General features: G+C 31.9%; 1 protein-coding gene across 1 annotated transcript; it reads right to left on the bottom strand.

Annotated features, from left to right (window-relative positions):
* Positions 1-34,466: 34,466 nt before the first annotated feature.
* Positions 34,467-95,463, bottom strand: LOC129221036 (protein turtle-like). Its single transcript, XM_054855471.1, is given in 17 exon segments — positions 34,467-34,673; positions 36,535-36,781; positions 50,000-50,191; positions 53,443-53,561; positions 60,124-60,206; positions 60,330-60,354; positions 61,613-61,738; positions 62,984-63,029; positions 63,031-63,284; positions 74,265-74,552; positions 77,513-77,803; positions 79,842-80,138; positions 82,834-83,037; positions 85,831-85,941; positions 88,762-89,106; positions 95,146-95,331; positions 95,448-95,463. Coding segments are annotated over 16 exon segments (2,616 nt in total). The 3' UTR covers positions 34,467-34,673; positions 36,535-36,748.
* Positions 95,464-144,179: the final 48,716 nt, after the last annotated feature.

The raw sequence follows: 144,179 nt of genomic DNA, 5'->3' as shown, positions 1-144,179 counted from the left end.
GGGTTTTGAGACTAACCATTTGAAGGACTTAGGTTTTAACGTAAATTTCCAATAATTGTATGTTAGTTTATATTTATGTAAGGACTGTAATGATCAGGCTTCATCACCGTCAGTAGGTTTTATTTTTCGCAATCACGAATTGCGATAGGACTCTACTTGAAAAGTTCTCTAGTTTCTACAAACGAAATGGGATGGGAATGACCAAGAAATTTGCACCCGTTATATTTTAACTGGTGATTTTCTAGAATAGGTAATACGAGTTACATTGATTTAAAAAAAATGAAATTATGATAAGGATACAAAAAAAAAAAAAAATTAAGATTTTATGGCCAATATCTACCAGTACACTTATCATAAAGATAACATGTATTTTTATTTATTTTCAATCATGGGAACTATAAAGTGAAAACTTTTGATGAAACTTTGAACGAAAATTTGTCCTCTTAATTTTTTTTTAACAGAACGAGTAACTTTATTCTCATCGTCATGGCGATCTGAAAAACTCAGAGCAACATCAACTATGGTCAAGTGAGGATCGTACGCAATTCGTGATTGCTCAATATAAGACGAATCTTGTATAAATCTTATTTTTTCAACAACTTTTCTTTACTTGCGCAATACTATAAGCACCCTGTAGTATTCATTGTAGAAAAATATAACCGATCACCGTTAGATGGTTAACCGAAAAAAAATACAAGAGTTAATCAGCTGATCTTTAAAAGATTAAAGTGATCAAGATTAAAGATTAAAACTAATTTTACGTTCCATATTTTATCATTCTGTTATTTTAAAACTATAATTAAAGCGGTCTTCTTATACGTAGAAATACGTCGTCGGTCATTTTGTCCCCTGATTAAAAATATGCATATTTCTCTTGATAATATTATACGTTTTAATTATTAGTTAAAAATAAACATATTAAACATATTTGTAATAAATATGTAATAAAAGCTACTTAGCTAAAGGATCCAGACATTTTAAAGATGCATTTTAAAAAGTTTAAAACACTTTTAAAATATACAGCTCTGTTTCAGTTGCATCGCATAAACTAGCGGCTAATGCTCTCTAATCTTTCGTAATAACTGATGCTACACCTTTTCCTGTTAAGAACAATCCCCTTGTTGATAACGATATATTATTAGTAAGGAATTCTGATGATAATAAACCCATGATCTTTTATAGAGATTAGGACTTATTGATCCAAATCATATTATTAGACGCACACAACTTATATATTTTAACTTTAAAACGGCAATCAGTGTTTCTAAAAGAGAAGCACTGTAATGAAAATACAAAGTTTTAGTAACTTTGCAATGGGGTTGTTTCCTTTAGTCAAAAGTAGTACTTTTTGTCACTGAAATTGATAGAATAAGCAAAAAAAAAAAAAAAACATGGACCCAGAAAACACTTTCATTTTCCCAACAGTTATTTTTAAATTAGTTTTTTTAAATGTCCGATCTTTCAAACAAGGAGTGGTCTTGATGACGTCACAAATGATGCTCTTTGGCGCATCTTTCTGCTGCGTTTCCACGTTATGATAATCAATAAGCGAATTAAAATTGCGCTCTACGCTTGCTATCAGCCATATCGTTGCCAATACACGTGAGTAAAGATGCGAATTAAATATTTTGGACCGTGAATGGCAACACAGAATGGCATTTCATCATTTGTGATGTCATCGGACAGAAGAATAAACATTGAGAGCGTGCCGATTTAAGTAGTTTTTTTAAAAATATTAAACTAAAACAAATTATTTAAAAAATGGTCTGATCCTATGTTTTTAAGCATGCTCTTTCAGGAAAAAAATACTTTAAAAATTTTGGAAACAACCCCATTGCACTGTAGAGCTACAGAAAGAGAAACTCTGCTTCCAGAAACATTCTTTTACTTAATAAAATTTCACCGCAGCTAATTTTACGAGAGCTAAAACATTCATTATTGCACTATGCTGCGTGAAATTGAGTACCATTTTCACCTTTTGGTGTTGAATATTTAAGTAGAGAGATAAAATGACTTAATGTACCTCGCTGCATCTCGTAGTAAACTGAGCCTTTTCATGAAGGAGACGGTAACTTTAAATCCCTCATTATATCTCAGAAAACTAAACATTATGCTCTTGATCCGAAATTCTTTAATGCTCTAATTTTATGTGCATAAACAGATGAGCTTTAAATTTCGAGTCATTGTTAACCTGACACATTAATTACCTAATAAATTTTATGTTACTTGGAAGAAACCTATAACAACTATTGTATTCTTTTTCAGTTTGCAATTTAATTCTATTGCTTGCTTTTTGAGCATTATTTTAAAATAATAAATATTTTTTTGCTTTTATTCTATTTAAGGTTATTCGTGCAAATTTCAAATCTTAGCTATCAAAGTGTGATTTGTGATTTGAAAAAAAAAAAAAGAAACGAGCTGATGTGTGCATCACATGACTTTCTTCTACTCTAATTCAATGTCATTTTCCCATAATTGGCAATTTTAATGTGATTCAATAGTTTATTCTCTAAATATCACCAACATTGGCCAAATTAAAACAAGATTTTAAAAAAATCACCAAATTTTTCGACAAAACTTGGCGACCAAAATATTGGCGAAATATCGCCAAGTGTCCGCCATATTATAACACCACTTGAGTTTACATCGAAATTGACAATAATTTCCCCCCAAAAAGGGGCAAAAGATCCCTTTAGAAACAACCGAATGCGATCAAAGGGTCAGGTGTACAACTAGAACCTACTAGTTGTCTACGTACCATTTTTCAACTTTCTGAGACTTACCACTCTTTAGTTATGCGACATACAAACGCACATACGTACATACGGACTTCACGAGATAACTCGTTGTAATTAATTCCGGGAATCGTCAAAATGGATATTTCGCGTGTCTATGCATTCTTAGGCACTTATCCACGTGTGGTCGAGTCGGAAAAAAAAAAAAAAAAACACAGCATTCATTCGGGGGTGAGCAAAATGGATATTAAGGTCGATTTTTGAGTGAAATTTTTTTTGCGAATACCATACTTCCTTTTTTGTAAAAGGAAGTAAAAATAGTGATTGTATTTCTCGAAACTCATTTTTTTACTGAGTTTTGCCAGGTGCAAAATGTGCGGCATATTATCTCTGAATTCTCAAGTAGAAGTAACGAGATATAACTGCAGTAGTAATGGGCATTTTTAATGGGCATTTCCGAATAAAAAACATCTTTATTTAAAATAAATTTTTCTGGTCCCAGTTTTTTTAAAATTGGGATATCTACTAAGTTCCTTCGAATTAAGGGACATTCTGTTTAAATGACAGTTACAGAGAATTATAAAAATCATTAATGAAAAACTGAGCAAAAACTAATAAATTTAATGGAACTCAAGGATCACTTTTCGTCAAAAAATCAACGGTTGGAAATTAGAAATTTAGAGGCACAATGGTTTAAGTATGAATTTTCAATTTCTAGTCGAGATTTGTATGCATTCTTTTCCCTCTCATCATCTTTTTTTTTTTTTGAATTGGCTCAGCGCTGATTGATAGATCAATAATTGATAGCTCAATGCTTGCCTATGGCAAACATTGAGCAGAAAACTTGAAATGCTAGGAATAATTTTAATTTAAAATGTATTACAATGTAAATTACTCAACGTCAAACAAATCAGTGTTACAAATTACATCAAAACAATTTCTTTATGGCAAAAAAATAAAAAGTGAACAAACTTAGAAATTAGAATTATTATGTATCACAGAGGGTCTAAATGACATCCGCTGATATATTGGGTATACAAAGATTATCTTAACTCTAATGTTATAATACTGAGCAACCAAAAAAAAAAGAAAAATGTTCCCTCAACATGCTTCGAGCATTATTCCTATTTAAATTAACTTTCTGAATCCCAAAAGGACCGCAGTTTTTCCACAACACCCACCTCCATTTTGTCAATGTCGACAGTTTCATAGCAATTTGCTTTTCCGTCCAGCAAATGGAAGCGCTTCATTTAATCTTAACTTTCTTCTGGGGGGCTAGAATGGTGAAAGAAATCAAAATCATGAACATCTGTAGCAAGTTGGGTACTCGTGGAGATATCCCCTTCAAAACATTTAAAATATCATCCATAAAGATGGGGAATCATCCTGGGGTATCGTTTTACAATTATTTCACTTAACTTTCGGTGTAAATTCAGAGTACCAGACTCACTTCTATGAGCTTCATATCTACAATTTTTTTCACATTGTGAAAATGAAAAATAAATAAATAAATACCATTCTTGGAAACGCTATATGTTGCACACAAGTCGCACCACAGATCTTACATAAATAAACTTCCCGCATTAAGTATGTCTAGTCAAGTCACATTCACATGTATAACTAAGATTGAAAATGAAGTTAATTATTTGTATAATTTTAGCATTAATGTGTTTTAATATTTCTGGGGATGCACCAACCGAAGTGCTTATCACTATATCACTAAGTGACGATATGAACTATAATAATGTTAGTAGTTTTATTTCCCCACGCCAAAATGTAATGAATTGATTTCTTTTTCAAACAGGAGTCCCTAGACTTTGACTTTTGCGCAGTAGACAGTATTTAGTATCAGGATCATTGACTACACAAATAGAAAATTAAGAGTAAAACTAGATTTAGAATCCTTCATTTAGAATCCAACATTCATTTGAATTTTGACGTCTTAAATTAACGAATTGCGATAGATGTTTACGCCTAAAGAGTATAATTTTTTTTTATTCTACCAACCACAGTGGAAAAATGTTATGCATTTTATAATATTAAAAAATCAATTAACAATTGCGGATAAATATTTAAGTATTACGTACTTTTGTATTTTTACACAATTTTAATAAGTGGCAATCTATTAAACAAAATGCGGTGCAATATTAAATAAAAATGCGTTGAAAAATGTGTATTTCAGAATTCCTTGCACTTTATTTCAAATCGATATCATACACAATTTCATTTTTTTTCAATCTGAATCTGATTTACGCTTCAAACTGTATGAAGGATTTCAAGTTGCGAAAAAAAAAAGGCCTTGAAAAATATCTGAACAAGATCTGAACGGAGTAGGTATTGAGATTATTTTTGACCAACGCAGCGGTTTAAAAGAATATAGCAAAGAAAATGACATCTAGAATGGTAAAACTTCTTTCAGAAGATGTGCGCCCTGTTCTTCCTTTATTTTTTTTCCGGATTTCGTCAGCTGAAAATAAAGCAGTTGGAGTTTTTCCTATACTACGTTATTGAAATATTTTCCTTTTGTAAAAATTCCCTTTGTAAGTGAATGCCAGCCGATAAAAATCTTTTAGAAGGGGGAAAAATGTTACATATATGTATATATATATTAATATAAATCAGTTTCATTTTTTCTAATACAATTTATGCGTACAATTTTGATTATTGTACTGCAACTTTGGGGTTGCTCAGCAGCTTAAAAGGGAATGATGAATAGCTAGTTGGTTCTTGCGGATTGCGTCACTATTTTTTCAAAAGAGCATGAATTGGTACAACTTAGTACTGTTACAAGATATAAACAAGAGTATAAACATTTAATAACACCGTAAATCATATAAATGCAATAAGAAACATAAAACCAAAATTTCAACTTCTACCATAGCCGTATGCCAAAATCTTCTATAACTATTGGAGATTTTTTTTTGACACGTACATAGATATGGGATGGCTGTAGAAATTCGAAACAATGTACTGGCATAAGCAAAATATCAAAAATATACTGGGAAAAACAAAAACTTAATAGACAAAACACATACTAATACAAAAATACATCTTTTCTCCGCTTTTTGCTATGTGCACTCACTGCATGCAAACAGGATTTGATTTAATTTTTCTACACAAGTCTCACTGAAATTTTATTACAGCCTGAAGTATATTTCATTAGCATTATCATGACAGTAATAGCCACCGCTTACACTACATTAATTTTCAGTTATTGAGATTTTTCGAGATTTTTGGCTTCATTCCCTCTCTATCCAAGCGCTGATATTTTACTTCCGCCAAATTTCCTGGCCTGAATAAAAAGCCCCAGAAATCCAGGAAAAATTTGACTATCAGGATTCGAACCCTGTTCGTTTGCGTGAAAAGCTCATACGCAATTTAAACAACACTGCTGAGGACAGTTTATCAAATTAGTGATAATAATAATAATATAAGCAAAGTATGTATGTATATAAAGAATATTGTTCCAGAAGTTACTTAATATATTCAAACCAGGGAATACGCGAAAGGCCTAAATCTTCACGGTTATACTGCCAAAATCTCCGCGATTTCCTTCGTTTCTAAAACACAGTCATTTTTCTGAGTTTCTGATCTTACTCGCCAGTCACTTAAAACTCACCACAGATCTAAGATACCGTCCACTTTTCCTTCCTTTATGAATGAATCTTATTATTTAAGCTTTGGGAACTGAAAGTGAATTGATGGACTGCTAAAATGTATGTTCTTGATTAATATATGAATGTTGAATGTCTAACGAAGATATAAACTATTATTGCAGCAATTTGGTAAACACTATAGGCTGCAATTTGGTAGAATGATTGTTTAGTGAAAACATTTTAACAACTTGTAAGTGACTAACGGCTATAATAACGCCATGATATTTCGATTTTTTTTTAAATGTCAGATATCAAAACATATAATAACAAGTGTTGAAATATTGTGTTAATAATAAAGAAATGATTGCTTTTATTATTACATCTTCATGATATCATCGGATCAAGTATTTACCGAATAGAATTTCTCCATGGATTTTTGTTAAATAATATAATTTAGTGACATTTAGTTTTGATCCTTTATTTTTCACTGGAAACTATGCAAAACTCGCTTGCGCTACAATTTCAACAACTTCTTTAACTTTTGTTTCAGCATTTTTTTTTTTTTTTTGTAAACTTTTCCGTACCGTTTTACTCTTATTTCCATTGTAATAGAACAAGTTTAGGTTGGAAATTTTATTCTAATTTTCCGCTTTTCTTAGTGCTTTTTTTTCTGTTCCTATTTACATCTGTCTGAATAATTATTATCACGAATCATTTTTTTTTTACAACACTGTAGATGAACACTATTTTTTCAATAATACAAAGAAAAAAAGAGATGGAATAATTGAAAAAATAAATGGTAATATTTCCAAATCTCTCCAAACGTTTGTCACAAATGTGCTCAAAACTAATAGAGCTAGCTTCCTAGAACGTTCTGACTGTTTAAGTGGCAATAGTTGCAACGTGTATGAAATCAAAGTATTACAAATCTTTCTATGTTCGCGTGTACTGATTTCTACATCTTCTAATCATTTTCTGATTGATTCGCATTCTTCCATTATTGTTGTATGCAGTTTTGTGAGAAAAATGGACTAAACAGTTATTTTTTTCTCAATAATAGTATTTCTCAAAACTTCATTCGTTTTGAAATCAAGAGTGACATTTTTGCGTGGGATACAGATGGCAAAAAATATTCAAAAGTTTCCTCAATCAACAGTTTTAAAACAATGTTATTGTATTTTATTCCACCATTTCCAATCCAAATGGTATTTAGAAACTGAAAATGGTATTTAGAAAAATAATCTGCGGCACATATAAGCAAGGTCATAAAGCATGACTCTAGAATATGGAACAGGTAGGTACACAAATACCAGTTAAAATGAAGATTATGCAACCTGCATCGTGTTAATGTAAATTGCACAGCATGGTGCGAAAAAAAGATTGTTTTTTCAAAGATATAACCTCGCTCATACTCATATTCTGATTTTATAGCAAGTAGCTCACACAAGAGAAAGCTTTATAGTACAAAAATTATGTACAGGTTATTATTATTTTTTGCTTTATACTTCATTCTGAGCACGATAATGGGCTTAAAAATTATTTTAAACTTTCAGTTTTATTTAAAATAAAATATTGTATATATTTTTATTTAAAACAAAACTGTTTTATAGAGTGTCTGATGAACGTTTTAGCAATGAAAAAGAAATATTTTTAAAAATGAGTTCTTCAATAAGTATAATTGTTTGTACAAATTCATAACGTATTACATTGTACAAAAAACATGGTTTTATAAAAAAAAAAGTTATAACATCATAAGCCCAAGCGCGGTAGGATGCCAACGGTAGCCAAAAAATTGCACTTTGGGGAGGACAATGTGAAAAAAAAAAAAAAAAAAAAAGCTTGAGGTTCCCTATTTGCTGAATATTGCATTTATGAACACCCCTTAAAACAATGAGCTTGTCCAGAAACTAGATCCGCCCTTGAATATGCTAATATCAATATCATTGATGAGATATGGGAAATTTTTATTTCTACTCCGAATAATGTGTTCACAAGTGTATAAAGTTTTCGTTTTTCATTTAAAAAAAAAGCATTGTCATAAATGTACTTGAATTCTCACACGATGGTTTACAATAATTAAGTTATTCTGGTTAGTTAGTTTGAAATGTATTTTCAAGTGAAGAAAACGAGGAAGTACCTGCTCACGAAATTAGTAAGTTGGACGAAATTAGTAGTTAGGACGACTGTAACTAAATGATATCAGCAAACTGAAATGAATTCAGTAAGTTACCATCCTATAATCAGGACTAAGGCAGAAATACATTAAATACACCGCCAGCTCAGTCAATTTCAGCCGAGGACTGCAGTTTCGGGTTTATTAGCACTCAATAGCTAATGCTAATAAGCACGAAACTGCAGTCCTCGGCTGGAATTGACTGAGCTGGCGGTGTATTTAATGTATTTCTGCCTTAGCCTTGCTATAGGTTGGTAACTTACTGAATATACCTGAATGCCTTCAATATTCGAGTTGAACCGAACCATTGTTTTGGTCACTCGTCTGGTCAGTGCTAATTCTGTATTAGCTACCAGTTTGTTTGGCGCTCTAGGCATCCTTAAGAGGTTTTCCACCTCCAGCTCAGTCACTCCTATGCCGGGCTGTTGAGTGCTAATAAGCACGAAACTGCAGTCATCGACTGGAATTGACTGAGCTTGCGGTGTATTTAATGTATTTCTGTCTTAGCCCTGGCTATAAGGCTGGTAACTTACTGAATATACCTGAATGCCTTCAATATTCGAGTTGAACCGAACCATTGTTTCGGTCACTCGTCTGGTCAGTGCTAATTCTGTATTAGCTACCAGTTTGTTTGGCCCTCAGTCACTCCTATGCCGGGCTGATGAGTGCTAATAAGCACGAAACTGCAGTCCTCGGCTGGAATTGACTGAGCTGGCGGTGTATTCAATGAAATGAATTCGTTTAACGTGCTGGGAAAATATAAGAACCACTTATATTTGCTAATGTTAAAACATCCCATGACCAATCCCTTTCCATAGTCACTGTTTTTTTCCTATCAATACAAGGTAATAGGGTTTTGTTTAGTTGAAATATGTTACTTTTTGTGGTTAGAAGTCAATTTGCATCTTTTTTTGGGTTTTGAAGAAATGATCGATGCCATTTAGTGGTGCTTCAGTTTTGCTAGTTCTCAGTAATTGGTACATGTGCTTATATCCCCTAATGGGTTGTGCAATGTGTCACTAGTTTGATTTCTGATAATTTTGCAGAAACAATATTATGTCGGTTCTACTATTGATTATAATTCTCCAGAATCTACTGTTACATTTTTAATAGAAACAATCAAAAACAAATATGTTTGGCCATCACAGTCAGATAATGCGACTGTAGAGAACAGTTTCGTTTTTTATGGTCATTTTGAATCATCGGGTTATTGTTCCTTTTTATGCGAAAACAGCTATAACTCGTAAAATCAAAACTGCATGCCGACTGATGAAACAGCAATAATCTCGATATGTTTTTCCATGTAACATTCCAAATTTTTGTTTCTCTAAAATACGTTCTAACGTTAAGATGTGCGACTTAACATTAATTTATGTAAAATTACCTACTTTAAATTAACAAAGAATTATATTTCTTATAATGGTGAAATTTGTATGTAATCTAAAATTGAACAATAAAGTGAATTTCCAGTTCTATTAACATGTGCCAATCACTGCATCACGAGGTGCCAATTACTGGTGATTTTGGTTACTTTTTATACATATATTTTTATAAAAATATCTTTTCAAATATTTTTGCTTTTAGTGAACTAAATAGATGCACAAATGTGCATTCTTTGATACAAAAATATTTACAAGTAAATATTTCTTTTCTAAAAATTAAAAACAAAGGTAAGTTTACGAACAAACTTTTAAAGTGCCAATCACTGGGGTTGTTACCCTACATGTTTGAAAGTTTATTTGTGTATTATATTATGCTTTATGCATCATATAAAGCTCAATAGTTCAACCACAAACATAAATACATATACAATTAAAACATACATTTTTACAACATGGTAACTTTTATCAGCTAATGGCCGAAAAATAAAATGTAATATGAAGAATTTAATGATTTACATCCATCTATTTGAAAAAAAAAAAAACTTGTTCCTTTCTAGAATTTTCTTATCTTTTAATATTTTCCAGATTTTTAATTAACAACATGCAACATTAATTCTCTAAGATTCCATAAAGTTATTACTGATTTTTTTTGTAACAATTATTGAAAAGCTTTTAGCAAGAAATAAATAAACAAAAGGTTTGACAATATCAAGAACATAGAACATAACTATTCAAATTTAGTTTTAAAAGAAAACTTACGTCCTTAAAAAAGTTTTCTGTTGATATATTATGCACATATGTGTTAGCAGACACGTTCTTTAGTATTGACTTTGCTTTTACAAATATTGCTTGGATATGAATGTTTAGCGAATATCCTGAAATATCGTAAGAAAAGTGACTAAAAGAAAAAAAAATGTTTTGTCTCTGAGCTACGAAGCAAGTTAAACAAATGTAAGCATCAAAAGGAATTAAAACAAATACAGAAAGTAAAAGGAAAAAATAAGATTTAAATCATGTGCTATTTGTTCAGTCGAGTTGGTTCTTCTTGGTTTTTTCTTTTATAAATTTGTGATATATTTTTCCTATTTCAAGTACATAGGAATTGAAAGTAAAAGTTATGCTACGCATTAAATGGAATCGTGACTCGACAGCTTGCGTGCGTCCAAGTGGTCAAGAATATTCGTGTTTAAAATAATTAAGTCAACGATAAAAAGTTTTTTATTTTATGTTCTTATTCACATTTGCGAGTTGATTTTGTGTTTCTCTCTAAGTGAAAGTAGCTTTCGTTTTACAGAGGAGATGGATCTTACAAGCTCGAGATAAGTAGTGATATCTCGTCTTTCTGGAAGGTTTCTCCATTTTGGACATTTTATTTCTTGAATAAAACCACAACGTGTATAAAGTACAAATAAAGTATTAAAATAGAAGTTAAAAACTGTCAATTTGTCGTTTGGTCCACATTGTGTGGGCTTTTCGTTCTTCTTTTATGCACTGATGAAGGGACTTGCATTTGACAGCCCCCGAAACAGCTGTTTGCTGAGTTTTTTTACTCTATTTTAATACATTATTTGTACTTTATACACGTTGTTGTCGTTTTACTCATTTCATAGTACAAAGTTTTCGACTGCTTTTTTACAATATTATTTCTTGTTGAAATGTTCATAATCTTAAGTAAAACTTTAATCAAAACACACCTTTTGATAATAAATTACTTACACACAAACACCTGATGTTATATTTACAACTATACGTACATATACCTATTTGTGTTATACAGATCAATAATTGCAATAATGTGCGGTGTTTCAGTGTAAAAAAATTGTAAACTCAAAGTAATTCTACAGTTGAATTTATCAGTTACAAGAAACTGAGATAATTTTTTTCAATGACATTTACTGATGCAAAATGTTTATAAAACAAACTTCATGTCTTGAACATGACAAGTAAGTAAACTTATGAGAAAAAAATATATAAAACATTCCGGAAAAAACTTACTTAGTTTTTGATATCATCAACAAAATTATGAACTTAACTTGTTTTTTTTTTTTTTTTTTTAAACGAAAAGTTATAATTCTTTTGGTACAACAAAGAAAGTGTTTCAAGTTAAAACTAATGTAAGTTAAAGGGATAACATAAATTGGAGACCATTTTCGATGTACCTATGTACTTAGCGCAATGATGTTAGTTACAAACAGAGCAAGTTACAAAAAATGAAGTTTTCCAATCTTAAAACCGAACATGCCAGCGAATGTGTTTAGAAAAGTTCGGTTTTATGGAAAAACTCAATAAGTTGCTAGATATTATTTTGAGCATAGTGTTGACAATGTAAAGCGACCATAATGTAAAGAAATAAAGAAACATAGAAAGAATAAAAATAAATCATATTGTTTTATATTACAGAAGCGTAATTCTTGGCTAAATTTTAACATTGTTCGTAAAATAGAATAATAAATAATTGAAGTACGAACTAAGATACGAGGCAAAGAGAAGCAAAGGGATGTAAATGCCAAAATTAAAGTTTCCAGATAATCAGTACAAATGATATGCGAAACTTGAATCGGTTTTGGAGCAAGAGATAATACAGTCGAACCAGCTTAATGGAATAGCCATTTTGCCATGAAAAAATATTCTAATAAGCGGAATATTCGATTAACCGGGATCAAAATAACACATTACATGGGTTTGGTACATTGAAAACGTATTATATAAAGCGGGATATTCTTTTTTCCGATATTCTAATAAGCGGGCTCGACTGTACTTGTAGCCCTGGTTGGTGCTGCTATGTAGCATGATATAGATAAAAAGAAACAATAAAAGCCTACCTAAGAATTTACAATTAAACGCGTTTTACTCAAAACTTGAAAATGTCCAATTACATCTCATTGATTCTTACTGCCTCATATGCCCTATGAAATATTAATAAAGTTAGTGTTATTACCTATATTTCTCCAGTTATTATGACACACTTGAAACAACATGAGCCTTTTTATGTCATTACATAACATCATCACAATCATTTGCGTTTTGCAATACTTGTAAGTCTATAATAGCAGCCCAATCTGAGTTTGCTAGATAGCTCCTTATTCCTATAGATGATACTAATCTGAAGAGCAGCATGTCACTGGCACATCAAACGTATATGTTGACAATTAACTCCAAATTAATGTCATTCTATTGGTGATATTAGTACAACACATCCCCGCGTCCTGCGCATATAGTGCCGTTTCAAAGCAGTAATCGGTGTCTCAATGATGTTTGTCCTTGAGCGTTCATCTGCTCGGGCTTTTGATATCTCATCTAAAACTAATGAACCTTATTACGATTGGTGTAGGGTGTCATCTCTATATGATGGTGAAATAAACAAATGACGGAGTAACTTTCATTGCACCGTGCAGCAAAAAAAAAAAAAAAAAACCTTCAAAGTCCTTCTGACATACTTCTTGCTAATTCTTATGTAAAATGATCCCTACATCCAAATAAGACCACCGTTCCCCCCCTACAAGTCTCACTTTTTGGAAAAAGTGCCCAAAAATTTTTTCCACTTTTCGACCCTGTCAAGAACCACCCTGTATGATGATTAACAGACATGATTAACAGACTTAATAAAGATTAAAATAATCCTAATTATTGTTATAGTATAGAATATTAAAGAAATATACTATTAAAGACTATTAAAGAATATTATGTGGATGTACTGTCCAGGTTATTTTTTACTATATTAAGAAGTGTTAAACAATGGAGCCGGTGTATTCCCAGAAATATAAATATGTAGAGTAATGCTACTTTACAAGCAAATTTAAGTTCATTTTCAACCCATTGATGACGCTTGGTACAAATTCCTGCTCTCTTAATTATTTTTTAAAATTTGTCATTAGATGGCACTATCAGTCCAATGGATATTTATTTTACGTACTAAAGAGTCACAGACAGACTTAAAAATAAAGTTGTTTCATTCTTGTTGAAAACTTGTGTAGTGTTAGGCTTAAGATTTGAGTGGAATATAAAACCGTCGCCATTCTGCATGCTTCAAAGAGTAAAATGTAAGTTTTTCATATAATTTTGAAATTTCAAAAATGATTTAAAATAGATTTACGATAGTAAGAGTCTGCTTGACAAAATTGTGCATTTAAAAGTTATTTTTAGATTTGTTTCGTTTTGTAGGTTTACTTTTAATAGTAGAAAATTGTACCGTCCGGTAAATATGTAGTTTCAATCTTTTTGAAGGCAACCGAATAGTGTTTGGTCTCAAGTTTGAATTAAAACAAACAAAAAAAAAGCTTATGTACAGATTTTACATAGTCATTTATTTTATTATGCTAATTAAAATCATAAATTATGTATTTCAAGCAGTATATTCAAAAATAATGAAAGTTTTTCTTATCTCTTCGAAATTCAACAGTATAGATTATTCACGAAATACACCGCCAGCTCAGTCAATTCCAGACGAGAACTGCAGTTTCGTGCTTATAAGCACTCATTAGCCCGGCATAGGAGTGACTGACCTGGAGGTGGAAACAGCTTAAAGAAGCCAAGAGCGCCAAACAAACTGTTAGCTAATATGGAATTAGCACTGACCAGACGAGTGACCGAAGGAATGGTTCGGTACAGCTCGAATATTAAAGGCAAGATTATTAGCTACCAGTTTACCCCAATGCCGGGTTGATAAGTGCTAATAAGCACGAAACTGCAGTCCTCGGCTGGAATTGACTGAGCTGGCGGCGTATTTCATTTATTTATGCCGTAGGCCTGGCTGTAGGAAGGTAACTTACTGAATATACCTGCCTTGTCTTCAATATTTGAGTTATACCGAATCATTGCTTCGGTCACTCGTATGGTCAGTGCTAATTGTGTATTAGCTACCAGTTTGTTTGGCACTCTTGACTTCGTTAAGATGTTTTCCACTTCCAGCTCAGTCACTCCTATGCCGGGCTGATGAGTGCTAATAAGTACGAAACTGCAGTTCTCGGTTGGGATTGACTGAGCTGTCGGTGTAGTTCATGTATTTATGTTGTAGCCCTGGCTATAGGAAGGTAACTTACTGAATATACCTGCCTTGCCTTCAATGTTCGAGTTGTACCGAACCATTGCTTCGGTCCCTCGTCTGGTCAGTGCTAATTCTGTATTAGCTACCAGTATGTTTGGCACTCTTGGCTTCCTTAAGATGTTTTCCACCTCCAGCTCAGTTACTCCTATGCCGGGCTGATGAGTGCTAATAAGCACGAAACTGCAATTCTCGGCAGGAACTGGCTGAGCTGGCGGTGTATTTCATGTATTTCTGCCGTAGCGCTTGCTATAGGGCTGTAACTTACTGAGTGTAGAGTATTGTATATCATATAAATATATACAATGGAGGTCTTTGTGTGTGTATTCGCATATAGCTTATATATTTTGTTTTATCATCATTAAAAAAAATGGTTGTATAATTTATAGCTTTCGATAAATATATTATGGCGCCATTTTTATATAAGTTTTACGCATCCATTTATAGTTGATGAACGATTGCGTGACTTATGACACTAATAAAATATTTTTTAAAAATATTTTGTTGTTTATATTGCTCTAAGAAATAATAGAACATTTAATCATTAACTTTTTTTTAGTTTAACCGTTACCGATTTACTGCACATGATTTCTACGCCTGTAATGACAATGTAGTAATTGAACACCCCCTCATCCTCACCCCGGGTGGATCCGAAATCGGTATTTTATATTTCACTCGACAATGAGCACAAGAACTATTAAGAAGCTACATACACTGCCCAGTAGACCAGGTAAACCTCATATAAATCATACATAAAAGCTAAAAATGAACAAGATTTGACCATGGATTGGATTGTCAAATCAGATCAGAAACACTCTCAATGTAAAAACAGTGATAGAGGAACGGGTTAGAAGTGCGAAAAATGTAATAAACTACTTCATCTCGAATGACATAAAAGTTTTAATTCGAAAGCATAAATATTCAGTTTAAGTATTTTTTAAAATGCAATTTTACTATTTTTTTTACTTTTTAGTTTTAGTTTTATAAATTTCATATTTTATAAAACTGGATATTTCAAAGTCAACAATAATTATTTTTGAATAAAAGAAATTTTTATTAAACGAGCTGATGCGTGCATCACATGACTTCCCTTTACTCCAATTTAATGTCATTTTCCCATTTTTGGCAATTTTAATGTGATTCAATAGTTTACTCTATACATTACCAACAGTGACCAAATTGAAACCAGATTAAGAAAAAAAAATCGCCTAATTTGTCGCCAAGTTGACGACAAAACTTGTCTACAAAAGACTGGCGATATATCGCCAAGTGTGTGCCAAATTGTGACACCACTTGAGTTTATAGCGAAATTAACAATGATTTCCCCCCATAATGCAACATTCAAACAGCGTCCGCACATCACGTTCGAAACGTAAAGCGGACAGAGTAACGTTTTCCAAAAAGGGAGAAGCATTCATACTTTGCGGAACGCGAAAAAGGCACATGTCTGTCTCTCACCCAATAGAGAGAGCGCGCTCATCTCGTGGAGACCAATGAAATGCGACGCCCAACTCTACGGACGTCAGAGCCGTCAGATATCAGGCTTCTCGTCCCGTCGACGGGTCCCGTACAATACGGCTTGCTGTCATGGCAACGCCGGTTGAAAACTGGTTTTAGGGAGAAAAGCATACGTCGGTGACGGATGTACGGACGTAGTGTGAATGTTGCATAGGGGCAAAAGACCCCCTGTAGAAACACTCGAAAGCAACCAAAAGGGGAGGAGCACAAGTAGACCCCTCTAGGAGTCTACGTATCTAATTTCAACTTTCTAGAAAATACTGTTCTTGAGTTATGCGACATACATACGCACATACGTATATACAGACGTCATGAGAAAACTCGTCGTAAGTAACTCGGGAATCGTTAAAATGGAAATTTCGCGTGTCTATACGTTTTTAGGCGCTTATCCATGGGGGGGGGGGGGGGGTCGAGTCGAAAAAAAAACTCAATATTCATTCGGTGGTGAGCAAAATGGAAATCAAGGTCGATTTTTAAGTGAACATTTTTTCGCGAATACAATACGTCCTCTTTTGCAAAATGAAGTAAAAAGGATCTTTTATGGAAGTATGAGTAACATTTTACAGTTATGAGATATTTATAATAAATTTGTATCATTACAATCAAACAATAGTTGCCTAATTTTGCATAAAGTACTGTCGTACTATGCAAACACCGGTTGCTAGAAAAGTCTGCCATTAAAAAAAATATTGTAAATGTAATGGGAAAAATCAAATTCGTGTATACTTAGTACACATAGAATAAACAGATATTTGTAAAATTATCAAACTTTACTGGTTTCTACGGAATCGGGAATTAGTTCATTATTATATTGGAAATGTAAGTTGAATAATTACCCAATTAGAGTCTAGTATATTAGCTTTTTGTGGTAATTAATATCATTAATTGTTTGGTTTATAAAGTGCTTTTTTTTTTTTTTGAAAAATTGCAAATACGCATAGTCATCAGAAGACATCCAGATTCAGCGAAAACGATAATTTCATCCGTTGAATTTTAAAACCGAAATTCGCGTTACATTTTAGTTTCACATTAATTGTATTAAATTATTTCTTTACCTTTCTAAATTTTTGGTTAAGAACTGAAAAAAAAAAATACTTTCTTTGTCACATAATATATATCAAAAATGACTTGGACATCCAAAGGAATTATTTTTATTACATCATTTTTTCTGAAAAAATAAATCAATGTGACTGAAAGCAGAAACTTCTAATTAAGATAAACTAATTAATATTATTAAGAAACACTTATTAAAATGATTTTTTCTTCAATATTCAATATTTTCCCTTTGGTTGAACAAAAAACGCCGTCAATTAATTAGCACTCTGCAACGTAAATTGTACTTTTATTGTTCCAAAAAAAAAGAACTGCGTATGGTTTATTAATTATATTTCTGCACATAAAATAAGAGAAAATTATATGGAAACGGTAGCATATTTTAGAAGGGTAACATAAGAACTTTGCGACGAATTTCAATACGATGAAATAATAATGTTTATTTTATTTTTATTTTTTTTTAATTTCATCTAAGTTATTTGCTAGCATTCTTCTATTTCTATGCTTATAACTGGGACTTACGACTGAATAGATTTTCTTTCCATAAGTCTTCTTAAGAAAATTCTTTAAGAATATCTGCTGCCGGTGTACATAAATTCACATCTTTGAGCAGTTATTGCTTGTGTTTGCCTCATAAAAAATTTAAACCATCACAATGCGTTAAAAAAAGAAAAAAATGCGTTTTTTTTCCCCAGAAATGAAATCTTAAAGCGTTATTGTTATCAAAATATTTGCAAAAAAAAAAGGAACTCACTAACAAAACCTCTTGAATACTTAACTTGTTGGCAGCGCTAATGTTGAAAAAAAATGGTTACTTTAAAAAATAAACAATTTATTTTTTACCAGTTCTTTGTTTGCCATGAACAAAATATTTAATGAAATGAAAAACTTATAATATACCTTGTTTTCAAACTTAACAGTAAAGTGTAAAAAAATTCTCCTTCAGCTTCATACATGTGAAATGCCTTATGCAGTTTCAAAATTTCGTACAGACTGTCTGGAAAATTTGTGATTTTTAGTTTTTAATAGCTATCGGAAACTTGTAAGCTTTAAAAGGATAAACATAGAACTCACGCAGCAGACAAATTAAACATTTACAGTTTGTGTAATAGTTTGTCTAATAGTCTTGAGATACTTTTTTTTAAATATTTTTGGTTCACTTTTAAAACATGGTACGTTAAAACTTTTTTAGTGCATCAATTATTTTTTGTTCTTAACCATTTTTTTGTCTGGAATTTATCAATTGAGATTAAATACTTGGATGACAGAAACTGGTTAAATTGACAGTGACGCGAAGTTCGGTAAATGCATTTAGTCAATAAAATTAGCAACGGCACGAAAATTAACATCGTAACCCTACAGAACATTTTACTTTATTTGCATTTCAATATACAACATAAGGGCAATGTAAGCATACTATTTTTAATGTGGTAATATAAAAAAATATCTCACATCTATTTTTTTTCTGAAAATGAATCGGAAACTCATAACCGATTGCAAAAAATGTGCCCAGATGTGTCGAGCAGAAATAAAAACACATACCTGTTAAAAAATTTAAAATCAACCAAAAATGTTATTTACATTTGTTATATTCCAGCCATTACGTTGAAAAATTGACAATCTGTAATATACATGAAAAAAAAGGCTTTATGCAACAATATGGTTAAAGTGAAAAACCAACGTAAATTAAACATGTATTTTCTTCAGAATTAGTGTTTTTTTACAATGGTTTTTCACTTCAACCAATCTGTAATATGCCTTGCATATTTTAATTTGATAGTGTTTCATATTGGTTTTCCTTATTTCTCTGCTTGGACTAGGACCGTGCATAGGAATTTTGGGGCCAGCCAAAAATGTTTTTTACCGAATTCCTCCATATTGTCTACCCCTGCATCCCTACAAACCTTTCACCTCTCATATTAAAAAAATCGGGGCCCCTTCAGGCTACAGCCCGGGACAATAGGCATAACTTCCCCGCCCCCCTCTCATTTGCACGTCCTGAATTGGACTGCCAATTTCATACGCACATTTCCAAATAAGTATGTAATAACAGTACAAGGGCTGTTTCAAACAATTTATAAGGAATCCAGGAAAAGATCATTAAAAAGTGGAGCAAAACTTTTCCTCAAATGAAAATAGTACAGAAAAAGCTAATTAGGGAAGTACTAAAACAAATCTACAAATGGAATTCAAGGCAACTAAGGGTAACCATTTGGAAGTATTAATAATGTTATTTTTTTTTCTTTTGATGAAACTTTGTTTGTATTTGTGTCTGATTTCAGTTTTATAATGCTTTTAAAAACTCTTAAATACAGAGAAATCTTCTCATTCGGCGCATTGATGATTTAGCCTTCCTGTTCAGACTATCGTCAATACATATGTAATGTCAGTTTTCTTCCTTTTTGATTTAGATTGATACATTCTGTTACTTAAATTATGTTTTGCAAAAAATAATAATAATAATAATAAAGCATTAAGAAGAAATAAAGCATTATTTTATGGTCAATTAATATTGCCCAAAACTTAAATATAATGGAATTCATTCTACGCACAAAGCTAAATATATATGTATATATTTTAAACTACGGGCAATGTATTTTGCATTTATTTACGAAACAAATTCATGATGCAATTTAATACATATGGCGACACTCGATCTAAACTAACTGGAATTTTTATGCAAATTTTAATTATGCAATTTATTTAATGGCCCAATAAAAAGAGCCATCTACATGAATAATGATTAAGAATATTCAGGAGAATAATCGCACGCTGATACGAGCAGTAATAAATTTTCGAAATCATTTTCTTTTTTTTAATTTCTGACATAAGGTGAAATTTTAAGTTATTTGTTGCTAAAAAGGTTAAGTTAATGTTGTTGCAGTTTCAAGACTTACAAAGCAAAGAATTTTCTAAGCCTGACACATAAAATATACATGACTGGTCACTAAACTAAACTTTATATTGTATTGTTGTGGATTTATACAAACATGATATCAAGAAGCATGTGTTTAATTATTATTAATAGCAGAACACTAAACTGAAAAAAATATATAGCAAAATTCAAAACTCCGCTATCTAGTTTTTGCCCTCAATTAATTTTTGCGCGTTCGACAAAATTGAAGGATATTCGATTTACACTCTCCTTACCTTTGCAAGGGTACAAAAAATGTAATATAAAATCTAAAAGTCTTATGGCAACCATTATGCTAAATTTACCGATAGAGTTTAACAAAAATCCTTCTTCAGTTACAGTTTAATAACGAACTTTGCCAGTTGTACTTGCTACCCGTCTCATTTACTTAAAATGAAAGACCTAGTTTTCGGGCTATTTTGGTTTGCATAAAAAAGTATACCAAGCATTTAAAATGCTAGATATAAAGTATAAAATTCAATACAATGGTACCTGTTTATTACCGAAAAAAGTATTTAGCCTTCGTTACACAAACAATATTAAAGACAAAGTAATAAGTTGTAGTAATAAGCTATAATTCATCACCCAGTTAGGTATAGCGACTACCCGGATCCAGAGACTGCAGCTTCTTTCTTGTTTTGGACTTATTAGTTTGAAATAGTCCAATGAGAGTACCCAAGCAATGGTGCAGCTGAACTCGTAAAATATTGGCTGCAGTTATAAAGCTGATCTAAACTAGTTAACTAAAGGCTTTCATTTCTAAAGTTGCCTTTAAGTTACAAGTTGATTCGCACCACTGCTCGCAGACTTTTTTTTGGTCTGTTTTTTTTTTTTTTTAACTCAAGCAATGGTGCAGCTGAACTCGGGAAATATTGTCTGCAGTTATAAAGCTGTTGGTACCTAAACTAGTTAACTAAAGACCTTCATTTCTAAATTCATTTCTAAAGTTACCTTCATGTTACGAGTTGAGTCGCAGCATTGCTAGCAGACTTTTTTTGGTGTGTTAAAATGTTTCCATTTATTGATTTATTTATTTATTAATTTATTTATTTTATGCTTCTGGTTTGAAGGTCAGCTTCAACCAGATGATATTTGCATCTAGCGCGATGATAACTCTTTCCTATTAATGAGTCCAAAATAAGAACGAAATTACAGTATTTTGGTCTTGTAACCGAATTCTCCGTATATGCCTGCATTAAAAACCATGTTAAAAATCAATAATAATTGTTAAAAATCTCCCAAAGTTTACCTTAAACCAGCTCTACACATATTTAAGCATCTGTGATTCGGATAAAAAACTGTATAAATTAATGCTAATATATATAACAGCGAAAATCAATGATCGAGTAAATATTTGATCTCATCAAGAATGACACTCTTGTGCGATAGCTTGCGCAACAGCATTATTTTATTGTTGCATCACGTAAAATTCGGAAACGTTACTTATAATTAGAAAATATTTTTTGGTGTTTGAGAAGTAGAAAAGTGATTGTCTTAACGAGGCAAAATTAGATCCAATAAGTAACTGATTTGCTTGTCAGAGATTGAATTAAAATAATATTAAGGTTCGTTTAAATTTCATCCCTTTATAGCAATGATTAATATTTTTTCCCCAACGAAGTTTAAACATGTATTTTTCATATATATTTTTTTGAACACGTCAAAATTTACGGTGACATCAAGTTAATTTAGTTATTCCGCAGATAATAATTAAACCTAAAAAAAAAGAAAAAAAGTGTATTAACTCTGTTTTATTAACATTACAATTAGAGATTATTTGATTAGAAATATTTAATCGAAAAAATTAACTGTACAGTAGCGATTGTACGTGAAAATTAAGTTTCTCTCCAACAAAACAAAAATAATCATAACAAAAATAATAATACAAAAAACGGAAGTTGAAAAAAAAAAATCTATACATTTTTCAACAATAACTGTGTAAAGTTAAAAAATCATATTTAACTACCTTACTTGAAATAGTGTCATTACAAAACCTGAAAATTCATCCAAATAATAAATCAATTACATCTCACTGGCAGAGTTGCATAAAACAAAGAAACTTTAAAAAAGAAAAGAAAAAGAAAATGAATCAAGAAGGACTGCAAATAAATCTATAATATTGTATTCGTCTAAGTTCATTTTCTCAAGTTAAATGATACTTTGAGACGAATCTAATCCTCGCTTCGTCACGAGAGCAACAATTAAGTTATCAAACGCTCACCTTAACATTGTTATGACATCCTATTAATGACTTGAGCAGCATCAAATGCACCCAGTGAGCCTGACTTTATACGATACAGCATCACCATTTTGATATCTCTTATTTGAAGGCAAATGGGACCATATTTCTCACTAGATGCTCTCAAGATTAATACAGTTGTTGGAACAATGGACTTTCTAGGGGACGCATATGCATGTGTGGAAATACCCTTGGGGCGTTTTATGGACGAAGCAGTGTTCAAAGAGAGTCTGATACCATAGTATATGTGTGATACCCTGTATAAATTTTGAAAAAATGATGTGAAGAAATAATGATTGTGCAATATTTAAAATATATTTTTTTACACAAAATGCTTTATGATGAGTTTATTTTTTTAAATACGTCGGAATCATGATATTGCTTTTGATTGTAGTACTATGTGTTATCACTTGAAATCCTCATATATATATGTCACCAACAATGAAACTTGCGCAGTAGCATGATAGTTTGATAAAAAAATTTTGACAATAATTGACATGCAGGAAAATATTTTTTTTTTTTTTTGACAAGGTTAAACTGAATTTGGTAACTTAACTGTTTTACTGTTAAGAATAATTTTAGGAGAATGAAAAAACAAAAAAGTGATCAACAATGTACGCTATCTACAGATGGAGACAAGGGTTAATCCACTGGAGTTCAGGGTTGACATTTCAACTATTTAAATTTCCTCACAACAGGCAGATGCTTCGTTCAAATTAGAAACAATTCTCACCCGTCATACCTTGCCGGATGATTTTCTATGCATATATTTTTAATTTCCTCTTGATGGTCATAGAGCGCTAGGCAGTAAAAAGATCTGCTAATATTTGTACAATATTAAAACAGATGTAATACTTATTTTGAGTAGTTCAAGATTATGATTTACCAACACAATTGAAAAACAAAGATTTTAAGATCAAAATGTGAAATAGTTATTACCTTGTCTTTTTAAACACATTACACTGTTAAAAATTCTGGAGACTTTTATGGTAAATATTACTGCAAAATGGAGTATTTACAGCACAGAAAAAATTACAGTAAATTGTACCGAGAAAAAAACCCGATTGCAGTGCCAATTGATACGCCACGTGACTTATAGTGCGAAGTTGATCATGGACTTTTTTTGTGATTTGCAATGAAAAAAATTGTCCACAAATAGGAAATTCCACGAAAAGCAGATATTTTATCCCGCCCGTGACAGATTTATATTTCGTTTCAGAACGTCTAATAAGTCAAATTATGTTGCACAAGAAATGACACGTGTTTGCGTGGTTTCTTAGGCAAAAAATCTTTGTTTGTTACATTTAAAAAAAAACTTTTGGCTTAAAAAATAGAGCTGTCACGTGCGCGAGCAAAATATCTGATTTCTTGTGTAATGGTCCACTACTTGTATCTTTTTGAAATTACCACTAGACATTTAATTAGCAGGAAAGCAAAGTATAAATGAAACATTGAGAAGCAAAATGTAAGTTGGCATTTTTAAGTTCTGAATAAAATGCGTTTAAGAATAAGCTCCTTAGTAAGCTTTCATTGAATATTTCTTTCTAAATCATGCTGTATAGCAGCACCTACCAGAGCTACGAGTACTATATCTTGCAGCAAGACATAGAAGAGGTCCACCTAACATTTGTATTGGTTATGTCTGAATTTTTATTTTTGTCACTTACATCAATTTGCTTCTCACTGCCTTATATGTAATATATATTCAACAGTATAATCGGAGGATGAATTCCTAAAATCAAGAACTCTAAAGCTGATGTCTAAAAAGTGTCCCACACGGGACAGGCAAACATCAATAAAAAGCAATTAAAAATAATTTAGAAAACAATTTTTTGCTTAAAAATCCCGCGAGCCAAGTACTTTCACTAAGTCAACAAATTCTTAACTGCCAGCTCTTATTAATTTGTGTATAAATGAAATTATAAGGAAAATTTATTTTAAATTGTCCCTCTCGTGACCAAGAAATCACCCATATAAGAAAATGTGTGCTTAACAAGAAATAGATGGATGTTGTTTCATTTGCTCTGACAGCTGTTTATATTTTTATGGCAAATAAAACATTTGTTCAAACAAAACACATAACTATAATATTAGAACATCGTTACTGAAAATAAACAATAAAGCCTAAATGGTACATTTTTTCAAAGTATATCCGAGCGAGCAATAAGAAACATACTTAGCAATGAACATTAAGTTATCTAACTAATAGTTTCAGCAATTCGAGATAAGTTTCCTCGAAGAGCGATAAATGTTCTTGACTACTTCTGGATTTTCCCGAATGTGGCACTGATAAGAATAAAAAGTTAGAGGATTTACGAATGTCATTACCAATATTCGTCAACGGCAAAACAGGTAATTAAGTGTCTTGTTTTTATTGCACTGTATTGACACAGAAATAGTAAAAAGCACAGAGTAAATGAAATGCGAGTTGATGTTAAAAAAAACAACAGAAGATATTTCCTTCATGTACGTGCCGACCTGAGAAAAAAAAAGAAAGAAAAAAAACTGGTTTTCTCTGCTCATATGTGAAAATCATTTATTCAAAAATCAACAACAAATCCCCTCCTAATGTCATTATGTAAGCATTGCATATATGATACGATTACATTCGTAATTGTCAAATGATTTGATCGTGACGCAGTCATATGATTTGTTTTTCAAAATCTTCAGCTTTGTTAGGCAATTCTTCTAACTAGTTTATAATAAATAGTCAGTGATTTATCGCTGTGAAAAAAGAAAGAAAAAAGTTTTAATGTTTTTGCATAGTTGGTTTAAAAAAAATACGTAAAAAAGGGACTTAGAAAGAAGTATCTTAATAAATTACAGTATAAATTGAAAAATATAGTGGCTTATTTTTTGTTTAGTAATTAGTTACGATGAGATGCATGTAAAAAATAAAGAATTAACGAATCAAGTACGTCAAAAAGTTTTGTATTTTCATAAATAACTTCAGATTTTACTTTTGAACCACATCTTCAAAAATCATTTAAAGATTATCTTTCAAAACCTCTGCGGAAATAGGAGTTATGATTGGAAACTCCCCCAGCTGCTCGTCTCGTGTGCGCAAAGCGTGCTTGCCCTTGTCTGAATGGCGTCGAAATTTACATCATTGACAAATTTCTCATCTTACTAGATTCCAGCCGAGTTTTATGACTGTGACTCAAGTTTTTCTGGGTGCACATTTTTTTTACCCTAGAAATTGTATAAAATTTTGAAATTTAATCTTACTTCCAATGTCTTTAACCTCAAGCCGTTTGCATGTACGAGTAGTTATTTCCTTCTTTCTTTTAAATAATGTCCCAGAAAAATTATTGAAATAATTGTGCAAAAATGAAACCAAGTTAATCATTTCTTGAGGAATATTTGCAGAGGTTTTTTATACCTATTACGATTCCATAACTACTAATTTTGAGGGGAGTGTTCTGTTAAGCATTCTCAGCTACAAGTTGTGCAAAGTTAAACTTTTCTAAATGTTTTAAGGGATTATATGTAAGTTTTTACAAATATAAAAAGTAGTCAAAAGTTTTCAGCGGAATAAATATCCATATCTCGTAGAAAACAGAACGTTTATCAATGTATCAAAGTTTTACTATGTAGGTATTTTCCTAAATGTCGACGATGACTTACAGACTTAAAATATAAAAATTTAAATTTATTGTAAGAATTTTGAATTGTTTATCTCTAGTTAAATTAGACCTAAGGGAAAGTTAAGTCGTACAATAAGTGGGGAGACACTATGGTTTGGGGAAAATCTAACCTGGCCGCATCGCCTCGCTGTGATTAGGATCTGCACATACTTCACAATGCTGCCAGGTAAGGTTTTCCCCAAATACAGTGGTATTTCTTCGCTTGTCCCTCTGTAATGTGTTTGTCCAATTTGTACCCCAATATTACAATTGTTTCAGCAGCGCAAGTAAATACAGTCGACTCGCGCTACAGCGTGATTCGACTTACGCGAAATGGCTATAACGCGAATTTTTTCTCGAGTAATGAATTTTAGTGCTAACGCGAATTCCTTGCCCACAACATTGACACTTTTGGCGCATTAATTTCAACAGAAAGCAGAACAGTTTATCGTTCTTTCTTCATCTAGACGATGTTCATGGTGCGTTGCATTGTTAGGGGAAGCCACGCAACATAAATAATTTTTAAGTTGTAAATTTAATTACTGTTTTTTATGTACAGTACTATTATTCGGCTGCGTTTAATTATTACTACACACTGTATAAACCGTACCGTTTTTTTTTCTTCTGTGTGTCTATCTCTCTCACTGGCCATTGATTTTGTGCATCGTAACAATATTTTATGTAGAATAACACCTTAAAAAAATACTGTACAAATTCCCTTCTGTATGTAATAAATGGTTTAAAGCAGTTTGAGAGGTATTTAAAAATGTATAAAAAAATAGGAAAATAATAAAAAATTCGTATCGATACCTTTTTCCACAAAGCAAAATTTCGACTTAAGCGAATGGTCTTGGAATGCATCCCTCGTCTTAGTCGAGATTCGACTGTATGCAAATTACAAAACACCGCAAAAATTTTATTTCAACTTTATACCTCTTAACATATTTTTTATATGTTTGTATTTTTTTTCAGTGTTAAGTGCTGTACTATACTTTTAAATTGTTATAATGCATTATATTTTTTTATTAATATTTTTAATGGAATACAATCATTTTGTTACAATATTTATTTTCAAAAATATAATATTTAACCAAAATGTATCTTTTCCAATTTATTTTTTAAACACTGTAGAATATAACGTTGAGACTATAATTAGTACCACAGATCCTAATTTGCTTCATCCAATCTTCAGGCACATTATTCACTGATATTTTGCAAAATTTTATTCAGAACACTTGTTTTTCGAGGAAAGTAACAAATTATCGCACATTGCAAAGATACAGAATGAAATGAAAATCTCATTACGAACTACATCAACACCCTTGTTTACTGTCACATGCTTTCTGCTAATGCGGTGCTTTTAAATTTATGAGCATAATGAGAGAGTCGTGTAAATGTCAACTCATGCTCTTCGATCCGTATTAAATTAGCGTAAAACACATTCTAAGGGTGTTTGTATATTAATGATCTGTTTTCTAGAGTAAATATATTGCCTGATTGTACGGAAGCAAATTTTTGCACTTTACTAATTAAGAAGTAGAACAATTTTATTCTCATTTATTAGCTGAGAAATTTATTTTTAGAACAGTCGAATTAATTTTCACCCAAAACAGAATATTTTTCTGGTTGCAATTTTTTATGTATTTGTACGCATTGTTTTTGTTTCACATATTTTTTTTCTGTCACTTTTTTTTCTTCTTCACACATAATTATTTATTAAACCTTTTCGAGAAAATTAATTGTAAATTAAAATTTCCGTTGTTTTTTTAGACCCTGGTTTACTGTTGTCAGAAAGAACAAACTATGAAAAAAAAAAGAAAGAAAGAAAATAATATGAATTAAGTTTTTGACAATTTGTTGAAAGCTGACAATACAAATGCTATTGTTAATCTTTTTTTCCGAAATATTTTTTGGGGGGGGGCGGATGGGGGGGATAGATTATTTTTTGCAACATAAGTCTATTTTTTTCTCAGTGACTTTTTACTAATAACATGTGTTTTCATGCATATCTAGACAAAACAATTGCGTTACACAATTGCTGCAAATCAGAATTTCATTAATGCCAATGACTTATTAATTTGGATTGAGTGCGGATTAAATAAATCAGCGTGTAAATAACTAATAATATTTATTTCAAAGTATTCTGAATTAAAGTTGTTACTTTGAATACGAACATACTTCATATTCTTGTAAATCCAGATGTTTGCTTTGTGACTACATGCTTTTCGTGAAGCTTACAATAAACAACCAAATTTAAAGAGTGCACCCCCTCCCCCAATAACATTAGTTGACATTTTTGGCACTTTGTTTGACACTAAAACAACCATTTTTTTAATCAGTTGCATTACCTAATAATTTACCAATAAATATAATTCGGATAGATATGTCTTTGTAGTAGTTCGTCTTTTTTTCAATTTATTTTTTAACTGTTCATTCAGATTCCAATTCTTGATGAAGCATTTCACTATACGAATGTTGTTGATGTTACCCGTACGTTTTTACACTAAGAATGTGGTAAAAACATGATTGCAGCTTACTTGGAAGTAAGTTTGTTTCCGTATTTTTCAAAGGTCTGGCTTCCATATTTATAATTTTGTCCTTTCCCTTTCTACTTGTAAATATTTTGCATATTTTTATTATTTCCATTCACTTTTTTTATATCTATCTTGCTTTTTTAATTTTCAACTTTTTTTTTCTTTTTTGTAATGTGGTTGATAGTTGCCCCCCCCCCCCAACCTTTTTTCTTCTGCAATTAACTCTTGATTATCCGCGGAGTTGGGTGGCACAAGTGCCATATATAATAAAAATCGTGGATAAAACAGCAAAGGTAAAAATTATTCTTTATCAAAAACATGACTGGGTAGATGCATTTTTTTTTTTTTTTTTTTTTTTTTTGCATTTAAAATGTATGCAGTGCAAAAAAAATATGTTGAATTTTTGGGCAACAGAACTAAACATTAATAAAGAACGAGTGCATGAAAAAAGCGCAATAAATAAATAAAAGAAAATAAACTGTAAGTTTAACTTTTTAATTAAAAAAAAACGACCATTGGATTTTGCTTTTTACCGCTGATTGTTGATTGACTCACGGATAATTCGCCTAGTGGATGATCCGCTTGCGGATAATCGGGAGTTTACTGTAGTTATATTTATTTTATTTTTTCCGAAATTTTTGTTTTTGGTTTGTTTCATTTCCTGTTTTTGAGCAATCACGATTGCTTATTGCTTTCATTTGACTGTTTTTTTGGCTATCTTTTTATTTTCCCCCCGCCACCCTCCGCACCATCACCGTCGACCGGCTCCTCACGATGCTGCTCCTAGAGCGAAAGCCGTCTCCAGGTTGCATCCATGTCCTACACTTACACGCATACATACACGCAAGTACAAACACATACACACACATATATACATACATAAACCTACACACAGACACATACACCTACACACAAAAACACATAGACACAAACACATATGCCTACACACACATACACATATCCCCCCCACACACACATTCATACACACAACTACCCACACACTTATGCCAGCACACAGACACAAACACACATGCCTACACACACATACACATACCCCCTACACACAGACACACATACACCCCACACACAAACACACACTCGTGATTGCGAAAAACATAATTTGAATTCAAGATGTCAAAATTCAAATTAATTTTTTATTTTCTTTTTTTTTTCTTTCATTTGCTTTCTTGTGATTCATGATTCATAATTATTTTTTTAAAACTCGAATTAATTATTTCCTTCTCTTGTGCCTAAACCTGTGAGAAAAATCTGCTCAGTGCTTGCATTTCAATTGTTTCTTTACTGGTTTATAATTTTCTCATTGGTGCATTGGTGTTTGGTAAATCCCCTATTCTTTTGTATAAGCTGTTTGTTTATCTGGCTCTTGGTATTTGATGTTTTCGTTCATAAGATCATTGCTTTTGCATAGATAAAAGGTGTTTTTTGTAACACCAAAACACGTGTATGCAGTAATCTGCAATTTGTACTATTCGGGGAAGTTATTTTTCATTTTACTTATTTTTAATCGTCATCATTAAATTTTAGTTTTACGTGCTCATTGCAACTCAAATTCCTTTTTAAGCAATCCATTAGAAGAATGCTAATGATGTTAACCGTAAATTTTTACAATTTAGCCAATACATATACGGTGAAAACATAGATATAGCTAGTTTTGAATTGAAACGGGCCATAGGCAGCGGCTTTGACCGGATTGATAGGAAATCAAATCGCTTTGTTGAGTGAGAGTGTAAAAAAGGGCATTATATTATGAAAAAATAAAGTTCAGTATCAATAAGTAGAGCTGAGATTGATACTAAAAGTCTCAACCTTTATCTTTACCAAAAACAAAGCTGAAACAAAGGAAATAAAGCTGAAGCATATATATATATATATATATATATATATATATATATATATATATATATATATATATATATATATATATATATATATATATATATATATATATATATATATATATATATATATATTAATTCACGAAAATAAAAGCTGAATAATAATAATAACGGCCCTGTTTTTCCATTCTACCGAACCTAATAATATCACAAATGAACCTCCATATATAACATATTTTACCAAAAGCACTGAATACAACATCCTCACAGCGACTAGACCGCGTGACCGATTTTCATGAAATGTGGCTCAAAGTTTATTTGTAGCATGGGGGTGTGCACCTCGAAGCGATTTTTCGAAAATTCGATTTTGTTCTTTTTCTATTCCAATTTTAAGAACATTTTCCCGAGCAAAATTATCATAAGATGGACGAGTAAATTACCAAGTTATCATAACGTGGAACCGTATCATGGGCAAGCCATTTGGCGAGAAATTCACCACAAATTATTTGTAATTGCAAAGGCGAACCAAAAGACCTTTTAATGTTCTACTACGGGCAAAGCCGTGCGGGTACCTTTAGTTATTGAGTATAATGAAACATTTGGAACACAACATACATCATATTTAACATAAAATATCCTACAATAAGGAAAATAACATTTCGTCATAATAATTCTTCTGCAACGGAATAAATTGATAAAATAGTAATTTCATATAATTTCTTCAAAATCTCTGTTTTTTCCTTCTTTTTATTCCTATATCTCTGAAATTAAAGTATCAGTCTCCGTCGAAAACTCTTAAATTCCAATGAAAAGAAAGTTTGAAAGTTTTGTTCCAAGAAGAACTGTCATAAAAGTAGTTAATTGCAGAACAGATGACGCTTCCGTTTGTAAAATTTTACCCATTAACAACGGAATTCCGTTGAATCAAACTTTGAAGATATTTTATAGCGTAATAAAGATAGTCTTTGCACCCACATCTTCATAAATTTTATCTACTTGTTCTTAGTGAGACTCCGTGAACTTTCTTACTGTATTCAAACTAAACAACGTAACATTAAAGAAGAAAAAAAAAATGGAGGACGAAATTTACAACCCAGTGTAATTTTCTGCTGGGATTCTTTCCTATGTAATGACATTTTTATCAGAGGAGGATATTTTTTTCCGGCGTGGTTTGACAAAATGAAAAAGAAAATAAAAGTTTAAAATCAATGGCGAATGTTGGATTTATGATGTTTGTTGGACTCACTTAATTTTGTCAAACAGAAAACAGCATTTGTTGCCCAAGTAACGACTATTAAAATCTATTATTTGTAAAAAATGGAGAAAAATAAAACGATATTCTACTTTTTCCACGATGCAGGAAGAAAAGTTGGAAACATATTTGAAAATCAGCGTACTTAGTAATTCTAACTGTTTATAATTGAGCGGTCATTGTATGCTCCAGTTTTTTTTTTTTTTTTTAATTTTTTTTTTCAATATAGAATACAGTGCAGTAACAATAAGATTAAGTTTTTATCCGTGACATTTAGCAATAAAATATTAGATACATTTTTGTGAAATAAAATATTTTTTTTTCCTGCATTACAAATTAAAGTTCGAATTTTATCGAACAACAAGCACATGTATGATTTTTTTGTCCTAATAACGACGATGGAAATCTAAGTATTTTTCAAAAACGGAGGAGGAAAATTAGCATTTACTTTGACCATGATACACTAAGAGGAATCATAAATTATCTAAAAACTAACTAATTTACTGGTATTATTTACTTATAAACAAATGACAGCTTCATGCAGTCATGATAAATAAAGTAAAAGAAAACTCTCAGTTTATAGAATTAACTCTGAAAGGCATGCGCGCATTGATTCCAGGGCTCTGTGTTGGTTAATTTACGCTCTTTTTTAAAGGTTAATCTAAATGACTGCTCTTTTCTGTTAATGAATTTTGTGTTTCTGTCTAAAAGTAATGCATGCAATCAGCGACTGCCAACTGCATCTTGTAGGTATGAGTAAGTGTATGTCCAGAGATAAAAGTACAGCAAAAATACTCTTAACTTATATGGATTTATTCATAGTAAATGCGGTGGTCATTGTGTGAGAAAACTGAGGTAGAGTAAAACGCGGGGTAATACACCTTTTTTTTTTTTTGCAGAATAGTATTAAAACAAGAAAAAACATTAAATCCTTGTTTACCGTTAAAAGACTTTGTATGTGATATAAAGGAGCTTCACATCAGTTTCAAATGCCTCAAATATGTTGGAAAAATTTTAGAGAATTAATTATGTTCACTGATTAAATGCTATACTGTACGCCTATGACACTTTCAACTATTTTCGTTGTTATTTCCCCTACAGTGTTATCATGTGTTTTTGACATACATTTCTTGAATTATCATGAAAAAAATTAAATAGATTAAGTAATTTCAAAAATGACTCAAATTCGAAAATTAAAATTTTACCGGTAACCAAAAAACAGATTTTCTGTTGAACCAGTTGACTGACGAAACCTTTTTTTTTGTATTATTATAAGAAAATGCATACGTTATAACAAGATCGAATAGTATCCTGGATAAAACATTAATGGGAAAAAATATCGCTATTTTTTGCAATTAATCGTTCTCTAAATTCATCCGATGGTTGACTGGTCAAAGTTCTTTTACTGTTCACTTAGTTTTTCTAAAAGATGGACGAATCCCCAGTAACAGACATATCATTGTTGCCCAAAACATCTTAGAAAGACACCAACTATATTTCATGTTCCTTGATTTTTTTTTTTTTTTTTTTTTTTTTTTTTTTGCGCATGCGTAATGAAGAACATGGACACTACTTCTATGTAATGCATATGAACTGAAATATTTCAGTAAATAATTTTAAATATTTTTTTTACTAATTAACGGACGCGATTCGTGTAAGATGCAACCGTTAATGAGACGGAAAATATTGTTTATATATATATATATATATATATATATATTTAAATATTCAAAATTGAATTGCCTTACATGGAAATAGAGTGAGTATATTTTATAACTTTAACAAGGATAAGGCAATTCAACAAGGATAACATATTTGGTACTGTTATAAGGTGTTTTGTTCAAAAAATGATACTTTTACTAAAATGGAATTACCTGACCTACAATTGCCCCTCCCCCTCCAAAAGAAATAATAGCCTGTTTGATTTCACATTCATATTGTTAAACATTGTGATCAAAAACATACAAAAGTATTGTTGTTTTTAGTAAAAATCTCCTTCGGATTCCATCTGGTTTTCCGCATCTGTCGGCTCCTACAAAAAGTCTTCATTTAAATCTTTAAGTCTTCAAATGATCTTTTATCGGTGGTAGCTTGCGTTTTCAAGTTTTTAATGGGGAAGAGTTTTTTAGAAAATTGAAGTCAAATATCATAAATTTTTTGTCTCTGAAGTAATATACGTCTGGGTGTGAAAAGTATGGAAAAAAAAACAATAAAAAATAAAAAAATGTGTAACTCATTTTAAAATTTGCCATTTAGTTTTCTTCAAAAATGTACTTTTTAGTTAAAAGACATTTTTGAAAATATTTTCCATTAAAAAAAAATCTTGGACTTCTTGGACTTCGATATTGTTATAAAGATATTGCATCTCAGTCAGTTTCCTAAAGATCTGTGCATACTTTGACTGCTAAACTATCCATTTTTCAAATATTCCATTCATAGTTATTAAACATATGCTTATTTATTAGTTTATATTATTTGGCTGACACAAAACATGAAGAATTGAACGATTGAACAATGTACAAAATATATTTATTCACATTTCTTTTTAAAATGGGAGACATTAAGACAATCTGCTTCATTATGAAGAACATCCATGCACTGACATCGTATAATAAACAGCAATTGGAATACAACTAGGATCTTGAATGGTAATGCATTTGTAAAGCAGAAATTGAGCACCGGTTTCATCCGCAAATAACACTTCCACTATTCACAAAAGCCTTTGATGAAACAGACATTTGTATTCAATCACAGCTATAAAGAAAAAGATATTTTAATAAACTAAAAGTGGAGCTAGGAATGATTTTTTTTTAACCTATGGAAAAAAAACCTGGGGCATTTTACAAACAAAAAATACATTATTAGTTTAGTGATTGCTTTCAAGTCTCAGAGTTTCAAATTCGATTTACTTAAGATCAAAAACTAATTTTCATGCTTTGTTTATTTACGGGAATCGATTAACTGTACTATGTCTTTTCTTACTACAAAGTAAAGCCTTGGTTATAGTATTGCATGCTTGCAATTTATTAAACCTGAAATAAGAGTGATTAAGCGTTTCACTTGGGCTAGAAGACACATAATTTTAGATTCGTTAAACGGAATAGATTGGATTACTTTTAAAAAAGTTTTTTTATTGCGTCAGCACATAAAGTGGAGCAAGTGCGAACAAGTTTGAATCTTTAGATAGATACTAAACCACATGGAAAAAAATTCTAAAATTATTTTCTTCTATGGTTTTACTTACTGATAATGTGTAAGTTGAACTTCCGTGAGTCCGTTTCTTCGTCAATTTATACTATGTACCAACCATTGTAAAAAAAAAATCACAGACTTAGGACCTATGCATCTTAATTGTCATTGTAAATTATGTTTTACTTAAAAGATAAAAAAACTTCAATAAAGTTAACTACGACCTTGTGATCTTAAAGTATATGTCAAAACTGCTACATTTTTTAACGTAGATACTGTCAAGTCCTATAATTTTACTGAGTTATGAAATCGGCATTGAGAAAATATTTTTTTTTGTTTCCGAATATGGCGAGGCACATTTGCCCAACAATTATTTATTAATGTATTAATTACATTTCCATAAAATGTTGGTTTGAATATATCCTTAAATTGAAAACTATATGATGAAATTCCATACTGCGTTTATAAAACTTTATATTTGCTTTAATTAGGATTGTTGTTCTTTCGTAGGATTACAATATAATCCTCTTTATCTGGTCTTACCCCCATGTCCCCCCCCTTTCGACCTTTTACCACGAAAACTTCGGTTGGCCATATAAACTGAGAAAGATGATAGGTTCATGCCAATCAAACGGGAATATTTTTATTGCATATTGGTAACCAAAGACGTAATTTCTTAAGCCTTTCTCCAGTCGATAAGTTTTCAAGAGAAAGATTTTCAAGAAATAGAAAATTAACAGCGTCTGTATCGTGCGGCAATGCAGCATGTAAAATATCCCTAGAATATTTGCTTGACTTTAAATATTCTTGTAAAAATTACATTTCCAGCGCATTTTCGAAATGAGTGCATGCTCAGTGCATTATCATAAAATGAGACAGATAATGGATTCTTGTCCATCAACCGGGGATATTTTTATTGCATATGAATAAACAAAGACGCAGGTTCGAGCTTTTTGCAAATTAGTGGATTTTTTTTTAAGAAACAGAAAACTAACAACGTTTATGTTGTATGGTAATGCAGCCTGTAAAAGATCCCTAGAGTATTTGTTTGGCTTTAAATAATCTTGGAAAATTTAAATTCACAGAGCATTTTCACATCGTTAAAGCTTAGGTGCATATCCATTTGGTGGGAAAATGGCGTCAAAATTCTCGTGGTTATCGTGTCTCATGAAATAATGGTTGACGATATCTGGGGAATGTACTAGTTAAGCAAAATCAGAATCGAACAAACGAAGTTTGCGATAAGGAAAACTTTTTAAATTTTAATATTCATCCCATTGAGTTTAAAATAATGAAATACTTCAACAATCGCTGCACTAAAATGTTATTATTGAATATTATATTTTTAAATACTTTAACTTTTTTAAAGTGTTCTTGGAAAACAATTTTTAATAAACAAATGCCAAACAATTTTACATGCTTATACCTCATAAGGCACAACGCACCAATGTTTCTTCCTGGTGAAGTTCTTTTCTGTCATTCCGCTGACTCCTTCGCTCTCTTTCCAGTAAAGCTTCCAATATCTTCAGCTGTGTCGAATAATGAACGAGGTACGTGACGAAGTGGCAGTGTGATCAATTTGTATTTATGGATAGAGGACGAGGCTTGAAAAACAACAACCGCCTTCAGCACTTATGAGCCTACACTGAATCTGTTCGATATGTTTTGCCACTCTAAAATGAAATTGAAAATGTACATTGCTTTGACCGTTTTTTAAAGATACAAATTATGTATTTTTTTATATTTTCTACCCCCGACACACGAAGGAAGGGGGTTTAAGTTTGACGTGTCTGTGTATCTGTGTGTCTGTCTGTGGCACTATAGCAGTGAAAACATAGTTATTATTATTTTTTTTTTTCATTTAATACCAAAACTATTTTAAATATTTTAATAACGGCTAAGCCTTTATTCACGCTTTTGATAACCAAATTTATTGTTGCCAACAGGCAAATACAACGCAATTATTTACATTTTTTATCTGTTGAAAGTTTCTATTAGTCAACAAATAAAATACTTGTAATTGATTTTTAATGGTAAAAGGCTTTTATAAGGATTTTCATTTTTCCCTCTTGATTCTACAGTTGCGTCTCAGTTGGGGGGGGTTTACAATTTTTAATTTTATCGTTGCTTGTTAAATACCATGTATCACATCAGCTTTCAAGATAATAGTCTTGAATAATTAAAAAAATAATTACAGCAAATATCGTTACTACGAAATAGACACTTTAGAAAGGGCTCCTCATTAATGGAACCAAACTAGTTTTACATTGACGTTCGTTGTAGCGGCATTGTAGTGAAATCCCATTTACTGTAAAAGTTAAACATCGTCATCAAGTTTAAACAATGAAGGGGACACAAGTTTTGTTCGCCGTATCTTAATTTTGTTTAGTATTGAAATTCACGTAATATAATGAATATTCAACTAGGGCTAAAGATGTATTTCGTTGAAGTCGATATGTCGCTGTTTTGGTATTCGTTGTAGTGGGGTTTCACTGAATTATCATTTTGTACTTTCAACTGTAAAATTAGTAGCAATTATTCTACATTAAAATAAACTAAGACTATTTACTAGTCAATATCATTTCGAAACATGTGCAATCGTGGAGGTAATTGAAGCCAGTTAATTGTGAAAATTAGATCAAAAAATTAGATAATTTGAACTTGGCGTGAGATTTTTTTTTTTTTTTTGGAAAACGTAGGTTATAAGTTCAACAAGGTAGAAAAGCTAAAACCCATCTGTCAAAAATCATAGGAAAAAACAATGTTTTGAAACCTATTTTTTTTAACGGTTTAATGCTTGAATATATTTTAAGTGGAATTTGCTTTACATCTAACTTTGAAAACCACGTTAAATGAGTTGAATGGAAATTAGGCTTTGACCCTACTTTGAAAATTCTTCTACTTAACGTTCTGTCATACGCCACTTCCTGTTGAGATTGGTTGGTTCTATGTTTTTTAATGGCGGAAGAGCCTTCATGTCCTATACTGCAGTAAAGTCATATGAAGGTATTCTTTAATATAACCCGAGTAGCTCAATGCGATAAAACAAGAGTTCATTTTATATAAAGTATATAGAGCCCCTCTTGAAACACATAAAGAAATAATTATATAACAAACCAAAAAGAAATATATATATATTTTTAAATATAAATCATGCTCTGTTTATCTGTACTACTGATGATAGCAGGTACACGGCAGTGTCTCCAAAAATGAATTTTTGAGATTTTTATAAAGAAACGCAATTTTGATTCTGTAAAAACACCAGTAAACTTGAAGAATTTCGTGTAAACCAAAAATGCAACGTAACAACAAAATTAGCTTTAAAATTGCTATTAAAACATAAACATTACCAGATTAAAGATGGGTAGATGTCACTTATTAATGACATACTGCTGCATAATCAAGTGTTAGTGATGCAAATACAGTAGGCGCCGCTTAATCTGATCACGGTTAATGTTATCATTCGCTTAATGTTATCGGACTCACGAATTTCCGGAACACTTGTATGTTAACACACGTTAAAAAAGTCGGATATTGTAATCAGCGTCTTCGTTTATTGTTATCACTTTTTCATAAACTTTCAATTTTTCCCCCGTTTTTCTTCCTCAATTAACATAAATACATAGGAAATCCCTGACGAGACTAACTTTCTGTGTAGCATTTTGTGGTTTTCAATAGCAGTTCAAAATTTTTCTAGGAATGAAGCTACAGAAAGTTCGCCCCCAGTGACCACAGACTCCCCCTAAGAAAACTTTCTTTTGCACCTAAAAAATCAGTCGCTGGACATGTTGCAGGCATTGATATAGGACCTCCATTGTTGCCATACTTTGTAAACTATTAAAGAATTGTGTCGAGATTGAAAACAAAGCGAAGTTAAATTAAAATTTAAACAACAAGCAAAACGATGCTGGAAAAGATAGAAAAGCTGAATGTGCTTTAAAACTGGTTTACGAATGTCAGGGAAAACGGTCATATTTTATTTCACCTATTACTATGTGATTAAAAATTGAATAATTTAACTTTAAATTTTTATAATTCAGATATTTCCATTCTGTTAATTTAATAATTTATAATTTAAAACTGCGTTCATTTGAGTCATTGCGATTTTAATTTGAGGTTGCCAAAAAAAATGCAAAAAAAAAAAAAAAAAAAATCATTATTTTGTGTCGCCTGGATTCTTTTCGGTTATATCGGTATATTGTTATCAGTCGCTTATTGTTATCAAATTGTATTTGTCCCAAAGTGACCACATTAAGCGCCGCCTACTGTAGTCATTCATTTTATAGTAAGAGGAATATTTTCTGTTAATTTTAAAATGTTATTCATTCAGCCATTTATTACTTCGCTTATCCATATAAATAAATAAATAAAAGCAAAAAAAATTTAAATAATGAGATTCAGAAAGAAAAGATACTTGATTGCAGATTTTTAAAATTTAGCCATCTTCAGGCAGTGGTATACTTAGCAACGTCACAGCACTAGTTGCATGGAACCGCGGAAGTCTTAATTGAACTTTAAATTGCTTTATTTACAAGTAACTAAAATAAAAAAATTTAAAAAATCCCCGACTGGGTCTTAAATGTAGAATCAAGAGGAAAAATTAAAAATCCTTTTTAAAGCCTTATATTATTAAAAATCAATTACAAGTATTTTATTTGTTAACAAATAGAAACTATCAACTGATAAAACTTTTAAATTTTTGGTTTTAATTTCCTTGTCGGCCAAAAAGGCTTAGCCGTATTTAAAATATGCTTTAAAAAGCGTTATAGTTCGAACTCTATGTAACATGGAAGTTCCAAACACATTCTATCAGTCGCAGAAAAAAATATTTTCTATTTTAGGGTACTAAATTTTATTTTTTTAGCCTACTTTCCCAGTAAAAGTCAGAAAAAGAAGAAAAAAGCATGAAAGAAGGCTTAATGCATCTTAAAAATATCGCGAAGAACAAAAAAAAAATCAAAAATAAGTAAAATAATTAAATAAATATTGAAAAATTAAAAATTGGAAAGTAGGGTATTGAGATGGGGAAAAATGTCTGTCGGTCTGTCTGTCTGTCGGTCTGTCTGTCGGTCTGTCTGTCTGTCCCCCCCCCCCTAATAACTTTTGAATGAATAGTCCGATTCGAACAAACTTTTTTTTTTGTTCGAAAGATCTCGGCGAGTACACCTCATTCCCATATTTCACTTTTTGATTTGAACTATTTTTTGTTCAATTTTGAACAGTTCAAAAAAATTTAACATTAGCGCCTACGGGGAAATTCAAGGCAATTCCGAACTGGGAGGCGAATTTGCTTCAAACAAACTTTGTAGGAAAAAGCTTTTGATGAAAAACTTGTATATAAAATATCTTTTTGATTTGAACAATTTTCCGTTCAATTTTGAACAGTTCAAATCCCTTAACATTAGCGCCTACGGGGAAACTGAAAGTCAATGTAGATTCCGTACTTGAAGGCGGATTTACTTCAAACAAATTTTGTTGGAAACAGCTCTTGACGCCAAACTCCAGACCCCGACTCCGAGAATTTAGGGGCACCTGACTCCGACTCGACTCCTGTGTCCGATAATCAATCGGACTCTGAATCCCCGACTTCGAGTCTGACTTCGTGGCTTTGGCAAAAATTTATACTTGGAGGACAGATGACTGACTCCGATTTTTGGATATTCGACTCCGACTCCTTTATCCCAAAATGAGATTGGCTCCTCAGCTATGGTTTTAACTGTGAACTAATTATTGTTGATATGACTTGTTTTTATTTTCACGCTAAAGTTTTAATTTAGGCATTCAGTTTTCGGCGAATAAACTCGAAGTCATTCATGTTTCTACATAAAGATATACGCAGACGATTTTTTTTTTTGACAATGATAATTATTTCTTTTAAGTTGACATTTTATTGTTTTTATTTATTTTAGTAATTGCATTAATTCATTTAAAAAATTATTTTTGGAAACAGGGGAAAAAGAAACGATTTTTTAATATGATGTATTTATTTCAATAAGCTTATTAATTTTAATTATTATGTTTTCGTTTTGAAAACTGTTAAAGAATTTTTTTTAATGGAAAAATGTGTATTAGCTGCTTTGTTTGAAAGGTGCTTTTTTTTTTTTTTTAAAGATGAGTGAGGAATATTTTATTCCTAGAAATCAGCTTATGATATTAAAAAAATATGTTTGAAACAATTTGCGATTTTTGCTATTTTTGAGAATATTGATCAGGTAGTAGAAAGTAGTATGGGTATATGGGAAAGTAGGCTCGTTTAGTTCTGGACAGAACTTCTTGTTACATATATTTTTTCTGCAAAAATCACGAAAAGCTTTTTACAGGTTTTTACTTAATATCTTCGTTAATGTCATCCGAAGACGCAGCCTAGCACTAGAACGACTGACATTTTCTGTATACCTAGAAAGACTGAAGGGGCCAGTGTGGCCCCTACCCATTTTTGGGGTGAATTATTTTTAAAAATTCTTCCTGAGTGTGTCCACATGCTCAATGCACCTTCTTTCATGACTAAATAAAAACTTAGTATGCAATTATTTGTAGTGTTTCTCTCTATACTGGCCAAAAGCTTGGATCAGTTTTTCTTTTCAAGAGCAATGGCTACCATTAGGCTGGTAAGCAGTCAGTACTGTTTATAGCATCTGGATATCCGACTGGCTGTATAAAGCGAAAGTTACAGGTTAAACTAGAGAGAATGGCCTTTTTTTATGCTAGAACAATTAGGAGAAAGGAAAAAAGAATTTTTTTTTAATTGTAAGAAAGCTTAGGGGCCACTGTGGCCCCTCCCGTCTTTCTAGATATAAGGATCAATATTTACAGTACTATGAGGCGTATGATAAAACGATTAAACAAGCATTCAAATAGTGTCATATAATGAAAAGTCAGGAAGTTACATTACGTTCCGTTAGACATTATCCGAGTTATTAAACAACAAACTATGCGAGGGGCCACACAGGATCTCCGTCTTTCTAGTGCTAGACAAAAATACTCTCGATCAAATCTCCTTTCAATTTTTTTTTCCAAAATCGGCCTACCCGTTTACGCGCTAGCGGGCCACAGACAGATACACAGACACACACACACATACACGTCAAACTTATAACCTCCTTCCTTTGTGTGTCGGGGGTTAAAAATGAATATTTTTAAATGAAAAACAAAAATAAACTAAAACTGAGGTACAAATGTCTTCAGGATCGTGCTGAAACGGTAAACCCCGTATGTATTCTGGGGTATCCCAAACTAAAATTTTTAGGAGGGCAGAAATTCTTAATTTTTTAAATTGAGCTAAAAATGTGGCCAAATATTAAAATTAAGTAATGCTCGCATAAGTACATCTAATGAAAAGGAACATTAGAGCGTTTTAAGATTAGAATATTATTACGATGGCGGCAGAGGGCACGCGACATAGGCTCCGCGAAACGAACTCTCGTGACCAGAGACTTTGAAAACAATAACATACCGAACTGTAAGCGTCGGGCGCGAAGTGTTATGATGAAAATATGTTAGTTTTGTGAATATGTATGTAGACATGTGTAAATAGTTTTGTGTGATTATTAAAATACACGTGCTGTCTTCCATAGTAGGAACATTCCTTTACGTGCATATTCATATCGATCATCATCCACTGAATTTGTTTTTTCCACTGCGAAGAACCACTAGCGAACAAGCCTAATAGGTAAGCAACCTTGTTCTTACCTAGTTATAAATTAGAATCGTATTTGCATTATATTGTTACAAATCCTGTAAATAGTAATTGCTGTAGTAAAGTAACCTGTAAATAGTTTCCCGTAATGAATATACAACCCCTTTTCATATGACTAAAGTATACGATCCCCATATTTCCTTTTGGTTCATTGATAAAATTTGATAACGGTCTACTATTTTCCAGAAGCGTGTGGAATATTTGAGAGATTTCTTTTTGGTGTGTATATAAACCGTTACGCTGGATAAAGAGGGGAGTTTTCGATTGAGAATTTGTTCTGAGAGTGTATTAGCTCTGTTTATTGCGAGGCATTTCGCTGTGTTGTTTTCGTATTTGGAAGTAAATACGTGTGTAAACGTTGAGTTTACGGTGTTGTGTGATAATTGCTTAATTGCTGATGAATAATTTAGCAGTTGTTGACGATATTTCCTGTACATAGTGTAAATAAATTCTCTGTGTTTTTGATCAAGAACTGTGTCGTCCTTTCGAGAAGTTGGAAGCCGCACCGAATCCGTTACAATTTGGCGCCCAACGTGGGGCTACTTCTGGACTTTCTTGGAGTAAGTGTGACTTTGGACATTTTTTTCATAAAGACTTTATGGCGGCTAGTCAAGACCAATTAAAAAGTGATTTGACTGCAAGTTTTACTGCAAATCAAGAACAATTGAAAAATGAATTAGCGACTAACCAAGAACTGTTAAATAGTGATTTAACTGCTAAAATTACTACAAGTCACGATGAAATGAAAAGTGACCTAACGTCGATGAAAACCATGATGGAGAATCAACTAACCGCCATGGGAGATAAAGTCGATGCTCTGGCAGAAAAATTTGATACTGTGGAAGAGCGCATCGCCAATATGGAAAATAAGTTGGAAGAAGAAGACAAGAAATTGACTTCATTTAAGGAAGAAATAATTAAGGACGTGGAAAGGAGATTGGCGACCGCGGAAAGCAGCTCTGTACAGTTTGGCGCTCCCACATCTGTTGCTCGATCGTCAATTAAACTGGCCACATGTGATGGGAAAAATTCGTGGCAGGTGTACAAGACCCAATTCATGATAGTGGCGGAAGCGAACGGATGGGACTCTGCTACCAAGGCCTGTCATTTTGCAGCATCCCTGAGAGGTGACGCAGCGGACATTCTTCAGACCCTTCCGGACAGCCAGCGCCAGGATTTCGCCGCCCTCACATCTGCGTTGGAGCTTCGCTTCGGTGAGAAGTGCCAGAAAGATTTCAGCCGACTCCAGTTGAAGTCCCGTTTCCAGAAAACCAGGGAAACCCTGCAAAAGCTAGCGGCGGACGTCGAGAGACTGTCTCATCTTGCTTTTTGCGACTGTCCTGCGGATGTTCGAGACAACCTGGCACTCAACTACTACATCGACGGGGTTCGAGATCCGGAAATCCAGAAAGCTCTACGGATGGCGGATGTCAAAGACCAGAATTCTGCTGTTGTGTATGCGATGAGATACGAGGCCGCCCAAGAAGCAACCCATGTGGATCGCCATCTAATCCGGACTCAGGAAGCTGATGAGTCTGATTCCAGGTCGTCCCACCTCGCTGAACTTGAGAGACAGCTCGGTGACTTAGCAAGATATCTGAGCAGCATAACAGCCCAAAAGAAACAAGAGCAGAAGTGCTGGAAATGCGGTAGTGAAGGACACCTGCGAAGGAGTTGTCCGGCTCGCCAAGCTACGCGAGGGAAAGAAATCACCACCACCAGAGCTCTGCAGATTTCCTCTACCAGTAGTGGCAGTGATGGACTTTTCATTTACGCACATGTAAATGGGAATCCTTGAAAACTGATTGTCGACACTGGAGCCAATGTGACAATCGTAAGGACAGATGTGGCTCGTGAATTTGGATTGAAACTGTTGTGGACATCGCCACGCGTAAGTCTCCAGACTGTGACAGGTGACAAAATTGAGATTGAGGGTAAAGTGGACTTGGAAATAGTGTTTGGGAATGCCACCTACCATCATACGGCATTCGTTGCTGATATCACGGACCCCTTCGTTCTCGGGTTGGACTTTTTAAAGAAGTATGACTTCAACCTCGACTTCAAGACTAATGAGCTGCACTCGATGAGAGAAGACATAGCCGTTTTCCCCGCAGAAAGTGATGTAAAATCCGCTCATCAAATAATAGCCCAAACATATTTATCGATTCCCTCAAGGTCAGAATCATTAATACCTGGCTCCATTGAAGAAAGCAATAGTTTTCGATTTGGACTCATTGAATACCCTAACCTAAGCAATAGCCTAAAAGGAGTGCTGGTAGCATCTACGCTTGTGGACCTTTCTAAGGATGTAATTCCTGTGAGAGTCGCCAACGTGAGTGAAAGGCCAAGGAATATCCGGAAAGGTGAAGTGTTAGCAACTTGTACTCCAGTAAACTGCATCATTAGGAGAATCAATTCCCCCAACACTGTGTCTTCTGAGTCCTTGAAATCGAAGTTAATTGGGAATGCGCCATTATCGAAAGATCAAAGAACTGCTGCGGAACAATTGGTGGACGATTTCAAGCATCTGTTTTCATCTACATCGGAGGATGTTGGCCGTACGAATTTAACGCAGCATAGGATCTACACTGGAGAACACCCCCCTATTAAACAGCATCCAAGACGACTACCGTTCGCCAAGAAGGAAGAGGTTGAGACCCTCCTGAAAGAGATGCAGGAGAATGATGTCATCGAACCCTCGTCCAGTCCTTGGGCCTCTCCCATCGTCTTGGTCCAAAAGAAAGATGGCTCCACCAGATTTTGTGTCGATTACCGGCGGCTGAATGAAATCACCAAGAAAGACAGTTACCCTCTTCCACGGATAGACGACACCTTGGACATTCTTTCCGGACACAAGTGGTTTTCGACCCTGGACTTGAAGAGCGGCTACTGGCAGGTTGAGATACACCCTGATGACCGAGAGAAGACAGCGTTTATAACTGGACAAGGCTTATGGCAGTTTAAAGTGATGCCCTTCGGCCTCTGCAATGCACCAGCTACGTTCGAGCGTCTTATGGAGACAGTGTTAAGAGGACTTTCCTACGAATCCTGTCTGGTCTACTTAGACGATATCATCATCGTGTTACGCAGTTTCGAGGAACATCTGGCAAACCTTAGGAAGGTGCTGCAAAAGCTTAAGGAAGCCAATCTGAAGTTAAGCCCGTCCAAATGTAATTTGTTCCGCCGGGAAGGGAACTACCTTGGTCATATCATCTCTTCTGAAGGTGTACAAACCGATCCAGAAAAGGTATCTGCGGTCAAGAGTTGGAGTCGTCCCGAAAACATCCATCAGCTGCGAAGTTTCCTGGTGCTCTGCACGTACTACAGGAAGTTTGTAAAGGATTTTTCCAACATTGCACGACCTTTGCATAAGCTGACGGAGAGCAAGCAAAAGTTTGAATGGTCCAAAGAATGCGAAGATGCATTTCTACGACTGAAGGAGGCTTTAACATCAACGCCTATCCTCGCCTATCCTCAGTCTGAAAAAACCTTCATCCTGGACTCTGATGCGAGCAACGAGGGCATCGGAGCTGTTTTATCCCAAGAAATTGACGGAAATGAACATGTCATCGCTTACTGGAGCAAATGCTTATCAAAGTCGGAGCGAAATTACTGCGTCACCAGAAAGGAGTTACTGGCCATAGTGAAAGCTGTAGAACACTTCCATCATTACCTCTACGGCCGAAAATTTCTGCTTCGGACAGATCATGCCTCGTTAACTTGGCTTTTGAACTTCAAGAATCCAGAAGGCCAGATAGCCAGGTGGATACAGCGGCTCCAGGAATATGACATGGAGATCAAGCACCGAAAAGGGTTATCTCACGGTAATGCTGACGCTTTATCAAGGAGACCCTGTCCTGAGTACTGCCACTATTGTTCCGGAATCGAGAAAAAGTATGGAACGACTAGCCCTACCGCCTATCAGGTGACAGTGACTCCAATATCATCAGAACCTGATCCATGGAGTGACGTCCAAGTTCGAAAAGATCAACTTGAAGACCCCGATATAAAACCAATTTTGGAGTTCATGGAAAGTGACAGTCGGCGCCCTAGCTGGCAGGACGTTTCCATCTTCAGCCCTGCAACAAAAAGATACTGGGCTTTATGGAACTCACTCCATTTACGGAACGACGTACTGTACCGAAAATGGGAATCTGATGACGGCAAAACAACTAGGTGGCAGTAACTACTTCCCCGATTAAGGATTTCAGATGTTCTGAAAGAAATACATAGTAGTGCGACTGGAGGACATTTTGGTGTCTTGAAAACCCTCAATAAAGTTCGGGAGCGCTTCTTCTGGAGCAAGGCGAAGGATGATGTGGAGAAGTGGTGCCATTCTTGTGACGCATGTGCTGCTCGTAAAGGACCGAAGAAGAGAAGCAGAGGGAAGCTACATCTGTACAACGTTGGAGCTCCTTTCGAACGAATTGGGATCGACATCCTGGGTCCTCTACCAAGAACTGCTGATGGGAACAAATACATTCTTGTTTCCATCGACTACTTCACCAAATGGCCCGAAGCGTATCCCATTCCAGATCAAGAAGCTACCACCGTAGCAGAGACTCTAGTCCAACACTGGATCTCGAGATATGGAACACCTTTGCAGATTCATTCCTATCAAGGGAGGAATTTCATCTCTGCTGTGTTTAAGGGCCTATACCAAATTTTCGGAATTGAGAAAACTAGGACAACACCACTACACCCACAATCGGACGGCATGGTGGAGAGATTTAACCGCACAATCCTGAATAATCTCTCGCTTATGGTCTCCAGGAATCAACAGGATTGGGACAAGAAGCTACCTTTGTTCCTGCTGGCCTACCGCAGTGCTGTCCACGAGACTACCGGATATGCCCCATCTCAGATGCTCTTCGGACGAGAGCTTCGGCTACCTTGTGATCTCGTCTTCGGTCGTCCTCCGGATGCGCCTGCATCGCCTGAGGAGTACATCCAGGATCTCCAGGCCCGGTTGGAAGACGTTCATAACTTCGCACGAGAGCGAATCAACATCGCGGCGGAGAAGATGAAGACCCAAAACGACATAAGGTCTACTGGACATGAATTCAACGAAGGCGACAAGGTTTGGTTATGGAATCCCATCCGACGGAAAGGTCTGTCACCCAAATTGCAGTCGCATTGGGATGGACCCTACAAAGTCCTTAACCGACTAAATGACGTCGTAGTGAGGATCCAAAAATCACCTAATGCAAAACCTAGGGTTGTACATTATGATCGGTTAGCCCCATACTATGGCCATAGTTCATGAGTATTACGTAAACAACCATGGTTGACAACATAAAAGTTGTAGATAATTTTTTTGCTTTTAATGTTTAGTAATATTTCTTGTTATTATTGTGTTTCCTATGCATTATTGGTTATTATTTAATGTGTGTATTTGTGAACTTGTGATAGAAGTTTGCACCCTTTCTGGGGATTGTACTGCCCGGTTACAAATCCTGTAAATAGTAATTATTGTAGCAACGTAACCTGTAAATAGTTTCCCGTAATGAATATACAACCCCTTTTCATATGGCTAAAGTATACGTCCCCCCTATTTCCTTTTTGTTCATTGTTAAAATTTGATAACGGTCAACTATTTTCCAGAAGCGTGTGGAATATTTGAGAGATTTCTTTTTGGTGTGTATATAAACCGTTACGCTGGATAAAGAGGGGAGTTTTCGATTGAGAATTTGTTCTGAGAGTGTATTAGCTCTGTTTATTGCGAGGCATTTCGCTGTGTTGTTTTCGTATTTGGAAGTAAATACGTGTGTAAACGTTGAGTTTACGGTGTTGTGTGATAATTGCTTAATTGCTGATGAATAATTTAGCAGTTGTTGACGATATTTCCTGTACATAGTGTAAATAAATTCTCTGTGTTTTTAATCAAGAACTGTGTCGTCCTTTCGAGAAGTTGGAAGCCTCACCGAATCCGTTACAATATTTAAGAAGGTTGTGTTTTTTAAAAATATTGCAATTATGTGTCCAAATTTGCCTAATCGTCAGACGAAATTTTCCAAATGAAGAAATTGTTGGAAAGTCACAAGTTCGCTTGAACTCCCAATCGTGTGCCCCTGTTTGTGGTAGGTACAAGGGACCCTGGAGTACTAACTTAAAGTAATGCATTATTTGTATCTATCCTAGTACCCTAATGTAATGCATTATTTGGAATAGAACAGTAAAACCTTGTGTCAGCATTTCATTCTACAATGTGACCTCAACTCTAGTGAGCTCACATTTAACCTTGCTCGTCAGTTTTCGACAACTAATTAAGCGAGGCACTGCTCGTGATGCAAATCTGTTGATGAGTTGAAATTTCTCTCTCACTCTCTCTCTCTCTGGACAGAAGAGACTAATGATAACACAGGTGGAGTTGGAGATGAATGACCACCGGTTAATGGCTGATCGTTTAGTCACCATTTTTTTTCTTTGTTACTAGATATGTCTAATGGCGGCTGCTAATCTTGACCTTAATTTGCTCCATGCATAAATTATGTCCCACATATTTTTTAAATTTAATGCTTAGTACTTGTGGTAAAATGAGTTAAATACAGTGAAATCTAACTATCGGAACTCCGACTATTCGAATCGCTGATTATCCGAATCACTTTTAGAATTTCAGAAAAAAAAAACTGTAATTTCTTTTCCCGTTCAGCGATTTACAAAATAATGATTCAGTCTTCTCTCACTATTGTCCTTCCCTCCTTAAGGCCAGCGTAGGCACCGTGCGAATATCGTTGGGATGATGAATCACCGTGTCATAGGGCAGTTCTATTAATGGATTATTATGTGCTACACTTGCAAGTGCGTTTAACAAAAAAGCTAATTTTTGTACCTACCTAATATTTTTAACTCGCATTTTAAACATACATACAGCAATTAATTGAAATAGACTCGTTTCTGAGAAAGTCCATTTTTCCGCATTTTTGACTATCCAAATAGGATTTAATCCGAATTAATTTGGATAATTGGAATTCTATTGCATAACAATGATATTTGGTTCAACTGACTGTAATAGTCATAAAAATAATTGGAAACTAATCAAAAGAATCCAGATAACACAATTTGTTCTATAGAAACGTAGTAAAACAGTTGTTGACGTAGCGAAAGCCATTTTAAAACGTTTAAACGCGTGGTACCTGAGAAATCCTAATGCATTTATGTGCAATAAGTTTTAAATACTTTGTATGAATATTACCTTAATATTTTGGCCCATTTCAAAGTCTGGTGGAGGCTCTACTTTTATAAGGATTTTCTTATTGATGCTATTTTCTATAGTTACATCTCCAAGCATCGGACTTAAACTTGTAGTAGAGTCTGTTGGCTTTGTTAAAACGTTGTTTATGTCTGTTAGAGTCACTTCTACTTCCGTGTTTCCTTGGTGGATTTTCTGAAAAAAAAATTCGATGTAAGGAAGTAGGAAAGGTATAGAAGTCGTACAGCGACGACGCTAACATACAGTGGTGGTAAAAAAAATTGCATCACCGCGCCGCAAAGGGGAGGAACATCATCCCGACTGCATTCAACCCACAGTCAAGCATCCCGTATCCCAGATGATTTGGGGATGAAGTTCTGATCAAGGAGTAGGTGGGCATCACTTTGTGCGAAGAACAGTAAACGCTCAGGTGTATACTGGCATTTTGGAGGAGAAATTGCTTCCTACTATCCGGGATCACTTTACTTCAGATCCAAACTCATATTCCAGGATGATTCTGCTCCGTGCCACAGGGCAAAACTGGTAAGTAACAATTTAAAAACCTTTATCCTGCCATTAGATTTAAATTGACATGGGGTTAAGTATTTTTTTTTCTCTAAACTCACACACAGGTGCATAAATGGAAAAATGAGCATGGGGTCTGCAGTTTGCCTTGGCCCGGAACAGCCCCGATCTACGTAAACAATTATTGGATTCCTGCTGTTAAATGTTTATTTCGTAAGTTTTGCAGAATTTCACATACATTCATCGTTAATCGGTCGACCAAAGTTTCTCACATAATCCCATTGTTGTGAAAATGCGAGGGTGATGCAATTTTTTAACCAGCACTGTAGAAATAAAATAAAAGAAAGAAACTTAGTCGTTGAAAACTGTCGAACTGTAAAGGAAAATTGTGAAAGGCAAGGCTAAGAGAGAGAGAGAGAGAGAGAACAAACTATATAGGCAAACTTGGAGAAAATGTTTGACTTGCTCAACCTAGAAGTTAAGTGTTTCTATTAAGGAAAAAAATGGTCATGATCTACTCTATTTACATGCTTTAAAGTTTATGACTTACTTTCATTTGAAGTAAGCAGTATTTTACGAAATAATTTCAATTATTGTTGTTAAATTTAAGAGAAGGCACGAACTACAAAGTTTTACATTGATTACATTACTACCTTTGAACTAAAAGAGTAAAAGAAAAATTAAACAGTTTTTTTTATTAAATAAAGAACGATTTTCAGATTGTATTATTTAACTTTATTTTAACAACACTTATATTATTTTAATTATGTTTTCCTCAAAAGTTTTATCTATATTGTTTTAATTTCAAGAATCAATATGTAGTTTTGTAATGATAAAATATAAGGTTATTAAGAATTAGGTACTCTTCGTAATCTCCCAAAGTGATTATTCATTATTTTTTACGGAAGGCTTCGTTTTACACAGAAACTTAGTGTATCATTAATTTTACAGTTTAAATGCATTAAATATAAATTAACGTAATGATAAATTCCTAATTGCAAACGTGCTAAATATCTGTGAAAAAATGATAGCCTACAGTGTAAACGATTTAATAAATTCTGATTATTAAACTTTTGTTAAGTTGCTAATGGTAGGATTTGAAGCATATAAGTAATTTATCTACTTAAAGCTTTTTCATTCGTGATTTTTTTTATCATTTTTGCTTGAAAATTACTTAAGAGTTGTAGAATGTTTCTGTTTTAAATTAAAGTGTGATGGGGCAGTAAACAGAGGAATGCAAAGAAGTCTATCAATGATCATCTGAGATTAAAGTTCGTATCAAAACTATCGTGGCTTTGCAAGTATGACTTTTTCTTTGGAGGAGATAGGGGGGCTTTTTTTTCTGAAGCATAAATTAGCTATTGCTTCTTGTAGCATATACAGTGAAGCACCGTTTATACGTTTTTGAAGGGACTGTATGAAAAAAGAGTACAAATGAAAAAACGTATAATAGGTATAGATTAATGCGTATTAGACTCTGCAGGGACCAATTTTAAAAACGTATAATTGATAAAAACGTATAAAAGAGAAACTTATAAACGGTGCTTCACTGTATCATATAAAAAAAAAGAGTTCCAGAAGAGCGTTTCATTTGTTTCTCCACATACACACACATTGATACAATGAAATCTCTGTAAGTTGACCACTTGCGGTGCACTACGTTAGTGGTCAACTGATAGAGATTGATTTATATGATGTATAGGACTAATTCTGTACCTGAAAAGCACGGCCACGTAGAAAGGGAACGTAGACGTTACACAGGTGCTCAATATTACAAGCTTTATTGTATGTACAAAATATCTAAATCATTAACCATAAATCAATATAATTTTGAAGCTTGTTACATAAGATATTTTATACAGGGTGTTCCGTTTTAGACTGCAACACCTTTACTTTCGCAACCGTTAGTCCTAGATGTATACTTCCAATTGCAAAAATGTTCAAAATCAGATGCAGAGTTAAGATACTGAATGCTTGAAGCAAAAATAAAAATGAATCAAAAAATACAAAATTTAACTTTTTATGCGAGCCCTAGGTCCCCTAACTAATATTTAAAGAAATAGTCTCCATTGAAAACTATTACTGACACAAAAAAGTGTACACTTGTGCGACCAAAACTTAAGGAGATATTTCAATTCAAAGTTTTAAGGGACTATAACTAACAAAATTATAAGGGATTGGAACTTGTAGCCCTATGAGAAAAAATGACAGGACGTGAAAGTAAGAAAAAAAGGCATTTCTATGTTTCATTGCTGTTCAAAAATAAATGCAAATGTTATGCCGTGATACGCAAAAACACACAGCAAAACCTCGTACAATTTGAAAAACTACTCTATGCACAAATATAATTTCAAACACTTGCTAACCGCTATATTTCCCCCCAAAAGGTGTTACTGACGGCGAGTGAAAAGTGGTGTAAGTCACAAAACGCTGCGTTTTATATCTCGGTAATTATTGGTCGTACTAATTTGAAGCTGTTTGAGTTGGAATTTTTTATTCATAGGAGAATATTTCGCAAAATATAAGTAAGAGGACCTGGGGTCCGTATCAAAAATTTTGTATTTTTTGACTCGTTTTTATTATTACTTCAAACTTTTAATATCCTAACTCTGATTTTGAACATTTCTGCAATTGGAGGCATGCATCTAGGACTAACAGTTGCGAAAATGAAGTTCTTGCAGGTTAAAGCGGAACACCCTGTATATAATTGTTTAATTGCATGAAATAGAAATTTGTGTCCTTCCATTGTTCATAAATAATAAAATAATAATAATAATAGAAAATAAAAATTTTTAGCCATTTGTTTCAGGATAAAGTTTTATAATTTTTTTTTTTTTTTTTTTTTTTTTTTTTTTACGGATTTACCAGAAGGTTTAGGCTAGCTACTTTAATGCATAGTGTATAGTGCCGTTAATACTTACCTTAAAACTCCAAGTTCGTTTCAACGATACTACGCAATTCCTATAATCTTCCTTACTTCTCACCGTGTCTGAGTGTTTCGATATTCCGCAAAGGCTGTCTCCATCCGGACTCGTATACACTGCAAGGGGAAAAAAACACAAAATGAAAGATTTCTGTTTACCAAAAATTGTTACCCAAATCCAAATATATTTATGAACAACTGCTTTTGTAGTATTTGATCTACACACAGTTGGCTCTCGGTTCAACGACTTTCTCTATTTAACGACTGCTTTTCACAGTCCCAGATGGTTCACTAAAGTGCTAAAAGCATTCTATTTACGGACGCTTTTTATTTACGGACGATTTTTTGTGGTCCCTTGAAAGTCGTTAAACAGAGAGCCAACTGTAATTAGAATTTTTCTCTGAAGCTTGGACAACTTCAATGGAAGTGTACCAACGAGGAAACTGCGAGAATTATGTGATAAAGAAGAAATAAAACTGTTAGCAATTAAAAAAGCATAGTCTTCAAATTTCAGGACTTGGCATGAAATCGAAGTTACCACGTGACTTCACTATTGCAAAACTGAGTAAATGGAAGGAACAACCCCAATTGTTGGCTTAGGATATGCTGAGGCAAAGATCTCAGGTTACATGGTTCAACTTCGACGAATAGGAGACACGTTTGATGTGAAACGAGTGGAGAAAACGTGATATAATTCAATACTTTCAAATCTATCACGTGAATTGAGATCCTTGCTTAAAGAAAAAAAAAGGTTTCACTCTCTCCACCTTTTATTCCTTCTCAATGGTTAAGACATCCGTCTGTAAAGCGTGTGAAAGATATATTTCGCATCTCACCGAAACTAGAAAAAAATGGGGACGTTTCTCAAAATTTTGTTCAAATTTAAAGACTGCATATTTCGATTACGGGGAGACGAAAGAAAATAATCGATACATCCCAAAACGTGTTTTGCTATACTCATTTGGTTTCTACTTATTTTTTTTTTCTTTTTCTTTTTTTCATTGTTACAATTTTGTTTGATTTCCTGGTAAGAACTTATTTCTCTTGACAGACAAATTTGACACATTAATTGAACTCATTTTTCCAGTTTAAAAAGTTGTTTTTAAATTTAGATGTTTATCATTGAAAAGAAATTTATATTTACGCAGAATAAATCAAATTTGTAAAACAAAGTAAAAGAAAAAATGTACGCTACTAATTTTTAAATTTAAAAACTTAATGATAATAATTGATATTCATTTCCAGTTGCTAACTAAACGCAATTGCAAATAATATGGATAGTTTTAATGAAAAGTATCATCCTTTCTAACTCCCTCACTCAAATTTTGAGTTTTACTACATCATTTTTTGTACAACTGAAGTATTGCTCAATTATCCAAAATTGCAAAGCAATAATTATTATGAAACGTTTTCAAATAAATTATTAAAATATTAACATTTTTTTCAAGATTTCTGCCACGTTAAGCAACATTGAATCATGTAGGAAATTGAATGTATTTTTTTTTTCCGTTTCTATAAATGAAGTGCACCTTTAAACAAGAAAAATAAAATTTTTAAACGTTTAAATAACCCTTTTTTTCTTTTATTTCAGAACATCATAACATTTGCTGTATAATTTATGATGATACATTTTATACACTACAAATAAGAATTCAAGTGCAGCTGCAAAGCAGTCATTTTTAGAAGTATGGAATTACAGTCAACATTTTGCAGTACTGTCAACTTATTTCTTTAGTATAAGTAGAAAACTGATATTATATATAGCATTTGTCCTTCTTATTTCCCCTTTTATTTTTAAGGCAATTAAGTTATCTAAAATTACCAGCACTCATTAGAAACACATTTGAAAAATTTTAATTCGCAAAAAGATTCCAGTTGCCTTAATGTATTCTGAATTCTGAATGTGCTCCGTTGTAAAGAAAGTATACTGGAATGTTTCAAATCCGTCCCGGGGTTATAATGAAAAGCGTTCCGAAAGTGTACTACAGTGGTGGTAAAAAAAAATGCATCACACGCGCCGCAAAGGAGAGGAATATCATCCCGACTGCATTCAACACACAGTCAAGCATCCCGTATCCCAGATGATTTGGGGATGTATTTCTGATCAAGGAGTTGGTGGGCTTCACTTTGTGCAAGGAAGAGTAAACGCTCAGGTGTATATTGGCATTTCGGAGAAGAAATCGCTTCCTACTATCCTGGATCACTTTACTTCAATTCCAAACGTCATTTTCCAGGATGATTCTGCTCCGTGCCAAGGGCAAAACTGATAAGTAACAATTTAATAACCTTTATCATAGACTTAAATTGACATGGGGTTAAGTAATTTGTTTTCTCTAAACAAGTTCAGAACGCAAGTTCAGAAATGGAAAAATGAGCATGGTGTCAACAGTTTGCCTTAGCTCGGAAACAACCCTGATCTACGTAAACAGTTATCGTATTCTTGCTATTAAATGTTTATTTCATAAGTTTTTCAGAATTTCGCATACATTCATCGTTAATCGGTCGACCAAAACTTCTCACATAATCCCATTGTTGTGAAAATGATAGGGTGATGCATTTTTTTTTTACCAGCACTGTAAATGTTTACTATTCAGGCGATTAGTTAAAGTAAAACTTGGGAACACATTAAAAAGTAGATCGGGGAAACATTTGAGAAAATCCACCAATGGATACACTTGAGAACAGAGTGGAAACATACGGACATACTTGTAAAATCAGCGCTCTCTTCACCAATATGATCCAAAAATTTGCGTAACAATTATTCATTATTAAGCGACCTCACGCATGTCTTATAAGAGTAAGAGCTCCGCCCCTGCTCGTTTCGCTCCTTGACCTCCGTTTGCCACCTGCTCTGATGCAGTCCCACCGCCGGGTGACATATCATGATTTTAATGCTTTTCAGTGCGTCAGGACATACATGGATGTCATCAAGGTATCCCGAGGAGTGGATAACTGGCCCTCTAAGGTTTAGAGCACTGAGCCAGGGCGGAATCGCTTTCTCCGAATGCCCTGTATCCAACGGTATAAGTAAGGACCTGGTTTACATTAATATTCTGTTGGAGAGCGCACATGTTTTAATAGTGTAAACGGCCTTCCCTTCTGAAAGACCGTCTCGATGAGGCTTAAAAGTTACTGCAAAAATCAATGTCTTTGGAAAAGGTTGAGTATTTTACAAATGTTCTAAGAAGCGTCCCAAAAAGGAGCCCAAAAAAGAGTACATGTATCATTATTCAAAAATAAATCTTAAAAAAATTCTTAAACGCTCCTCAAAAGTGTTCAAAAAGTATGATTAACTGAATAGATGTTGTAAAAACCGTTCCAAAAAATGTACTCTACAGTGTTTTAAGAAAAGAAGTGGTTTTTAGATGGTTGGTGAGTATTTAAATATATAAAATGGTACAAAATGTAACACACAAGATTCGAAACTTACCCTGATTGCACAAATGCGTTACAATTAAACAGATTACACATTATGCAAGAAATTTCCAACGCTATTATGTTTTAAGAATTATTGTATTAGATTAACATGGTTAAAAATACGCTTTTGATAATACACCACCAAATAGCAAAAATAAAGAAAGAAAAAGAAAATAGAAAAACAGCTCTAAACATTTAAATGTATTAGCTTTATGAATGATGCCCTGGAATTTTTTACACAACAACATAAAATTTCGACACACACTTCGATGTCTCGATACACAAGTCCCAAAAATTTTAATTGAGATACAAGATATTTTTTAGAACTATCATAGCCGTTTTCATTACAAAGAAAATCAATGAACGAAGAATTTATATGTGAAAACAGTATTATAATTAGTTAAATAACAAATAATAACGTCAAATAGCACAAACTGCAGTTCACTGCAGGCACGTGTTTCGGCGTAACAAGAAACGCCTTTTTTAATGCAAAATAAATGTGCTTCTGGATGAAAAGACATACGACAATGGCATTCTTATTTCATATTACCAGCTGTTTTGCTATCTCCATACATTACTGCACATCTTTTTAACTTGTTGCGAGTCGCAGTCCACCCTGCATCATCCGAGTCAGCGTATATGCTAAACATTCCACTATTTCTATCACAATTCAAAAACGATTTGAGTTTAAATACAACTACAGAGGGTGGCCAAATTATTTTACTCAAACTTTTGTGTACTTTTATTATTGTTAGTTTATTTATTTAAACACATTTTAAAGTTTTTTAAAAAGTTTAAAATTTATTCTGGCAACACTTTTATTTGAGCAATCACATTGCTTATTGTTCTCATTTGACTGTTTTGATGCCCTATGATTTTATTTTCCCCCCGCCTTCCTCTGCAGCACCACCGTCTACCGGTCCCTCCTGATGCTGCTCCTCTAGCGAAAAGTCCCCAGGTTGCGTCAATATCCTACACACACACACATACATACCTTTCTACACATACACGCACATACCTACACACACACGCATGCATACACACGCCTACACACATGCATACATACATACATACACCTACACACACATACACGCACATACTCACACACTCATGCCTGCATACAGACACAAGCAAACGCTCATACATACACATACACACACACACACATTCACACTCATGCCTGCACCCAGACACAAGACATACGCCTCCATACATACACACACTCGTGGTTGCGAAAAGCATATCTTGAATTCAAAGTGTCACAATTATTATTTTTTTAAGTTATTACTTTAAGTGTGACGGACGTCAGTGTCAGCGTCCGTTAAAATTTCAAGTTTCAAGATTTTTCTTGTGAGTGCGATCAAGTAGCCATATCATGCATTGAAAACATGCCACGCCGCTTTCAAGGCGTGTTAGCAGGAAAAGGCGGAGTTACTAAATATGATTTTCCCCCCTAATTATAGTATCGATCAGAAAACATTTTTTTTTAGTATGTTTAATTCAATCTTACTAATATTATATATGCGAAAGTTTGTCTGTATGGATGTATGGATGGATGTATGGATGTTTGTTACTCTTTCACGCAAAAACTACTGAACGGATTTTGATGAAACTTTACAATAATATAGCTTATGCATCAGAATAACACATAGGGTAGTTTTCGTCCCGTTATGGGGGGAAACCCCCTTAGGGGGGCAATAAAACACAATTTTTGTATAAATTCTCTAATATTGGGATGAAAAAATACTTGCACATATTTACATTATATGTCCATCGAAAGCTCTGATTTTTCTGCTGAAGATGGCACCTGTTCGAAATTTCTAAGTAGAATAAAAAACGAGTTATGAGCTTTTTAGATCCATATTCGAAGGCTTTCCTCAACTCAATACAGTATTTAGTGTATCATCTCAACTCCCTGTCGATAGCGACAATTGTTGTATTGTTGACTTTCTTTGCTTTTCGTGATTGTTCAAGGCTTTTCTCAAGTCAAATCTTAAAGTAAGATTTTTGCACAAGATTGGCAAATAATACATGATTTGGCTGATGATTTTCCATTTAAACGGAACTTTAATGTAATTAATGGTTTTTATTATTATTTATGCTAATTGAACACTTACCCATTATCCAAACAACCAGCAGATCGCCAAAATTTTTGCAGAAAGATTTCCGTAGCTGATGCATTTGGCAGTTTTTTCAACGTTGCTGTTTTTGAAGCCGAAGACTACGTCATAATGTTTCTCAGCTTTCACCATGTAAACAAAATATCGCCAATCAAAGAATTTTCAAAAGACTTTTTTTACTGTGTTAAATAATCCAGCAACTAAATTAGGCAAATCCATAAACAGCACAAAAACTTCCATTAATTTTTCTTTTTGCACAATTTCAAACAATCACCAAATTTTATTACTTATTTTGGTAACATTTCGGATGAAACTGTTTAGCGCCATTTTATGGTGACCAAAAATATCTCAGCATCTGGCGACGATATCTCTGTAACGAAAATTAATATCATATCGCTTTACAAAGTAAGGAAAGAATGGGGGAGCATCATCGAAGGTACCTCGAAACGACTTTCGCAAATTCGGTAAAATCGCACCAAGAGCCACAATGATTGAAATTTCCCGAAATAACTAAAGCAAGTATAAGGGGATTACGAGCGCAGCTACTTTTTTTTAATCACTTCGTACTTCATTAGCCATACAGAGAAGGTTTTAGACTCCATGTTAAAAAAAAGTATCAACAGATTAATCTTTTTAAACATGAGAAGATTAATTTCATGTTTTTTAAATTTGTATATGCTTAAATATAGTGCTTTCGTTTCTAAACCAATACTACTTTGTTCTTTATACTTATTGCTATTTTATTTTTATGGGTAAGGAAGAAACTCGATTTTTAATCACGTCAAAAAGATGTGTTTTAAATTCTTTTACTTAAAACAGAAAACAAAAGCAAGTAACGATTTTTTCTAATAATTATTACTGACCCAGGCAACGCCGGGTATTTTTGCTAGTGTTAAATAAACTTTACACTATGCTCAAATAATAAAACTAAATAACGACAATACAAACAATTAAAAATACAGAAAGTTTGTTTCAGTATAATATATTGGCCACCCTCTGTATAATGAAGTTTTGTACCCCCTAGTTTTTAGATTTGCATTCAAATAGGCATATTAATATGCTTTTAATTAGTAGTTCAGAACATACGTAACAAAGCAAAATAACGACTTACATATCACACGTTTAAATATTTTTATACTGACCATTATTAGGTGGCACAACATCGGGACAGGCAATGGTGGTTTCCGCAAAATCTTCTGTATTTTTCTTCATGAAAATCTCTAATCTAGTAAAAAGATACAATAGTTCACTAAATAAAAAAAAATAGTGCATTGTGCTAACACCTTGATAGTGCTACATGCCATGATATTTAGAGGAACTGCTCAATTTTTAATTTATTGTTACTTACTCGTTTTTGTCCTCCTCGATAGATTCTATCCATGCATGCCAACAAAAAGAGAGGAAAGCATCGTTTTAGATAACAAACGTTTAATTAATGCCATTCACTTCAACATAAAAGGTATTTAACTTTAAAACAGACAGGATTACTACGCTTAAAAATAATAGAAATATTTATTAGTGGATATACGAGGCGTATTTTTAAAGTAAGTTCCGTTTTGATATAAAAAAAGAACGAGTACAGATAGAGCAAAGAAATTTATTGCACAAAAATCTACCATCCTTACGCTATTTTTTGACATTGCTCCCGTGATTTTCCAAACATTTGTCATAGCGTGGTACAGGTTTTTGTATACCTATTCATAGAAAATTGCCGCCTGTGTAGTCAGCTATGGGATAACATGTTCTCTGAGCTCATTATTGCTGTTGTGCCACAGACCACCTTGGAAAGACTTTAGATGCCGAAACAAATGAAAGATGCTGCGAGCGAGGTGAGGGCAGACCAGAGGATGTTCAAAAACGCCCAGCCAAAGCCCTGTAAGAGTCCTCATGGTTGACTAAACGGGCGGTAACTTTGTACGAATAGGTATGCAAAAACCTGTACCACGCTATGACAAATGCTTGGAAAATCACGGGAGCAATGTCGAAAAATAGCGTAAGGGTGGTAGATTTTTGTGCACTAAATTACTTAGCTCTATCTGTACTCGTTCCTTTTTTATATAAAAACGGAACTTACTTTAAAAACACGCCTCGTATTCGATTTACTCAAAGAATATGCTTGTGTAAAAAAACATTTTAATGCATTTTTTGATACATAGTAAAGTTTCGACAATCCGAGGAAATTGGGGCTTACACCGCCAGGGAATTCTAAAATCTTGGACTATATGGGAAATTCTTAAGTGATTTCAATTGATTTTTCTTCTACGTTCTAAAGATGTGCATCTTTTCCTTCCTTGTACATATAAAGGAGCATTTATCACTCAATGTTCAACATAAATTTAATATTTTTTGCCGTGATGACTAAAAGCATCTTTGTGTGTAATATTTTAATTTTGATCTGGACTTTTATTATTGATATTTCACAAATCCCAACAATAATAAGAATAATAAACCAACATGAATTTACGAAATTGTAGTTTTAATGATGGTAATTAATTACATTTTGTTGCAGATGAATCATTATATCTTAAGAGAATTACAAACATTGAAAAAAAGGTTCAACGTGTCAGAAATACAAAAACTGCAAAACCATGCTTGAATAAAAAACATTGAAAACATATAAAGTTGAATTACCCTTAATTGGTCTCCTTTTACGGATTTGTATGAAAGCCAAACCAACCACTCCAATCATTAAAAGCGTTCCTAAGAGAGCCAATAAAACAGCAACTAGAGGGCTTAGCTTTGCCATAAATGCCTCTTCTGCAAGAAAGAAAGAGAAACGTAAAAACTCCCCATTACGTTAATGTTTTCTTTTCATGTCTACAATTCAAACAGATAAATTATAGAAAGTAAAAGAAACGGCAATTATATAATTAGTGCACCAGTAGAGTGACACATATTGTATGAAAATCTAAGTCTCATGCATAGCAATAATACAGCAATCATGCAATTGTTACATAAAATCTTCAAATTTGAACATGTATCATTCTTCCTTTTGTACATTTGTTGCTTGTCATCTCCCCTTTTGTAGGTTTAACGTAATTAATTTTTCGTATTTCAAACACATAAAAAAAGCATATTTATGAAGATAAGGCATTCATACAATTCCTATTTTGCTTTGAAAATATTTGCAAAACCAAATAAAAACAACTAAACACCTTAAAAGCTAGTTATATATCAGGTTTATTGAAAAAAAAATCTCCATTTATGGTGAGGAATAAACTTCTAATATGGTCTGAGATGCTTTCTTGAGCAAAGTAACACTTTTCCGTTATCTGTGAAATTGTTACTCATAAAATTTTGTGCATCGCGTTGGTGTTTATCATATCGTTTTAAACCACAAATAGCATCAGATATCTTGGCTTTTCACCAAGATCAAAATCGTCAAGTTCAAATTTTTTGAATGACCTCTTACCTTTTACACATCTTACACGTTCAGTCCAATAGGAGTAACAAGCGTATAGTATCTACATAAGTTCTGTCCCTGATTTTGTTTTAATTTGTTTAACTTTTTGATGCATACTGTGACGCTGCAAAAGCGTTTTTTAACGGATCAACAAAGTCAAAAATCTCTGGCTTATCTGTTTTTTTTTCCCGAAAAACAGTTAAAAACGTTAATGTTTTTTTTTTTTCTTTTTCCCGCCTGTAAAATACTTCAAAAATAGACTGAGATGATTTTGATACTAAGCAACCTATATATGCTTGCACGTTAGCAGGGTTTAAAGTTTCTTTTGTTTTGAAGTGTTTTTTAAGGTTTTGAAAAAAATTTTATTTCTCAGAAATTATCGGCAAACATATCATTGTCAATTGTCTATACAAAACATTTTGGTGTAGATAGTATCTATCAAAAATCATTTCAGCTAAATTTACAATTATATACGTCTCCATTCCTTAGTTTCAGTTTGTGCAATCGATTTCGCAGCCTCAAAAAACTAATAGATTACACAACACATGTCAATAGAGCACCATAAACTTTATTGATTTATTTTTCCGAAAAAAACTCACCAGCTTGCGATGAAGGAGATTGCATGGTATTTCCCACAATAGCCAAACGAATTACTCTTTCCCTTCTCATTGGAAGCGTAAACAACCAGCACAAAAGGAGTCCCTGCTGGCAAGTCGCGAACGCTGAACACAGGCGCCTCATTGGATGTCATATTTACTTGCAGATGGTCCACGGCGGAATTGTACACATCGAGGTGGAACTTCTGCTGGAGGCCATTGCTGTAACCGGGCTCGCATTCGATCAGAAGCCACGAATGAGATTGATTCATTACAACGCAATTCCTAACTGGATCCGGAGGACCTGTCAACACAAACATTATGTATTTACTACATTAATTGGGTCTCCCTGTTGCTGTTTGCACTACAGGTGGAATAGTTGAAGGTGCATAACTGCTTAATATGTTTGAAGTGGTTAATTTACTTTAATTAATTTATGGAATATAACATTAAAATAAAATAATATAAATGATTCGTTTCTTAGGTAAAATACATTTTCTAAAAGGTATACAATTGAACTGCACCAGTTTAAATATTTCAAAACGAGAACAAATGCATACTGTTAATGAATATACTGCATCGAAACAAAAACACTATTTTAGATGAAAAAAAATAATTTATCCCCTCTAATTTTTGGTAGTAAATGTATAAGGATAAATTATTGGTTACGGGTATGATCAAGGGCTCGTTTTTAATTTTCATTGTTGTTTAACTGTGGTGTTGCAGGTCTAGTTAATGGAAAAAAACTAAGTTTCATCATGTTAGACATTATAAATTGCCCTATTATAGCTGCGAAATTGTCATTATTGATCAACTATCATTTATAAACATTTTAACATAAACTGGAATACACTGGATTCACTAGTTATGTTTTAACTCAATTAGTTATGGTCATGATAAAAAATAGTTATGGGCGATTCTTTTGTTACGTGTGTTACTTTTACACAACATTTTCGATTTTTAATGCCCTTTATAGCAAACTTCATTGACACTTTTTATAGTTTTTTTCAATTAGTTGTTAAATCTTCATTTGTTTTCAGTATGAAAAAAAATTGAAGGTTCATATTATTTTTTTTGTTGTAATTTTTTTTAAATTAAAATATCAGACAAATATAAAAATTTATAAAGAAGAATTTTTTTAAGATCCTTAGTTTTAAGTTCTTGACTCACAGGTATAATAGAATATTTGTTTAAATGTTATTTCATAGTTTTTTTTAAAGAAAAAATTAATGATTAAGAAAAATATGGCTTTTGAATTTATCTTCATAACTATGCATTTTTTTCTGGTGCTGTCTGTGCGATACCAAAAATGGCCGAAGTCTGATATAAAAAATGTTTCTATCACAAAACTGATGCTGAAATTGGAAACAATAGATATTGTTTAATCTAAAAAAATTCTTTGAAATGTATGTGAAAAAAAAATATTTCTGTGTGTCCAGGACCACTTTTCGTGAAATCATGCAATATGAATTCAATAATTTTCAGTAAATGCCTTATAATGGATTCATCTGTATTAAAGCATTTATTTTTCGTACAATGTAAAGTGGGTGTCCCATGGAAGGCCATGCTCCTTTGGAGGCCAACCATAAAAAAAATCATTGTTATTGTCATGTGATGACAAATGCCTTCCATTCGCACATAGTACCATCAAACTGAAGGACACAGACGCGGCTGGGAGTCCCTCGCGTCGTTATTTTGTTAGTGCAGGCCCTCGCTTCGTAGACTTCGGTCGTTGACGTCACAATTGTATTTTGCACATCCAACAAAAGGTAATTTTTGTGCAGATTGCCTATTATTATGTTATTTATTTATCGGTTATTTGTCATTTGGGGCGATTCTCGAAAAAATGTCTCGTGCGTAATTCTAAGTTTTTTATTTTATTTAAGTAACTATTAATTAAACATGGCATTAACTGTTATGCTTTAATAGTATATTAAAGCATGTATTATTCCCCAAAAGCATTATTTTTTGAAAGCTTTGGTTAGCTGTAAAAAATGAAAAAACTTTGCTTTATGCACGGGACATTTTTTCGAGAATCGCCCATATTAGGATTTTCTATTGTATACTGAAGAAAAAAAATACTAATTTTGTTTCAATTTTAGTTAAAATATTGGTAGTGTTCCTATGAAAGCCGGTGGTTTCTTGTAAGGCCAATCGAAAAATTGACTGTTGGCTTTGCTAGGGTACATGGGCCTTGTTAGGAACATTTACAAATCGTGGAAAAAATGTTTAATGTTTAGAATATTATTTTTATAAGGGTTTTTCAACTTTTTAGCTCAGGCTGAATAGATATTTTTTTAAAAATTATTTTATTACAGTTAAATCTTATTTTTTTAAATGGAAATATTTCTGTAAATGTGGTTATACGAATAAGTCGATAAGAGTATAGAAAATTAAATTTTTTATGCATAATTTCAGATTTCAAGAATGTCAAGATCAAAATCTAGAAAAAGATGAAGGAAGGACATGAAATGAAGAAAAATTAACTCGCGCCATGGAAACAGTACGAAAAACTTAATACAAATACTGCAGAGTTCAAATTCAATGTTTTGAGACGCAGTTTTTAACCATTTATTAAAAGGTGATTATTATTTTTTAAATATAAAAAAAAGCTTGTCATAGATGGGAATTTTTAGTTTGGCCTTCTTAGGAACATTTTGGCCTGACAAAGAATAAACCCATAACAAGGATATTACGAGTTAATATTTTTTTTAAATAATTTCATTCTAAATCGAATTGGAAACTTATTTGTTATCGAAATAATACTCATTACTGAAATTTTAAGTAATTTCCATTACTATATCCTTTGTTATACAGTGGTGTTCAAGAAACTTTTGTTGAGTTCTTTGAAGATTATATTATGCTGAGCATTTAATGTTTCATGAACGAGCTGCTTATGTAGTTTTAGTAAACGCGGATAGTTTGATTATTACAACTGTAATTTTAAGTTAAAAGACTGATTTCTAAAATTGGCCATTTAAGGAGCTGTGTTCTTTGCTAGGCCATTTGGAAGAGATTAACGAAAGATAAGTTTTTAAATGGTTAATTTTGACCAAATTGGTAAGTTGAAATTTGATTAAGGTGGGTGGACAATGAAAGGCCATTGTAACGGATAAACAGTTTTTATGAGTTCAATTACTGCATAAATAAAATAATCAAATTCTTAATTAACACTTTGTTTCATTGTGTATTAGTATATAAAATACTTTTTTTTTAGTTCTAGATATAATCACAACTTATTAAAGTTGAAACAATTGCATAACTGAAAAATCGTTTTTGAAAGGTTTGTCCGAACAATAGCAAAAGTAAATATACATGAATAAAATAAATAGAACTATTCTACTGCTGCGTTTTTACTTACTGCCTGCTAAATTAGTTTATTCAGTCTTAAGTTTATTTTGAGTAAAAGTGGCCTAAATATCAAATGTGTTCATATGTATCCGTAACTAAAATGTTGCATTTTACTTGACCAGTTATGAGCACAACTGCTTGAAAGGACCAGCTTGAAATTCACGAAAAAAATATACATATATGATGCAGAAAAGGCTAAAAAATGAGAAAACTACGATCTGATAAAAAACAGCATTGACTACAAACTTGATACCGGGGGTCAGTACAAGATAAGCATGCAAATTTCTGGTTTGACGTTGACTAATTTCCATAATATGAACTTCCCGCTTCTATTTTATTTTTTCTTTTATTAGTAACACTCACCGCGTATTTCTCTGTACTTTCCGTGATTTTTCTGACAAGATTTTGATTTAAAATTGAATTGAAAAGAATTAAAACTAGGACAAGTGTGTCTTCGACTCTATTAAGATCTCATGTATCTTTAGCTTTTTTTTTCTTTGCAAATGATGTTTGCCTTGGTTTTCCAAAGTGCACTAAAATTTTTTTTTTGTTTGAAACGTGTAATTCAGCTGCTTTACAATACGGATTCTCGCCTTATCTGAAACAATACTTTAACATTTTATCAAATCTCTTGACGGATGTCTTGACTGCAAACGAAACAGTGCCTAAATGTGAGGTTAAATATTATTTTTCTTTTTTTCTTCTTAATTCTCTCCTTATACTTAGTTTTCACTTACGAAAATTCTTCTCATAATGTGTTTTCACAAAACAAAGAAATAATAATTTTAATATAGTAAAAAAAAAAAAAAGTGTTTCAAAAGGTGCGATGGCCGCCCAACCAATCTACCCCATGAGTACACCATTGATCATTTGTGTATTACGTAAAATACTGTTTGTTAATGTCATATGTAGAAAGACCAGTTTCAATTTGATTAGACCCCAATATCATCATATATATAATAGCGGAATCACTGATCGAGTAACGCTCTGATGTCATCAACAATGAATCTCGCACCACAGAATGATAACTAGATAGTACTTTTGGCAATGTTTGACATGCAGGGAAAAGCTTTATTTTGACAAAGCTGAACTGGGTGCGGTAACATAAGTACTTTACTGGTCAAACCATTTTCGGAGAGTGAAGAAACGAAAAAGTGGTCAACAATAATTACTATTTACTGGGTTAATAGGGGTTAACATGGCAACCATCAAACTATGAGCAGACAGGCAATTGCTTCGTTCAAATGTAGGAGCAATTTTTACCCGTCATACCTTGACGGGCGATTTTCTATTTCATAATAAGAGGTAATGATCACTTTCAGTAAGTACCGAAATGTGATAAGTAGCTGAGAAAAATTAATTTAAATAATCTAAAAATGCAAAAAAATTAAAACATTTCGTCTGTTATTTTTAAATATATGCAAAAAGAGCCGACTTCGATATTTTTGGAAGTTTTTGTTTTTTATTTTTAACTCTCACTGTTCTAATAATATGTAGAACGATTAAAATATCGTTTGCGGCGTTTTCAGCTTTTTATGTTACTGAAACTAGTTGTATGAAGCTACAAGAAAGAGCGACAAATTCAATTTCCCAAAAATATTGCTAAGTTATTTGGCATGGTTTCCAGTAAATGCATACAATTCTTGCCGGTTTTATGTTCATTTCTTAGCAGCGTTGGACCAAAAACACGGTAATATAAAGCGTAAGTGTTGGAATCACTTTGATTCACCTGGAAACTCCCATAAAGGAAAGAAATTAAATTTTCAACGCCAAGCAAGTAGAAACAGTCACGTTTGGCGATGAAGCTAGGAAAGCCCTTTTATCTTTCTCTCCATCAGTACTATTTTTACTTCCCGAATTACTAACTTGAGTGTCGTTACGTTTGGCTTAAAATAATTATTTGGCAACAAAAATTTTGTTCTTTATTTTTATTTTGCAAAGAGATTATATGGGTTATAAAGATACTTGTATCATATAAACCGGAACGGAAAATTAGCTATAGCTAACTTTACATTTTGATTTATATGGACATTTTGAATCTAAGCATTTCTTTCTTGAATCTAAGCTGTTGTAAGTATGTGTGCGTATGATCTACATTTTAACGGATCAAAGTAAGTTCGCAGTTGGAAGATGTTATTAAGATACCAATTTTTAGCTTGCAAGATTTCGTAATCACTTACAGTGTTTGTTATTTTTAGAGTTTCTATTAATTTATGTGCATCATTAAACTGAGCATGTCATAGAACGAGCTTCGTATCGTTTTAAGAAAAAGCTTTGGTGCAAATGTCTACTGCTTTTACGACATTCATGCAACTGTGAATGGATATTTAGATGTCTCTGAAAGGAAAGCTGGTGTTATATATATATATATATATATATATATATATATATATATATATATATATATATATATATATATATATATATATATATATATATTATATATATATATATATATTAGGGTGCATCATACGCCCCATCATTTTTTTTTTTTCGTTTACAAATGCTTTGTCCCTAAGCTACTTTTATTCTACATACAAAATTAATAATTTATGTGAAATTTTTCACACTTTGAACAATATCTATGTGTGCCACCTGACAATTGAAAGTTATGAAAACCCAGAAAAATAACACACTAAGCAATTTTTTTACATTTATTTAATTATTGAAAGAATTATTTGATTTATTGTAGCTAATTTATCATATATTTCAAAATATTACTTTGTTAAATATTAAAGTTTGGCTTAAAAGTTAGTTTTTAATCAATTTTCCTCCTTTTGTAAAGATTTAGCAGTTGTTTTCGATCATGCTTAACTACTTGCAATATATTTTGGTAAGTATCTTCAGTTTTGGCTGATATTAAAAAGTCCTTGGTGAGCTTTATTCCTCGCTCAGCACAATCGTTTACTACATTTATTCCTTTCAAATTAGTTTTTAAAGTCTCATATGAAATACAATTTGGCCAATGTTTAACATCTTTCACCATGAATTTTGAATCTAACATCAAAATTAAAAAGAAAAACCAAGAATCAATGCCAACAAAATCAGACAGTGTTGAAGAAAAATGAATTTCTGTTGAAAACTGTGGTTTTCCAAATCCCATACCAAATCTGTGTTATGGATTAGCTGGTCTAACGGCTAATATACTGTAATAAGCAAGAGCACGTCAGTCTGCTTCAGGCACTTAATCACTCCAAAGTGCTAGAGGTAGTTTCTTCTGTCAGATACCAAAGGTAATTTTTAAAAGCATTAATTGCACTTCCAGAAATTTCTGAATTAATAATGCTATATTTTATAAGTAAATGAAAGAATTGCAAGTCATTCCATGGTGCATCCAAGACAGAAGTACACATCATCCACCATGAACTATATACCAAAGTGACAAAATTAGCAAAATTTCTACGTTTTAAAACTTGTTGATGTGTAGCCATTGTTCCAGTTGGTAGTTCTTGGATTCGATACTTCAATTTTTAAATCGTCAAACACTTGTGACAATATAATTTCTCCATTCCCGTCCTGTGGTGACGGCAAGCTGACCACAGGAGAGTTTTACCCAAACGTTCTCTGTCTGTTGTTGCATATGATGCTGAAATTTAGTGTATGAAGCTTGCTGTGTTGGTGTTCTTTTAAACGTGTTGCTAATGATATAACATCAGGTCGTTTTATAATATCATGTGGAATAAAAGCATATGTACCAGTTCGTATTGTACGGTGATAATTTCTGGTATTATGAGCATTATAAATCTGATCTCTCTGATATGTCTCATCACTTGTATCGCTTACATCACTATTTTCATCTCTTCCAATTTCATCAATAATAGCTGAATTAAAACTTGTATTGATGTTCCTTGTTTCCTTGGCTATTTTTTCACAAAATGTTGCTTTTGATATTTCACTCATTTTCCTGACACTTAATGTTTCAGTGTAATATTTAATCGTGTGAGCCAAAGGTTGCTAGATGATCACTTTTCATAGATTGAAGAAAAGCTAAATCTTCTGGATTTTTTATAAGGCATTCTACATTTTTAGGCCATACTAAAAATGTTTTACCTAATTCTTCTTCCATTTTCTTTACTTTATTAATGGAATTTGTTGTATTTCTTCTTTGAAGAGGAATTGCTTTTTTTGTGTTGTCTTCATGAAGTTTTAGTATTTTCTCACAGGCTTTACTTTCAGTAATCATTTGAATGTTTGCTTTTGCATAGGAATCAAATATTTTTGACAAGACAAGTTTTGAAGACTCCCATTCGGTAAGATTCTGTCGGCACTTTTCTCAATATGATACATCAAGCAGCGAAGCACTTGCAAGCTAGTGGGTAAACGTGAGCCCTTAAATTCCGAGTCCTCTTGAATATTTCCAAGCCCAAATACCATTGAAGATTGTCTGGTTTAGACTTTTACCTTTTGTACAGATGAACAAGGCTTTGTTTGTGTAGAAAATGTCACTGATTCAACAGCAGCTGATTCACTCATGTTTATTGAAAAATTTCAAAATATGTTACTTATGAAAATTCATGGACCTTATGAATTAAAATAGTATAGATCAACTTATTTAAGTGGTGTTTACAACACATATGCATAGAATAACAAGAAGAAAACGTAAAGAACTAGCATTAGCAATTCTATTTTAGAAGAAAATGGTAGAAAGTTGAAAACAAATAGTGAACCTAAACTTACAGTTACATAAGATGTTATGGAAAGTCACTGAAAAAATGGTAACAGAGTTGAAGTTAACACTGGTACAATGTAAATTAAATAATTTAAAAATTATTTCCCAGTATTGCACTTGGAGTCACTTTTGATGTTATAATTGTTCATTTACCTTAAAAAAGAAACTTCTTGCTTGAGGTGGGATACCTAAATCAATTTCGATTTTCATAAAAATTCACAGGAATACTATCTAGTGGTATGAGAACATTTTTAAATTAGGGACAAAACAATTTTAGACTAGTCGGGCAAATGATGCACCCTAATATATATATATATATATATATATATATATATATATATATATATATATATATATATAATATATATATATATATATATATATATATATATATTTCATTTTTGTATACTTTATTCTTTTTGTATTATTACATTATCCTACTTGCTTGAGCATAGCGATGTTAAATCGGCAAAAAAAAAAAAAAAAAAAAAAAAAAAAACACACACACACACACACACATTGAACTATTGGAGCAAGTCACGACAATGGTGCATAATTCAAAGTAAGAGTTTTTACGATAAGCATTATTAAAAAGAAATATTTAATGGAAAATGGCTATTAAAACTTGTAAAAAAGGTAGATTTAATTTACTCGCCTTTTTTTTCATATTTTTCTTTGTGGAGAGTATTTTACATAACTGGTGGCAACATTTGCTGATCTAGCCCTTGAATTTGAACATTGTAAAACGGAAAAATCAAGTAAGTTAAAATTTATGCTTTTCTTGTGTAGAATATGGTACCCACAAACCAAGAAAAATCCAACTTGGTGTTTACTGATAGCGACTTATCTTTAATTTAATCAGTGTTCCGAAGGAAAAAGCAATACTAACAGTTTCCGTACAGCATCTACTCTCAATAAAAAACCGAACTCTTTTCGTATCAATTTATTTGCATTGTAAGTGAGTAAGTGGGTTTTTTTTTTTTTTCATGTAAAGTCGAATTTGCTTAATAGAATGTTCAATTTATCGCGAAAAGAAATTCTAATAAACGGGATTTACATTTTCCGGCATAGAAAAAAACACGCATCAACAAAGACGTACATCGAAATTTTATTACATTAAGCAATATATTCTCTTATCCGGTATTCCAATCAGTGAGCTCGACTATAGTTAATTTAAAAAAATGATCTTAATTTCAACGATTTTTTCAAAAGATTGTAAATAAACACAAAAGTATTGTTGTTTTAAAATGAAACAAAGCTAATTTAATTAAAGAAATATATGTAAAACGTTAGGTTTTTAAAATTTATGTTTATTATTTTTTGGTGGGGGAGGGGAAGGGGCATAAATGAAACGTCCGGTTTGTAAAAAAGAAAACAATTGTTGCGAAAACACGTCATAAAAAAAATAGAAAACCACTTTACACAAAATACTTTGTTATATCAAAATTGTTAGTGCGCTTGCAGCTATCTCGCATGTTTTTTTTTTTTTTTTTTTTTTTTTTTTTTTTTTTTTTTAAACTAAGAAATTTTACTAAACATTCCCTATCTATTTTTTTGAAAAGAATATTGTTAGAAACTCTGGCTAGATCAACTATTTATACCATTTTAAACCTACCCAAAATTTTTCAGCTATCGAGATTTTAAATTGATGTTAAGTCAATTGTGTTACCTAGTTTCATAAATCAAAGACGTGATGACAATGAAATTATTATCTTTTTTTTTCATGTTCCCAGGTAGTTTGAATTTACAATCTCAACGTGATCATTCATTTGTTACTGAAACGATGAAACATTCGTATTTCTAATCGAACTACGCTGATTATATATAAATTGTGCAAATAAATGATTGCTCGAAAATGATTAATTGTTTAGTTCATTTGGAAATCAATTTGCAAAATAAATGATCTGCCGAAATATTTTAATCACTAAGGCATTTATGAACGGAATGCACTACTGATCATTAATATTGGAACTATATATATATATATATATATATATATATATATATATATATATATATATATATATATATATATATATATATATATATATATATATATATATATAGAGAGAGAGAGAGAGAGAGAGAGAGAGAGAGAGAGGGAGAGAGATTGGTAAACGAATAGGGGAGTATAGATAAAGAAATCGTCGTCTGAATGTTAAGATACTTATGTTCTTGTTTCTCCAGTTTAAAAACACGCTTTGTTGTTCACGTGTTTGTTAGATGGCATGTCTACAGCGAATCTTAACAAGATGGTGACAATGAAAAAATATGTTTTGTTTCTTGAAATATACGAACTTTTTTATATGCTCTGGTTGAGCAAGTTCTGGGTGTATTTCTACACAAATGGGAAAAAGCTGAGCCAGGCTCTCGATGCATGTTGCATTGGTTTCGTCATTTTGTGAAGTTGGGCGTTTGTAAACAGGCGGCCCTCCTGAGTCTCATGCAAAGCAGTGACACGCGGAAGAAGTTGCTCCACGAGATTTTCTAAGGTCGAATTGTGTAGAGGACCAATTTTATGCACCCTTCAAGAAACTTAACGATGCAAAGGCTACAGGATTGCATCACTGTTAACATGAGCCAGAAATTGGTTTAAAAATACTATTGAATGTCAGGCCGGGGTTAGACTATCGTTAATGCTTGTACTGGGTAAACAAGTGCTAAAAATAAACATTGAACGTTTTATGGCATTTTTCTTGAAGTTTTGTGAGTGTATGTACATACTTCTCTATTAAATACCGTTGCATTACCATCTTTCTATGTTTTATACTTGTAAAAAAGCATTTTAAAAAAAAAAGGATGAGCCATATTGAGGACACCTATTTACTTCAAAGTATGATAGTTTTTTAGTCAAGCAAGTTATCGTGTAAAACCTTTATGAAGAAAAATCATCACTTAAAAACGTTAATGTTATGAATTTTAAACATTGAACCATACATTTATTTCGAAGCATACAGTGGTTTTAAAAATTGACATTTCGCAAAAGTTTTATTTTTGAATATTTAGTCCAAAACAATCGTGCAATTTTACATTCATAAATTTGTTGGATTTAAAGCTAATGACATTTGCTTTGCAACTGGAATATGGAATAAAGGCGAATACGTGAAAAAGACCGTTTAAAAAAAGCTCAGAACAATAACAATCCTGAGTCACTATAATTAAAGTGAGTACAGTATCATACAGAGCTTTGAATATTCATTAAGTTCGTGTTTTAGACCTCCTATTTTGTAAAATGCAAAAAATGAAAAAAATAACTAATCTCACCTGCTGGAATTATTCTGACGATGCATGGTTCTTTTTGTTCTCCAACAGAATTTCTGCCCCAGCACTGAAGAGCACCATAATCTGCCATCGTTTTTGGTGCAAATGTAATCACACTAAACGCACCATTTGATTTGATGTTGTGCATCTCAATGTTATCCATGGTGTTGTTTAGGGTCCAACGAAAAGTTACGTCAGAAGGATCGGCATCCACTTCGCAAGTCACATTTACCACTTCTTCACGAGCCACACCGAAAACATCTTTTGCTACTGGCTTGCATGCTGGAGCATCTAAAAGTTGTTGGGAAAATATTCAGTTGAGATTAGTTTATAAATGCTTAAATAAGCTTACGTCTGTATTATGATATGAGAATTTTTTTCAAAATCTAGTGATCTTTAGGATAAAAAAAGGTTTACTTTACAATGCTAGAAAAAGGTGGTGGTACTACAATGTGTATATAATTATCATTAACTCTCAATGAGTATAATATTGTGATTGCACTCAATAAAATGAGGTACTTTTATTTTTTTAGGGCAGAGGTGTGAAGAGGCATTTTTGTATGTTTGGCATGAGAATATTTAAAAGAAAATTAAATTTACAAACTAAAAAGGATCATTACATATATAATGTTAGAATTAATAGTTTTTGATCATCCTAGTAGAAAAATGTCGAAAATCACCCTTAAAAAATAATGAAATATATATATATATAAAGGCTGATAATAGGTGAAATTTAATGGTATTTTAATCTATCTACTGAAGCACTATGAGATTTTCTGTACCGAAAATTCGCAAAAACTAAGTTAACTTTACTTTAAAACTTAAAAAAAAGAAAAAAAAATGCGTGTCGTATCCCGGATGTATTCAAGCAGTTTATAAATTGAAATTTTTAAATTATCTATAGGAAACTAAAATTGTAGTTACTTAAAAATTATGTAAGAATTAAAAATGTATTTCGAATAGATCCGAATTTCGTAATATATTTTTATATAATTTAGCATATCAGGTAATTAAGAAAAAAAAATCTTATAAAACTCATGTATGTAGTAAATACATAAAGTTAATGGCTTGAAACCGCTTCAAACAAAATTTTATCAAACCAGTTACGAAATTTATTGAAGGTTTTATTAAATATTTCATTTTGTTAGAGTTACAACACTGTTTTTTTACAAAACGGATGACTTAAGCCCAAACTAAGAGGATTTCAAATTAAACCAAAATCATTATCTATTCAGAAAAGGTTATATTTTTTTCCGAAGTTTAACAATAAACCGTAATTCACTTAGTCAATATTAAAATCATGCTTACAATCTAATATAGGATTACAACAGTCAAAATTCAAGGCAAGTGTTTTTCCGGATACATGATATTTTGAAATTATTACAATGGTTTCAGTACTTAAGTTTAATTACTTAATTTTAAAAATGATCCTTCAAACTTTGCAAGCACTAAGCAAATTTTAACTTTATGAAATGCGCTATATTATAAATACTAGAATATGAGCTACGGGAAAAAATGATTAATTGCCATGCTTAAGCAACCTTTATAATTTTCCATGGTTTGAAAGTTTTCTTTCTCTTATCATTAGGGAGAAAGTTATCGGTAACTAACTCGCACAAATTCCTCCAGAGCACTTGGGTGTGTTGCCAAAAATAAAGTACATTTCTGAAAATGATTAAATTAATGACTATGCAAGCAGAAAATCTTTTGAAAGAAACTCTTTATTAAATATCTATACACATGACGTGTTTATAGACGCAACTTTAATTTTAGTTCATATATAGGTGAGGTTGTTATTTTGATATCTAATCGAGTTAGCTAATAAGTCTTTCTAAGGAGGAAAACCAGACGTCAAGTATGTGTCAGAGATATGTCAGTAAATATTTTGAAGGATCAGTAGTTAAGGCGAGAGCAGAAAAAAAAATCAGGTATATCACATCAAGGTTAGATAAAATAGAGAAAGTGAATACTTTTATGAAACAAAGACACCAAGTCACGTGATTAATTTTAAAGCGAAGCATTGGAAGAAAAGGTTCATTTTGCTAGTTTTGCGCCAAACTTAAAAACCACTCGTCGTTGTTAAATCATGTGACAAGGACCTTTATCTTTCAAAATTTTCGACTTTCCGGAAGAAAAAAAAAGTATGTTATGCATATTTTAATTTTGAACAATTTGATACCTTATTTATTACCATACACAAAAAACTTGTCAAGTTATCGTGCAAATGCGCAACCTCTCCCCGTAGAGATTTATGTTAACAGCAGCTGTTTAAGCGTTTTTTTCTCAGATTCCGGTTCCTTCCCTTTTCCCGTTTTGTGCACATGATATATATCTCAGAAAGTTTTTTATATATTTCTATAAAACTTTTAAAATGTTTATCAGGTTTATATTTATGACCTGAATGTAAATTTATTTATTTTTTATTTTTTCCTTCTTTCTTTTTTTTTTTTTTGAAATTTTATAAGTTAATATCAAACATTTCCTAAATTTTCAGCAAAAATATTTTTTTTTTTAATATTAACTTTCATTTTTTGTTAAAATTTAGGTTCATATCATAAAAATATACCAGACAAACATGCATGAAGAATTTTACGGAAATATATAAGAAATTTTCTGAGATATGCGCGCAAAACGAGAAAATCGAACAAAACTGGCACCTGAGAAAAAAAAGGTTAAACAGCTGCTGTTAAAATAAATCTCTATGGAGAAAGTTTAAGCATTTTTACGATAACTTGAAAAGTTTTTGGCGTGTGATAATAAATAAGGTATCAAATTGTTCAAAATTAAATTATCCATAACATATATTTTTTCCTGAAAATTGAAAGGTTTGAAGGTTAAAGGTCCTTAGACCACTTAAAATCTTTGCTCAAGCTTTTACTAAGCCAAAAATTAGACTTTCTCCCTTCATTTATAATTTCAGCATTAAGGGATTTCTAATCATTTTAAAATTTTACTTTTAAATGGATTTAAGTTTTACAGTTAATTGCCTTTTTCTGTGATTCTTTTCTGGCACTGTTTCTGTACTTACAATCCCAAACTTTAATTAAAATCAATCTTATATCAAGTACCTACTCAGTAGAAGCATGCTCCTTTTTTATTTTCTGCTTTATCCTTAGAATAATTTAAAATGAATCGTTAGTCTAGATGATGTGTGCGCCTACTTCCGGTACATTATTTATACTTGTTCCTCCACGTACGAGCCTCAGATAATACTACGTCATTACATATTAAAAACAAGGCTGTGTACTCACATCGCACTTCAAGAAATAAATCCGAGCTCCGGCCTTCTCCTTCGGTGTTAATGGCAATGCACCGGTATTTCCCTCTGTGTTCCTTCTTCACTTTTTGCAAGACTAGGGATTGGTTGGATATTATAATCCCGGCTGATGAGTTGCTGTAGAAGGGTTTTCCTTCGAAAAGCCAAGTTAATTCCCCAACAGGGGGATTAGCCCGAATCACACATTCCATGTAAACATCGTTACCTTCTTTTATCGTAGAATACTTGATATTTGCTCCTAGCTGTAGAGTGACTTCTGGAGGAACTGAAAGGACAATAAACAGAATTATTATCTTATAAATTATCGAAACTCAGAGAATGTGTTCAGTTTCAGAATATTTTGCAGGAAGAGCGGGAAGATGAATAACATTATTTATATTATTGTACTCCGATTTTTACGTAATCATTTTGCACTGTACTGGAATTTTATTTGTGTATTTAAAGAAATAATGCACGAGTTGGTAAAATGCTGTTTATTCAAGAAATGTACAGTCGAAAAAATATTGAAATTTGAAATATTTTTAATTGTTTGCAGTTTTTCCTTTTTTTTAATATTTATCTTTTGATAGTCCTATTTACATATTCGTGTCTTCGTTTTGGATTGCTTCTTAAAGCGATTAGAGAAGAATTTTTTTTTTCATTTTTTGCATAAAATACAAATTTTACTATTTTCAATTATTTTTCTTATATGAAGATGGTTATACTTTAGCTTGTTTTCAAAAAAAAAAATCATAAGAAGATTGAAAGCACGTTTTCAAGAAATAAGTCACATATAGGTAATTTAGCGTTCTCTAGAACCAGAAAATCCACTGCAAAAAATGACACTTCTACCAAAACTAAGATAATTGTACAAAATCTTGTTCTTATGTATTAATAAACGAAGTATAATATAAGCCAAATTTTGTACCTTACATTTTCAATATTCAACTACAACTAAATAACCTGCGTCTTCGCCTGTTAAAGTTTGTTTTGTATTACTGCCAATATGTTTTTCAGTTGGTTCAGGCTACACACTCTTTTTAATATACATATTTATGAGTTGAAAATCGTTCACAAAAAATAAAATAATCTTACGTGAAGAAAAAAAGTTTTTATTAAAAGGTTTTAGCATATGTTACTTTAAAGTATCAATATTTACGCTTCTTTAATGTTCTTTACCAAAACGGTGCTTATCAGGAGGTTTTATTTTAAACTCTTACAAGCACATTTAATAGTCAATAATGCATTTTGAGACAATTCAGATGCTTCAAGTCATGTCTAAAATGTGAAAATAATTTTACACGTTTTTGTAGAGCTGTTCCTCATAATTAAAATGTTGCCATTTATTAAACTGCTGTTAATTAATAAGTTACAAATTTATAGTTTAAATCATAAGACTTACTCTGTTCTTAGACATAATATTCAAAATACTAAATCATTTAGATAAAAGAAAAACAATTTTCTCTGATGTATTTCTTAGACTAAAATGATCAACAAGAGGTGCGAAACAACTATTGCAGTGCCAACAACTATAGCAACTTTGCCTCCAATTTCAATCTTCTATTGTATCTTAAAGGCAATTGTTTGAGGGGAAGTGATCGTTAAGTATAATTGATTTCTGGCTTTCGCTTAATGAGTGAAACATAGCGCTTTGCTTATTCATAATGATGCAGAATTTGTGAACAGTTGTTTAATTAAAATACATAAGCTGCTTAGAACTTAAGATTTCATGTATCATTCAACAGTATTATTAATAAGAAGGATAGAAGATATGAGTTTTTTTTTTTCTTTTCTTTTTTCTCCATAGAACGATCTGTTTAAGTAGATAACTTTATGTAAAATATATTTAGTTATTTTGTCTGCATATTTTAAAATTTGCAACTTATGTATTGAAAATTATAAGCAAAACGCGATGTTTGTTAAAGAACTGTAGCTCAATAGGCTAACTGAAAAAAAAATGACTTCACTAGTCAGGTAAAAAAAAGGAAGTAAAGTACTATTTGTTTGGTTTTAAAGCTTTTTTTTTTTTTTTAATGACGAAAAAGAATGGTTGCATTGACCACGAACGTTTCCACTTTTCTCCGTCTTTCGATAAAGTTTAATCTTATATGGTCAAACCCATTTTCTCGAGATCTGCACTTTTGGTTTTTTTTTTCAGTTCCATTACAAACGATTATCTGTCGTGTTTTGATGTACTAAAATGAATGAGAAATGTAATTGAAATATATTTGCACAAAAATATTAAAATTTAAATATAGTAATTAGTTTTAATACAGAAGCTAATAAAACATATACACACAAAATTGGTTTTTATGTTTACTTACAATGTACATTCAGAAACCAAGTGTCTTGTACCGGACTGTGGGAAATGACTGTGTTTTCGGACCGGCACGTTACCACTTTGCCATTATCTTCAATTCCTGGCTTCAAAATTAAACTGCTGTACGTTATATTCCGGTTATTTGGTATTGACTCTTTGCCACTTTGTATCCTTTTGCTGTCGAGCCACCAAGTAATTTTTGCTGGAGGTCTTGATCCAGACGTTTCACAGTTTAACCGCACATCATCACCAACTTTTAATGGCTTTTGTATAGATGTGATTCTTGCATACAGTGGTTTTACTATAAAAAAAATAACAATGAATAAATAAATAAAAAAAAAATGCAATAGGTCAGTAATGTAAACTTACTCAAAAACATATTGTAACATTATATTTGTTAAGGAAGCCTTGTGATCTTTTTTACAAAATATAATGCCTTTGGATTAAAAAAGAACTAATTGTAAAATAATAATAACAATAATGATAATAATAATAACAATAATAATTCAATCGGGCATCAGTCTAAAAATGTTTTCAAAAATAAAGCTGAAAAGAAAGCCTCTTTTACAGTATTACAAATGGAAATTTTACTGTCAAATTTTGTTTTTTTTTTCAAAAACTTGGGGCATGCACCGTAGCTTTTTAAGGAGACAGCGACGCCACTCTTTGAAAGGAAAGGGCAATGCTGCATCTCGATATACATGAAGCAGGATTTCATAAAAAATTACAATTTTGCAGCAGTCTAAACTTTCTCTAAAAATATTTGAAAAAAAAAAAAAAAAAAAAAACCTGCAAAGAAAGTCTCGTGGCATTTTTCAAAAGTTCAGTATTTGTAGCTATGATCATTTAAAGAAAAACTGGGAGTATGTTCCGTAGCTTTTCAGGAGAGTGTGCTGTCTATCTTTGTGAGGGACGCGCACCCTGCCAATGAATTGAAACAGACAGGTCAAAGAGCATTAAGTTTTACTTTTATATGCAGTATTAAGTTTATTGTTACTTATGCCACTCGGGAACCCGAGCCCGAGTAGTGATACTACTTGATTTAAAGGCAGAGGAGTTACGGCTTCTGTTTTAATCAAGCGCCTATTTCTAGGTGGAAGTCCGATTTGGCTCAGACAACACGATAGATGGCAGCACCATCTACGGACAGTTCGATAATTTAGAACCAGACCAGAAGTCGAATAACTTTCTGGTCTAGCACCCACAGAGGTATCGTTTCACTTGGAGGATACCGTGACCACGAGCATATTCACCAGTAATGACGACGGTGGATATTCGATCAGCGAGGATCGAACTCGAGACGCTCCGGTCACAGATCCGATGCCTTACCGATCAGTTCACCACGACCCCAGTATTAAATTTATTTCTAGTCTAATAACTAAAGTTATCACAATGATTTCGCTTTTTTCCCCTAAATGCTGTTAGTTTTGCACATTCATATAGTATGAAATTTATTTATTTCATTTGTAATGCGTACATGTGATACAAATTTGTATTTGTGATACAATCTTGTAATGCAAACATTTTGTACATAATTTTGGTCGTAGGTTTTAGATACTGTAAATTTATGGCCACCTTCATTGCTGTTATTGTTGCTGCTTATCTTAACTGGTATAACTAACAAACTAGACCAGCTGTATGAAAACTAAATGGTTCAATAAATGAAAAATATGAAATGGGATTCAGTTTTCAACCCTTCTACTTGAGTCCCAGACAGGAGAGGAAATGATCATGATTATTTTTTTAAAATTTCGCGTTTCCAGAAGATATTGTTGATTTTTTGACCATGGTTAAATTTAAGACAATTAAATACCCACTTAATAGGCTCAATGTTGTTCACGGTAACTTTGAAAACCCTTAAAATCCATGCCACCTCCCTTTTGATTGCCTTTGTACCAATATTGTACCAGTGGAGAACGCAAGGAAGAGGCAACGACATATTTTACTTTCGTATACGATTCCATACAGGTTAATTTATCTGAAGTTAGAACTAATCTAGTTTCTTCCTTAGCAAAAAAACGGCTTTTTCATTTCCTCCGACACTAACATGAAAAGACAACCACTTCAAATACAAGTTATGGCAGGACGAGAGATGTTTTATTAAGGTTTTAACTGATACTGATACTTATTCGCCAATACGGCGCCAGTTTTTCAGATGTTGAATACAGTTGTATTTAACAAAGAAAAATAAATCCAGGTCCACTTTGTTGTAAATATTTTCAACAACGAACGTACTTAATTTCAAATAATAAATGCTACTTATGTTACATAAACGCTTCGGGAATTTCTTTTAATCTTTCTGCAGATCCCATGGAGTAAGTAAATGTGTTTTGGATTCATACAATAATTTCTAATGAGAAAAAACGTATAGATCTTCTTGTTTTCGTATATTTCTTGCTATATAAACTGCGATGTGTGGTCTAAATTTGTTGCATGAATCATTTACGTTCTAAAAGGAGAAAAGTTAACGAAAAGTAAATGCTGCAATACATGGTATCATTTGAAACCAAGTTTATATTTTAAACTAATTTAAATACAAATACAAATACAAAAGTGACGACCAGCAGCAGGCTCCGGGCCCATCTAGACTGATCCTAGTCAATTAACAATCCCCAGTGAAGATCAATGGCCCTCTTAAAACTATCGACTCCTTTGCTCATTACCACCTCTTCCGGTAAGCTTCTTCAAGGTTCCACTACTTTGCTAAAATAATAATTTTTCCTAATATCCATGTTAGCCTGAGATTTAAATAGCTTAAAACAATGACCCCTTGTCCTGCTTTAAGTGCTAAACTTCAGCCCCATAATATCTTTCATTTTAACAAATTTAAACAACTGAATCATGTCCCCTCGGTCTCTTCGTTTTCGTTCGTCTTAAGTTTTATGTAAGGAGAGATACATAATTTTTAGTTAATTTCCAGCGTCTTCAGTCCCAGATTTAATAACTTGAACAAAAAAAAAATGAATATACAGAAGAGAAACAAGGTGAATACTTACAGTTCAGATCTATTTTGATGGTTTGATTTAAAGGTGATGTCAAGTTGGTGTTTGTTGATTGGCACGTTAACTCCACTAGTAGGTCTGTCCTTCTAAGTTCTAATATAACAAGTTCATTCCTCACATAGTTTTGCGAAGCTCGATAAAATGTGTCGTCTAAAAGAGATTTATTACGCCACCATGTCACGGATGGCGATGGATCACCTAGTAATAAAGAATGCATCAAGATAATATTTGTTTATCCGAAAAACAAACACAATAGAGATTTTGAATGCGTAATTAGACTAGGTTAATATTTATTTGATAAGAAAGTTGTAAATAGAATGTCAAGAATGCTTCCAAAGCATGGATTTTTTAACATGCATCTTATATAACGTATCATCCTATGTCATTGAGGATGAATGAAAGGTGAGTAGAGTAAAGCTTTTAGCTCTTGGAGCAGGGATTCAATGTAATGTGATATATTTCGAAGTAAAATATTGGAAATAATTAGGTTTCTTCCACTAGTTTTATGCAAAACGTGTTTTCCATTCGTCGAAGTTAAACCGTGTGACTTGAGATATTTGCCTCAACATTTCTTAAACCAATGAGTGGGCTTGCTCCCTCCAGTTACTAATACTTGCTCTAAGGTATATGTCCCTTATCAACGGCTGTTCGGCAACGGTATGTAGTTGTGACTGCAAATTCTTACATTTATTTACGAAAACATATTGAGCGAAAGCTTTATCCCATTGAGTGTGTGCATAAAAAATAAGAAAAAAATTGTCTTAAGTTGGAATTACTGTTCTTAATAATTAGTTTATTCTAATTTACTGATTTAATCACAAAAGTGTAAACCTGTATAATGCTGAATCACTGTGAGGAGTGCAGTTTAACACTGTTATGTTTAAAAAAAATATGAATCCACAAGTAGACTTACAGTCAAAAGCTAAATTCGTATGTTTTTTTTTGTGCACATTGCTTTTATCAGTCGTAATTATAGAATTGCTTTAAAAATGTATTTTATAAAATACTCAAATAGTACATTTTCAGAGAATCTATGAAATATTATCTTACCCTCTACTGATGAAGCCAACTAATGATTTTACATCTAAAGCTTTTTACAGTTCATTTAAGAAATAGTTCAAATTTGACTATTAGTAGGCCCATTAAAACTCTTCAAAATAAGATATTTTTATTATTAATACGCATGCGTGTCAAACATTTTCATTAAAGTTCTTTAATATTAATTTTCATATTTCTAATAGTTGAGTTATGAAAAATGGTGAAAACAATATAAACAAGGATTATTAAATAACTTGAACAAAATTTGTATACGTTTCCTGAACTACCGGAACTTTAATTAATATTAACGTTTGTAACTATATAGTTGATACTAAAAACACTAACGCAGAAAACTGAGAAAATTATCTTTAGCTGTTGCTTTTTACTTTCTCCAAAAACTCATAAATAGTTTTGAAATGAAAAGAGAAAACAAAAACATATCTTGTTGTTTAAGGAATAAAGTTTAATTTCGGGCACTTCATAGACTTTCATTTCATCGTCACATGAGGGACAATCAGAAGCAAAATTTACCCCATAATTTTGTTATATTTCTTAATATTTTAATTAAAATGAATTAGCCATATATTTAATTTTTACATTCGATACAAAGATACTCCTGACACAGTAATATTTTAATTAATCAATTTTATTTTTTTTAAAAATTAAAGTAATTTGTATGCGCTACATATGGGACATCTATAGTCAACTCCTTGTAACTTGCTAAGTGAATTAGTTAATGTTTTTTCTATTAATATAGCAGTGACAAAGCAAATTGTAGGCTATGAAAGTTAAAGTTCCAAAGTAAAGGAAACAAACAATTGTTGAGAAACAATAACTATTTAAGGAGGTCCGGGACACAGTTTGGAAAAAGAAAAGAACTATTAAACAAACTATAGTTTCTACCTTTTTTGCACTGATTTACTATCTCTTTAATAAGCAAAATCATAACATACATATTTTTAAAAACAATTCGTTTTTTTTTTAAATTATTTTTTCTTTCAAATGGTGTTGCTTTAAATCGCAAAAAGCTCAAAATAGTCTTGGTCAAATTTAAATTTTTTTTCAAAATATTATGCACAAATGTATAACTTTTAATTTTTATTCGGCGATTTAAAAAATATTAGATCTATAAAAAATAGAAAATATTTGAAAAAAAAATTCAAAAATTGAAAGACACTTTCTTTTTAAAAAATCACATTATTATCAATAAACGTCTCAAATTTTTTCTCGAATTTGTCAACAAAAATTAAACTAAACTGTTTGAAAAAGGTATGCTCTAAATTTTATTACTTTATCTTTATTAGTTCTTGACTTATAAGAGTTTGAATGGAAAAAAAAAATGGGAAAAATTACATCATGGAGAAAAACGCGTTTTAACTTTTAAAGTTATCTATATATTAGTAAAATGCATGCAACAAAAATAATTATATCTTTCGTTCTAATTAAGATAGAAACAAGATTCAAACGTCCTTTTAAGCAAAAAAAAGGAAATTTTTTTAAATGATAAATAATTGCAAAATTTGACGATTTTTGTGATTTGGAAGCACTTAAACCGTTAAAAAATATATGTGATGAGTTATTTCACGAAAAAGTAGTTACTTTTCAAGCAGGTGACGGTTCATATATATTTCATTAAAAAAAATAATTTTGTAAGGTCACGGCGAATTTTTTTGCTTAAAAAATTACACATACGATTTTATTTTCTTAAGCAAATATTGTTTGTCCATTTCCATTTTAAAGTATTATTCTTGATGAAATATACAAGGCTTCAAGTGCGAGAAAAATTTACCGTTTTCAGTAAAATGGCACATATAACGCAAAAGATGCGTCGTAACAAAAAAAAAACATTATTCATAAATCATTAAATGGAATCAGTTTTTCGCAGCTCTAGTCAATAGCACAAATAATTTTTTCAAAGTAGTTTTTATAAATGTTAAAAATTATCTGACGTACCTCCTTCTGACTCACATATTAGTGATAGATAAGCTCCTTCGTCGTATGGTCCAGCCATACCTTGTAATGTCTGACCTCGGTCATCCATTATCACTACTGATTGCGGAGGAACTGAAATGGAAATATTTTGATGACTATTTTCAATGTATCAGTTACATAGAGCCACTAGTCTTTTTAAAGGATCATTGTACTAGAGCAAAATGTAACACAAATTAAACTTGGTTAAGGGAAAAAAAAAGTTATTGACAGAGAGTGAATTTATCATTAAGTTAAATGTTTCAGTGAAACTTTTCATTAAAGAGCACAAGGGTGACATTTAAAAAAAAAAAAAAAAAATATGTACGCTAGTTTTAAAAACTTTCATAGTTTGATTAATATAGTTTGTAATCATTGGATTTTTGATTACATTAAAAGCAAGTTCAACGTGGAACAGAAATTGCATAAATTTTAAAATACCAGGAAGAACCATTTTAAAACAAAACGTTAAACGAAAAAAGAAAAAAAAAAAAAAAACCCTCATTCAAACGTAAACTTTTACTAAACTGTTTGGTTTATTTTGTTTACTTTGAAGGTATCTTGTTTGAAATTACAGTAAGAGCAGCTCGAGGACAGCATAATTACGCTAAAAAGGACATTAAAGTGCAAATTGTTACTGCAACTTTCACATTATTGTTATCTTTTAATACAAAAAATCAATAAAACTGCTTAGTTTAAACTATCGTTTAATGGCCAAATATATTGCTCATAGCAGGTTATTTACTTAGTCAAAACTGGCACACTTCTTTTGTACTGGTTTGTCTTCTTGACGATAAAGAGTGTAACTAACAATAGGTGAAAAAGCTTTCACCAATTTAGTCCCAGAAACTTGAAATCATAGCTATTTTGGTGGTATTGAAAGGTTGGAAATATTACCAAGAGGTTAGAGATAGTAAAAGCATTGAGAATGTACTGAAAAATATTCTTTGACATTCAATGACTTTACCGTGCCTTGCTTCGGAAAAGAAAAGACAAATCTTTGTTTACAAGAAGGAAATATACTTTTTTGAAATGTTGCAAGGTTTAAGGACAGCCCAGATTCATATTACATTTAAAAAGTAATGTAAAAAAATAAATACTTTTAAGTGAAAACAATGTTGACTCTTTATTTTCAATGTTATAAGTTGAATACTATTAAATTATTAATCGAACAAACAAGATTTTAATTGATAAATTATTGATATTTGTAATTCATTAAAAAAAAACATAATTTGTAAGTAAAAAATATGATTCATTTTGCGCAGAACTGATGAGTAAATTATTGCTATGATAATATTTCAAACTAAAAAGTAGGGGAATTGGGGGCAAAGTGAAATACAGTCAATTCGCGATAATACAAAGTACAATAAATATAACTCGAAGTTTATATCAAGTCCCGACTCCTTTGTCTTTGATTCCATTCTTATTATTCTCAATATATCGAATTTAACTTCATTTAACTCGAAGTTTTTAAAAGATGACTCGAATTTTTTTCCGGAAGGCCAAAAAAAAAAAAAAAAAAGAAACAAGTGACTAAAAGAGAAAAATGTATTCACCTTCACTTGCAATTCCTGCCCATTAGACCTCTTAAGCAAGAATAGCACCTGTTGAGCCAATGTGCGATGTAGCAATTTACGCGTGCGGAAATGAGTTAGCTTGATTTCTTTTTTTGTACTGTATTGTTTACTATTTAATATGTTGCTGGACTACAAATTTACTTTTAAGCTGTCATGGTGTTGAGTCAACTGATTGTACCTTGATTCAAAGTCTGACCTAAGTTAAGAAGCGTTCCCTTAATTCTTTAGTTCGATTATTAGCTGATAAGTTCCTGAGAGACAGAGTGAGTTTTCTTTACTATTAAAGATGTCTAACCAAGTACTCTCTCAATAATATTAAAATAAAAAGAGAAACTACTAAACCGGTAGAATCTATGAATACGAATTTAAAATGAATAAAGATGTGCACCTTCCCTGAAGTAGAATCAGCTCTATTCAAGTGGTTCCATCAGTATCAAAATCAAAACCATGCTTTTAATTTTTTTTCTCACAATAATTTTTGATTTAACTGTGCATATTGTGCTTAAAAACTTTTTTCCTGTATTTTTGTCTGTTATATGTACATATTAATTAAAATAGTCGATGGTTTTTGATACTAAAATGTCAAAAACCGAAAGTAGCGGGAAATCAAACTTCAGATAGGTCAAAGTTTTTCGTCGGTCCCTTTAGATTCGAGTTATTGCGAATTGACTGAAGTTAGGATAACTGAGAATTTTCGAAGTGAAAATAATTGAAATTTGTTTTGAAAATTTAATAAATAAAGAAAGAACATTGTCTTTTACAGTAAATCTTGCATTGAAACAGTATTTTTATTATTTTCAGCTGTAAATTTCTGCTTTCAAAAAAAGGGACATTTTTCACAAAAATTAATGAATATATAAGCAAGGGAATTACTAAATGAAGGAATGTAAAAATAATAATAAATAAATAAATACATAAGTGATTTGGTAAATGATTCAGGGAGTAAAAAAAATAAACCATTTCGCTTTGCCCCGCATGTACTTAAATGTACTTGAATAGTTGTAAAAATATTTAAAATACAATTAAGCGTAATATTAACAAAATAAATACTGCCCCCACTATTAGAAAATCTTAATTAAAATTTAAATTCCTAATAACAATAATTTTATCATTTTATAATAACAAAATAATATTTGACTGCTAAAAAAATATTACAATATGTCCATTTTTGAAAATTGCCTATATTATTATATGCTTTAATCGTCAGCGGTATTTTTTTTCGCACTCGTATTACCTGCACGTGCTACTATATCGTTATTTATATTTGCTCATGAAAAAAGAGCTCTCAGAAAGTAAAAGATAAAAAAAGTTCTAATAATGATTTTTTTAAAAAACTTACTTAAAACATTGAGCTTGACCATTCTAGTCACGGTCCGTAATCTTCTAAACTCGACATGGCAGCGATAGGCACCTTTATCTTCTTCTGTAATGGAGTCTATCCTAATAGTTGGCGGGATTTTAGTTACATCAAAATAAGCCCTCTTAGCGTAGGATGTGATTGGGAAATGCTTTGGATTATCCCTCGTTCCTTTCCGAAAGTCCAATGTGTAAAATGGAGCTCTCGCCTGCTCCCGGTACCAAAGCATCAGGGAAACATTATCGGGGTCATCAGGAAGAGTGTAATTACAAGGCAACATAGCTGCTCCGCCAGCAACAGCAACATACTCTGGCAGAGTCAAAGGCACTAGAAGATAAACAAGGTAAAAGTATGTTAAACATTGAATTCGCTTTTCTTATTAAACATACGTTTTGTGATTTTTTTTCTTTTTTTTTTTGAGAAAATCAATACAGAAAAGAAAATTCATAAGTAAATAAATAGGTCAAAATAATTAAGGTGCATTTATGCAGGGTAGAACGTTCTGTGAATGATCATAACCCTCATAATTTGTAGCTTCTGTTTTTAATGATATTTTGGAAGTGTTTTTCCCTTAAAAAGTGGCTTTAATGGGCTGATAATCTTTTTAAAAATTCCTTCCCCATGAAAAATAAATGAATGATGATAAAGAAATAGTAGTAGTAAAAATTAAAATAATAATAACATAATAATAATAATAATAATAATAATAATAATAACAAAAAAATTTGAAAAAAAATAAAATTAATAGTAATAATAATAATAATAATAATAATAATAATAATAATAATAATAATAATAATTGAAAAAAATAATAATAATAATAATTGAAAAAAAATAATAGTAATAATAATAATAATAATAATAATGATCACTGACGCAGTGGCGTAACCTTTCTCTGAATATTAAAAACACAACTTCAAAAACGCACAGCAGTTTTTGACGTTCATTTGATTCTTAACAGTGAAACGGCGTGTACATAATCCTTCACTGGCTAGTACTTATTTAAGTACGGAAAATATTTTTTAATCCGGATGATTGTCATTTTAAACACATCATTGGTCTGCTTTAATACCATATTTCAGGTAAATTTCAACTGATTTTTTTCTCAAAATATATGTTTTATTTGAGAAATTAACTAATAAGGATAGAACAACTGAAATATATTTTATGTTTAAGTTTTGAGTTGCGTCCACAAAATCAGTACCTAGAAAAAATTATTTTCAATAACTGCTATACAAAATAAAATGACCGCAGAAGTTTAAAAATATTATGAACAATTAGAAAAAAAGTTCATTTAAGTATTGTGCATTAAACAATATCGATATAATTAAACAACCTTTATAAAACGTTAACATTAACATACAAAAATAAATAAATAAAGGAACATATAAAATTCTTCAACTTTAGCTCTTAGTATTTTTAATCCTTAATTTCATTTATAAAACTATTATTTCTTCTTCAAAATTCCGAAGTATAAATAAATAAATAATCATAATATATACCATCAATTGATCAAGAAAATACACGCATATGTTTTTCGTTTACACATACCCTAAGTAAAACATTCATACAGAATCTTCCAGAGAAATTCGGAAAAGAAATCTAAACAGCTTTTCATTCCTATTGTTCGAGTCCGAAATTGAGATCCAGAAGTAACAGATGATGAAGTTATTATCTTATGGGAAGCAATATGAGAGGCGAATTTCGAGAGCATCAGCTGTTGAAGCAAATAACGAGATTTGGTGTCATAAAAGAAGAGAGGATTTATCAAACTTGAAAGCTGTGTTGAAGCTAATGTACTGTTATGCCAGATGTGGTGATGAGGGGGAATGAAATAATTTTGGTTGTGAGTTCATGAAATGTGTGACGTAGTAATCTTACTTTTAAAGTTTGCAGTTCTGTCTCAAATTGTATGCCAGTTGGATTTTAATATTTGACCGGGTTTGAAATTTTATCTCGAAAATATTGGGCGGCTCTATTTTTATTAGCTAATTTAAATAAGATTCTTATTCAAATCATGCGTCTAAAGTGGGTATGGGTTAATACTGCCCTTTATATTTGTCTTTTGTTTTAGAAGATTTTTTAAATGTCTTTTCATAGCAATTATTATTATTACATGCCCATTCATTACATCTACTGTAAACGTATAACAAATAATAGGTAGTATACCCGCCCCCCCACTCCCAAGTCAGAGCTAATTCACATTTATATGCAGTATTAATCCGACTGATAGCTAATGTTGACATACAACATTACAGATACTGTTAACGTATAGCAAATAATAGCTAGTATAGCTCCCCCCCCCCAAGTCAGAGATAAGTCTTATTTATATGCAGTATTATTCTGACTGATAGCTACTGTTAACGTATAACATTACAGATACTGTTAAAGTATAGCAAATAATAGATAATATACTCCCCTACCAAGTCAGAGCTAAGTCACATTTATATGCAGTAGTATTCCGACTGATAGCTACTGTTAACGTATAACATTACAGATACTGTTACCGTATAGCAAATAATAGGTAGTATACCTCCTTCCACTCCCAAGTCAGAGCTAAGTCACATTTATATGCAGTATTATTCCGACTGATAGCTACTGTTGACGTGCAACATTACAGATACTGTTAAAGTATAACATTACAGATACTGTTAACGTATAGCAAATAATAGGTAGTATTCCCCCCCCCCCTCCCAAGTCAGAGCTAAGTCACATTTATATGCAGTATTATTCCGACTGATAGCTGCTGTTAACGTATAACATTACAGCTACAGTTAACGTATAGCAAATAATAGGTAGTATAACCCCCTCCCCACAAGTCACAGCAAAGTCAAATTTATATGCAATATTATTCCGACTGACTGCCCGATTTCGACATACAAAGACTGTAGTTTCGTCCCTCTCATGAACTCACCAGTCTGGAAGAGTCAATAATAACGAAGCTGGAAGTAGATGAGATTAGAATATCATCAAACTAATAACTAAAATATGTTCAGCACAATAACGAGAGTTCGTAACAATGATGTGATTCAACTCGTTAATAGACTGCATGCAGTATGCCGACTACAAAAAAGATTGACATAACTGCAGTCTCCCAAATCGGGATGTTGGTATATTGCAAATAGTGCTTGGTCTTGGCTTATTCGTGGTAACTTACTGCTTAACTCAAGTTTTGCTGGTGTGCTGGTGCGCTGAACTCACTTTAGCTACTAGTTTGTTGGTTCTCTCAACTTCAATCATATGAAATCTATTACCAGCTGCGGTATTGACAATATCAGACTAATAAGTCCATAACAAGTTCAAAACTGCAGCCTCTGGATGCCATAACCAGGCTGTTGGTATATTTTATGCACGATAAATAATTTGTAAATGTATTGATTAGCAGTTTACGTGAAAGTTCATAGAGAAGTAACCAGTGTTTTCCAATTTATGTCAAAAAGTTTTTAAAAAATCATACCTAAAAATTAATGAAAACTTCACTGCTATAAAAGTACAATTTTTAAGTTCAGCATGATAATTAGTTTTTTCCAAGAACCAGGACTGGAAAATCACAGTTGAACAGCAATCCAAATTCAAAACAAACCCTCAATCATATCCATAACTAGTCATTTTCCTTACGTATAAATAGTTATACACCCAACTTAAAGCAAACTTGTCGACTTTCCAGAGAAGTCCAGATACCCGAAAAACTGACAACGATAAGAACCCAACATTCTCAAAAGCTTAAATATTTAAACTTAAGCGAACTTTCTAGCAGTTTAAATTTTGATTAGAACTCAGCCTTTTAAATAAGTGGAATTTCTTTCCTTTAAGCAAAGCTCCTTCTAAGCCCTCTAACAAAAGAAATGTTGAACTAACTCCCTTAATTCAACTGCTGATAGTGAGAGGACATCACTCCCATTAAGGGCTTGTCTCGATCCCGCCCCAAACTCTTTAAAGAGATACGTAATTCTGTTATACCTTCCAACCCACCCGCGTTATCTCATTTAACAGGCACGACTCGCCTTTCATTGGGGTCCTCGGGGAACAACAATCGCCTGTCTTTTTAGATCGATCGATGGGAGGACGTTTTTGTTCTTGACTTTTTTCGCACTTGCTTAAACTAGTTTAGAAGAAGAGTGGATTAAGATCAAATTTATTTTGTTCGTGTTGCGTGTTATCTGTTTTACGTGTTACGTTGATGGTAATTAGGGTTACAAAGAAAATTTGTTAACGTATCCTGACTTCTATCTTTTGAAGGCTATTAAGCGTTAAATTGTAGGGAAATGTCTCATTGCTGAAGAGTTTTATTTCTTTAGATTAAATTATTTTTTTATTGTTAAGTATTTCTGGAGAAAATCCGTTGCAAAGTGTGTTTGATGAGTTAAATAGTTCAGTGTTGTTTTAGTTTTGAATAATGATTGTTGAAATCGAAATGCACAGCACCAAGAATGAATTGTTTTTGCTGGCAGAGTACAGACGAGCCTGATTATTGGAATGTAGGTAAAAAGAATATCCCGCTTAAAGTAATAAATTTTCAATGTACGAAACAGGTTAAGTTTGATATTGTACTCTAAAAACAACAATTTGAAAAATGACGAAAAAGTAATCAAATTTGAACGTATTGCTAGTCAAAATGGCTCCGACTACGTGGTGTTCAAATTTGAAACATTCAAATACTCATGAAATACTCAAATCAACATGAGTGCTCATTTTTGATGTATTTGTGCTCATTTTGAAAGTGTAACAATTTCAAAACTGAGTATTATTTACTTACTTTTGAGTGTGAAATAATTCAGCACACTATTTGAAAACATGGGTACTCATTTTTGAAACAAAAGGTTTCAAGAAAATTTGAAAGCATGAAATGTACTCATTTTTGAAAACTTCTTTTTTCTCAGTGTGCGATCCCGAATTATAGAATATCCCGCTTATTAGAATACTTTTTTGTGGCAAATTAGCTATTCCATTAAGCGGGTTCGACTGTATTTTAATTAGTTTATTAACTGGTTCACAACATATTTAGCTCAGGTACTTCAATATTCATAGACAACGCCAGTTTGACACGTGGACAGTTTCAAATCCAAGAGTAATGAATTCATTATGCATCAAAGACACTGTAGGGTTTTTTCATTATAGGTACGTCACTTGGAGCATTTATAATCTTTAAGAGTATTATTAGTTCAACGCTATATCAAACTGACAATTTTAAAGTTATTAACTTTTAACTACTCTGCAGAGGGTTCGTCAAATTATTATGCTCAAACTTTTCTGTATTTGTGTTGTTTATTGTTGTTACATAGCTGTAGTATTTGAGCACATTTAAAAACTAAGTGTTCATTCTGGCAACACGTTGTTTTTTTGTTTTTAAATTATTAAATGTGACAGACGTCAGTGTCTTTGGTCATTAAATTTCAGGTTACAAGCTCATTCTTGTAAGAAAGATTAATGGAAAAATGTAACGATTTTGTTTAAAATACTAGGTAACTCAAGTAGCCATAGTATGCAATGAAAGCATGTCAAGCCAAATATAATAAACGTACGGAAAAGTTTGTTCAAATAAAATAATTTGGTCACCCTCAGTGTTGCATTAAATTATTTTTGCCGCATTTATCAAATTCTATTTAGTTAAAAAAAACTACTTTCTTATGCAAATTGAAAATTGGACTTAGTAAAACTTATTTGAAAAATGCATTTTTTCCAGCTGAAAAAGAACTTTTCTCAATGCAGAAAAAAATCCTCGCAACCTCGAAACACGGGTGTAAATTTTTAGATTTTAGAGCTACTAAGTAGTTGTTATACGCAATGCCTTATTGCTTAGATGCGATTTTCGAAAGAAAAAAAACCCAGAAATTCTAGTACTATATTTATAAGGTACATACAATTTTCATAAAAATAAGTTTTACCGGTTGTCTTTTAATTCAACTACAGCTGCAAATTGAAATAACTTCGCAGATACTCACAACATGGCGCTGCTGATCAATGCTGCGGCAGATGGTTTTAAAGAAAACTGTTATGTTACAACTAGCTTTTTGCGTCTAATTTGCAAACGAATGAATGCAGAGCCAAAAAAAAAAAAAAAAAAAAAAAATTGGTGGATATGTGCATTAAATAGTTTTTTATTGAATGCGTCATAGAAATCTGTATAAGTGTATTGCAAAAACGATGTATAGCAAAAAAAGCAATATTTGCGGAAATGTCCATTCTTGAGGAAAACAGAACACCACAGTATTATGTAGTAAAATGTCATGGAAACAATACAAAAATGGGTTATAATAAGGAATGTGTCCTTCCTAACGTAAACGCATTGGCGGGATTGATTTCCCATGCTTTTTATTAAATTTTCGGACACAGGAATAGGAAGTGAAGAATAGACACAAAGTAAACCTTGTTCCAGCTCATGTAACGACCTTGGAGGAAGATTTAAAGCAGCAACTTGTCTGCCAAGATATCCCCAAAGATGTTCTATCAGATTCAGGTCCGTAGATCGAGCTGGCCATCCCATTTGTTCCCAACCGTGATCTTCAAGATACTTATCAACAATTCGAGCTCGGTGAAGTCGTGCATTACCGTCTATCAGAATGAAAAGATTACAAATAGCACCACATATGATCGGACATATGGATCAAGGATCTGCTCCCGATACCCAGTCAGAAATGGTGGTCAGTTCCCCACAAATGGTGAAATACCATTCACTGTTGCCATTCGCAGAACGTAATATTTAATTTGCTTCTTTACTAACGTGTGATGGCAACGATATGGTTGACAGCAAGCGCAGAGCACAATATTTAATTCGCTTCTATGATTGTCATAACGTGGAATTGCAGCTGACAGATGCAGCAAAGCTCATCTTTTGTGACGTCATAAAGACCACGCCTTGTTTGAAAAATCGGACATTTAAAAAAATATAATTAAAACATTACTGTTTGGAAAATAAAAGTATTTTCTGGGTCCATGTTAATTTTTTTGCCTATTCTATCAAATTCAGTGACTAAAAGTAGTATTTTCGACTGAAGGAAACAACACCATTCTAATAGCATATGCATTCCATAAAAATGCTTTACGATACAAATTCTTTAGCTAAACATTTTGAATGCACTTTTAAGTTAAGTCCGAAGAAAGATGATTTTTATGTTTTAAAACATATTTATCTTGTATCACAAGCTCATAGTGTAGTTCTTATAACTCATAATTTTTTGAACAAAGCGCAGACTAGGAGCTTCACTGTAAGGATCTATTTTTTTTTATTCCAGAAAAAGAAGCGTAGTATCTCAATTTTTTAATGAATGCCATGTGTAACAAACGACATTCTTATGTTCTAAGAAAAACACGCTTTTCAGGTTCTACAATACATCCCTCTCAAAGAAATACGATGTTTTCTTTTCGAAAAAGCCATTTCTTTCTTCCCAACAACAAGATGTTTTCCTTTAAGATAAACCTTATTTCTTTCTACACGTAAACACAATGCTTTTTTTTTTCAAAGACAAACATAAAATGTCTTTGAAAAAATACATAATGTATATAAATTTTGTGACGCAAGAAACCGTTATTTTCAAATCTTGCTGCATAATTCCTACCATCTTTAAAATGCTTAGTGAGATTACATGAGCTAGGAAAATTTTACGAGAATAAAGAATTGTCGTTTTACAAATAAATTCAGAACACTCCAGAAGGAGTCGTTCTTTATGTCTGTTTTGAAGAGCATCTGATTGCGTTTGACTTTTATGTTTCATTCAGATAACAACCACTGGAATTCTTTTGAGTACCTTAAATTAAAATATCTATCGTAAACTAAAAGTTTTACTTTATCATTTTTATGATGAAATAAATAAAGGAATCGCGAATAAATAAAAATATAACGTAATAAACAATATATATATATATATATATATATATATATATATATATATATATATATATATTAAGAAAACGTTAAGGAGTGTATTACATTAATGTTAAATATACGTTTTTGTTTGAATCCTCTTGCACGTGTTTCAAATTTAGAAAAAAAAACATTTCTTTAGTGCTAAATGTTTAGGGTTTTTTATAAACACTTAATTTTATAATTTACTGAGTTCATCTGAAGAAATGCTGAAATTTGTTGTTACATTGGTTGTTTACTTCAAAAAAACAAAAAATAACCCGTGTAGTATAGAATTGATCCGTGAGGTCCTACCTTAAATTTAAATTTCTTATTTTTGAAATTGACTCTTGTAAAAGAAAGTGTAGTTGTATAAAAGTAGAATCCTCCTTCAGAATTATTTTTGACACATTTATGTTAATGAACTCAGAAAAAAAGCGACCTACTTTGGTTCGAGAATTATTCATTGTTTGCAAATCAAATAAATAATAGGTAGCGCTGTTGTCTGTTGCTAATGGCTTTTTTTAGGATTCTGGGATTAGTATAAAAAAGGTTAAAACCTTTAAAAAAAATTAAACTTTGAATTTTACTTTTGAAAAAAAAACTTAAAACGGTTTGTTTCCACGGGATCCCTTCTACTATTGGGTACCACAAAAGTAACACTAGAAAACACAAGTGTCGCATTTCATAAATTAACTATATCCACTTCAAACTTTTTTTTTGATCACCAGCGACTTTATGAGCCTGTTTGAAGCTTTTTCACACCAAACCTGCTGTTCACCCTCAATCAATTTAAGATGACCTTGCGCAATAAACACTCAGTACTAGTTTCATCTTCATTTTCACATCCATGTTATTCCTTTTGTGAAGGAAAAAAAAAATGCGTTTGCCATTTAGTATAAATACCATGTATGCAAACTAGTTTGCATATTTTGCTTTATATTGGTCTCTAAGTCATAGAGTGACCTTCTCCAGCCTAATTATAATTCCTAATCATAAACATTACTTATACATGAAATCGAATAAATATTAACACAGACTATATAAAAACTTATAAAGTTATGATTTGCAACAAATACGATTGATGTGATTTTTTCATCGCAGCAGTGTAAAATGATTCAAAATTTCAAAGCAAGCAATCAGCTTTATACCACAACTGCAGCTGTTTCTAGTCAAAACACAAAGCATCAGCATTCACCCAATTTTTCCCTTTATTCTGTGCAAATGTGCAAACAAATATTGGTATCCCGTCAAATTATATAAATAGAGTCATATTTAGATGACTTTACCCTAGAGGAAAAATAAGCGTAAATTTTAGTTTTTGGATTGAAATTTGGTGGGGAATCGTGTAGAACTGTCCGTCAACTCGTTTCTAATTGCAAAAATATGCATATTAAAATAGATAAATGTTTAAATAAATTAAAGCTTTATTTAAGAAACTCGAGTCGCACTGCAAGAACAAAAGGTTTTTATAGATGGTAATGAATGCAGTTAATAAACATACAAAAAAAAAAAAAAAAAAGCATTTTCTTAGGCTAGAAAAGTTCGATGAAAATGCCAAAACTAAAAAATGCATCGGGCTCAAAAGGGTTGTTTCAGGAGTATTTTGTCTCGCCTAATGCGAAAATTACCATAAAAGCTAGGAATTAGATCTTTTTTTCAAGATACGAAACCAAATAAAATATCACTAATATCCATTTATTCCTGTCATATGTAAGCGCGTTCCATGGATCTCCCCGTCTTTTTTTTTGACTTTGACCCCTATTGCAGATATAAATTCTCATTACCAGATAAAACACGAACGCACTTTAAGAAGTTAACTTTCGAAGGAGAAGTGTCCAAAATGAGTCTTTAGTGGACGTAAATCAATTTCTGTTGCTACCCCTGCTCATTCTGATGGGCATACGGAAGAACTTCATGAAAGCTGGGAACGAAGATGGTTTTCCAATACCTTAGACGGAAATTCCCAAAGATAGCTTGAGGCAAAGATTAAGGGGGAATTTTCAACGCCCTTTAAATACACACTATTATGAAGATTCCTGTTGTTGATCAAAGATCCGAGGGTAAAAGCAAAACATATTGGAAGTTTTCAAGGATGTGTTACGAATATTTCAAGGTAACACAGAAGACAAGAACTATAAATAGTTGGTCAAAACACTCCTGCAGAATGTCTGTAGCAATATATGTATAAGCTTCAAAACTTCCATTCCTCCAACTTGTGAAAAATGTTTTGCCTAAAAACTGTTTAACTGTTGAGCATAGAGCAAGGTTTCACTAAAATATCTCTGAAATGGAACGCATGCATCAGGGTCTTTCGGCCGAGTTACTGCTCGCTGAATTCTACTGGACTATTATAAGAGATGCTTAATCTTTGACGTACAACAAACTATCCAAATAGAAACTCTTCAACTGAGAAACTGGTTCAGAACAAATGTTGGTAGATTTATTTTCGCATGGTTCAATTTGATAGTTTTAACCCTTTTCTTTATTTAGAGACTTTAAAATTTGTAGCAAATTTGGTCAGGGAAGGTGACTTGGAGAAAATAGAAAGTTCCTTTTTTGAATTTTTCCGTTTTTTTTTTTTTTTTTTTTTTTTTTTTTTTTTTTTTTTTAATTTTATTGTCGTCGGACCCGTTTTCCTTTTTCTTTTACTGGTTTCTGTATTTTGCGCATCAGTTTTTATTAACGAGGTTTCTTCTGATTCTGACACTGAAAAACAGTCTTTTTTCTGCAAATCTAAGTTCCGAAAATTTTCGCAACAATGTGATAAAGCAAGTTATTTTCATAACTAAGAATATATTCCTCGTCAGATAAGTCAGACTGTTCATCTGAACCAGAATATGTTTTAGATGAATCTACAACAGTATCAGGAATTCATGTATTTCTTACTTATTATTGTTAAGCTTTAAGCTTGTCAATGAATCCAATATTCAAGTGCTACTGCCAACAAAATTTTGTGTGAATATGAAGTGACTGAGCACTTCAATATCACCAAAGGAAAAAAAAAGATAAATGTTTCAAGCAAATCACATGTTTTGGTGCACAAAAGAGTTCCAGACAGTTTCAGAAACTTTCTAAAAGAAACCTATGATATCTGAAGAACGAGCATAGTTTACAGACATGCGTACTCAGTAAAACAAGACATTTAATGTCAGCAGAAGCCACTTTTGGCTCCTTATTTAAAGCTTTAGAAGAAAGGTATGAAAATAAGTGATTAATAGTAGAAACGCATGTAAATTCAGTTCTAAAATATTCCAAAACTCATCAAGAATCTTCTAAATAACTTAGACATCTAATTGACACTCTTATCATCTTAGTAGAAAAACTAGACATGGAATCTCGCAAGCAATTTGTGTTAATCGATATATCCAAATGTGTTCCGAAATTAAATGTGCTACTATCATTTGTAGAAAAAACATGTCAATATATCGAAAAATATATATCATAAAACTTCAAAAAATGTGTTAGAGCAAAAATTGATTTCACTTTATTTATTTGTTTGGCTACAAAAGCTATTTATATTGAATTAGTCACAAATCTTACGTCAGAAGCATAGCTACTCTAAACCGTTTTTTATTTTATTTACTGCACATATTTTTCTTTTACAATTTACCTTTAGGTCACTGGGTTGTAGTTGTGCTTGTACATCTGTATCAACTTGGCATTTGTGTATCTTGAAAACAAGAGCTTACAAAATAATTTCGCTTATATATATTTCTCCTTTCTACCCAAAATCGGTAAAAATTGGATCTTTGACACCATGATTCAGACACCTTTTTCTGTGGCCTAGTGTAATTAATGCAACTACAGTTTAAACTTTCTTTTTTTTTCTTTTTATTAACTTCGAAGAACATTTATATAATTTATTTCACTTTTTTTAACATGTTTAACTCATAGCTTTGATATACACCTCCATCAAAACTAAATATCGTTTCAACGCTGTTTTATTGCCTCTAAAATGAGCCTAATTGATACATAAATATTAGTGGAAAACGAAATAATATTAAACTGCTTTCATTACTATTTAACAAGAACTAAAATAAATGACAAAATAAGTTAATGTAATAAATAAGTAGACATGGATCGTTAGGTATTAGTTTTTAAACTACTTTTCAAGACATAAAACATTTTGAATTAATAATTCTGTTTTTAATAAACAATTATAGAAAAACGAATCATGACTAATTTGGTACCATTTTTTTTTTTTTTTTGAAAAAAAAATGGACGTTTTGAAAAAACTAATTTACTACTTTTAGCTTTTCTTTTATGTTTTTTTTTTTTTTTTCACGCTCTTATTTTTTTTTTTTTAAATATAAAACTAAAATCTAGTTTTCAGCAGAATTGATTAAAAAAATCCTCCCAGTAGGTTGCGTTTTGAAGAGCTATAATTATCAATGTTTTTTAAAAAACTGTCATATATTGAAGATTTAAACTCCTCACTGGGAAAAATTAAAACTAGAAGCATTTTCATAAGAAATAATAGTAAATGTAACAACAACAACCACAGCAGCAGCAGCAACAACAACAACAACAACATCAATAATAATAATAATAATAATAACTTGAAACATATACGTAAAAATAAAAAAAAATCATTTTTTTTACCTGTGAAGAAACGCTAGGGCATATGGAAAAATTGATAAAAATATCGATCGAATTGTTTGTTTTGAGTAAAGAGTTTTATTTCGAGTAATTTTTATTTTCGTGCAAAAGTTTTTTTTTTTTTTTTTTTTTTTTTTTTTTGTCATATGATAAGCTCAGTGTATTTGAAAGAAAACAAGTCCTGAAAATACATATTCACAACTTGAAAGAAACATTGCATGACCATATTCGATACATTTCGTATCTAGCTGTACGTTCTCGATATTTTTTGTCATGAAAACTCCTATTTCTACTACTATAATTTCCACGTGTGGGTTTTATTTTTTCGATTTGTTTAGTTTTATCAGGGAAGTGGGAAAGTGGGGCTTCTTTTTATCGATATATGAGCTTCACCATCCCTTACCGATACATTTACTTTCACAGTTTCCTACGCTTTGTACAAGCTAGAGCTTACAAGCTTGTTTCGTGTCTTACATTATATCTATTAAATCTCTATATTTAAAAAAAAGCTTCGAAGAAAACATGAAATTCTGTCTGTGGTTGGCCGACGTAAAAGAGAGCCCAGATCATCTACAGTTTTGAAATTTGGTACTTTCGAATTAGTGCTTCAGAAATGTTTCGTACCCATAACTCTATATTTTTCATCATGACCCCATCCCCCATAAAATTAAAATGGTCGTCTGACTCCGCCCCTAACCGCTAAGATGTGTGCTTCAGTGTTACCAGATGGTCAAATCCAGATTTCCACAATTCCCTTCCAACTTTTCCCCCAAAAAACGATGTTTTCTATCAAAATTCCCCAAAATAAAAAAAAATATTTTTCCACTAATATTTTCATATAATGAATCGACTTCCTCTGATATTTTTGTCTCTTGAATTTTTTTTTTCCGAATAGCCAAATTTTCTTATAAAATCCCCCAACTTTTTTTTTCTTCACATTTTCGCTTTTTTTTGTTTTTTTTTGTCTTTTTTATCTTTATCTTTTTTTTCCATATTTACTAATAATAAAGCTGAAAGTTTCTCTATCTCTCTGTCAGGATCTCTGTGACGCGCATAGCACCTAGACCGTTCTACCGATTTTCATGAAATTTGGCAAAGAATTAGTTTGTATCATGGGGGTGTGCACCTTCAAGCTATTTTTTGAAAATTCGATTTTGTTTTTTTTTTTCTAATCCAATTTTAAGAACATTTTCCCGAGCAAAATTATCATAAGATGGACGGCTAAATTACCAAGTTATCATAATGCAGAACCGTACCGTGGGCAAGCCAATTGGCGAGAAATTCATCATGCATTATTTGTAAATATACAGGGGAACCAAAATACCTTTTAATTTTCTACTACGGGCAAAGCCGTGAAGGTGCTACTAGTCATAAATACAAGCGCTTGACCAAGAGATAAGAAATAGCCAAATATTTTTTTTTCTACTCGCATTTACTACTCTGCTTCTATATGTACATTTAAACTATGATTTTTGTATATATTTATACTAGAATATTCTTCATCACATTTATTTTTGCCTGTTTCACGTATAATTCCGTAGCATAATGTTCCACATAATGCGAAATGCGAATTTCATGAAAAAGTTGAGCAAAGCTAAACCAACGCTGTTTGATACAAACAATGTAACTACCAGATGTCAAGACGCGAATTTAAATACGAAAAAAAAAAAAAAAAAAAAATCCCGAGGTTTTTTTTTCCCCCAGGTTTTCTCCAAGAAAAATTTTTTCCCCCAAAGAATTCCCCTCAAAACCCATTTCCCCAAAATTTCCCCAGAGAGCACCAGATTTCCCCAAAATGGGGAAATTTCCCCCAATCTGGCAACACTGGTGTGCTTCGCCTCAAAATATACAGTTTAAATCTGCTAAATGGTAAAAATCTTGATAAATTAATATTTAAGTATATATCAGTATTAACAATCTTTAACTCGTTTTACGATTGAATTGAAAAACTTTGCTTCAAATCTCCAGAATGTTTTAACGTACACCCTCTATATAAACGTCTTTAAATTATATTTATATTTTCCCCTTTTGCAGCATTTCTCTAAAGGCATAAAGTGGTTTGCCTGCTTTAAATATTCTAAAGATGTGAAAAACTTTATAGACCTGCAATTCATCCCCCTACGGCTATGCATATTCGAGAAAATATCTTTGGATATAAATAGATCAATACTATATCTTTAGAATGGTTTGAAAAGAACTTCACTTGGTCCATAGCGTATGAATCGTTTAGCCTCCTTTCCTATGATTTATGAGGCTCGTTAAAGGCACTTCTCAAAATTGGGAATTTCAAACCTTTTGTATTCACGTAAAATGTCTCATCTATATCCTCTTGGAATTTTTTTGCAGATCTTAATATAGAAAAGCGGCGGTTATACAGGAAAGAAAAATTAGCCTTGAATTCTTAAAGAATGATGAAGGAAAAAAATGAAGTTGATGAAATGTAAAAGAAGAAAGATGAAATGTAAGTATAAACCACCATATATAAATACAAAATGCGGTGATTTAAACCCTGATATATATATTTGAAGGAGAATAAAGATAGATGATCCTTGACTTCGCTTGGAAAAATTCAAACATTTGAAATTGCGAAAAAAATTGCTTATTCAAATACATTAGATAACCTATTCATAAACTTGTATTTGTAAAATTTGTTTTTAAAACTTTATATGCTGAAATTAAAAACACATATTTTTTTTTTTTTTTTGTGAATTTAAAAGATTGATTTGGGAACAACCAACTTTAATAATGTTTTTACATTCTTAAAATCGTATTTTTAATTTGTTTCACTTTTAAAGTGATACATGGAAAATATTCAAAATGTTTTCTTGAACTTTAAGTACTTTAAAGTGACGAAATCTTTCTTTTTTTTATTATAAAAAGGCGTATCTACTGTATTTATCAAGCAATTTTTTTTTTAAATAAAAATGACGTTGAACGTATTTTAAATCATATAACGTAAAATACGTTTGGAACCAATTTGTATTTGCAATAGTACACAATTTAAAGACATATTTTAGGAGAAAAATGCAAAAATTTTATATTATCACAGACAGGCATTTTTAAAGGAACTATGTGTTATAGTACTGAAAAAATAGTACATCCTTATAACACAGATAATAAGAAAAAATATGCCTATTATTTTTACAGTGGAAAAAAAATGTTCTCCTTATGCTTTAACCCACTGCTTTCAACAAAACATGTTCCTCAAAAGCATTTAGTGCTGTCTGACGCAAAAGGTACAGCGATGATTAATGATTTGAATTTTCAATGAGTCTATTTTTTTTAAAAAAAATTATATTGCATTTACTTTAATAATCGTTGCGGAAAATGGAGTTTTACGCTTTTCGCAGCATCTTTCCCATTTGTGTAAAATCTATGTTTTTTTTTTCTTTTCAACCTTTATTCCCTAGGCATTAAACTAATGTCTGTACATAGATTCCTTGCACATCATATACTGCCTGTTTTACTTTGCCGAAACCTCCCGTGAATTTGCGCAAGCGTCAGATCTGCTCTGATTTTATCAAAATAGGAATGGAAATCCAGAAGTAAAAAAAAAAACAGTTCTTTCAAAGTAGCATCGGAAAAAACAGAGATAAAAAGTACGAGCAGAAAGGACCCATCTTCAACCTGTCACCCGTTTTTAAAATGTAATTAATCCCGAGTGCTAGTTTTCGCATTCATAAACGAACAGTAATCCTTTAGAGAAAAAAAAAAAACTTTCATTATTCTTTCATTATTGAAAAATTATAAGGATTTTACTTTTTTTTTATGTGTTCTGTGTAGTATTTATGCATTAATCTCATTATTTTTTGCAATGAAATTTTCGCAAAAAATGTAAAATGTAAATGTTTTTTTAACTTTTTTTTTCGATAAACTTTTTTTGTCAAAGCTGTTACTTTTTTGAAAAATTAGTTTATTAAAGCCATTTATATCCGAAAGTAAAATACACTTCAAATGTGATATTATTAAAAAAAATATTATTTCTTTAATATATGTTATTTGATTAAAATTTTACACGCAGCGCTGTCGTTAAATGAGATTTTCTTCATATGCTTACGATATGTGGAAACATTGGTAATTATGCGTCGTGATAACACACACGAGTACCCCTGCAGAAAATAAAAATAACATAACTTATTCCAAATCTTTAATAACTTTCATCAAATGAGAGATATCCATTACAGACTAGACAGCAAAACTTAAATTAAAAAATAATCTATGCTCAACAATTTCTTCTTAGACAACTACTACTATTACTGAAAAGCGAAGGCTCGTTATCTCAAAAAGCATATGTTTCTTTCTTCTGAGAGAAATGTAAAAACGCGTTTTGTGCGTAGGATATAACAAGGCAGTAAAAAAGGCCAATAAAATGAAGACTTTCATTTTAACGCCTCAAACAAACCGAAAAACATTATGTTTTTTTGTTTATTCTAACATCTGAAATGCAAATAGAACCGCTACTGTGAGGAGGAAATGAAAACCTGAAATAGGAGAGACAAAAATCAATAGAACGCTCCATCTTATCGTTTCAAAACACGTACTTAGAAGAAGTCAAAAATTTATATATATAGTATATATATATTATATATATATATATATATATATATATATATATATATATATTATATATATATATATATATATATATATATATATATATATATATATATATATATATATATATATATAATTATATATATATATATATATATATATATATATATATATATATATATATATATATATATATATATATATATATATATATATATATATATATATATATATATATATATTTATATATATAATTATATATATATATATATATATATATATATATATATATATATATATATATATATAATGCAAATAGTGAAAACATAAACAAATGAAAATATGGAGCTTTATGAAATGCATGCAATAACTTGGTGGGTGTTCAAAATTGCTATTTTAGAAAATATGTAAAAAAAAAAAAAAATAATTTGAGGATTGCTAATGCTTCTCAAAATAGAATGTTATAATGTTTTGCTCATACGGTAACGCTTAATCTCCGCTCGTAAATTTGGCAGTGAGAAAACCAATGCGTAAATATAACTAAGCCAAGTTTTAATTTTACGACATAAATCAGATTCACATGCTTACAAACTTTTTAAACTTAATAAAGTAAGGTTATATTTCAAACAATTCATTAGTTTGAAAGTGGAGCATTGAATATGTGTATGAGCAACGTAAATAATTAAAATTGAAGAACATGGAAATAAACTTATATTTTATGCTTCATGATCACTTTTTTCACAGCCATTAGTCGTAGATCTGCACTTGCTATTGCAAGAAGGGTTTAAGTAACATGAGGAGTTAGGAAAGTAAAATCCTTTTTATTTGAAAAAAAAGTAGGATACGTTATATCTAACTTATTAATTCATCGTATATATTGTATGTATTTTCTCTATAGAAATCCGTAGTTTACGTCGGATATCGACCAAATTTGGCAGGACATAAATGGTACTTGGGCATCCGCAAAGGAACATAAGGAGTTTTTGAACGTCAAAAAAGAACCAAACCGTTCTAATTTGAATTTAATGACCCGTAAATGGCATTAAATGGCTATATCTACCAAAAATAATTATCCGATTGTCTTGATATCAGTCTCATTCGAAAGTAGTGAAAATGCCCCTGAAGTAGAATTACTTCTTTCAGATTTAAAAACTACAAAGGCTGTAAAATCACCAGTTTTACGATCTTTATTTTGTTCCGTTTTAAATTCGGAAACAATTATTTTCAACTGAGGATATTTTTACAATGTTTCAATTGTAATGCTTAACTTTTATTAAATTCAATTACCTCTGAAGGATTGGAGATTATAATTTATTCTAACTGTAACGCATTTGATATTTCAAGGTTTATGTTTTGTAATAACAATTCATATCAGGGATTTAATGTTACTGTTGAACGAAAAGATAAAATTTTAAAAAACAACGTTTTATTCAACAAAACTTTAAGTTTATATCACCTATACGCTCACTTTTTTGCATTTAAAAGGCGTTCCTTGAACCGCTGAAACATGTGTCTGCATGCAGTAGGAGAGGATGGGACGCAGTGAGACGAAAATTATTAAATTCAAGAAATTTGGAAACTTTGATACTATAGGAAAAAAATAAGGTGTAATGCAGCTTAAGTATACGAACTTTTGAGACACACAAAATGTCATCACTAGTTAAAGATTTTGAAATAATATGAAGATACGTGTCACAGTGAGGCATCATACAAGTCACATCGAGAGAGCATGTACGTTTTAGTGGAACATAATATGTTCAAAGTTTAAAAAAAATTAAATCAAAATGAAAAAAAAAAAATCATTGCACATTAAAATAAAAATTGAACTTTCAGACAACAAAAACATTGATTTATCTTTGCATCATTTCATTTCGAGCTGTTATTATCAATTTAATTGTTTTATACGGAGCGGATGCAACATTTGACACAGACAGTCAAATAAAAACAGTCAAAATGGTTTTAATTTTGCCCAAAACACTAATGTACAAGTCTCCATCATCATCAGCTACCATTAGAACATTTCCAACATAAAAATATGCTGTTTAGTGGCAAATTCTAGCATAACTTCAAGTGCCCACTATATAGCTCTTGAATTTCAGTAGGTAGATTTCCACCCGCGTCAATATGGTCTGATAAAAAATCAAATTCCCCATTTAATGTTTTCTACCTGACCAGTTGTGTCAAATAAGCCTACATTTTTTGAAAACATTTTTTACATGTTTTTTTTTTTTTCCTTTATCTAGTTTTAGTGTTTTCTTCTTCTAAAATTTGTTTTTCAGGAGTATCACTAGCAAGAAAAGTTTTACCCTTTTTATGCTCTTTCTTCATTACTCAGTTTTATCTGTAATTTACTGATCATTATGATCTACTTTATCTGAAAAATCACTTGGAATCAGCAGGTAAGTCACAAATGAATTTCGCATGGAATCGTCGAAAAATGTCACTACTTCGCTTTACGTGGTTTAATTCGTATTTTAATGAGCTAAAAATACTTGCAACACAAACAGCAAGTTAAAAACCATTAGACTTTTCCTTCTAATTCAACATTTTAAGGAGTTCATTTAAAGACTATCCTAAATTTTTTAATGATAATTATCTACGTAGGTAGTAGTTACAATGAAAGTAATCCAATGGCTATAATTTTAATTCATAAAAGAAAAGTTCTTTAATTGATGCATGCAAGAGTTAAAAAAAAAATTGCTTTTATGAAATTAGGAAAATAACAATCTGTTGGTTACAAACACAAAGCATCAACTTCATATCCCAGAACACACACAACCAATTGCTGCAGATTCATGGGTACCCAGTATCATTACCCGATTATAATTTTAAAACGAGCTAATGATGACTTCCTTTGACATAAATTTAATGTTATTTCCCCATTATTGAAATTTTATTGTGATTGAATATTTAACTCTCTAAATATCACTAACAGTGGGCGAATTGAAACCAGATTTAAAAAAAATCGCTAAATTTGTCGCCATTTTGAAGACAAAACTTGAAGACCAAAAGACAGACGATATATCGCCAAGTGTCCATTAAATTATATTGCAAGCAAAGGGGGAGGTACAAAACAACAGCGCACTAGGAGTCTACGTACCAAATTTCAACTTTCTAGGACATACTATTCTTGAGTTATGCGACATACATACGCTCATACACACATACGCACATACGCACGTACATACGTGCATATAGACGTCACGAGAAAATTCGATGTAATTAACTCGGGAATCGTCGAAATGGATATTTCGGTTGTCTATATGTTATTAGGTACATATGCACGTGTGGTCGGGTCAGAAAAAAAAAAAGAAAAAAGGAAAAAAAAAAACTTAACCTTTATTTGAGGGTGAGTAAAATGGAAATAAAGGTCGATTTTTGAGTGAAATTTTTTTCGTGAATACAATATTTCCTTTTTTGTAAGCGGAAGAAATAAAAAAAAAACTTTGTCCCACTGTGCCCCACCCTCCCCTAACCAGCACATTGTGTCTAATAAAACGTTTTTTTTTTTATGATAATTTTTGCACTGTATATGTTCATTTATTATTACTATTTTTTTTTTTTTTTTTGAGATAAATGAGAGTTTGAAATTGTTTTGTTTTATGGGAACTTTGAGGAACGTTTTTCTGATACATTTTTTTTTTTTTTTTGCGACATTAAATATGTTTGCAGATTAAGCAAATTATGTGGGCGCGTTTTACGTAAAAATATATTTATTTTTACTTTAAAACATGAATTGATTTTTATTAGTTAATTTTTTTTCCCTTTTAATTCTCAGCAACGGCATTGCCATGTGAGGACAGGTAGAATATTTTTAAAATGAAGAAAGATTTTTTAATAAGTAAACAAACGTGAAATTTAAAGGAATATATTTTTATTAAAGAAAATCTCTACTTATTTATATTTGAAGCGAAAAGAACAACGAAGAGGTAAACAAATTCCTGAAAATTTAATTATAATCCCCTAATTAAAAAGGGATTTTAACTTAAAAACTTCAGAGCAACAAGCTTCTTATTCATTTCTGAATGCTGTTCATTCAAATAAACAGAAGTATACGCGCTGAAAAAAAAAATAAATAATCTTTGTTCAAAATAACAAGCTATCAGTTTTGTATCATTTGTTTGCGAAATGCATCTAGTTTATCTGCAGAACAAAGATTCAATTTTCTACAAAGTAATTAAATCCCTTAAAAAGGAACTCGAAATAATTAAGGATTTAAATGTAAAATATTTTTTGCATGCTGATTTCTGCTTGATAACTTCATAGAAGTGTTTTTTTTTCTCTTTCTTTTTACAAAAAAAAAAAAAAAAATATTTCATTACTTTCGAGTTTTATTTTTAGACTTTTCTCAGAAGAACACAAGACTTTTAATTGGAGATTTATGCGAGTGCTAATTTAAAACTAAATAGCCCTGATTTTTTTTTTCTTCCTTTCTTTATTTTTTTTTCACCTTTCATAGACTACATGTCGAAAAATAAATCTTCACATACATAAACAGAAACTCCTAATTTCTATGTACCGGGTCAAATCAGAAACTAACGAAATGATGTTATGATGTTGTTGAAATATTCAGTTTGTCTAAATCAGTGGTGGAAAGCTTTATAGACAAACATGAAAAAAAAATCGATGACTAATTCTTTTTTTATTCAAAATTTACGTTTTGGACGTGACGGCTCTTTCGAGAGAAAATAATTATCGAAGCCTAAAGAGTTTAGTTTAATTCGAAAGAGCGAGAAAAAAATATATATTTTAACATTTTCTTCCTACGGTAAAAAACAAAAAAAGGACGAAGGCGATTAATTAAGGATGAAAAACATTATAAGCATTTTAAGTAAGGGAAAATCATTTTTTAAATACAATATGCACTTTAGTTCCTATGTCTAATTTTAACAATCAAAACGAGGCTTATCGAGATTTAAGTTGATTGGGACGTGTTTTTGTTAAAACAGGAAGCCACAATTTGTACTATAAAATAAAATGTAAGGAGTTATATTGCGACAGGTTTTCGCCGAGGCACTTAGTTATTTTGTAACCAAAATTATGAAGTTTGCTCAAAAAATACATGGAGAACTCTTTTTGAATTTATTCCATGAGTTTGGTGCAAGCTGTTTTTAGCTGTAAAAAATAATTTGTTTGCAGTAGATGCAATAATACATTCCTGTTTGTGAAAATTGCAACACCACGAAGAACTTACGCGAGTGAGCAGAAAATTGCAGAAAACGTAAAGTAGGGCATGATATGCAAATGATTAGAATTGCAGACCGGTAGCGCATGCTTATACTGAACGGCGGATCGAACCGAATATAAACAGACGGCTGTACTGAGGCGTGTATGATGGTTATATGCTAGAGTAAACGTTAACTGAATCTTAACTATGCATCTTCAATGAAAGAAAGCAAAATTTGAGCAAATTTCGCTTTCAGGCAGTCAGTCAGTAAGTCAGTCAGTAAGACAGTCAGTCAGTAATACAGTCAGTCAGTCAGTCAGTCAGTCAGTCAGTCCAGTCCAGTCCAGTCAGTCCAGTCGGAGGATTTTTTCGGAGCTTGAATGGGGCATAATCGTCGGCTTTCGTGAAGCTGGATTGTCTTATTGTGCAGCAGCCGCTCGTGTGCAGCGTAACAGCAGCACAACCATGCGTGTTTGGAAGCAGTGGACGGACGAGGGTCGGACAGCTCGGAAATTCAGGCCCCGAAATGTGACGTCAACTCGCGATGACAGACACCTGGTGCCTATGGCGCTGACGGACCGCACAGCTTCCTTTCGACAATTGGCAGCACAGTGGTCAACAGCTACAGGTGTTTCATTGTGTGTGGATAATGCCCGTCCACATGTCGCCAGGACTGTCAAATCCTACCTTAATTCGCAGCAGGTACAGCTTCTTCCTTGGCCTGTATATTCCCCGGATATGTCACCGATTGAACATGTGTGAGATTTCGTTGGGCGCTGTCTCGATCGTAATCCTCGTCCTGTTGCTTCGACAGAGGAACTTTGGTTGCGCATACAAACAATATGGAATGCTCTTCCTCAGGCAGATATTCAAACTTTGTTTCACTCCATGCCGAGTCATATAGCAGCTCTTATTGCGGCGCGTGATGGCCACACAAAATACTAATTTCTATCTATTTTTATTGTTTGTTTGGTTTGAAAATGTAATCATTTATTTGTACCATTACCACTCAACTGTGTATTAAATTTCATTCAACTATGATGCTTCCTTCATGGTGTTGCAATTTTGACAAACAGGTGTGTATATAGTTTTGTATCGTAGCCATTTTTTTAGAAACTAAACTGCTAAAGAAAAAAAAAATACACAGTTTGGTCTTGCACCAGTTTAATAAACAACTGGTTTTCTTTAATGGATCAGAAAGGCCTGTCGCTTCAACGTTTCAAAAATGGGAAGGAAGTGAAAAATTCGAGATAAAGGAGTATTTGAGATATAAGGCTTCAAATTATCGAGAGTCAACTGATACAAAGTGTGTGCTTGAAGAAAAAAAGTATCTAAACTTCATCGAGTCTTTACAGAAAAAGTTTATTTTATGTATTTATTTATTTTCTCTGTATTCGGCTTCTAATGGAATTTGAAAGAGAATCAATCACATTTACCGAATTACAAAAAAATACTGGAAGTAACACATTTGAAAAAGTTTGATTTGATAAAACATCCAAGAAGTTTTGTTTTCTTTGTCGTGTATTGGGATGAAGACTTTCGCTTTGCTCCGTTGAGACTGAGCAACGTAATTAGGTACTTCCGTGAAAAATTCGTTGACAGAATGCATTAGATAATAGTCTGCCGCGAAAGTAGTTTCAACTTCTGTAGCAGCTAACATGAAGAAACACATATGATACTTTTCAATACTACCTTTTTTTTACTCAGTTCATATATATATGTACGCTTGAAATCAATTTTATAAAACTAAAAATTTTTTTGCACCATCTTCAAGATTTTTTGAGGATTTTTTTTTTCATGTTCACACATACATAAAGGTGGCGCTGTTAATGATGAGCGCTTTTGATGTAATCTATTGAGTGGCTATAATATATTTCCTTTGTTTCGCCCTTAGTCTTAATTTGTACGAAAATCATTTAAATAAATTAAGAGTTACTTCACGGAAACATTGAAAATTCTAAAACTGCATTTAACAATGTTCAAGGTAAAAAAAAACCGTTTAACTTTAAATGCGAATTTATTTAAACATAAGGTAAATTTGCAGATAAATATTCGTTCGTGAAAAAAAATTAAAACAATTTCCAAAGAAAAAGAAATATAAGACCAGAAGAAGAGTAAAAAGAAATGCAATTAAAGTCAGGAATATCATGCGATTGTTTTTTCTAACAATAATTAGTGTTTTTCTGTGAATACGTACATACCTTTAAGTACAATGAGTGGTTATTTATATTTTGCTAATCTATGTAGTTAATGTGCCGTATAAAAACATATAGTAGAGGGGGTGGCCCAAAGCGGGTAAGTTTTCGAAGAAGGAACGAAAATTGCAGTTTTTGAGTTTTTATTGAAACAATTTTGATTTTATTTCCTAGCAGGGTTCTTGAACTTCAAAATGAAAGTGAATTTTATACTTTTTTGAACCTAATATATTTTTATTAACAATTATTGCAAACACTCGAAAAACCCGCTTTGCCCTACCAGGGACCCCAAAGCGGGTAAGCTTAACTATTGTGTTTTGGCACATTTGACAATCAAATACGAAGTTAGAATGATTAAAATAGTTGACTTGCTACCTGCCATTATAAAAATATATATCAAACAGTTGTACTTATCCAATTTAATGTCAGCACATTTGTTTATAAAACATAAAGAATTAACTGATTAAATAAATAGACTAATTAATTGCCATACTGAAAAATAACTTTTTAAAGTTATATTTATCCTATTAAAATAGAAAATCAAAGTCAGCACACAAGTCAAGAAATTATAAATAAATATATGATTAAATTCTATACCCGCTTTGCCCAAAAGCATGTTTTTATTTCAATAACTATAACCTTATATTAAAAAAATAAAAAATAAAAAAATGAACAGACTATCGTAGTTGTAGTTGGATGGTGTGAGAATAACGTGATATCTTTGAGAATTAAAAAAATAAGCTGGTCTTCGACTAATAACAAGTTACAAAACTTATTTTTTTAGAAATGTATCATTTTTTTAAGCCTGGTTGCGCCATGCCGCTTCACTGAGGTTGATTAAAACTTGGATTTTTTTATGTTAACACGACATACGTATGCATCGCCGCTTGCCCCCCATAGGGGGCATACGAACGTCTACCCGCTTTGGACCGCCTTCCCCTAAATTATGTGCATGTTCTTTATGATATAAACAGGCTAAACTATTTGAATGTAATAATTAAATTTAAAGGTAATTAAGGCTTTTATTTTGATGTATAGATGATTTTAGTGTGAAGGTGAATTAAATATCATATAGTGATTTTGCTTCAATTTGGAAAACTATTTATTTAATAGTTTACAGCTTTGATACATTTTCGTATTATTTCTATCTTTTATTTATAATAATGGCTGCGATGAGATCACACACTTTTGAACATTTTTTTTTAAACTTTAGCCTGAAGATGTAATATCGTACACTATTTTCTTATTTAGTAGTTTTATCATAGTCATTATTCATTATTTTATCACCTATATATTTTTTTCTGAACATAATTTTTTTGTCGTACTTATGTACTTTTCAATTACATAAATTGCATCTCTGAATTTAAAAAGTATTACTAGTTTAGAACTAATATACGTAAGGATTTTTATAAGGCATTTCCATAGTTTACTGACTGACATTTTTGAAGCAAAACAATATGTATTTTACAATATTCAGCGCAAGTTATGCATTGTAAGATTGTTATTTTCCCGTGGAATATTATATTTTTAGGTTGAACTCAATGGTATATTAAATTCTCAAAATACATTTTGGACGATTAAAAAAAAACGTTAAAAGCATGGTAAATGACGAACATACTTGTTTTAAATGTTAGTCAGTTATTGTGTTTTTAATGAATATTTAAAAATCATCCAAAAATGTATTTCGAGTATTCTATTATACCATTAAATGCAGCTTTAAAATACAGTATCCTAGTATCGTTTGCACAACATTTATTTTGCGTTGAATGTTACATAATTCGTATTGTTTTGCTTCAAAAATGTCACACAGTTACCTGTGGAATTGCTCAACAGCAAAAGAGGATAAAACACCTGGCAATTCTCTTTTTTTCAAACTACAATTAAAATAACACGAGAGAAATTACTCATTTGATGTATTAATTACTTGATATATAACCACAACATGCACTAAGCATAAAAACTCAAACACTGCCCCATAGGGTTATTAGCTGTAAACTAAGACTATACTGCTCTTTCGGGACTAATTTATCTTGATCTTCTCGTGTTCCTTGGTCATCCTCTGCGGCAAGAAACAAAACAGATGTGTAGAAATAAATACGATCCAACTGTGCGTTAAAAACCAAAAGAAAATACGCCATCGTTTTCCCACTAGACTAATAGACAAGAGGCAGATGAATGAAATAGCCGTCTTTTGTTCGTTAGTTACTTAGCTGCGTTCTAGAATAAGTAGCAAAGAGCGAACATACCTTTTGTTTCTTTTTGTTCTTGCTTCTGTTTTCTGCTGCTGTGCTTGTGAGTCCGGTTAAGAAAACCTGTAATATGAAATAATGGTTTAAATATTTTTTTAATAGTCATAAAGAAGGTATTTTAATAAAGAAAGTATTTTAATAAACACTGTAAATTTTACTACAATGTGTATTTTAGGGCTTATCTAGTGAAAAACAGAAATATCTACACGACACAATTGGGGAGTACTTATAGATTTTCATATAAACGAAAAATATGATTTGCAAAATAATAATAATAATAATAACGATATGTGAATTAAACCCTTTTGACTGAATGTCCGTTAGAGTCAAACACCTTTGCCAATATTAGGGTATACGCGATGCTTTTTTACGCACACTGATAATTCATAAAAATTATAGTTTGCGCCAAAAAAAAAAAAAAAAAAAAACCTGCACGTAGGCTATAAACGAACTCCAAATCGAAGAACATTCTAAATATAACAAAAAAGTACTGTAAAATAATTTAAAAACTAACTTTTAAAAATTACTCTGAACATGTCGCAATCGACAAGGTACGATCAAATATCTGTATACATACAAAAGCCAAAATCACTTATCGAGTAACGCTCTGACGTCGCTAACAATCGCGTCATAGCATGCGTGAAGGCGTTATTTCATTGTTGAAGCACCAAAAAGTTAGTAAGTTGTTTTGACATAGCTGAACTGGATCCGGTAACTTAACTATTTTACTGGTACTTATACACCAATTGCTGTCTGAATCCATGCTTCACTTCTCGAGATACAGCAGTTCAAAAAATCGAAAGAAAGAAAAAAGTTCGATTTTTCCGCACCCCTTTGTGCTGTTTGTACCGGAATCGAACCACCATTTGTACTCTCTTAGAACTACCTATGGATATCGTTTTATTCCTTTCATTACTTCTTTAGAGATAGCAATCACGCATAGTATGGTGAACGTTTAATTGGACCCCCCCCCCCTTTAGACATCTGGGCGGAAAAGCTCATGAGTGTCCATTCACCGGTCACATATAGGCAGACAGACACACAGAGAGGCATGCATTTTCTAAGAAATAGCCAAAATGGATTGCTCACACCTCGAAAAGTGTAAATCCGTCGAAATTTGAAATTCAAAAATATTTTTAGAAGGAACAAAAGTATAAAAGAAAGTGTATATATAAATTTAAATATACCTTAAAAAAAAAAGCTTTAAGCATATAAATTATTTTTTTTTATTTTCAATATCGTCAAAATAATATTTTACTTAAACTAAAAGTTGAGCCTATTGTTATTATTTTTATTAAAAAACCTAAGATTTTTTTTTCTGTTAGTTCGACGTCCTAAATTGAACCATCATAAGTAAAATGCCAAGTAAATGAATTGAAATATGTAACACACAAAAGGGGTGAGATAACCAAAGTATAGACTTAGAGACGTGACGGTATTTAATTTAATGCACAGTTTCACAGCTGTCAATCAGTTTAATGGATAGGTGCGGCGTAGAATAAATATATAGCGGTAAAACTCCTCTTTTTCATTCTCTCATTACTTAAAGCCATTTGATGCATACCGAAGTAGCCTCATAATTTGCAGTGTGTGGCCTTTAACACACCACTGCCCAACCAACGTGCTGGAATTTTCATTCTTGGCAGGATTATGACTCGAAACCTAGCCATTTGTTATACATGTAGAAATTTGAGATTTTTCTCCCTTTTTAAAGTTTAAAAAAGTTTTTTGCCCCTGTCTTTCATTTAAAAAAAGTAATAACTCCTAATGGTGTTAAAATGAAAAGTATATAATAAAAGTAAAACTTTTGATAATCCCATTTTGTCATTAGAAAAAAAATGAAATTATTCTTCACCTTTTTTTTACTATATATATATATAACAATGTAATGTTTTTTACTATATATATATAACATTTTTCGACTACATGAAAACTCATTTTGAATTTAAGTATACAAGTATATATAAGTTTTCTTCCGAGTGCTGTGCAGTACACTAATAGTGTTAGGAGATAAAAAATATATTGGTGTAAATATTTTGTTACAATTACAAGTTTCAAAAAAGTAAATAAATAAAAGAAAAAAAAAAGAAAAATGATCGCAAAGTTCGTATGGTAGAATAACATGGTTGCTATTTAATGTGATAGCGTGTGTAAATTAAATACTAATTTTGCTTCAAAAAAGATACAGTGAAACCTGTGTAAGTTGACCACTCGCGGTGCAGTACTTTGGCGGTCAACTTAGACAGGTGGTCAACTTATAAAGGGCGGTAATGTTTTTTTTTTTTTTTGTCTTTTCTTGCACCATGTATTCATTTTTTGAGTAATTCACTCTTACTCTTTTTGTTCAACTCACTTTCATTGTTTAACATCATTGAAAGTGAAATAATTAAAAATATTATTCAAATAATTTTGTTATTTTTTCCTTGTTTTTAATTATGTTAGACACTGTAGTTTTAGAAATTCCATTGTGCCAGCTAATTTTCTCTGGCTTTCTTCAATTTCAATTAATTTTAATATTTCATACTTTTTATTAATTTCAAGTTTCTTTTTGAAGCCTTTTTATGTAAAACTTATAGCACAAAGAGCAACAAGCTCGACTCTGCGTATCCGCATTGCGAGGGGTTCGCGTCATTAAAGGGGCTAACGGCCCTAGAAATTGAAGAAAAAATAAAGAAAAACTAGTATTTTGTAGCAGAGGGGCCCAAAATGTATAGATCCGGGCCTGCTCTTTGTAGCCCAATTCCTGTGTTGCCACAACATATTGCAACTGAAAGAAAAGACTTTAAACTTTTCTACCGACACCTATTTTCATTGAACAGAGTACAAAAAGCTATCTCAAATAGAACAGCAAATGAAAATCAAGTCTGGAGAATAAAGAGTAGCATAAGCTTTATGCTGCTGCTTAAATGTTGCTGTTTAAAATGCTAGTCTGTCATCAAAGCATTAAAAACATTCTTAGAAAGCTATCAAAAGGAAAATAATAATAGTAATAATAAATAAATAAATAAATAAATAAATAAATAGATAATAAAATAAAATAATTTGCTGAAGAAAGTTTAAGAAAATATTCCAAGTGGTCAACTTACAAAGGGTTTTTTACAATACTCCAAACCAAATTTGGCGTACATTAGTGGTCAAGATAGACAGGTGGTCAAGATAGAGAGGTGGTCAAGTTACAGAGGTTTTCCTTCATTATATGAGATAGGACTAATTCCGTTCCTGACAAAAGCGGTGGTCAACTTACAAGGGTGGTCAACTTTACAGGTTTTACTGTACCATAAAACATAAGTATGAAAGCAAGTATGAATGGAATGCTTCACTTATTTATTGAACTTGAGTTAAAACGAAATCCCAATTTGTTAATACCTTTGAAATCAAAAATCCTTCTTTTATTTTCTTAAATTCCAATCAAGGCCTCTTAAACTTGACTTTCGTTTTAAATGTTCCAAACGAAAGAAAATGGTTTCGAGATTTCAGCTAATTTATTACCTTTCAAGCCCGTTCTGATGGCTTACAAAGAATGTTTTCCATTAGGACCATTTGAAGAAGGCGAAAGTTTTCCTAATTTAAATAGAGAAACGTTTATTAAAATAACTTCATATCAGCGCCTGCGAGGAAACAGCTTGCAATGCAAATGAGAGAGGTATATCTAAAACTTCGGGCTAATGGATTCCGTCATGAATTAAAAAGGAAAGAAATTCTTACACGCAATAACCGAGATAGGCCTCTGAATTTTCGTAAAGGGGGTCTAGAAAGAATAAATAAAACACTGAAAAGACTCACTCACCCATAAACGAACTCCCACAACTATACAAATCACAGAAAAAATTGATTATACAAAGCACGGCAAATGATAAATACCATACGTTTCTTAAGATAAATAAATACCTTTGTGCTGAACAGTAAAGTAAGACCAAACAACGTTAGAAGAAGCACAAATTTGTAAATTACAGCAGACACGTGTTTCGGCGTTGTCTTTTCATCCATAAGCTCATTATTTTTTGCATTGAAAAAGGCGTTCCCTGTAACGCCGAAACACGTGTCTGCTGTAATTTACAAATTTGTGCTTCTTCTAACGTTGTTTGGTCTTACTTTACATACGTTTCTTATTTTTAACATACCCAATGGAGCACTCAAGGGGAGGGTTCAGTGGGTAGCGATCCCTCCCATCGATCTTGAGTTTTTTTTTTTTTTTAACTTATTATTGACTAATGTATATATTATGTAAAATAATTCTAAACAAAGGTAACAATAATTTCAGCTTTAATAAATTTTAAAAATGCATTTTTTTTTCTCTTTCTTCCCCTACAAAATCAAACTATTAAATGAACTAAAATTTTGTTCAAAAATGTTTTTTTTTTTAAATTTTTTTTTGTTTCGCTGTTATTATTTTTAGTTATGAGAAAAGTAAATGCATTTATTCTTGTTCTTTTAAGTATTTTAATTATTTTTTGTTTTTATAACTAATGCTAATTAATTATTTAATATTTTATGTGTTGTATTCCCTGCAGTCGATAAAGTCAAAAGAATACGTTTGGATGTATGATGAAGTTCAATAAGAGGTAGTGGATCTTCGACGCAGTCGCCACTGCACATAACGCTTCCATTTTATTATTTTTTGCGCAGAGGTTGTGTTCTAATATTGGTTTTAAAATATTTTAACCTTGTTCTATATGGGTCAGCAGCACGAAAGTAGCAGAAATAATGCTGAATTTCCCAGCGTTGTATTTTGTTTATTAGTTTAATTAATGCCCACCATTTAATCGTCTTTTTTCTATCTTCTTTTGTTTGTATACTATAAATGCTTAATGGATTGTACATAGGATTGTTTTTATATTTTGACCACTTCGTGTAAGAAAGTGTACAATTGAGCCTTTATAAATCGATTTCATCTTAGAGAAAAGTTACTTTTTCAAACCAAACATAAAATCAAATAATTATTTCAAAATGTATTTTATCTGCAATTTTTTAGAAAAATCTTTCAAAATAAATAATAGTAATATAGCATAAGTGAAATTAAACAATTAAAATAACTAATCAGAAAAAAATAGCTTATGTGTTAGTTTGAAGTTTCTAACTGATCGCAAAAGTTATACTCCTTCAAGTCTCCTAAAAAATATAACCAGATGCAGCATATATTTTTTTAATTTAAAAATGCTGTAGCAGTGTTGAAAATAAAAAAAAACATAGAAAATGTGTGTACTTTAATTAAAAACATGTTGTTCTGGGAGAAAATCTCAAGCTGTTTTTAACCATTTTTTAATTTAAAAGAAAAAAATATCTGATAGTCAATATGAGAGTTTCGCTAGTACATGAAGATTTTATGATAATGAATGTAAACTTTAGTTAGCGCACTTAGTTAAACTCTGGTGAACAAGGTGTTATATACTCATCTGGTAAATTTTTAGTAGTAATAAATTTCAAAATACAGATACATTTACACTGATATAATTTGCTTTCTAATTTTCCATACACTAAATTTAACTTTTTGAATGTAAATCAGCGTAATTTTAAGATAAAATGTAGCTCTAGATGCTATTTGTATTTAACTGCGGTGTCTTAATCTTCAAGCACATAAATATAAATTACCTAAGCAAAACTAAAAATTCTGGTAAATATGATTATGCTTTGAATTGTGGTTTACTATTTAAAATATTTAATGTACTTTTTTAGCACTAGTATTTAGTTTATTGTATTGGTATATTTTTACCTAATCTGTAAAATAAATGGAGCTTCAAGAACTTAATTTTACCATACATTTCTCTATAATTTAATTTTTGGTTTCAAATACCTTTGTCTAATTCTTTAAAATTTCAAATTGTAATAAGTGTGATTATATTTTTTTACAATACTTAGAAATTCAGAATTCAAAAATGGCAATTGCTTTGATACCTTTTATATTGATAACACACCTTAATTCAAATTTTTAAACATTACTAGAATCCAAACTTTGATGTCTGGTGCTGGATAAATTCCATTTAATTGTGTGACATACAGATAGAGAAACTCTTTCCCAAAATGGTGTAAACAAGTTGACTTTCCTTCAGAAGCAAAGAAATGCTTTCTTTGGAGCTTCATGTCAGGATGCATTTAGTCTTTACTTTTGTTACGGATAGATCCATCGTAATCGGACTTCAGCTTGACGATCAATTCTCTTTCCATTCAGGAGGCCCTTTTTCACCATTGTTGTCTTCTTTTCTGTGCCCAGGAGAAGATTAAGACTAATCGTTACTATCAAAATAAATGAAGACTGAGGCCTTTTCTTCGTGTCTTCCACACTCAGCAATAAGATCGGATTTTAGTAGAACATGGCTCCTCCTGAAATGCTTTCTAGCGATTTAGTTCGTGAAAAATTGCCTCTTGTTATCAAAATATTAGTTCAAGCATATCAGGAAATTTGGGAAGTAGACGTTTCGGTTGATTTGATTTTAAGCTGAACGCGAAACCCAACACATTCATACATATGAAGTAAAACACAATATGTATTTTAAAAAAGTGATATAGAACAGGGCTGTCAACACAATATGTACTTTAAAAAAGTGATATAGAACAGGGCTGTCAACACAATATGTACTTTAAAAAAGTGATATAGAACAGGGCTGTCCAGCTGGCGGCCCGCGGGCCGCATGCGACCCGCCTACTTATTATTCAGCATATTTCTCTTTTCGACATTTTATGGTACAAGAAGCTTCCGAGACTACATTCTTGCTCAAGCCGGGGTCTCGAAATTTCCTCTTGATCGTTCTTTTACTCCTTTAATTGTATTGGGAGAAAAAGGTACAGGACATCTACAGGTCAAGGTCAAGCAGTTCTATCCTGCACGCTGGTGTTCAAATGAATTCCTAGAAATAATATTGTCTCCCGTTGGGGGAGGGGGGAGATAGGGAGGCAAGAAAGAAACATTTCAGATTAGCAAAACCTGCCTGCGATTCGTTAAAAATAAAGACCCCGTCACTGACTCTACGGCCTTATGATTTCGAAAAAGAAATTGAGAGCTATGTCTTGTCATATTTATGCGAAAGTACTTTATCGGCAATGAACTTTATCAAGAATCGTCACAGGAGCTTTCTCTCTGACAGTTCATTGTTAGACCTTCTTCCTGACCTTGTAAAGAAAGCGGATCGGCCTCAGTTTTCCCATAAATGAAAGCAAATCGTTTTATAATCTTTCTATTTCATTGTTTAATAATTAATAATTCAACTATTAATTCTTATTGTGTAAGAGGTTATTATTCAACTTTTTCAAACTGCGGCCCACCTGGTGATCAGTGACCGGAGTTCTGGCCTGTGGGCTCTTTGCAATCCCTGATATAGAACACACATATTCGGGCAGCATATATTCAAGACTTTATTTAACACTAGTGATACCCGCACGGCTTTGCCCGTAATAGAAAAATCAAAAGGTCTTTTGGCTCGCCTGTATATTTACAAATAATGTATGGTGAATTTTCTCGCCAGTTGGCTTGTATCCATGTTACGGTTCCACGTTATGACAATTTCGTATCTCGCCAATTGGCTTCTGCCCATGTTACGGTTCCACGTTATGATAATTTCGTAATTTACTCGTCCATCTTATGATATTTATTTTCTTAAAATTGGAATAGAAAAAGAACCACATCGAATTTTCGAAAAATCGCTTCGAGGTGCACACCCCCATGCTACAAACTAACTTTGTGCCAAATTTCAAGAAAATCGGCCGAACGGTCTAGGCGCCATGCGCGTCACAGACATCCTCCGGACAGAGAGACTTTCAGCTTTATTATTAGTAAGGATTAATGATTAGTTAAAGAAACTAATATGATTGATTGTATCATGTTTTGTAAAGACAAAATAATCCTAAAAACCTTCTTAAAAGCTGCTGCTGTTTGTTCCTTTTTTTAATCTTAGATAATGATAATTAAAGTGGAAATAGATAGGTGGGACGTTCAACCTTTTTAATTACCCATATTTGCTTTAATCAAAATTGTCTTCAACGTATATTTCAATGAGAGTTCATTGTGAGGCATTTATATTTTACATGCTGGAATCTTTTTAACATTTTCTTTTACGTAAAAATAATTACGAAATGAAGCAATGTACGTTTCAAAGAAAACCCAAAAATGGTTGGCTAAGCTAATTGCGTTCTTATTTTGTCTTGTAAGCCAGATAAATGATACGTAATTGGGATAATCCATGGCAGTCAGGGACGGGAAACCCTTTATTTTTTAATTGCAATTGAGAGTACCTATAGAAAATATTCTACTTGGATTCAATCAATACGGTGCAAACTATTTTTGGGGTTATGCAATAGCTTATTTCCCCTTAAAGCACTTGAATTTCGTAAAATTAGGTAAAGATAAAAAATAAAACATGCAATAGAATGGTTAGAGTTAGTATATTGCATGTAAAGTTCAGACAAGCTTAGTTTATTCTCCTGGCTAAAGGGCAGTAACTTACTGCTTATTGGCACTTATTTCTCGACTTAGAAAACCTAAGAGTTTTTTTTTTTTTTTTTTTTTTTTTTTTCAATTTCCCTGGCAGATAATACAGAAGAGGTGCCCACTGAGATATTAATATGAAAAAGTCTGTTGACTGTATTGTAATAGCAAACATCCATTTTAGAGAAAAAAAGCTGTTGTTCGTGTTCCTTAAATTAACAGGAAGAAATATATAGGGAGCAGATTTACATTTATCCTTTTGCATTTGTTCCCTGTTAATTTTTTTCCTATCATTGTTGTCCTAGGTGGGGGCAGGAGTAAATATGACTGTGATGTTTTGGGGTTTTCTCTTTTAGACGTAATTTGCAAATTCTTTCATTTACTGGTTTAAATTCAGTAACCGTATTCCTAATTCTCTTGTTGACAATAAAATTACATCCAAACTGGTGTATATTATTATGGCAAGTAAAATGAACTGTAGTTTCGTTTATCCAGCACTCCTTCACGAGTCCATTTCTTTTCTTGTTCTGTCAAAAGATTCATTTTATTGTTCAAAAAAAGAAAAAAAAACGTTAGCGAGAATGTTTAGTGCTCCACTCCTGTACAGCGTACCATGTTCCAAATTTCAGGTCCAATTTCAAGCCATGTCGTCGAGAATGAGTTAATAATGCTGTTTTTGCCAGCAACATTCAGTTAAAGATATCATTTGCAAATGCTTATTCGTATTTAGCAGATTACAAACAACACAGTGCGAAAAACGACTAGCAACATTACAATGGCGTCTTTGAAGCTTTGATTGACATTCGAATAAGCCAATGAGAGGGCCTGAAATTTTCCTATGACCGAACAGGAGTAAAGGTAGCTTATATGCTACCCGGCTATAATCTCGGGCAATAAGCACCTGGAAAATTTGTACCATTCACATGTTTATATCTTTATAAGCAGGATGGTAAAGATATGGAAAGTAATGACATTTTGACCGAGTTCATGTGAAAAGACATAAAATATGGCAAAATGCGTTATAATTTTGCATATTTTGAACAATGGTTCTTTTAATATAACGTATAAAGATAACAAACTCTCCACAATAATGTTAAACGTTATAAATTATGTGTAAGGATGGTAATGACAGACGTTACACTTTGATATTAATTACACACAATCAGGAAGCTTAAAACAATCTACACACAGTCTTACATTATTAACACAGTCATGATGAGTGTTACTAAAACTGCAAGTATTTGAGAGACCTGTTGCAATTTTAGATCATCAAAAACTAAAAACTGTTGGATGGTAATGACGCAATATGCTGAAACAAGATTAAACTACCCTACAGAAATACAGCAGGAAATGTTATTTTGTTTGCTTATATTGGAGATTTACTGCATTTGATTTCAATACTTTAGATTTCTTAGCATTCAAAGCAAAGTAATGTTTTCTAGGTTTTATACATATATTATACGGTAGACCGAGGCACGTTTCGCATTGGGCACGTTTACGCAGTGCAATTTTTCCGAAAGGAGTTATTACTGGAGATCCAACAGTCATACCACATTGATGCTACTCCCAAGCAAATGTTCTAACAAGTTTTTGAGCATCAGTCGAGCTTCGGATTAGCATGCGGATAGAAAAATCCGTTTTCTTCCAAGCTGAGTAAATTTTGTGTTGAATGTTTTGAAGCTTATTGTGACTAAATAATAAACAGTTAAGAACAAATAAATATATAAAAATTAGCAGAATTTTATCCTTTTTTGAGAAGTGTATTTGTACGGACAGAAAAATTATGAAATTTTGTTGCACGTTAAAAATAAATCCAAACTTGCCGACGAGGCACGTTTACGCATTTTCAGCGGGGTACATTTACGCACGTTCTTACTGTGTCTCATTACTCTGTCTTACTTCAAAACGGGGCCCGGACGCTTTTTTCGCCGTGTACTGTTCCAAACCTTTACTATTTTAAAGTTATTTAGTCTTGAAAATCCACAGTCATTTCTAATTAAGTAACAGATTCGTATCTTATAGCTTACAATCATATAGCGTTGTCTTCATGCCTATAAAATGTTCTTTAATTAATTATGTGTAATTTTCTTATTATTAAAGCATTTTAAGGTAAATAAAGCATTTAAATTTTGTTAAATACTTCACACACTTACTCTTTGTAGGATTTTTGCTATGCGTAAACATGCCCCGCGTTCGGGGCAAGTGTACGCAAATGACTTGGACTTAAAAAAAAAAAAAAAAACATTTCTTTATGGTTAAAAACACAAGCTGCGCATCAACTGAATATACGAATTTTGACTCCTTTAACTGCTTCGTACAAACATAATGTTTAAAATTTTCTCCATTAAAACATAAACATTAGAAAATTCATTGAAAAAAAATCCTCGTCAACGTGCCCAGATCTACCATATATATATATATATATATATATATATATATATAAAATATTATAATAGTAATATTAAAAAATAAATTTAAAAAATAAATATACGGTAAAGAAAATACATCAAGTGTCCTTCAGAGCAATCAATCCTTCGTTCACCAGTGTTGTAGTTGGTTGGAAAAGTGGGTCAGTAGTGTAAATGGGTGCTTCCCCTTAATTGAAATATGCATATAGCGTGTATATGTCGTTTTTACACTGATCATGTCATATTTTATTGCAGTGATTGTTTTTGCATGCATTTGGGCTTTGTAGAACTTTTTTCTAGGTCATTGGACATAAGTCAAAATAAAATTGCGCAACATATTTTTGGGGAATTTACGCAATTGTTTTCAAAGAAGTGTTTCTAGGTTACTTTTCCTAACTTTTAATACTCATGAAACTGTCATTTATAATCTGACCTAAAATGCTTACTGCAATAGTAATTTTTACAATAAGTTCTATTAATAAGTGTTTAAGAGTAGGGTTCCGCTTACTTAATAAATTTTCGCTATCTTTTTATGCGGTAAGAGGATCTCCCCATTATAGTGACGATTTTGAAACCAAAAAGTTCTCTAATATAAACTTTCTGTTAATGAAATAATAATAGAAAGAAGACCTAGTAAGAATTGATAGTTTAGCCATACGTAAACTGTTGAAGCTGGTGACTATTTATTTGTGAAACTTGTTTCAAAGAAAGCTGTAAAGTATTATGGAGATCTAATGCTGGAAGTTGACGATGTAAAGGAAAAAAATATAACTGAATTTGCAAGAAAGAATTAAAGAAGCGATAATTTTTATTAGTTTGATGCAAATGATATCGGAGTTATTAATGAGAATGAAGTGATAGTGGTTTTTCTTCAGTCAACTTAAATAGTTGTTAAATAGACGCTGCCATTTAGTTTGTCCAATTTCATTCTTAGTTTTAATTGAGGCTAATTTAACGCCATTGATCTTTTTTAACTGTATTACTTTGATTTAACAAATATATTTATGTGTAAAAGTGAAATACTTACTAAAAGGCTTTTAATAAATATTATAGCTATAACTGTTTTGTTTTTGTCTCATAATTTTCAGTAATACATATTTAAATGGCAGTAAGTATCTCAAAAATAAGTACATTTGAGGCAGTGAGAAGCAAATGGATGTAAGTGTACATTTTCAAGTTTTGAGTACAACGCGTATAAAGAATACGTCCTAGGTAGGCTTTCACTGATTTTTTTTTCTAAATCATGCTGTACAGCAGCACCTACCAGGGCTACTAGTACTATCTCTTGCCTCAAGACAGAGGAGAGGTTCACCTACCATTCGTACTGGTGATCTACAAGTTTTTTATTTTGCCACTTGCATCCATTTACTTCTGACTATTTCACTTAGAAAAAAAATAAAAGTTTCATACCATAAATTCACATGATTTATCAAGTAAGACACCCTTACCCCTTCTTATAGTGTAAGAGAGACATCCATCTGAATTAAAATATATATAATCTATAAGGAATTTTTGAAGATTTTTTTTAAGGAAATAATTGTGATCTTGTGTTTATTCTTAATGTCAACCGAGTTAAATAAGTACGTAAGTTTAAATGTTTTTGTTTCAAAACTTTCGTAAAAAGCTTCAAAAACGGATTGTTCTAAAAATGGGTTCTACTTAACACAACCAACCTTATTCTATTACTTTGGAAAGAATTCTATTGATAATTCTTTTGATGTATTTAAATTATGTTTTTACGTCTTAATATTTAAACACCTTAATATTTATATCTGTTAATGTGAGAGATAAGTGTAAACGTATTATAGCTTTTTCCATTAAAGAGAAAAAAGTACAATGGGACTTATTCAGTCTTTTCCTTTCAAAATGTGCAAACATTTCAAATTTCATAGAAAAAACCTAAAGTGTACTGAAGATAACTGAAGACTATGTTAATTGGTACGTAAAAAATTTGATAAAACCATCACATGTAAGAAGAAATTAAATATGCAACATGTCGCTAGATCAAATGATGAAAGTTATTTACCTTTTCCATAATTTAAACTACTTAATTAAATAAACAGTACGGGTGTCTTGATAATTCATCAAGTTAAGAAAATAAATAATAGCTATAGTTTCAGTTTTAAGAATACACGCAGTTGATACATACTTTTATTAATTTCTACTTCAACAAATGTTTACCCAATTAATTTTTGTATTTGCATGTTTAGAAGTTTCCTTTAATGGTCCTTGAAGTAAAAAACAAACTAAGAAAGTTTTCTCAAGAGCCCTCTATTTTGTATGCCAAATCTACATAATTTTTATAAGAGCATAAAATAAAGAGAACAACTCATTGCATAGAATTAATTAGTAATACATTAACAAATAAATTAATTAATAGCGGTTTTTAAGAAATATTGTATCTGCGTTTCTTTGCCTGCAGCATATGAAAGAATATGTGAAGCTTACTTTTTACAGCACTTTAAAAGCAACTTCATTAAGATAACTTAATAAAACAATATGCTCCATCGAATTAACTTGCATTATTTAACTTTTCTTTCGTATTCCGTGCGCGTTCTACCACCTAGAATATGAAATCGATTGTTTAAGCCCCGGAACTGGAACCTTTCGTGCGTACGGACATTCGATATTTATCGAGCCTAAGTAACGGTGCAGAAAGAACGGGGTGGAATAGTTTCTGTTTATTTATTCATTTACTTTCATTAGTTTACTTTTACGATGTGGTAAGGGATCTTTAGATTTATTGCATCAATTGTGTCATCTCCCATTATAATTATTTGCGTTGAAATGGTCGTGATAAAGAAAAAAAAATGTATAATCAAATACCCCAGTAGAGTTGATGATTTTCATGAGCTTTATAAATGAAATATTTTCTTATCGGGTTTGTTTGAACGTTAGTTGAAGCAAGCTGGTGCGTTTAAATTCATTTTTTAAATATTATTAATTGTATTGCTGTGGGCATGTAAAGGCAGTTACTGCAAATTCTTCATTTTTATTTATTTTTTTTGGTTTTTTGTCTTATGTTGTACTTTTGCTTTACTTTACAAGTTTGCTCATTTGGTTTCCACTAAAAAAAGGCGCGAGAGCAAGTCCAATTCTAGTATTTCCCTATTGTTAGTATATCCAAAATAAATTTCTTGAAATGCCTAGAAAACTCATTTATGCAGAAACTGCTGGTTACCTGCCTATGGCAGTGTACGTGAAGCGGTTTTGTTTTGTCCACTGCAAGTATTGTATGTCCGATGTATTTGTGTATATCAAAAAAAATATTAAATGAATAAATCAAAACGTCTGCTTATTGCCTACCACGTGGTCGTAGTGATGTGAATAACTACTGTGAGAAATGTGTGTATGTATATTCTGTGAAAGATTGTTTAAGTCACTTTATGGTCTTTAAAAAAAATTTCTGCCGCTTTAATATGTCGTATTAGAAAAGGATTTGTGGTATATATCATGAACAAGGCACAAAAGCAAGCAATAATGTTTTTTTTTTTGCAGTAAATCTGATTTTTCTTATTTGACATTAATCGTAACAAAAAACGCGTTGGTTTTAAAAAAAAAGCATAATTACTGTTTGAAAAATATACAGGAAGTGGAGAGTTTTAGAGAAATATTGATGCCTTTTTGGTGTCACAACTGAATCTGAATTTTTCTTTATGTTACATTTTACATATTTATGCTACCGTAAACACTTTCCACGTTCCTTTGACACGAAGCGACACTATTGATTCTTCGTTCCGTGTGCTAACATCTGTCTATGTAGTCCCTCAAACGATTACATGTAGAAGCAGTTCTGCATCAGCTAATTTTTTAAGCACCTGTTTATAAGCACTATTTAGTACTCTATGTCGTAATATAGCTATACCTCTCATTTCAGGTTTTTTTTTTTTTTTTTTTTTTTTTTTTTTTTTAAAGTTGACAATGACAACATATCTCTTAACCTAAAAATTACGATCTACTTTGGCCCAGCATAAAAACTTGAAAGAAAAAGAAAAATCCGTCAGAGAGATTAGGAAAAGAAAATAATAGCTAAAAATAAGACTCTAAACACGAAAAACACAAGAAAAAAACTGAAATTATCAGCAATGTATGAAGAGATATATTGCAGACTCAATTCATCATGGCTCAGTTACGTGACTTTTTTTTATGAAAAATGGAGAGAAACTGAAAGTTGTACCAGGTTCAGAAAAGGTTGACCTAGTAGCATTTAAACGAAAAATTATAAGCTTTGTGCTGCAATATAATTAAAGTGAAAAACCAACTCAAATAAAGCACAAATTCTGAAGAAAATACAGTCTATAGATATTTCAAGGCTACAATGGATCCTCTTCGTCAATGCAAGAAGCTCCCAATTACAACCGAAATTCGCGAGAGAAGTTCTCTCGAAATTTTTGGTTGTGTTGGTGAGCCTCTTGCACTGATGAAGAGGCTCCATTGTAGCCTTGAAATAGCTATATACTGAATCCATTGTAGCCTTGAAATAGCTATATACTGAATTTTCTTCAGAAATTGTTCTTTATTTATGTTGGTTTTTCTCTTAAATCATAATTGCATTTACTTCTTACAAGTTTTCTAAAACTTATAAGAAAGTTTGCAGTTTTTTTTTTTTCGTAGGATGAATGAGGTCAGGTTTTCAGGCTAACGTTGAGAGTATGAAACGCACCAGAAAATTTTGGAAGTGGTCGACAATTTAGGATCCGTTGTTTTAAAAATGGTGTTCGGTCAGTAAAATTATTCAACCTTTAAAACTAAATATGACCGTTCCGAAACAATAAAGAGGTATGCACACAAATGTTTTTTTTAAACTAATTTTCTCTTTAAAAAAATTTGCAACTCGAACTTCTTTTAAAATGTGAATATGAATATACTTTTTTTTTTCTTTGACTCAAGTTAGCTCTGGATTGTTTTTAAATAGAGAAAACCACTTTGGGCCAAAGTAATCCAAACGCAAGGGTAACATTAGCCCAAATAAAAAACAATAATTAAATTAAAAAATACGTGGAAATAAACTGATCACTATTCAAAAATTAATTTAAAATATCTCTAGATGTGTAAAACAAGTTTCCGCAGCTTGAAAATATTAATATGTACAAAACTATTGATAAAACATGAGGAAAAGTCCAAAATCTGGGCCAAAGTAGCCCACGTTTACGGTACCAGTAATCTAAAGGTAAATACATCACCAACAGTGGCCAAATTGAAACCAGAAATTAAAAAATGCGGCGACAAAACTTGGCGGCCAATACGCATATACATACATACATACATTCAGACATCACAAGAAAACTTGTTGTAACTAATTCGGGAATCGTCGAAATGGATATTTCGCGTGTCTATACGTTCTTAGGCACCTATCCACGTGTGGTCGAGTCGCAAAAAAAAAAAAAAAAAAAAAAAAAAAAAAAAAAAAAAAAAAAAAAAAAAAACTCAACATTCATTCGGGGGTGAGCAAAATGGAAATTAAGGTCGATTTTTGAGTGAAAATTTTTTCGCGAATACAATACTTCCTTTTTTCTAAAAGGAAATAAAAAGAAAAAAAACTGCTTTGAATGAAAATTAAAATAATTGTTTATTGAGGTTCATCTAACACTTGTTATACATTTCCTCACACACTTAAAGATACTCTTTTTCGGTCATAAATAATGCGCTTTATTTTTTTATCGTTTTTATGTGCAGTCTTTCAAATACTCAAGGGACTGTTTTTGTAAGTGTCTTCAAAATGGTTACTTTTAAAGAATAAAAATGCCTGAATTTACTTCATGATGTTATTTTTTTAAAAAAAGCATTTTTTTTTTTTTTTTTTTTAAGTCTGTATTGTAAAAAAGGTTAAACCAAGTTAGTAATACGGCAAACTTGCTATAGTACTAATTTATCAATTACTGCTGAACACATTTTATGACTGAAACAAGTACGATTATAATTATACAACACTTATCCTTTAAACTAACGTTATTTTAAACTGATAATAAACAAATAAACTTTTCTAAATGGAATGAAGTTAGTCAAAAGCTAAATGTTTTTCCAAAATAAACCATAAAGCAAAAAAATTTAGCATCATTTGAAACGCAATCATAATTTTAAAAAAATAAATCTTAACTATTTCTATGCGAATGCAGTCTCGAGTCTTAAACAAAATCAGTTAGATTACATCGCTTATGTTTAAACTTAAAACTGAAAACTTAGACGAATAATTATTAATGTAACTCCTTTTAACTATAGTTAAATATAAAAAAACAAATGACATAATATGAAGTTTTCTACTCTTCAATTTTTCTTTAGAAATGGGTGCGTAACTTGGGTTGTTTTAAATACCAATTTAATTGTAGTCGAAAGAACATAGCAATTAACAATCGCGGGAATACCTTCGAAATGTTTGCAACACACATTCCCTTTCTCAAACATCAGCCAATTAACTAATTACATTTTTCAAACACATTATTAAAACAATTATTTAAGTAATTAACAATTTAACATTTGTTCAAAGGTAGAACATACTATTAGTATTGTAAAAAAATAACTCTTAATTAGCTGAAAGGTCTTCAAAAGAATTTTAACTTTCCGAAAGGAGAGCTTAAAGGAACAATGTTGGGTAATATTGATTCTACTACCACTACACGATCTTAAGGTGACGCAGAAGTAAAGTAAGCTTGTTCATAATATTACACTACATTGTCAATCGAAACATTTATTCCAATTCGTTTTTACATGAATCTAAATATTGATCGATGTATATATTTTAAAAATTTATATGTATATATATTTTTTTTATTTTCGTCCGAAAACATTATCAGTAATTTGTCAATAATAGAATAAGGCTCGTAATTATTTTGGTCTACTCTAAAGGTATCAATCACATATAGTAAATAAAACATTTTTTGACATGAAACAAAAATATTATCCATTACGTCAACCAACCAACAGGCTTTATATTTCCATCTTTTGAAATTATCTTTTTTTAGTATTTTTCTAAAAAAAATTAACGGGACTAATTGTTTTAAATATATAGAACTAGGAAACCTGAATTTTAAAAAAAAAGAAACCTTTTTTTTTAACGTTACAGTTCATCAGTTCAAGAGCCATTCCAGCGTTACGTGTGTGACTTTTTGACACCACTTCGTGGCAAATAACAATAAAAACCAATATGACATTTTAAAAACATTTCTTCGCAGTACTGAATTAACAGAAGATATTCAAAAGGTTTCAGGTGGCAGTTTTATTTTCGTAGGACAATTCTAAAACTTTAAATACAGCGTTACGTGTGTGAACCGGACATGCCTCCCCCCTGCCAATCAGGCCATCACGACCAAACATGCTGCATATCATATGGTATGTTCAGAAAAATAATTTTCAATTCATTACAAGTTGTTCCGGACTCAATCCTTCCCGAATGGAGTTCACGTGCGATGGAGTTCTAACAAAAGTGCTCAATTTTGTTGGAACTCCATCCCACGTAACCATTCTTGTAAGTCACATGTCGAAAAACAATGTTTTTCAGACACGAATTCGACACAAATTGTTTTTTTCACCACATATTCAGCGTAATCGAGGAAGCGTACCTGACCTGATGACTTAGCTATTCCTCTACCTTGAACCCAGGCGTATTTTTTTTTTTTAAATCTTGGGGAGGCATACATAACGTGTCCGGAATGCCCTTGATAAATTTCAAAAACTCTTGGAAATGGAACAAAATGTCATAACAATAAGCGGTATGCGCCATAACGCATCGTACGTTCCAGATTTTTTTAAGACGTCGTAAAGAGGGAAAAAAATAAATAAAACAAAACAATGCAAGTAAGTGCTGTATAGTTACAGTAAGAATTTGTTTTATCACTATGACCATACATCCGTCAATATAAATAAACTATTAAATGCATTTTTTTTTCCTTTTTTCCTGTTTAACGATGTAATAAAAAAAATCTTGAACCTGTGCAATATTACACCGCAAGCAGCATAGTGATCGGGCAATTTAGTGATGTTACATTAAATTTTAAAATGCGTCAAGGCTTTTCGGACATCCAGTATAATCTTTTGGTAAAAAAATTAAATAAATTGAAAAAAAAAACCTTATAAAACGGTTTCTGCTGAAAAAACAAGCACATCTTTCGAAAGGTCGTACTAGTCTTTCATTCGCTGACTTGAATTACGGAATAACTTCCTTATCTGCCTGTTTTGAAGAGACTTTATTTGAAAATTTCCCTGAGTACTAATACCCACTCTACAACTTTTTACATTGTACAACCTTTGTACATTGTTTTTTTTTATATCGCCAATAACTAATAAGATCCTTGTCCAGGCGCTGGGAAGCGAAGATTAGATTTTAATTTAGGTTTTAAGTAATTTTGTTTAATATATTAATTATAAGATCCCCCTTTGTTTGGATTCCCCAGGGGGGAAGCGATTTTATGTTATAGATTTTTTTTATTTTTTTTTTTTTTGCTCATCCTAATTGGTACTATCTCCCATCTTTGTTTGTAGGTTGAAAGTGTGTGTGTGTGTGTGTGTGTGTGTAAGCAGTTGACTTAAATACGTTTGACCGAATATATATACAAACTAGTGGTACCCCCACGGATTTGCCCGTATTAGAAATATGAAAAGGTCTTTTGGTTAGCCTGTACATTTACAAATAACGGACGATGAATTTCTCACCAATTTGCTGTGTTCATTTCCTGGCAGAAGTTTCGCTTCCACGTTCTGAGAGTTTGGTGATTTACTCGTCCACGACATGATATTTCACTGGGTAAAATGTTTTTAAAATTGGAATAGAAAAAGGTCAAAATCGAATTTTCGAAAAATCGTTTCAAGGTGCTCACTCCTATGCTAAGAACTAATTATGTGCCGAATTTCATGAAAATCGGCCGAACGGTCTAGGCGCTATGCCCGTAGCAGATATGCAGATCTCCAGACATCAAGAAATCCAGACATCAAGACACACAGATTTTCAGCTTTATTATTAGTAAAGATTCCATTAACCAAGCAATCACTGTAAAATAAAATAAATCATTCGTGACGTAAACTCAACTTTTGAGCAGATATGCACACGCACAGCCTTAGCACAGTTTAACACATTCAAATGAAGACAGGATTTACAGTTGAAGAAAATATATTCGATAGCAAAACTTGAAAGGCATCAAAATATGTTATTATTATTCGTAAAAATAAAAATAAAAGTACCCCGCAAGTAACAGCATTTAAAACAGCGTTAAAACATTTAAAGTTCTTAGAAATCTTCTCCCAAGTAATTATCACAAAAGTACTTGAACAGAACTTTGCTGCTAATATACTTTCCAAACATTAACAATATACCAAACGGTAATTAGTATTCGTTTGTTTGTTTGCAAATTCGATTGCAATGCATCAATTATTTCTAAGCTTCTTACCATATTAGTATTTAAAAATACTTTCAGAACAATTGAATTTCTTTCTTTGATTGTTTTAGTAACGTCCTCTGAATGGTTTCGCACAAAGTAGTTTTCTTTGTCACCGATGGAAAAAAAACTAAAGCACATAAAAATAGAAATATGCTTGATTTTAATTTTCTTTTACAAACGCAGATAAAGCAATATGCGGTTATGAACAGGAAATTAAGATTTCTGACAGTTTGAACACATTCTATAGAAACGAAATTCAAAGTTAACTAGATCATTTTCCCAACGATAAAACTTTAAAAATATTTTTCAAAAATCTAACTATTCACAAAAATTTCAACCTTGCCAGGTTGTTCAATAATGCTTCCCTTAACAATCGCGAAATTGCGCATTAATAGATTATTGAATTCCTCAGGGCATTGAAAATTACTGATGTGTGTCATAAAAAATACACATATATTTTTTTTAAACAAAATACCCTTTTAAAGCTGTATGATACAATCAATTGTCCAAAACTAAACTCTAAGTTAATAAATATATACTTTATATGAGTGATGTAATACTTATACTATAAAAACCGAAATAAAAGTAGTTATAAAAAAGAGCCCGGACTGAATTCACAAAATACAACGTTGCATTTAGGAATTTTTAAATAGAACGAATTGATTATAACAGGCAATTCAGTACTTACAAGATAAATTGTACACGCTACGCATGACTGTAAAAAAAATTGAGTATTAATCAGAGAACCCACAGAAAAATCCAAGGGAATGAAAAACGGGAATATTAAGAGAGATACAACCAGTAAACTCAATATTTTGTTTTGAAGTATGGTATGTTAGCAAATTTAACCTCATGTTTCGCTTCTGCGATAGTGGTGTTTACTTGCAGGAACCATGAATATACAGGGTCTTCCGTTTTAACTAACAAGTCCTTTATCTTCGCAACCGTTCGTCCTAGATGTAGACTTCCAGTTGCAAAAATATTCAAAATCACATGCAGAGTTAATATATTGAAAGTTTGAAGTGAAAATAAAAGTGAGTCAAAACATAAAAAAATTAACTTTTTATATGCCCCCAGGTCCCCTAACTTATATTTAGGGAAATAATCGCCATTGAAAACTATAACTGACACATAAAACCTGACATTTGTGCGACCAAAATTCAAGGAGATATTCAAATTCAAAATTTTAAGGGACCATACAGAAGATGAGATTGAAATTTATCGCTCTTTCAGAAGAATGACAGGTCGTCAGAGTAAGAAAAACAAGGTATTTATATTTTTCATTGCTATTCAAAAATAAATGCAAAAGTTATAACGTGAAGCGCGAAAACACTCTACAAAACCTCAAACAATTTGCAAAACCACACTTAATGCAGACATATAATTTTAAACACTTGTTAACTGCTATATTTTCTCCCAAAAGGTGTTATTGACGGCGAGTGAAAAGTGGTGTAAGTCACAAAACGCTACGTTTCATATCTCGGTGAATATTGGTCGTACTTATGTCAATCTTTTTGTGTTGAAATTATTTTTCAATGGAGATAATTTCCCTAAATATAAATTAGAGGGACCTGGGACCCGTATAAAAAGTTATTTTTTTTTTTTTTTAACTCACTTTTATTTTCATTTCAAACTTTCAATATCTTAACTCTGCATCTGAGTTTGAATATTTTTGCAATTGGAAGTATACATCTAGTACTAACGATTGCAAAAATGAAGGTCTTGCAGGTTAAAACGGAACACCCTGTGGTGCGAGTGCAGTGTTACTCGTATGTAATGTTTTTTTTTTTTTTTTTTTTTTTTTTTTTTTTTTTTTTTTTTTTTTTTTTACAGCGTGAAAAAATTTTCGGGCATGAGAGGGGAGTCCAACACTAATGGTTTTACACCTACAAAATAAGTGGAAAAATTGAAAAACGAACCTTTACCAAAAAAAAAAATCGTTTGCGAGGTTTTTTAGGGTTTTTTTGGGGGGTGGGGGCAAGGGGTACTCGCTTGAGTGTCCCAACTTGCTACAAATGTTCACGCTTTTTCACTAGACACTTCTCTAACTCTTCAGAAGAATAACATTGGTGAATACAATGCTGTTTTTTCTATTAAATATAAATAATTGCAATGTAGCTGCCAAAACAGAATAAGGGCAATTAGGAACAATTAGGGGGCGCGATATCGAAGAAAGGGTGATGGATGAAAACGGTGGTCATATTTTGATTTACGGGCTCATTTTACATGCGAATCATCAAAAATGATGTCAGAAGCATTTTGAAGGGGTATTTTTTATGTGCAGTGTAATGGGTATCCGGAACTTGAATATAGGTATACAAATTTTAAATGCTAAAAAACTCCCCCCCCCCCCACCACCAAAAAAAAAATCTGAAAACACGGTTACAACTTTCTTCAGTTCAGATTCATGTAAATAACAAGGATTAAAAGCAATTTCACCAAGACCTAGTTAGAAAGGGTAAAAATTGTGATAAAATTAGCAAAAAGGTACCCGGGTACCCGGTCATTGACGATAGGGTTAAAACTACAGTGTAACCCTGATTAAACGTTTGTTGAGGGACTGGAAAAATGTATCTTTAAATCAAGGATATCGTTAAATCGAGGAACATAGACACTCAATGGAGTCAACCCCGGACCAGTGAAATGCATCATTAAATGGAGGAAATCGTTAAATCGAAGTTATATACCTACTGCTCCAAGATTTCTTTGAGTTTTAAGTGCAACAAGTTATTGAAAAGATAAACCAACTAAAAAATAAAGCCAGCCGTGCCGTATGACACAGAACTGAATCCATTTTTGACTGACCATCCATTGCTCTGACTGAATTCATTTTTAATTTCTTAAGGTCATTTTAAGCATTAAATTTAAGAGTTCACCCAAATTGGTGAATTATCATTTTTTTTCTACTGCAGGACGTTGACGTTTTAGCAATAGAGATATAAAAAAAAATGTTGTTTACTTGTTACAAAAAGTCTTATCTAAAGTCTAGTCAATCGTCTGGGTCCAAAACTCCATTTAGAATATTGTGAAAGGATATCTGGCTTTTTCAAGATTGGCATCAAATTATTCAGAAGATTGTATCCCCTTAAATTTGTCGATGCAGCCAGAGTGGGATGTACGCCTTTATTTAACTCCACGTATTAAAATGTTGATTATTGTAATATTTTATTTGCAATTATATTTATTTAAATCCCTTTTCACATTTGTTAGCAACAACAGTTCATTACACCATTTCTTAACTAAGCTGAGATCGTTCTAAGAACAATGAAGACTCTTTAAAATGTCATAATGCAATTTTTCCACGAGATAAAATATTTTTTTTTGAATATCCCTTTAAGCAAGAGAAATAATCATAGTAGCTCCTATGCGAAACTTAACTCCAATCTAAGCGTTTACTTCTACATCTCATTACATATTTACATTTCATTCTCATTGCGCCAAAATTAAATTTGCTTAAAAATAAATGTCGTTGCTTAAAATATTAATATTAAACATCAAAAGTTAATGCGCTGATTTTCGCATTATTTTATTTATTTATATATAATTAAAAAATATATTTTAAAACGTTTAAAAACGTTTAAAACGTTTAAAGTTAAACGTTGTGTTTCTGCATAGTTTTATTTCGAAACATAATTCAGCATTAGTAATGCATTAGGCAGAATAATCTGAAAAGAAACACGGCTACGTGATATGTTTCACGTATTTGTTTATATCTGCTACAGCATTTCTATTTTGTATTTCTATCACAGGGGCGATTTCAAGAGGCACATGTGCTGAATTTATCGAAAGAACAATATTTAGTCTCCCTTGGGAAAGATTTCTTCTCCGCTCTGGAACATCTGCTTGAAATAACCAAAGGAAATCGACATAGCTGACGTTCTGTGCAAAAACTTTCCTTTTGTATTTTATGTGCGCTTTCATTCTCTGCCCATGCACTTCATTTCCTTTCCGATAAATTGTTTTCCGGACACACGTCGTCTAATTTCGGTAGAAATGGACATTTCTCTGTCTAACAAAACCACCAACAGCTAACAGATGCTGCATTGTCCTAATGGAATTAGTATTCCGTCGTAATTATCATGTCTAAAGAAATTAATTTATACACGTAAAATGATCTAAAACTTTACTGATTATTTCCGTGAAACATTTCGGAATTTCATATGTTTTTTTTTTTTTTTTTTGAGCAATCACGATTGCTTATTGCTTTCATTTGAGTGTTTTTGGCGTGCTATCATTTTATTTTCCCACCGCCACCCTCCGCACCATCACCGTCGACCGGCTCCTCACGATGCTGCTCCTATAGCGAAAGCCTTCTCCAGGTTGCATCCATATCTTACACACACGCGCATACATACACAAATACACACACACACGCACACATACACACACATACACCTACACACATGCACAAACACATACACACACGTATACATACAGACACCTACACATACACACACACAAAAACATGCACACAACTACCTACACATTCACGCCTGCACACAGACACAAACACATATGCCTACACACACATACACATACCCCCCCACACACACATTTATACGCACAACTACCCACACACTTATGCCAGCACACAAACACAAACACACATGCCTATACACACATACACATACCCCCTACACACAAACACCCATACCCCCCACACACAAACACACACGCCTACATACACACACTCGTGATTGCGAAAAACATAATTTGAATTCAAGGTGTCAAAATTCAAATTAATTTTTTCCCGCCTTTGTCTAGTGGTCAGAGAATTCTGATTGTGACAGGAAGGTCCGGGTTCGAATCCTGGCTAGAGCATGGACGTAATTTATCCTGTTCTTGACCTTTCTTTGCACGAATGTGCTGTTGTGCTGTGAATGGTTGCCTGCTATATAAACGGGTCCTTATGGCTTGTGTGTGCTGTAAAAGTCGGACTTCACACCAAATTACGATACAGGTGGAAAAGTGAAGCAGCGCACCCCAAATTTCCAACCTAGCTGGTATATGACAACAAGATTTTTTATTTTTCTTTCCTGCCACTTTCTGGGAAAATCAAGTAACTTTGTCAAAAAGTTTCCTATATTGCTACTAGTACCACAATTGCATACTTCTCGCAGTTGACAAAAATAGTTTTAGCTTCCAGTTTAAAGATCAAGTGATTGTATTTAATAAATGTATCGGCTTCAGTTTGATAACGGCCGTCTAGAATGACTAAGCTCCCAATGGGAGCAAATGTGTCTTTGGATTCCGTAGCTTTGCAAGAATTGCAGGTGATCTAGAGTCCTGATACTTACTTTCAGATCTGTCTCAGCTCTGGGCATACTTTCAAGAATGCTGTTGGAGTATTCTTGGCAAAACAGGAGCGTGCCGAATTGATATATTAAATATATCTAAGTTTTCTTTGAAGGTTCCAAATACACGACTGGATTTTACCGGGGAACTCTCATATTTTCAGAAATTCTTCAGGAAAATTTCAGGAAGGTTACTGAGTTTTAGTTCTAAATAATCTTGTTTTTTTCAGACATGTTACTTACAGAAATCAGGCATATAATTTGCCCATTATTTCTCAGGATCCTTATTGAACTTTCATTGATTAATTAAACTTTCTTAATACGACTACGATTTCTTTGAAGAAGGTAATATTTCAAAAACATTATGCAGCATTATATATGTAGGAAGCCAATAAGCCCAATTTCTGCAACTAACATGTATTACAAAAACTAGTACATTTACCACTAAAAGTTAGTAACCTTCCTGAAATTATCCTTGAATATTTCTAAAAATTACAAAAACTTCCCCGGTTAAAGCCAATCATGTTTCTGGAAAAATTAAACAAAGCTCAAGTAGGCTTTGAGTGAAAGCTCCCAAGTCATAATTATGACCATGGTCAAAGCTAAAGCAGAATTTCAACTAAGTACCTAGCGTCTTATCTTGCCTAAAATTCTTACAAAGCTGCTGGATCCAGATATTTATTCACTGTCATTGGGATCTTAGTTGAACAGGAAATCACGTAATTGAGCTGAAGCCGATAAAAAAAATACATTTGCTCATTTAATCTTTAAACTGGTAGTTAAAAGTATTTCTCACGGCAGCGATAAGTCTTCTTTCGCATAAATTGTAATTCAGGAAACGTTTTGACAAAAATACTTCAATAGGAAATTTTTGAAAACCTGTGAAATCCTGAACATTTCCAAGGAAATAATCAGTAACATTTCGGGTTTTTTAAAGTGTAAAGCAAACGAAAATTTGTGAGCTTACCAATAAAATTTTTTTTATATTTCAATAGTGTCATTATTTTGACCAAAACTCATGCTGAATACGCCAAGACTGACAAAAAAAAAAGAAAAAAAGGGCACTTAATTTGTAATTTCCCCAAAACAATACTATATGCCTGTAATTCATTAGTTTGGAAACGTCTGAGAAGAAATGCCGCTTGATATTTGCCGTAAAATTGCGTCAAAAAAGAAATATAGAAAAAGTGTTTCTGGAAATATCTTCGTAAGCCGTAGAACTTCTAATCTTTCGAATCGTCAACGATTTGAGTTTAATCACAGTGTGCAAACAAACAACAGCGAATAAATGGGATTAAATCCAAAAATATCGCAGACACTTTTATTTTGTTTGGATTACTGATACGAGTTTCGGTGGTTTTGACAAAAGAAAAGAAACTATTCGAAATTCTCATAGTGCTTCCTCTTTTTTTTTTTTTTTCAATGAAACTATTAGTTTATTGTAATGTGTGTTTTGCGAAATATAATGCCCCATGTCTACAAAAACAGTTAATGCATACTGTCTGACCACGGATTGTATGGAAAGACAAAAAACCGTTTTACAGCCGGAAATAGACGAATCTATTATTTTTTATCGATGCCAGCTTTTGCAGAAACATAGTCTCATTCAAACGAGCGGAATACGCGCATCAAATTTTTACTTTTCCACCTTACTCACATAGATTCGTCTTATCTGGAAGTTTGAAAATTCCATGCAATCCGTGGTTGGACAGTAATGTCTCATTTCCGCTTTTAGTACACACCTCTTACAGAATTGCGATGAAATAAGTATTCGCTTTTTAAGTGCATCTACAAAGCTAACGGAATTTCTAAACTTAGAGTATTTTTGTACACCTTGGTAATGGCAAAAATATCACTATGAACTTAAAGGCACATATACGAATTAATCGCTTAAAAAATTCTGAAATTACCAAGCATAGTTTAAACTCTTTGTTTATTTTAGTGGCGAATTGTAAATGTATTTTGGTTATATGATGCGCCTAGATTATAGTTTAAAATTCGTTTGGTGGATAAAATATATCTTATAAATGACACCCAAACTTCAAATTTAACGAATTTTACTCAGTGCTATACATGATTGATAATTATAAAAAAAAATGTTGTATTCATTTAAGTGAACGAATCAATTCTGTTTTCATCATTCTACATACATTGTATGCTTGATTATAAATACTGGAATAATCATTCGCGTCGAGAATTCACTTAAAACTGGAGTTAAAAGCTTCAATAAATTCAGGAAAATTCTTAAGGATAAAATTTACCACTCTTAGAGCTATCTTTATACCTTGTTTTAGCAACAGAAGTTGGTTTACTCTAAATATAGTGGATATACGTTGAATTAATTGAGTGTAAAAACTTGAATAAAAGAAATATTTACGCAATATTGTATTACATTTGTAATTTGTATTTTTAATATATGTTTCTCAAGACTATCATGTCTGAATATTGTTTTATACCCAGAAAGAGATAAATGACTAGTAAGTCCCCTGTTCATATTATGAGGAAATTTGCTAAAAATTTTCCAAAAAAGAATCTACATACACTACATACCACTTGACTAAAAAAACATTGCCAGGAAGAAAAAGTGAAGAATAAATTGACTGACATTGTTTCTAAACGGCAAAATATATTTCTTTCGAAGAGTCTTGCTTTCTTATTGCTATCGTTTAGCTATAAGAAATACAGTAGTGTTTATCAATTGGAGGTAAAAGCGGCTGTGAAAAGGAGAAGGTAAAGGTTAGAGGTTTCCAATTCCGCGGGGGTTTCAGGATTGTGTAGAGAGATACCCGTGGTATCCTGGGTTCCCGCGGGTTTTCCTCAACTTAAAAAAAAGTGTTTTAATGTATTTTTTTTCTTGGTTCTTGAATTTGGAAGGTTGCTTTCATTATTTGAAGTACTTTTATTACTTTATTTACTCTGGTCGTTGTATCATCGTATGTTCTACTGTTTAGACGCGAATGTCAACATTTGGCTTTGGTAAGCTTTAAAGTGGCCTAGTTGAGGAACTGTCAATTTACTCATTGTCTATCTCTGATGAACAATTGGTATTTGTAAAGTAAGAAAAAACAACGTTAAAAAAAGCCCAAATTTTCCAATTACAGCAGACACGTGTTTCGGCGTTACATGGGAACGCCTTTTTCAATGCAAAAAGTAATGAGCTTATGGATGAAAAGACATCCGACAAAACCCAAGAGCAGATAAGCATGCAGCTTAAAAGATAAAAATAGCGGATTAGCTAAACACCAATGAGAAAATTATAAACCGATCAGGAACCAATAGGAATGCAAGCAAAGGCCAAGAGCTTTCT

Source organism: Uloborus diversus, chromosome 4 (genome assembly GCF_026930045.1).
Source record: "Uloborus diversus isolate 005 chromosome 4, Udiv.v.3.1, whole genome shotgun sequence".
In the NCBI taxonomy this organism is placed as follows: Eukaryota; Metazoa; Arthropoda; class Arachnida; order Araneae; family Uloboridae; genus Uloborus; species Uloborus diversus.
Note: the sequence above shows the minus strand (reverse complement) of the source record. Positions and strands in the feature narration are given on the sequence as shown.